This window comes from Rhinopithecus roxellana, chromosome 13, assembly GCF_007565055.1.
Source record: "Rhinopithecus roxellana isolate Shanxi Qingling chromosome 13, ASM756505v1, whole genome shotgun sequence".
Taxonomy (NCBI): domain Eukaryota; kingdom Metazoa; phylum Chordata; class Mammalia; order Primates; family Cercopithecidae; genus Rhinopithecus; species Rhinopithecus roxellana.
Genome location: NC_044561.1, coordinates 75,997,993 through 76,141,150, shown reverse-complemented (window position 1 = coordinate 76,141,150; position 143,158 = coordinate 75,997,993). Strand labels below are relative to the sequence as shown.

General features: G+C 50.0%; 2 protein-coding genes across 15 annotated transcripts in view; both read right to left on the bottom strand.

Annotated features, from left to right (window-relative positions):
* ZBP1 (Z-DNA binding protein 1) overlaps positions 1 to 2,257 on the bottom strand; it is a 16,832-nt gene extending 14,575 nt beyond the window's left edge. For 2 of the 12 annotated variants that reach the window (XM_030915289.1, XM_030915290.1), the window contains exon 1: positions 1,311 to 1,632. Coding sequence is in view for 7 of the 12 variants with exons in the window: in XM_030915281.1 (XP_030771141.1) it covers positions 1,969 to 2,002 (34 nt within the window). In the remaining 5 variants the exon portion in view is untranslated. Of the gene's footprint in view, positions 1 to 871; positions 1,633 to 1,968 lie in introns of those variants that run through there. The other 10 variants (XM_030915287.1, XM_030915288.1, XM_030915281.1 and 7 more) reach the window with 10 other exon arrangements.
* Positions 2,258 to 29,777: 27,520 nt separating this feature from the next.
* Positions 29,778 to 91,953, bottom strand: PMEPA1 (prostate transmembrane protein, androgen induced 1). 3 transcript variants are annotated; one of them, XM_030914876.1, is made up of 4 exons: positions 91,805 to 91,953; positions 40,915 to 41,069; positions 34,437 to 34,490; positions 29,778 to 34,010 (listed from the first exon to the last, which is right to left on the bottom strand). In XM_030914876.1, the coding sequence occupies exons 1-4, from the start codon at positions 91,806 to 91,808 to the stop codon at positions 33,465 to 33,467; spliced, it is 759 nt and encodes a 252-aa protein (XP_030770736.1). In that variant the 5' UTR covers positions 91,809 to 91,953; the 3' UTR covers positions 29,778 to 33,464. The 3 variants fall into 3 exon arrangements, with proteins under 3 accessions (XP_030770736.1, XP_030770734.1, XP_030770735.1); XM_030914874.1 differs by lacking the exon at positions 91,805 to 91,953 and adding an exon at positions 90,818 to 91,415; XM_030914875.1 differs by lacking the exon at positions 91,805 to 91,953 and adding an exon at positions 35,373 to 35,604 and having other exon boundaries at positions 40,915 to 41,063.
* Between the last annotated feature and the right edge of the window lie 51,205 nt (positions 91,954 to 143,158).

Sequence of the window (143,158 nt, the reverse complement as noted above, 5' to 3'; positions counted from 1 at the left end):
CTTGGAAAGACCTGAGTTCCCCTTCCAGGACAGTGACTCAGTCCTTTGTCATCTGGGCTTTCTTCCTGTTCAGAGGGTTTCCTAGGTTTGCCCAGGGATCTTCGGTCGCAGCACTTGTAGGGGAGGGAAAAATCAGTTTGTGCCTGGCCCTGATGGCTACAATGCTGACAGGCTGCCATGTGCAGGTGAAGAGCAATTAGAAGACCTGGGAATTCCCACTCCTGCGCCTACCAAACTCCCCCACCGGCAGCCAGCAGCATCCCCGTGCACCTGACTTCACACCTGGCTTCGCCTTGTCTCTCAGAGTTTTTTTGTTTTTGAGACAGAGATTCATTCTTGTTGCCCAGTCTATAGCTGCAGTGGTGTGATCTCGGCTCACCGCAACCTCCACCTCCCGGGTTCAAGCAATTCTCCTGCCTCAGCCTCTCAAGTAGCTGGGATTACAGGCACGCACCACTACACCCGGCTAATTTTTGTATTTTTAGTAGAGACAGGGTTTCCCCTTGTTGACCAGGCTGGTGTCGAACTCCTGACCTTAGGTGATCCCCCCAACTTGGCCCCCCAAAGTGCTGGGATTACAGGTGTGAGCCACTGCGCTCGGCCGCAGAGTTTTGATTCTGGAAGGCTGACCCTAGGGAGCCACCGCCTCTGCTCCACGGACCCAAGAGGAGATGGGGTCAGAGGTGTAGATGCAGGACAAGCCCGGGCGCTGGGCTGGACTCAACCACTGAGGCCCAGGCTCCTGTGTCTGAAAATGGGAAATCGTAAAATGGAGCAGGTGTAGGTAGCAATTTGGTCACAAAAGGAAAATCAACTGGGGAGGAAGACAAGGAAAGCCAGCGAGGGCTGAGTCCGGAACCTCTGTCAGCACCTGTGAGTCCCCGAAGAGGAAGCACCGCAGGAACTCGGTGGTCAGCGCGGCTCCTGGCCACACCCTGACATTAGCCCTCCGGGGGCACAGTCTGGGTTGGTTTTTCAAAATTTTGATGGCTGATTTCCTGGGTTTGAGCTCCTATCCCTGACAACTACTAGCTCTGTGACCTTCCGCCGGCTTCAGGTTCCCCTTCTGTGAAATGTAGACAATAATAACTACTTCAGAGATTGCGGTGAGGATTAAAAACAAAACAAACCCATCCCCCAAACTGCAAAACCACACTTCACCTACAGTCCACAGCACTTCGTGGAGACCCTAGAGAACAGCAATTGCTCGATACACTATTGGCTTTCATCGCAACTCTTCCAGGAATAAAATGAATGAAATGTTAGTTGAGGAAAGAATGCAACAAGAAGGAACAAAGGCATACGTGTACCTCATCAAAGCAAATGGCTTTGTTCTCGATATGACTGTGACATGGGTCTTCAAACGCTAGCACCAGTGCTCGCCAGCTGTGCTACCCCGAGAGTGTCATTTCACCTCTCAGGGCCTCAGTTATCTATAAAATGGGAATGACGTGGCACTTGTTCCTGCAGGCCATTGAGAAATGCTTGCAAAGCATGTTTTGAGGTGCCTGGGGCATAGTCAGCTGTCGAAGAACAGCTTTCTACTTTTTTTTTTTTTTTGAGACGAAGTCTTACTCTTGTCACCCAGGCTGGAGTGCAATGGCGCCATCTCAGCTCACTACAACCTCCGCCTCCCGGGTTCAAGCGATTCTCCAGTCTCAGCCTCCTGAGTAGCTGGGATCACAGGCATGTGCCACCATGCCCGGTTAATTTTTGTATTTTTGGTAGAGACGGGGTTTCACCATGTTGGCCAGGCTAGTCTCAAACTCCTGAGCTCAACCAGTCCACCCACCTTGCCTCTCAAAGTGCTGGGATTACTGGCGTGAGCCACCATGCCCAGTTGGTCTACTATTCTTTAGGTTACTGGTATTGTCATCATGATCTGGGCCAAACAAAACAGGAAGAAAGAGAAGTGGAGATCTCACCCCGGGGGCTACCGCTGGTCCTTGGAAGGAAGGAGTACTGTACCTTCTCTGCCCGGGTCAGCAGGGGCCTGGGCCATGCTGACAGCAGCTGCAAGGAGCCGGAGAGACTTGGCAGGTGGTGCAGCCTTCTGCACTGTGGCCTTGAGAGGGTGGGCTAGATCGAGGCTGGGGCTTAAGTGGCCAAGCCTGGTGCTTCTTGCAGCTCTGAACCCGCAAGGGAAGGGATGCCAACTTCCACCCAGCGAGTGTCAGCTGCTTACAGTCCGGAAATAGACGCCTAGCCAGGCCGGCCAGATTAGGTTTCAGGAGAAAAAGAAAATGAAACTTCTCTGTGTGTCTTTTGAAAGAAAAGATAATTGGAAGCTGGGTGGATGAGCAAGACAGAGTTGGGGCCCTGACTTGATGTTGACAGGGAGGAGCTATGAACTTGGCAAGACCAGAGCGTCCTCTGAAGAGGCCTTTGAGACAGAGGACTTCCCTCACCTTCCCAGTTCCAGACACAGCCCGGCTGGACCTCCACATTTTTATTTTCTGAATCAGCATCAGATAATTGAAAAAAAAAAAAAAAAGAGTATGCACCATCTGGAGGGGGGATGGCGGGGTGTGGCATCACTCTGATGATGTCAGGAGCTGGGGCTGATTACCCGGTTTCTGTGTTTTTGTTTGTTTTTGAGGCAGGGTTTCTGTCACCCAGGCTGGAGTGCAGTGGCGTGACCATGGCTCATGGCAGCCTCTACCTCCCGGACTCCAGCGATCCTCCCGCCTCTCAGCCTCCCTAGTAGCTGGGACCACAGGCCTAAACCACCCTTCCCGGCAAATTTTTGTATTTTCTGTAGAGATGGGGTTTCATCATGTTGCCCAGGCTGGTCTCAAACTCCTGGGCTCAAGCGATCTGCCTGTCTTGGCCTCCCACAGTGCTGGGATTCCAGGCACGAGACCCCACACCCGGCCCCCCTGGTTTCTGTGGTGCTTCCTCCCCGGGGACTCACAGGTGCTACAGAGGCACCATCCCCAGCTCTCAGTGGCTTTTCTTGTCTTCTATCCAGTTTATTTCCCTTGCCCACACTAGGGGCAGAACATTTAGGTGGATGAGTGCCCTGAGATTGTTCTTGTATGTATCCATGTGAGTGTCTTTAATGAACACCTACTATGTGCTTTCCAATCTCAAGTGCTCCTCCAACCCACCTACAGGGTAGGGGCCAGTTCTGACTTCTTCTCAGGGGGGAAACTGAGGCTAGAAAGGCAAGATCCCTTGTCCAAGTCCACACAGAGTCCATGGCAGAGCTTGTCCTGTCCATTCCCCAATTGTGTTTCCTGATCTGTAACACCTAGAAGTCATTGGTGAATCAGCCTTAGTGCACAGATGGCATGGAGTTCCCAGCCTCATCATAAAACTGACTTATTAATTCCAGAGTCAGATGCCTGGGGTCAGCATCTGAGAACGGGCAGCTGAGTGGTTCGGAATGCAAGCCTGCGGTCAGCATGCTTGGGTCCAAACCTGGCTCTGCCATTTACAAGCTGCGTGACCTTGGACAAATTATTTAACCCCTCTGTGCCTCAGTTTCCCCGTGTGTAAAAGGACTTAATCAAAGGACCTAGCTCATGGGGTCGAGGTGAGGACTTAAGGGGCTAATCCCGTTCAGCTGTCGGGCTAGAGCCCCAGAGCCATCCGTAGTCATGGGCACCGTGGTCACCCTCACAGGAATGCTTCTGGGAGAGGACCCATTGCTCACATAACATTCTCAAAAGGTCCAGTGACCCCAGAAAAACTCAGAGCCACTGTTCTCTTCCAGATCACAGAAGGGGGAACTGAGGCCCACAGAGGTGAATGCTGTGTGTAAGACCCCCCAGCTCTTGGTAGCCAACGGGGTCGAGAGCTCAGCCCTGAAAGTCCCTGGACTTGGGGTCTGTGTCTCATCTGCAGAGGGCTGGGAGGGCTAGAGATGTCTGCGCTCCTTGCAGACCCCATTTATGCACAAGGAGCAGCTTAGCAGCAGATACAAATGGAAAGGGAGTCTGGAGGTTTATCTTGAAGCTATCTGTCTTTGCAGAGCAAGCACCTGGAGCCCAGGTCCTTGGCCCTGCCTGCATGTTAAGGGTTTGAAGGAAAAAAAAAAAAAAGTCTCAACGCCCAGGCTGGCCCAGACGAATCAACTCCAACCTCTGGGGCTGGGGCCCAAGGGAGAGATTTTTTATGCTCCTGAGTGATTTTCCTGCTTCCAGGTTAAGTCTGTGGCAAGTCAGTAACAACAAACTGCAGGATGCTTTTATTCTCCTTTTATGTAAAAGCGAAAACTGTGTGTGTCACCCTATGAAATAGCAATAGTGCTCTTTAAATGGGGGGTAGGTGGGGTGCTGAGGGAGACGATGAAGATGCCCTCCAGGAGGGACTCCTGCTGAGCCTGGCAAGGCTGAGCCCCTTGGGTGTCTGGGGTGCCATGCCCGAATTGGCCACCAGGTGACGCCGCTCACCAACCTGGGTTTGGGCCCACCTTGGCTTCAGGTTCCCTCTAATGTGCAGGGAGGAGCTCCTACCCCAACCCGTGGTTGGACTCCAGACTTGACCCCCAAGGGCTCCAAGACATGCCCACCCCTCCCACTGCCTCGTCCTGCATCATCCTTTACCCTTCCTGTCTCTTCAGTCACTCATCATGGTTTCTTCACTCATCTTTTCTGGAAGGAGTGAGATTCTAGCTGTTTATCTGCAAAGCCTCTAGGCAGTTCTTTGTGCTCCTCCTCAAGACTCCCAGTGTTGGTCTTGACACAGCTCACCACTCCCCTGTGGGGAAACCGTCTCCCCCTTCTCAAGGGCCCATGCTAGCTTCTCCCCTCCCTTCCCTGGACTCTGCAGCTCAGGCCTTGACCCCAGGTCGCTGGTTGAGGGATATTAGCTTGGTCTTGGGTGCCAGCCTTGCTTCTAGGAAGATGGCTTCTGCTGCAGGGGTGGAGGCTGCTGACCCTCATGGCTGGTCTCCATCCAGACTGTGCTTGGATGACCCCTTTCTGTTCCCGTGGCCCTGTCCACATGGAGCCACATGGAGCCCCTTGGGGCCCGAGCCATTCTTAGGAGTCTGTAGCAGGGACCACCGTGCCAGCGGAGATGCAGGGCCTCGGGAAGTTCCCTGGACAAGGATTCTGTCTTGTCTCTTCTCCAGGGCAGGTTCTCCTTCCCAGCTGTGTGGCGCTACCTCTCTGGGTCGTAGTTTCTTTAACTATAAAACAGAGATAATAAGAAAAATCATTTTTGACACTTAGCATGTGCTCACAAAATTTACATAAGTTAGAAAATGTGATGCATCTCCGCAATATCTCTTTAGACACCAAACAAACGAAAGGGAGCAATAGACAAAGAGAAAGAAAAAAACATTTCACGTGGGTGGGTTCCACCTTTCTTTGCATTCCGTGGCACATCTGGAGATGAAGCCAGGAATCTGCTGTGTGCCTGTCACCCCACTGAATGGGAGTCTTACTTTTAAATACTTGGATTGCCTTTATTTTTCTTCTCCATTTAAGAGCTGTTTAAGTTGAGTTTGACCCTAAGGATTATCTTTATGCCTAAATACCAGTGGCTAAAACGATAGGGTTGTGTCTTTTTCTTGTAACAATTGTAGGCATTCCAGGTTTAGTGTGGTGACCTGGGGTCCTTCTACGTTGTTGGTCTGCCATTTGTGGCCTTCATTCCCCAGTTTGCCTTACATTTTAGAATGGCTGCTCAAGCTCCAGCCATGACATCTGCATTCCTTCCAGCAGGGAGTAGGAAAGGGAACAAGGGCAGCTCTCTCCCTTTAAGCACACATCTTGCAAGTTGCACACACATTCCACTAATACCCCATTGGTCAGTCTTGTGGCTCTTACCTGCAATGCAGGCCTGGAAAGATGGTCTGTATTGTGGGTCACCATGTGCTCAGCTAACATTGGGGTTCTATGACTTTAAAATGGGGGACAGTAGATATTGGCAGAGACGTAGCTATCTCTGCCATTTCAGGGTTCCATTGTGTCCCCAAGGAAGGGACAAAGATGCCTCCTCTGCACCTTCAGGTGTGTCCATTCATGGGGTTTATTTATTCAGCAGTTGCTGTGCCTCCTTACTCTGCCTGGAAAGGGCCTCAAAGGCTGCAAGACTTCCAAGATGGCACCACTGCCTGCTGGAGTCCACATCTCCTTTTGCCTTGGAAGGCGCACTCCCTGTTCATGGCTTGTGTTTTTCTGGAAACTATTAGAGCTCTCCGCCCAAACCAGATGATAATTACATGTTACTGATCTTGAGTCTTTAAATTTTTCTCTCTCTCTTTTAAAAGAGAGATATTTTTACTGCACATTGTGTTGACAAAACCCGAGTCTCCTTTCTACCAGGCAGCCTGGATTTTATTTTCAGATTTCCTCTGTGAATTCACGCAGAGGGAGGAGGTGGAAAGGTACTGAATGTGAATAATAACATGTCTTTGGTCAAGGACAAGGGTCAGAGAACCAGGGGTGGTCGAAGAGGGGAATGAAGATTGCCCAAGGTCACAAAGTCGTCCTCCAGGGGCGGAATGAAGACTGAGTAAAACTGATGTGTCCGGGAAAGCAGGCTTTCATTGTAGTCCCTAGAGGAGTCTGCCCTGGCCCTGTTCTCTGCTCTTCAAGGCAGAGCTGTTGATGGACCTCCGTTGTTTATCTGTGTCCATAGGAGCTGAAGAGACCTGGGGTTCTGGTCCTGGCACCCACCTTTTTAACTCCGTGCCTTGAGCAAGTTACTGCTCTGTCTGAGCCTCAGTTTATGTCTTTGTATAGGGGGTCATAGAAGTACTTACCTTGTGGGGTTGTTGCACAGGTTAAATGTGATTGTGTATCTGTAGGTCCTAGTAGAGCACTGGGCACATAGTATATGCTCAATAAACAGGAGCTAGGCATGTTATCACCATGTGATGCTCAGCTGTCCCTCTCTTTGGTAATAAAGCAATCCTATTCACTCATCTGATCATTTGCCAAATACTTTCTCATGCCTTGCTTTTATCAGGCCACAAGCAGGGCCTTGCAGGGCATGGGAGAAACATCTCTGTCTTCATCTGTTTTCTGCTGCTCTAACAGAATGTCACAGCCTAGGTAATTTATAAACAATAGGATTTTATTTGGCTCATGGTTCTGGAGGCTGGGAAGTCCCAGAGCATGACACCAGCCTCTGGCAAGGGACTTCATGATGTATTATCTCATGATGGAAGGCAGAAGACAGAAGGCAGAAGGGCATACAAGCATATGAGACAGAGAGGAAAGGAGCTGAAATCCCAAGATAACCAAACTACACTGGCAAAAATAGCATTTGTCCATTCATGAGGGCAGAGCCCTCCTGACCTAATCGCTTCTTAAAGGTCCTACCTTTTAATACCATCACAATGGCAATTAAATTTCCACATGAGTTTTGCAGGGGACATTCTAACAATAACAGTTCTGTTTGCTGATTCCTGCCTCCATTTCCCACTCTGGCTGCAGAAGAGGCCACACTGCCTGGTCCTGGGATGAACAGGGTGGCTCAGATCAAGTCCTAGGGCCCCAGCACTGACTGGTAAAGGCGACCTGAGTGGGGGGCAACAACACCTGCTCTCAAGTGCATATGAGGTCAGGGAAGTGGGCATGGCCAGGGCATGGAAAGTCCTGGTAGAAAACTGAGATTTTTACCCAGGATGTAAGGGAAGGGCTAGGGGAAGATTTTCATCTAAGGCAAGTGGAAGATTTGGAAAGGTGGCCCTGGTTGCTGGGAGAACAGGTGACAGGAAGTGGGCAGGGGGAGAGGGAAGGCAGCCACTTCATATTTAACTTTTATTATAATCAAAAGATTTTAAAAATCATTTTGCTTCCAGAATTATTTGCCTACAAAAAATTCACTTAATTACAATTGGTGACAATTTACCAAGCATTATTCTTGGGAATTCTTGCAAAATGAGGAAAATTTCACCACCTATAAATTCTTTTCAAATATAATGCAGTGTCATGAAATTTTTATGAGAACTAAATGGAACAATTAATGAACTTGCCATAATGTTAGTTTTGTAGATGTTTAATTAAGCATTTATTGATTTTAATTTTGCAGTGGGTTTTTTTTTTTCTTCCATATTTTTGGGCACAAACATTTTCAGAGGCTCTTGAAATGTCTGTTGGCCTGATGTTCTAAGACTTTCACACCTAAAAAGTAAGATGGGGAAATGGAGGGACACACATCCAAGGGACAGGGTCCCTGACCTCCCAGAATAGTGGACAGGGTGTGAATTGATGGTGGCGTTGGGTGTTGCTGAGTGTGGGACAGAAGACAAGGCAAGGGGAGATGGTTTTACATGTTAATGTGTAACTTCTTTTCATTTAAAATGAGTATCCTCCTTTGAAATTTGACCCAAACATGGCCCCTAAAAGACTTGGTAACCGAACAGCAACTTACATTTATTTGGAGCTTACTGTGTACTCAATTTCCCGTGCCTTACACTATTTCATTGACTTCTTATAGTAATGCTATATGGTAGGCAACTAAGATTAAATCTGCATTTCACAGACAAGGAAACTGAGGCATGGAGAAATTACCAAGTCGACTGGCCAAGATCATAGAGCTGGTGAGCATTAAAGATGGGATTGCTATCACACCCTAGAACCCAAGATCTTAACAATTCTAATATTGCTAGGAACAAATCTGTTGTTATAATTCTGCAAAGATAAGAAGAAATGCTTTCTATGCCAGACAACTCTGCTATCTAGCATCGCTTTTGAGGCCTGTCAGAAAAAATAAGTTGCAATGTCATTGTTTCCTAAGGTTTCTTTGACTGAATGTGCCCAAGGGAACAGGACACTGTGCCAAGTACTCAGGGGCATAGAAAGCTGACCAGCTAGAAGAAGAGAATCTAATATTTAAGATTTTTTCCTCATTATGGTTTTTAAAATATTGACTACATGTTGAAACAATATTTGATATATTGGGTTAAAATATCGTTAAAATTTTAAAAAATAGAACAAGGTGAATATTTGTGCACCCTGATCTCATATACACAGCCCCGGACACACACATAGCCTCTCTGTGCTTTCTCCTCCCTGAGCCCTTCTCCTCCAAGGTTCTCTGACTTTCTCACTTTACTGACCACTGCTTTCTAGTTTGTCTGAGGCTGAGCACTCCCAGAAGCACACTGAAAGGACAGCTTTGAGTGCAAGTTGGTTATTTGAGAGGTGGTCTCAGGAAATTCTGGGAGGTGGGTGTGGAGGTGAGCCCAGGAAGAACGGAGAGCAGTCAAGTGTGTGCCATCTGCTGATGACTTCTGTGGGCAACTGGAGCTCAATCCTGCTGGACAATGCTGGGAGAGCACATGCCTCAGGGTGATCTAGCCATGGGGTGAGGGAGCTGGGGTATTGATCCACCCACTTCCATCATCACTCAGTGAGGTTGCCCCTGGGGGGTGTTAATTCCCTGGCACACTTGGCCTGCTGCATGGGGGCCAGAGGAAACTCCAGGCAAGGCACAGATGTCATCAGCTGGAAGCTGGACCCATGTGGACAGAAATGCAAAGGGCCAAGTGGATGTGGGTGGGATACCAACCACATGTACAACAGATTTCTGTGTAAGTTGCTCCTTATGGCTGCTGAGGCCTGGTATGGTTAAGTAGCATGCTGGGGTTGAATAGCTGGGAAGGGGCAGTGGAGAGAATTTGAATTCAGATTGAATGACCACAGAGCTGGAGTACCTGACCTCAGGCTTTGCAGCTTCCTCTGCCTTTGCCAACTCCTATGAAGGGCAGGCAGGACTCTAACTCCGTGAATTTTAAAAATTCATTTTTAAACTCAATCATTCACTCAATCAAGTTAGAAGCTTTTAAAGACAAATTTAATAAGTTTGAACTCAATAAAAGCCTTTTAATAAGTTGAACGTCATGATTTCAGCCCTCTGCTCACAGAGTTATTAGGCAAGATGGCGAGGGGGAGGGTAGGGGGCAGGAAGGGAAGTGGGGGCTGAGGGTGAGAAGGGGAAGTTAGGGGAAGTGGGCTAACACACAAACGGGCACACGCACAGATGTATGTTTCTTTTTAAAATTTATTTGCACATTTAAATCGATGGTTTGTTTCAAATTGTTTGATTGTGAAGCTTTTATAATATTTTGTTTTATTTTTAGAAACAGTTCTTTTACTTCAGAACAACTGTACAAAGTGCTAAAGAAAATGCATTGCTGACTTGGCACGGGTTTGCTGTGTGTTCTGTCTCCTCGCTGGCTCACACATTCTTCCTCACACTGAACGTTCCGTCTAGGCCTGCGACTGAGACAGGAAGCCAGACACACATGCTGAACTAATTTCAACAAATATCAACTTAAAACCAACCTGAAGTCGTTGGAAATGGACGGGCTGGTTCAGACACGGTTGCCTTCCCCAGCTTCATGCACAGAAAACTGCACTGTCTACACAATGCAAGAGTGTTGCCATAGCTAGAAAAGTCTTCTGTTTTTCATGATTAAAAACTTGTCCAGTGTAGTGAAATCTGTTCTTGCTAGCTGCCCAGCACCCAACCCCTTCTTCTGGTAAAATCACCTCAATTTTCCTTTGAAAACCTCCTCTCCCCTTCTCAATCCATGTGGAGCTGAGTCTACCTGCAAGGGTCAGGCCAGGGCGTGGGACTCAAGCCTGGCCAATTAGAGCATTCCCTTCTTGTGGCTGCAGTGACTGGTCCAGAGATGGGCACGTGACCTAAGCCAAGCCAATCAGCTTCAATTCTGAGACTTTGGCTGGAAGGACTGGAGACTAACTTCTTCCGGGTGGATTTATAAGTGTAAGGAAATGAGCCTAGAGAAAATGTAGTGCCAGGAGGAGAGAATTTGAGCAGAAATCAGTAGAGAGAACAGCAGTTTGATGGTGGAGACAAACTCCTCCCTAACACCGCGGTGAGCATGTCTAGATCCGGTAGCGAATAATCTAGCCCAGCCCTAGACTATAGCTTTTCAATTATATGAGCCAACAATGTCCTTTCTGGCTAAAAGATCTCATTTGGGTGTAGGTCACTTATTATAGAAAAATTTAACTGATACATAAACTTATTTTAATTTCGTTTTAACAGAAAACCAAAATGTTGAATCAACTGGTTCAAGATCACTGGGTGAAGGTCTAGAGATGAAAAGCATTTTTGAGAGAGTGTAGTCAGTCCAGAGAATGCCTGTGTCCCAACCTTGCCATGTGGTCTCTGCTTGTTTGCCCTCAGTGACGGGTCATTCGCTATGTGTGTGTAGCAGTGATAATAATCAGAGTTTCTTTCTTTTATCCTAGAGATAATATTACATTGTTCAAAGATGTATGCATGAGATGTTCATCACAGGATTATTTACAAAGGCGAAGGAGGCACAAACAACCTACATATCCAAACAAAAGGGATCAATTAAATGAATTAGGAAGTCTGTACAATGAAATGCTCTGAAACTATGAAAAATGGGATCTAGAATTGTATTTATTGATATGGAAAAGTGTTCACAGTATATTGGGAAAAAATGTTTATAAATTGTATGATTCCATTTAAAAAGTCTGTGATTATCCATAACCCAGAAAAATACTGAGAGTATGGAGTATGTCTCTGAGATATATAGGTGATGCTTATTCTAGATTTTCTTTCTTTCTATAGTAAAAATGGATTACCTGTGTTTCTTAGTCAGCTTGGGCTGTCATAACAAAATACCATGGCCCGAATGACTTCAACAATAGACGTTTCTTTTCTCACAGTTCTGGAGGCTAGAAATTCAGGAGCAGGGAGTAACCATGGTCAGGTTCTGGTGAGGGCTCTCTTCCTGGCTTGCAAGTGGCTGCCTTCTCATTGTGTCGTTGAGAGAGAGAGAGAGACCAACTAAGCTCTCTGGTGTCTTTTTTCAGGGCACTGATCCCAGCTTGACGGCCACATCCTTATAATCATATCTAAACTAATCACCTCCCAAAGGCCTTATCTCCAGCTACCATCCCACTGGCGCTAGGGCATCTACTTACCAATTTGGAGAGGACACAACTCAGTCCATAGCACTGTGTAATAAAAATAATAGCAAAAATCAATTATTTACATTGCATGGGACTTTGCAATGCAGTGAACAATATTGGCATGCAATGCAGTGAACAATATCGGCATAGTCACAATGTAAACGCGGTTTACTGAGTTTCATATTTAGAAACATCTCACGGATAAAGTACAGATGATTCATTATGCTGCAGGGCAGAATCCAGATGTCATTAATGTTGAAGAGTTGGACATAACACTGAAGAGGCCAGAGCAGGCAGTGAGCTGGACGCCAGGATGGGGCTCCAGATTCTGCACTGGCACCACGGGGAGTGTAGAGCTGAATCCCCTTTTGTGGAACAAGAAATAGAGTCTAGATGAGGCAGGGAAGTGAAATATTTCCCCTGAAGTTTTGGAAAATTGAGACTATAAAACAAACAGGGAGTAGACAGATTAACTGGAAAAAAGGAATACAAATGTGTTAGGTGCACTGTGTGCACAGGAGTCGTACAAAATATGAAAACTCAAAGAAATGTCCAGATGGCTGATGCTTTTATAGCATCGTGAGCTTACAGAAAGAATAGTTTGGTGCATGGAACACATGTTATGGCGGCAATGCAGGTTATGAGAAGGAGAGAAGGGGAGGAAAGGCATGGAGCAAAGACAATCTTGTTTTGCAGATGAAACCTCCCCTCAGAAAGAATAGATGGTAGCCGGTGGGAATGTTTCTCTGTCAGAACTTTAAAGGTGTCAAACTCTCAGTTCATTTTTTTTAGATCCGGACAAGATGGGCTTAGAGAGAGCCTGTTCACATCTGTTGTTTACTTCACTGTATTTCCTCTGCAGATGCAGCTCTCCCCTACAAAAGACATCTTTGCAGGGCTAGCCTTAGGTTCACAGGCCCTCTGAATAGCCATCTAGAAATACGTCAAAGAGATATATTTTGGGGTGAAATATTTTTGGTTTCCTTTAATAACAGGCATGTATAGGAAACCCAATCTAGCAACAAAAAATACACATCCTTCTCCAGGGCAAGTGAAAAATTCTTCAAGATAGACCATATATGGCAACTGTTTTTTTTAGCATGACACTGAAATTTTAAAAGGAACCAGAGAAAAAAATAGATAAATTGAACTTCATGAAAATGAAAAACTTTTGTACTTTTAAAGAACATTATGAAAAAGGTGAAAAACAACATAAAGAATGGGAGAAAAATTTTGCAAACCGTATATCGGATAGAGATACACTATCTAGAGTATATAAATAAGTATTACAACTTAACACTGAAAAGAAAAATTGCCCAAGTAAAACATGAGCAAAGCATTGAAAATACATTTCTCCAAAGAAGATGTACAAATGACAAATAAGCACAGAAAAGGATTCAGAATGTCATTTATCATTAGGGAAATGTAAATCAAAACCTCAGTGAGACACCACTCTATACCCACTAAGGTGGCCATTAAGAAAGAAAAGGAAAATAACAAATGTTGGTGAGGAAGTGGAGAAATTGCAACCTTTATGAATTGCTAGTGGGATATAAAATGGTACAGTCACTGAGAAGACAGTTTGTTTCTTCCTCCAAGTAGTTAAACATAAAACTACTGTATGACCCAGCAATTAATTCCACTCCCTGGTCTATATCCAAGAGGAATGAAAACATGTCCACACAAAAACTTGCACATGAATGTTCATAGTGGTATGAGTTGTAGCAGCCAAAAAGTAGAAACTACCCAAATATCGATCAACTGATGGATAAACAAAATATTGTACATCTATACAATGGAATATTATTCAATCACAACAAAAAGGGATGAAGCACTGGTTCATGCTACAACATGGATGAACCTTGAAAATATGCTGAGTGAGTGAAGCCACACACGAAAGACCGCATATCATGTGACACCACTTAGATGAACTGTCCAGACAGGCAAATCTATGGAGACGAAAAATCGATTAGGGGTTTCTAAGAGATGGCAAAAGAGGGAAATGAGGGAGCAACTACTAATGGCAATAGGATTTCACTTTGGAGCAATGAAAATGTTCTGGAATTAGATAATGAGAATCATTACACAATTTTGTGAATATGCGAAAAGAACTCTGAATTGTACATTTCACAAAGGTAAATTTTATGGTATGTGAAGTGTGTCTCAATTTTTTAAATTAAAAAAAAAAAAAAAAGAAAGACAGCCAGGCATGCTGGCTCATGCTTGTAATTCCAGCATATTAGGAGGCCAAGGCAGGAGATAACTTGAGGTAGGAGTTCAGGACTATCCTGGGCAACACATAGTGAGACCCTGTCTCTACTAAAAATAAAAACTAAGAAATAGCCAGGTGTGGTGGTGCGTGCCTGTAGTCCCAGCTACTTGGGAGGTGGAGGTGGGAAGATTGTTTGTGCTCAGGAGTTGAGGCTGCAGTGAGTTATGATTACATCACTGCACTCCAACCTGGGCAACCTGGTAATTGTGTGCACCCGCCTTCATAACTGTGGTCATCTGAAATACTGTGACAAACAACTTAAGTCTTTGATGAGGTTGTTCAAAAACCACAGTGGATTACCACTACACATGCAGATCCTGTCTCAAAAAAGAAAGAAAGAAAAAAAGAAAGAAGGTGTTTCAGGAGAACTTCCATTTTCAGCTCTGATGTGCTAACAACTTAGAAGTCGTCACTCTTAACCCTTACAACAAGAAAATCTGAACACACTGAAAATCAGTAACTTTTCTTTGACTCATCAGAGAACTGAGGTCAGAGGGCAAACAACCACTCTAAAATATGCAGAGATGCCTGAATCCAGTGACTCCCAGCTGATATCTGTTTACCTAGGGAAGAAACCTTTGGAATAAATTGGTGGAAACACTTAACTGGTAATTTTGGTGAACTGTTGGAGGATGAGTGTATACTAGCCTGAAAGTTAATCCCGGCAGCTGCAGTCTTAGGGGGCCCCCACATTTTCGTGGGTTTCACCTCTAGGAATCCCTCCAGGTTTTTAGAGTAAAGAAGTGAGAAAATACCCCACCTGGGCTGGCAATGGAAGGGAAAGAGTAGCCATTGCAATTCAACCAGAGCATCCTCCACAAAAAAGTCCTGCTGTCCAGGGAAAAAGACTCCACCAGAGCCCTCGGCCTTCCTGTCTTACCTAAGCAGGGAGATAAAAAGCTAATCAACACTTGTGAAGGTCATGGCCCAGGAACAGCAGCACACTAAGTAACTCAGATTCAATCATAAGATTATAAAATACTTTTCTTTTCCATACTATACTACCGCACCAATAGGGCTTCAGGAAAATGGGAGCTATCACCTGGAAAAGCAGGAAGACACAGATGGAGGAATACTCAGGAAAGCCCTACGTGAACAGGGATAATGAAAACAAGGACACTAGAGGAATTTGAAGTCTCTGGCACTATAGCTACAGAAAACATTAAATACAGCCCAACTGCTGGACAGAATAACATAAAACCTCACACTTAAGTCCTCTATACCTCTATTCTTATTACCCAATACTTGATGTCCGATTTTCAATAAAAAATTACCACACATGCAGAAATGCAAGAAAAAACATAATCTGAAGAGATAAAACAAGCATCAGAAGCAGGTTAAGCAATGACATAGATTTTGGAATTATCAGGCAGAAAATTAAAATAACTATGATTAATATGGTAAGGGTTCTAATGGGAAAAAAAGTAGACAATATGCAAGAACAGTTGGGCAATGTAAGCACAGAATAAAAATGCTCTAGAAAGACACAAAAGAAAATACTGGAAATAAAAAACACCATAACTGAAATAATGAATGTTTTTGATGGGCTCATCAATAGAATGAATCCAGCAAAGGAAAGGAAGAGCTTGAAAATACTTCAAGAGAAACTTACCAATTTTAAAAGCAAAGAGTAAAAAGAATGGAAGAAAACAGAATAGAAAATCCAGTAACTGTGAGACAATTTCAAAAAATTTAATGTGTGGGCAACTGGCATACCAGAAGGAGATGAAAGAGAAAACAGACCAGAGGAGATACTTCAAGCAATAATGACTGCGAATTCTCCAAAATTAATGACAGACACCAACTATTTGATCTTGGGAGTTCACAGAACATCAAGCAGGATAATCACCAAAACATCTACCTAGACATATCATATTCAAAGTGACAAAAAAACAAAGATAAAGATAAAATAATGAAAGAAGCCAGAAGGGAAAAAAGCCCCATCTTACCTATAGAGGAACAAGAAAAATAGTTACATCAGACTTCTTTTCAGAAACCATTCAAGCAAAAAAAAAAAAAAAAAAAAAAAAAAAAAAAAAAAAAAATGAGTGGACTAAAATAGTTAAAGTGTCCAAAGAAAACAACCACCAACATACAATTCTATGTTCAGTTAAAATACCCTTCAAAATTAAGAGAAATAAAGACTTTCCAATATAAATCTGAATTCCCATATAAATTGGAGGAATTATTGCCAATAAACCTGCTTTGCAAGAAATATTAAAAGAAGTTCTTCAGGGAGAAGAAAAATGATGTAGGCCAGAAACTCAGGTTTACATAAAAAAATGGAAGGGCACTCAATCAAGTATAAGTGGAGATAAAATTAAATTTTATGTTTCTTATTTTGATAATTTAATAGGTAATAGTTTAAAATAACAATAGAAACAATATATTCATTGATAATAACTTGTGGCAAAGTGAAATGAATTACAGAAATGTTGTAAATAACAGGAGGGAGGAATTGGAATTCTGTTGTGGACCAAATGTTTACATTCCCCTAAAATTCTTACGTTGAACTGCTAATTCATAATGTGATAATATTTAAAGATGAGACCTTTGGGAGGTACTTAAGAGTTAGATTAGGTTATGAGGGTGGGACTCTCATAATGGGATTAGTGGCCTTATAAAAACAGTGATATCTCTCTCACTGTCTCTCTTTGTTCATCCCTCCGTCACTCCCTACCTCCCCACACACATACACTGAGAAAAGTCCATGTGAGACCACAGCAAGAAGGTAAGTATCTGCAACCCAAAGAGAAAACCCTCACCAGGAACCCAATCAGCTGGCATTTTGATCTTAAACTTCCTAACTTCCAGAACTGTGAGAAAATAAATTACTGTTGCTTAAGCCAGCGAGTCTATGGCATTTTATTATCACAGTCTGAGCAGACTGTTATAAAGACACTCTGTTACAAAATACATGCACTCTCCATGAAGCATCCCATTTTTAGAAATTGGACTAAGAATAATTGTAAATGTATATTGAAAACTCTAGAACAACCACTACATTTTTAAAAATGAAATACTGATTTGTCAAGAGAGGGGAGAAAAATGGAATCATATAATGCTTCACTAAAGCCAGACATCAGAAAAAAGGGAAGATAAAGAATGAAATAAGGAATAAGTACAACAAAGAGAAACAGCACAAAATGGCAGATATTAGTCCAAATATATCAATAATCACATTAAATGAGAATGGGCTAAATACACCAGTTAAAAGACAGAGTGCCAGAATAGAATTTTAAAAAACAATATTCTTTTATATATTGTCTACAGAAACCCACTTTAAATAAAAAACTTGAACAGGTTAAGAGTAAAAGAATAGACAAGAGATATACTCTACTAACACAAATCAAAAGAAAGTTGGAGTAGCTATGTTAATTTCATAAAGGCAGACTTCAAAACAAGGAAAGCTATCAGGAATAAAGAGGGACACTACCTAATAATAAAAGGGGTAGTTTTCCAAGGAGATACAACAATCCTAAACACATATGAACGCAACACAGAACATAAAAATATTCAGGACAAAAACTAATAGAAATGAAATAAGAAATAGAAAAACCTACTCCTACAGTTGGACTCTTCAACACCTCTCTTTAGTAACTGATACATCAAGAAGGCAGAAAATCGGCGGGAATAGAATCGATCTGAACAGCAGCATCAATTGACATGATGTAATTTGCATTTATAGAATACTCCATCTGACATCAAATTACAACATTCTTCTCAAACTTATATAAAGCTTTCACCAAAATGGACCAAATTCTGGGCCATAAAACACAGTTTAACACATTTAAAATAATATAGGAATCATACATAGTATGTTCTCAGACCACAATGGATTTAAATTATATCAATAGTTATCAATGTCTGGATGTAAACAACATAGATTTGGATCATAATTCCAAAAGACACAATCCTGAATACCATAATCCCAAATGTTGAAATCCCCAAAGATAAAAATCTCTAGAGTCTAAATTTCTAAAATCTCAAATACTGAAAATCACAATCACAGGATGGTTGCATCATGTCAGGCAGAATTATTACCTTGTTATTCTCTTTATTTTAAAATTAAGTATGGCTTAAGGAGATGTGTATATGGGAGCCAAATTGACCAGGGGTGAACTTTTAGACTTAATTTTAGGTGTTGATTTGACTGGATTGAGAAATAGTGGATTTACTAGAATCCTAGTAAAGCATTATTTTGGGTGTTGCTGTTTGATTGCTAGTATTGTTTCTGCCAAATCTGGGGTCTGTAATGTAAGTGCATGTGAAATGGGTTTTTGCATGCCCGAAACAACACAGAAATATGGCACAGAAGATAGGAAAATATAATCGGGAATGCTCGTGTCAGTGTCTATTAAATCACAGAATTTCAAAAAATGCAGCATCATATAGAAAGTGAATGTGAACATTTTCTCTGAGGACAGTCATGTGCTAAAAGGAAAAAAGCAGTTATTCATCATGATGCAAGACTTCAAAACATAGTTAATGACCATGAAAGTCAGCCAGCTTTTATGGACTATCCCTATGGAATTATGCATAATCTATACCTGAAATACCTTTTACTTATATTAATTTATTTAGGTTTTTGGGTTTTTCTCCTTTTGTGTGTGTGTGTGTGTGTGTGTGTATAATAGGGTCTCACTCTGCCATCTAGGCTGGAGCGCAGTGGTGAGACTCCACTGCAGCCTTCATCTCCCTGGCTCAAGCAATTCTCATACCTCAGCCTCCAGAGTAGCTGGGAATACAGCCACACACCACTATGCCTGGTTAATTTTTTAATTTTTTTTTTTGTAGAGATAGAGTCTCCCTATGTTGCCCAGGCTGGTCTTGATCTCCTGGGCTCAAGCACTCCTCCCACCTCCACTTCTTAAAGTGCTGGGATTATAGGCATGAGCCACTGTGCCAGCACTTTCTTTTTTCAAGTTTTTTTCTCATTATTTTAGATTATTAGCATTAGTTTTTACAATTCATTATGCTATGCATTTCGCATTTACATCCTTTCCAATACTGAAAATATAAATTGTATAGAGACTTTGACAGAGCTCTAATTCACTTTACGCATTTTTTACAAATTTGACTCCATGAAAGTGCACTATCGCAACGTTGACTTTGTGTGTAAGCATTGTGCATGTATGGAAAAATGTTGAAACTGTCTCAATAAAAGAAGAGATGTCCTTTTTGTACATCTGCATTTGTGAAAGATAACATTTCTTGAGATCTTGGCTCTTTGGGAAGCTGTATATGCAGTGGTAATCTATTGTGGGTTTTTAACAATCTCATCAGACTTAGATTGTTTGTCACAGTGTTGCAGACAACCACAGTTAGAAAGCTGCCTGCCTACAATTACCAACTATAGTGATACACGTTTATACGTTCCTTTTTTGACCTATTTCTTTACACAGTTTGTCTGCTCATAACTGTTATACCCATGTGACTGACTTCAGTATACCTGCTTGCAAAAATATGTGTTTTATTGTCTATTTTATTGTGTAAAGTGGCCTCTGAAGTGTTCTGTTTTTATGTTTCTCAAATAATTTCCCCTTTAAAAATTCTTCTTTAAAATATCTTTTAAATAAATATTTTTTCAGAAGTATATTTTTGAAATTTTGATATTTTGGGATTGTAGATTTTGGGATTTTAGACTTCGGTGACGTTTATCTTTTAAGATTTCAACATTCCAGACTGTGTCTTTGGGATTATGATTGGCTCTCAAACAACACATTCCTAAATAACCAATGAATCAAAGAAGAAATGACAAGGAAAGTTAGAAAATACTCTGAGATAAATGAAAACATGAAACATACCAAAACTTATAAGATGCAGCTAAAGCAGCACTTAGAGAAAACTTTTAGCACTAAAATGTGAAGATCAGCAAAGAAGAAAGATCTCAAATGAACAACTCAAGTCAACACCTGAAGAAACTAGAAAAAGGAGAGTAATTTAAGCCTAAAGCAAATAGATGTGAAAATAAAAATCGTAAAACAATTTTTAAAAAATCAACAAAACCAAATGCTGGTTCATTAAAAAATATCAATAAAGTTAATAAAACTCTAGCTAGGCTAACCAAGAAAAAAGAGAGAAGACATAAACTACCAGTCTCCGAAATGAAAGAGGAGTCATCATTACCGATTCCATGGACATTGAAAGGATAATAAAAAATATCAAACATTGCCGGGTGCGGTGGCTCACACTTGCAATCTCAGCACTTTGAGAGGCTGAGACAGGTGGATCACTTGAAGTATCAAACATTGCCGGGTGTGGTGGCTCACACTTGCAATCTCAGCACTTTGAGAGGCTGAGACAGGTGGATCACTTGAAGTATCAAAAATTGCCGGGTGCGGTGGCTCACACTTGCAATCTCAGCACTTTGAGAGGCTGAGACAGGTGGATCACTTGAAGCCAGGAGTTTGAAACCAGCCTGGTCAACATGATGAAACCTCATCTTTACTAAAAATACAAAATGTAGCCGGCTGTGGTAGTATATGCCTGTAGTCCCAGCTGTGAGGGAGACAGACCCGAGAATCGCTTGAACCCAGGAAGTGGAGGTTGCAGTGAGCTGAGATTGTGCCACTCTACTCCAGCTTGGGCAACAGAGCAAGACTCTGTCTCAGACAAACAAATAAATTTAAACAAACAAAAACAAACAAAACAAATTCTAAACCTACAAATTTGGTGACTTAGGTGAAACAGACCAATTCTTTGAAATATACACACTGCAAAAAACTCACACAAGAATAAATAGTCTGAATACCTATGTCAACAAATAGACTAATTTGTAATTAATAAACTTCCAATAAAGAAAGTATCAGGCTCAGATGGTTTTCTTTGGTGAATTTTGCCAAGCATTTAAGGAAGAAATGATACACATTTTCTATAATCTCTTCCAGAAAATAGAAACAGAGGAAATGTTATGTAAATCATTCTATGAGGATAGAATTACTGTATTAACAAAAGTATATGAAAACTTCACAAGAAATAAAAACGATGAAACAATCTTTTTTGACCATAGGGCAAAAATCCTTAACTGAATAATGGCAAATTGAATCCAACCATGTATAAAAAGAATTATACACCATGACCCAGTGGTATGCAAGACTGGTTTAACATTCAGAAAACCCTACATAATCCATACTAACAGGTTAAAGAGGAAAAATTGTATGATCATATCAGTGATACAGAAAAAGTATTTGACAAAATCCATTATCCATTCTTGATAAAATGTAGTGGGAATAAAGATGCAATAGACGGACTGTGTATCCCCAAATGTATATGTAGAAATCCTAACTCTTAAGGTGGTGACATTAGGAGATGGGTGCAGGAGGAAAGAGCTTTCATGATTGGGATTAGTGCCCTTATAAAAAAAGATTTCAGAGAGATCTCTCACTCCTTCCACCATATGAGTTCCCAGCAAAATGACAGCTGTCCATGCAACGGGAAGCCCTCACCAGACACTGAATCTACCAGGGCTTTGATCTTGGGCTTTCCAGCCTCCAGAAATGTAAGAAATACAGTTATGTTGTTTATAAGCCACCTAGTCTGTGGCATTAATGTCATAGCAGCCCAAGTCAACTGAGACAAGAGGAGAACTGCTTCAGCTTAATGAAGAGCAGCTATACAAAGAACTTACTGTTAACAGTATACTTAATGGTGAGAAGCTGGATAACTTCCCTGCTAAAATTAGGAAGAAGGCAAGGATAGCCTTCTCACTTGTTCTGTTCAGTACTGTTCAACATTGTACTGAAAGGCCTAGGTAACTACCTAGGACAATAAGACAATAAAAGGAAATAAAATGTGTACAGATAGAGAAGAAATAAATAAAACTGCTTTTGTTCATAGATGACGTTATTGTTTATGTAGAAAATCCTAAAGAATCAGCAACAACAACAAAAACTACCTGCAAATAATAAGAAATAAGAACAATGTCTTAGGGCATAAGGTTAATGCAAAAGTCAATTACTTTCCTATATAGCAGCAATGAACAATTAAAATTTGAAGTTAAAAATTAATATTGCTCAAAACAGCACCAACCAAAAATGAAATACTTAGGTATAAATCTAGCAATATATAAGATCTATATGTCTAAAACTACAAAATCTAAATAAAAGAAATAACCAGATCTAAATAAAGGGATAGTCTGTGCTCATGAATTGGAAGATTCAATATTATTAATGAGTCAATTTTTCCCAAACTGATTTATAGAGCCAATACAATTCTAATAAAAATTCCAGCAAACTATTTTGTAGATATTGACAAACTGATTCAAAATTTTATATTGAAAGGCAAAATATCTAGAATAGCCAAGACAATAATGAAGAAAAGAAAAAAGTTGGAGGGCTCACACTAACTTATCTGAAGACTTACTATATAAAGCTATGTCAATCAAGATAGCATGGTATTGGCAAAAAAGGGGGCAAATTGATTAGTGGAACAGAGTAGAGGCCCAGAAAGAGACTACACAAATATAGTCAACTGATCTTTGATGAAGAAGCAAAGGCAATTCAATGTAGACAGGAAAATCCTTTTAACAATTGGTATTTTTAACAACTTTAACAGTTGGAACACTTGGATATCATGTGCAAAAACATCAACCTAGATGCAACACTTAGGCTTTCCCAGAAATTCACTCAAAATGGATCCTGGACCTAAAACATCACATCAGATAAAGGACTTGTATCAAAAATATACAAAGAACTTGTGAAATTCAACAATAAGGAAAGAAACAACCCAATTTAAAAATGGGCAAAAGATCTGAACAGATACCTCAACACAGAAGATATACAGATGGCAAATAAGCATATGAAAAGATGCTCAAAATCATTTGCCACTAGGGAATTTCAAATTAAAACAATAATAAGTTACCATCACACATCTATTACAGTAATTCAAATAGAAAGAAAACCTGACAATACCAATGCTGGCAAAAATATGGAGCAACAGGCATTCTCATTCTTGCTGCTGGTGAGAATGCAAAATGGTACAGCTACTTTGGAAGATAGTTTGGTAGCTTCTTACAAGGCTAAACATAGTCTTACTGTGTAATCCAGCAATTATGGTACTAGGTATTTACCCAGAAGATTTGAAACTTATGACCACAAAAAAGCCTGCATGTGAACATTTTAGCAGCTCTGTTTGTAATTGCAAACTAGTGATTATGAAACAACAAAAATGTCCTTCAAAGGTGAATGGATAAACAGAACATGGTATATTCATACAATAGAATACTATCAGCAATGAAAGCAAATGAGGTATCAAGGCACAAAAAGATGGATGAATCTTAAATGAATATTGCTAAGTGAAAGAAGCTGATCTGAAAATGTTGCATATTGTATGATTCAATTACATGACATTCTGTAAAAGGCAAAATTATAGTGATAGTACAAAGATAAATGGTTGCCAGGGGATTGGGGGGATGGTAAAGGGGAGAAGAGATTCATTAGGTGAAAAATGGGAGATGTTTAGGTCAGTGAAACTATTCCAAAACTATGGGGTATGAGGCAGGACTTGACTCCAGAGGTGGGGCTCAGACACTAGGCCAAACTGAGGACTAGCTAAAACAGGGATGGAGTGGAAGCAGCTTTCCATGAGACACACCACCAGTGTGCCATGTCAGTTTACCATCACCATGGCAACACCTGGGAGTTACTGCCACTCTCCATGGCAATGACCTAACAACCCAAAAGTTGCCACTCTTTTCCTAGAGATTTCTGTGTAAACAGCCCTTTAGTCTATAGTATGTAACTAAAAGTTGGTATAAGTATGACTGCAGAACTGCCCTGAGCTGCTACTCTCAGCACACTGCCTGTGGGGTGGCCCTGCTCTGCAGGAGCAGTCACAGGACTGTAACACTTTTAGAGCTCTAATAATGCCGCTTCAACAAAGGTGCTTTCATCTACCCTACCACTGACTGACCTTTGAATTATTTCCTGGGTGAAGCCAAGAATCCTTGCAGGCTAAGCCCCATTTTGGTGTTTGTCGGCCCTACATCAATGATACTGTAATGGTAGATATATGACACTATGCATTTGTCAAAATCCATAGAACTTTACAGAACAAAGAATGAACCTTAATGTATGTAATTTTTTTAAAAAAATTAGGAGGTTGAGGGAATCTCACGATGAAATGTAGAATGTGACCAAACAATCTAACTGCATTACAAATGTAGGAAACAACCTCACTGAAAGGAAAAGGGTGTTAACCTAAGGAACTTTGGAAATGAGTGGAGTCTATAAGACTAAAGACAAAAGGAACTGTACATAAAAACTGGATGCTAGTTGATAAAATTCTTTCTTATGAGGATACCAGTTAACAATTCTGATACTGCTACCTACATACACTGGAATTGGATAATTAAATAAATGGATGATGAGTGATGGGACCCATGTTTCTCATTGCTGGGGTGAGAGATTTCAGATAAGTAAGGGGAGAAGGCTAGAATAATTCATGTGGTGACAGATTAGGATTGGAGATAGCAGTATAAATTTATGTTTAGTTTAATTTAAATACAGATGGTTACATATACAAATATTTATAAATATGTGTATATACATGGGCTACTATACACACATATATTTCCTTGCTAAGTCAGCTGAAAGGGCCTAGAAACAATAACACCCTATAATAGCATGCACACCTAGAGTTTGGAATGTCCTAGAGACTTGTTGAATGGCTTTGTCCAAAATGCTGGCAGCAATATGGACAATAAAGTCCAGGCTGAGGTGGTCACAGATGGAGGTGAGGAACTTGTTGAGAGGTGACTCTTGTTATGTTTTAGCAAAGAGACTGGTAGCATTTTGCCCCTGCCCTAGAGATTTGTGGAACTTTGAACTTGAGAGAGATGATTTAGGGTATTTGGCAGAAGAAATCTCTAACCATCAAAGCAGTCAAGAGGTGACTTGGGTGCTGTTAAAGGCATTCAGTTTTAAAAGGGAAACAAAGCATAAAAGTTTGGAAAATTCATAGCCTGACAATGCGATATAAAAGAAAATCCCATTTTCTGAGGACAAATTCAAGCCAGCCACAGACTTTGCATAAGTAATGAGGAGCCAAATGTTAATCACCAAGGCAATGGTGATGGCAGTCCCTCCCATCATAGGCCCAGAGGCTTAGGAGGAAAAAATGGTTTAGTGGGCAGTCCCAGGGTCCCTCTCTTGTGTGCAGTCTAGGGACGTGGTGCCCTGCATCCCAGCTTCTCCAATCATGACTAAAAGGGGACAAGGTAAAGGTTGGGCTGTTGCTTCAGAGGGTGGAAGCTTCAAGCCTTGGCAGCTTCCACATGGTGCTCAGCCTGCCGGTGCACAGAAATCAAAAACTGAGATTTCAGAGGATCTATGGAAATGCCTGGATGTCCAGGCAGAAGTTTGCTGCAGGGGCGGGGCACTCATGGAGAGCCTCTGCTAGGGCATTGCAGAAGGGAAATGTGGGGTCAGAGCCCCCACACAGAGTCCCTATTAAGGTACCACCTAGTGGAGCTGTGAGAAGATGGCCACCATCCTCCAGAACTGAGAATGGTTGATCCACTGACAGCTTGCACCGTGAACCTGGAAAAGGCACAGACACTCAACACTAGCTTGAAAGCAGCTTGGAAAGAAGCTGTACCCTGCAAAGCCACAGGGGTGGAGCTGCCCAAGACTGTGGGAGCCCACCTCTTGCATCAGCATGACTGTGTTGTGAGACATGGAGTCAAAGGAGATGATTTTGGAGCTTTAAGATTTGACTGCTCTGCTGGATTTTGTATTTGCATGAGGCCTGTAGCCCCTTTGTTTAGACCAATTTCTCCCATTTGGAACAGCTGTATCTACCCAATGCCTGCACCCCCATTGTATCTAGGAAGTAACTAACTTGCTTTTGATGTTATAGGCAGAAGGGACTTGCCTTGTCTTTGATGAGACTTTGGACTGTGGACTTTTGAGTTAATGCTGAAATGAGTTAAGAACTTCTCATTCTTAACTTTGGACTGTTGGGAAGGTATGATTTGTTTTGAAATGTAAAAAGGATATGAGATTTGGGAGGGGTCAGGGGCAGAAACGTATGGGTTGGCTGTGTCCCCACCCAAATCTCATCTTGAATTGTATCTCTCACAATGACTACATATCATGGGAGGAATCTGGTGGGAGGAAATTGAATCATGGGGGTGGGTCTTTCCCATGCTGTTCTTGTGAATAAGTCTCACAGGATCTGATGGTTTTAAAAACAGAAGTTTTCCTGCACAAGTTCTCTTCTCTTGTCTGCTGCCATGTGAGATGTGCCTTTCACCTTCTGTCATGATTGTGAGGCCTCCCCAGCCACGTGGAACTGTAAGTCCAATAAACCTTTTTCTTTTGTAAATTGCCCAGTCTCTGGTATGTCTTTATCAGCAGTGTGAAAACGAACTAATACAGCAGAGATCAGAAAACTTTGGCAAAGGGTCAGATTGTAATTACTTTAGGCTTTGTACATCATATGGCCTCTGTGGCAATTACTCAGCTCTAACATTGCAGCACAAAAGCAGCTATAGGTGACCTGTAACTAAACTGGTGTGGCTGTTTTCCAATAAAACTTTATTTACAAAAACAGGCAGCTGGGGATTTGGTGTATGGGCCAATGTTTGGTGACTCCTGGTTTAGAGAGACGATGCAAACAGCTCAGGGCCCTGACACTCCTTAGAACATCTTGCTTTAGAAATAATGCATTTCCTAGTCACTGAAATCCCTGTTTGCTTATTTTTTGTTACTTGCAGCCAGAAGCCCCCAGACATATACAAGTGTGCCAGCTCCTGTGCCCACTCCTTCCCTGTTTCCTACTGGCTGCACTGGGGTGAGTGAGGGAGGCCAGGGATGGACAGGCAGCTGGATGGTGCACATCTGTCTGCCCATGTCTGACTGTCTGTCCATGGGAAGATTTTGAGGAAATTGGATGAGGAAACAGCGTGGTTGGGATAGAGCATCCCAACTCTTCCAAACTGGTGACACAGAAGGCTGGCCGACTTCTCTGCCTCAGTTTCCATGTTTGAAGAATGGGGTGTTGTGAGAATGGAAGCAGTTGGTGAACGCAGGCCTGGTCCCTCCTGGGAGCACATGTTTATCCCCCATAGACAATGGACATGAGTCTGGCCCTAACCTCAGGCAGTGTAGTGACCTTGGGGAGGAGCCATGAACGCCACACGCAGTGCAGTGACTACCTCGGTAGAGCCGGCACAGAGAAGCTGGGGGCATCCTGGAAGGCTTCCTGGAGAAGGTGCTGTCTGAACTGGGTCTGGGTCTGAATGATGTCAGGGAAATGTGGGGTTTGAGAGAAGGGGGATCACAGGCAGAAGGGGCAGCAGTGAGTACAGCCGTAGGGAGAAAACGGGGTGTGTGGGGAGAAAATGGTGTGTGTTGCTGGAGCATCTGGGAGACACCAGAGAGAATGGGAAGACTTTGCAGGGCCTTGTGAGCCTCGAGAGCATCAGGGCTTCCTCGTGAGGCCACGGGGGCCACTGAGGATTCTAAGCTTCCCCAGATCTGGGGCTCCCCCAGGAGAGAGGGAGGAAGACAGGAGGCAGTGGTGGGCATCTGGGTGGCATGGGAGCCTGGCCCAGACCACATGGTGGGGACGTGGGGAGGTACGGGCACCAGCTATTTAGGGATGCAGGTGGGTGGCATGGAGGGGAGGGAGAAGGGGCATCCGGGAGGAGCAGAGGGTGGGCAACAGGAGGCTCTGGTCAGGCGGATGACGGTTGCCACCAAGAATAAGCTCAGGAAATTCCCTGTTGCCGCTGATGGATTCCAGACGTTCCTCAGGAGGTGCCCACTGCTAGGCCTGATGCTCAGTGTCAGACACGGAGGGGGCCAGACCAGACGACTTGCTGGTTTTCAGGTAACTTCCGGTCAGGATGAGCAAAGATTGGACATGCCAGGGATGCTCGCGTACCCACAAAGAGGCCCCGAGGCCATCCCCAGGGCTGCCTCATTGACATCAGGCCTGTGAGGGGGAAGTGGGGGGCCTCTGCCTGCCACCTGCAGCCAATACCAGTTTGCAGGTGCCGAGGCGAGGATGCATCTGTCCGGTCAACCCTGTGTCCCTGTCAGTGGCCCCTGGCACACAGTGGGTGCACAGTGCCTGCTCATCGGGTGGACCTAAAGGCGCCCAAGCCCAGGTCCCTTCTCGCTGTGCTCTCTGGTACCTGCATGATGCTCTGAAGCCACAGGAAGTGACATTTGTGATCATGCTGGGGCCGCTTGTCAGCCCACACTCATCACCCTTCTGGGCTGGTGTGCTGGAGAGTGGGGGGCCTGCCTCCCTTTGCAGAGGTCACTTTGTCATATCGAGCAGCAGCAGTGCTAAGTCCCCTCCCAACCTGGGCTCATGCAGCTGCCCGGTTCACCCTCTTCCCTCTTTTCCCTGTATGGAAGGTGATCTCTTCATCTTTAAGCTGAAGATCTAGTCTTCTATAAACCAATTTATTAATTGGTAAGGCTCCCAGTGAACAGTAGGGCTATTAGTAGTTAAGTTTTGGAGGAGGCAAAAATAAAGCATAAAGCTGGTGCAGTGGCTCATGCCTATAATCCCAGCAGTTTGAGGAGGCTGAGGGTGGATCTCTTGAGCCCAGAAGTTCAAGGCCAGCCTGTGCAACGTAGGGAGAACTCATCTCTACAAAGAATAGACTAATAAAAAGTTAGTCGGGCGTGGTGATGCACATACACCTAGTCCCAGCTACTCAGGAGACTAAGGCGGGAGGACTGCTTGATCCTGGGAGGTCGAGGCTGCAGTGAGCTATGATGGTACCACTGCACTCCAGCCTAGGTGACAAGGTGAGATCCCCATCTCTAAAAAAATTTTTTTACAAGTAACGCATGAACTTTTGATAGCAGAGGGGTTCAGTGTGCCTTGAACCCCTCGTTGTTCAAGGGTCAACTGTAGAAAAATAAATGAGACATTTTCTGTAGTGGTTACTGCAGGTGCCCCAGGCCCCATTGGAACCCTATAGTGGCTCTGTGTAGTCCTCCCCCTGCCTCCATGAGCATTGCTAGTGGTTGACTTCTGGGAGGACAGTTCTGCAGCTTCTGAGACTCACTCCTCCATCTTGTGCACCAAGAGCCAGAGGGGTCTGGGACTCTACCTTTCCAGGGTCCAGAGCCCCGACAGGTCCCCTTGGGATCAAGTTGAGGCTGGAACTTTGTCCACAAGTGTCTACCTTGCTCAGCTTCTCCCCCTCCTTGATCCTCTTCCCTGACTCCCTTAGCTGAAGCTCCCTGGGAGCATATCCTTAAAACGTCCTTAATCCCTTGTGCACAAGGCCATGTCTCAGGGTTACTTCTGGAAGAACCTTACCTAAGATAGCTTTTTTCTTGCAGACCTTATCAGAGCTTTCGTCATGCTATGGTGAATAATGATTTCCCAAGAGGGAGGAAAAGTATGCAGTGTTTTGCAAAATCATTTAACAACAATGACCACCCCCTTTACCAGAACCTGCCTGAGCTAGTGTTTTCACGGGGCTCCCTGAATGCTGCCTGAACTAATAAAACAGAAAGGTTGAATGAATTGTTCAAGGTTACACAGCAGCTCCGAGGGATCTCTTCCCCTCCATTGAATGCATCCGGGGTTGTTGTAGAAACGGGTGGGGAGTGAGAAGAGCTACATTTGGCCAAAGAAGTGAAAAAGCCTCGTTCCAAAGAATTGTAAAATTTATTGTATAAGTATTGCAGCTTTTCAGAATGTCATCATTGCCACTAATGATTACTGATACACAACAAGCAGTTTCTTCAGGCCTGTGGATTGGCATCCAAATACAGAGTCTTACGCAGCGGGGCGTGGGTGCGCGCCCCGCGTGCCACAGAGCGCTTACATAAGTTTAACTTGAACAGAGCTTGGGGAATGGAGCTGCAAAGGAGAGCAGTTCCCACGCCAGGAACCAACATGAAAGCATTGGAATCAGCACAACAGCCATGGAATCAGGCAGGCAGGGGAGGACGGGCTGTGTCCTTCTGAGCTCTATAGTACAGCAAGATTTCAAGCAGTTTCCGGAAAAAACACAACAACATTTTCTTTCCTTATCATCGGGATATTTCATGGTTCTGGAAGCTTCGTGTTGCACATAGGAAAAAAAATTTCTCTGAAACGTACAAATCATAGGGACAACCAATGAGGACAGGGCATGAACTCGGCTCTCCCCCAGCCCTGATTTTTGCTACATATGGGGTCCCTTTTCATTCTTTGCAAAAACACTGGGCTTTTTGAGAACACGGATGGCTCTTAGCACAATTCGCGAAATCTGTCTGTGCAGAACCGGGCTTTGCAGGGGAGATAATTTTCCTCCTCTAGAGGAAAGGTGGTGACTGACAGGCAGGGAGACAGTGACAAGGCTAGAGAAACAGTGACGAGGCTAGAGAAAGTCATCCTCGGCCTTCCCTGAACCGGGATGGAACAGCAGACCCCTGAAACCAAGCTGGTTCCCCTCCAACTAGCCACTTCCGAGAACCCCATCAAACTTCCTACTGGAAAAGAGGGCCTCCTCAGGGGCAGTCCAAGAGTCTTCAAAGACAATGTGACAACTACTATCTAGAGGAAAGGGTGCACCCCCAGCAAAGAAGCGAAGAGCTTAACTCTGGTCATTTCCAGAGACGACCTGCTGGCTGTCTTGAGATGCGCCCAGCCTTTGATAGGTCACCACCCCCATTAACTTCTGCCATCCGCTGGGCATGAAGCCGGGGACAATGGGCTTCAACACCGGGTTGTCACGAGAGGGACAGGCTCTGTCCTCAAGCCGGCTGAGGGCAGCAACCACTCTCCTCCCTTTTCTCATGCAAAGCCACTCCCACAAATCCAGACCATACCATGAAGCAACGAGACCCAAACACTTTGGCTCAAGAGGATATGGGGACTGCCTCAGCCTGGCTTTGGGCTGACGCCATGTACACACACAAGGTCCACTTCTAGGTTTTCAGCCTAGATGGGAGTTGTGCACCAACCTTGGCAAAAAAGATTGGAGGAGCAGGAGGGGTCACATCACCAAGCTAGGCACCTCCTCAGTGGAGAGAGGGTGAGGACGCGCGAGGATGATGGGGTGTCTGAAAAGCAGGAGCCCTTGGTGGACCCTGGGAGGGGATACCAGTCCCAGGTGAGTGAGGCACTGTCCAGGAATGTCCCCACCCTGCGACAGGAGTGTCACTGCTTCTTCAGTAAGGCACTAGAGACACATCACATAAAGGAAAGATACGTTTCAATAATCTTTACAAATACGTCCTTGTACCTTTCAGGATAACCTGTACTGATTTCTCTGCAGGACCTTTTCAAAGAATCCTCTTCTAGAGAGAAACAAATTTTAGGCTGACGACTTCACGGAGAGACAGGTTCTGCTCTTGCCAATGAACGAGAACTTTCTACTAGGCTGGCGGCACACAGAGCCCACATCTGTCAGCTGCCACCTTCTTAAAGCACATGTTTCACATGCATGCAGTTCAAGTGGCTAGAACTTCAAAACTGTGCTCAGGTTTTTGTTTTGGAAGTTAAAAAAAGTTGCTCACAAACAATAGTTATTGCCTCATATCTTTCTTTTATGTTAGTCTGCTAGTCATTATTCTGCCCAAAATGGAAAGCCACTCCCATGGGAAGGGAGGGGGTAGCAGCTGGGAGTCTGCTCTTCCAGCTGGGGGCCCTCCCACCCCCATGGGGAGGAAACACGTCGAGCTCCAGCCACTGGCCCCAGTGGGTCCCAAGGCCCCACCCTTCATGCTCTCCTCTCGTCACCTCTATTTATGCTTGCGTGCCCCTTCCCCCCTTCACCCGCATGTCACCAGCAGGTCCCGCCAACCCCAAATCTATTTGGTGAAAATCTGAAGAACAAGAGCAGAGCCTAATAGAGATGTAAATGAAAACACAGATCAACAGACGCGCCAGAAGTGAAGCGTTGTTTCTGAGGGGTAAGGAGATGGAAAGGTGGGAAGAGAAAAGGTGAAGAATTCTGCACCCGCAGCTTGGGTTGGTGTTGGCTCAACTGCTTTACTCACTTTAACCCTTTCACCTATCCTGGGAGAAACCCGGGCTTGTCACCTTTTCATGTTGGGTTGTCTGTTTATCGGCCTCTCAAGTGAGAATTGATCCGTGAAGGGAAACAGACAGGATGAGATCAGATTGCGAATACCCTGGGCCTTCCTAGGGTCCAGTGCGGCAGTTACCGCACCTGCCTTCACCAGTGAACCTTGAGCCGGCTGAACAACCACCGAAGCGCTCTGCACAGACAAGACAAAGAGCCCTCTGGCTTGTCCCTGACAGCCCGTGCACCAGCCATTGCGGCTTGTGAGGGGCACCATGCTCCACCCCACGGGGACCTTCATGGTTGGAAAAAAGAAGAGGAAAAACTAATTCCTTCGGTAACAGTTTATTTTCATTTTTGGGAAAGGCAAAACCACTACCTGGAACTCCGTGCCTCCACCATTAACTTTCCTATTTTGTTTGTGATTTAAAGGCTGTTCTGGGCCCGAGGGGGAAAAAACGTGTCTCCTTCGGTAGGGAATGTATAACGTGGTGATAACCTGTCACGAGGCAGAAGCAGCATCCACTCTGCAGGGACAGCGGCCCCTCGGGAAAGCCCGCCACTCCCAGCCAAGGCCTCTCTGCAGACTCCACGGGGGGCCACTCTCTGCCGTCAGGTGACTCTGAAATTCCGACATTTCTCCCTTAAAGTCTCAACAGACATGAGAGAAGTTTCCATCAAGCAAGCACTGACATATTTATATTAAAAAATAGTGCAAAATCTCAACATTTATATAAATAACTCTAAACCCCTGCTTTGTAATTTTTTTCTTTACAAGGTAATACACACTTTCTGACTTGGCACTCAAAAATTGCCATTTTTTTCCTCTTCTAGTTCAGAAAACTTTTTTTTTTAATAGGCCTCTTCTAATACAAAAATACTCCTGCCCTCGCACATACAGTTTCTCTTATATATATTTATATATATAATATTGCAGATCTTTAAACAAAGGTTTTGTGCAAATATGTCTTTAAAGTTAAGTGAAATTATCATAAACAAAAGAAAATAAGCATTCACGCACGCAGCTCAACTAGAAACAAGAAAGACTACTGTAGAAACTTTTTTCTCTTTTGCCTTCAAGACACAGCTCAACAAAGAAACGTGTTTTTTTTTTTCTTTTTTCTTTTTTGCAAGCTCTCTTAGCTTGTGCATTCAGACCAGACATCACATGTAAATATTTATACACAGGGAGGTGGGAGGGGAGGGGTACACGGTGCATTGCTGTGCCCCCCGCCTTCCTCTCACTCCTCTTCTAAGAAGCGCGGAGTGTTCTGCCTTTTCACGCGGAGTGCTCTGCCTTTTCACCTACGCAGCCCCAGCCCTAGAGAGGGTGTCCTTTCTGTTTATCCTTCTCTTTGCTCCAGATGGCCGCACTCTCTAGCGGCGCGATGTGTGTGTGGTGGAGCCGGGTCCCCTCCAGCAAGGAGGGCGGCCCACTGCTCTGCTGGTGCTGGAAGGAGGACCCCGGGTAGTGGCCGATGACCTCGCTGTAGGTGGGCGGCGGCCCCTCCATGCGCCCGCCACTGCCGTAGCACGTGGCGCTGATGCCCGAGTTACTGCTGGGGGGGCACGGGCCGCCCAGCCTGGCACTATCCATCAGGTCACTGTCGAAGATGGTTCTGTTTGGGGGTGCGCGCACCGACTCCCGGTTCAGTTCCAGCTGCTGCTCGGGGTCCCGAAGCTGGAGGGTGCAGGGGCCCTGGTAGGGTGGGGGCTCCTCCCCGTCCGACAGCGAGATGGTGGGGGGCAGGTCGATCTCGTGCTGCAGGTACGGGTAGGTGGGCTGGAAGCGGTGGAAGCGGTCCCGTTGGGCGAAGGGCGGCACGGCCAGGCGGTCGGTGGGCCGAGGCGGGGCGTAGACCTGCGGCTGGAGGAAGCAGAGCGGGAGTGAGGGAGGGCGGCCTTCTCAGGTCGGTGGTCCAGAAGCGATCCTGAGCCTGGAGTTCTGCTGCATGGGACTTGGCTCTCTGGGGAGAGGGAGAGGGCGGCAGGGCTGGCGGGGGCAGGAGCCGAGAGCCTGATCCCGCGGGGGGCCCTGGCCTGTGGGCAGCACTGCAGAGCTGCACCGCCTCCTCGAAACAGGGGCAGCGTCCGGGCTCCCGTGTGCAGAAAGCAGAGAGCTGGACTGCTCCCTCAGGGGCAGGGAGCAGATTATCTCGGGCAAGGACGATCCCAGCAGCAAGGACACTGCAGAGAAGGGCGGAGGGGTGAGCCTTTAGCAGCCCACACAGCTTCCGGGGAGCAGCCCGGGGTGGGGTGGGGCTGTTGGAGGGGAGGCCGAGGGAGGTCTCACCTCTGGGATTCCATTGCCTGACACTGTGCTCTCGGAGGGCCACAGGCATCCTTCCTGCATGGGAGGAAACGTACAAGCAGGGTCAGTGGGGTGGGCAGGAGGGACAGCAAAGGCTCAACCCAGATTCGACTCTTAGGCCTTTACCCTGGAATCAGCTATTGAACCCACCCACCTCTCTGCTTCCGCACCAGCTTCCCCAGCCCTGCCCCTGGACGCTTTTCCAGGACATGACCACAATCGCCTCCTCACTGATCCCTATGGTGCCCACTGCTGTCCCTCGAAAATCCAGCCTGACACTTTCCGAAACATACACCAACTCGTGAGGCCCTCTTCTCAAAGCCGGCCCTAGCTTCCCATGGGCCTTAGTGGCTTCTCCTGAGGCTGAGCTTGGCCTCAGCCCCTCACCCCTGGCCCCAGGCCCCTGCTGGCTGTGTGACCTGCGGCAAGTTACTTAATGTCAATGCTGCAGTTTCTGTACCTGAATTATAGTACTTGCTATTAGAGTACTTGCCTCACTGAGTTGCTCAAGCACTTGCTGAATTTGAACATAAAATCCACCCGGAACCCACGTGGCACTCAGGTAGCATGTGAATGTGCTGGGTGTCACCTCCAGACTCCCACCAGTCACACTCACTGGCCCCACAGGGCCCCAACAAGCTGAGCCTGAGCCGCAGGTCCTGTGCACCGCCGCCAGCCTGCACGGCCGGCTCCTGTCCACTTTCAGTTCCAGTGTCCCCTGCAGACCCATAGAGACCAGCATGTAAAGGGCCTCTCAGGAACCTTGTCATCTGTTGATTCCCTTTCCAGCACCTGTCCTACCTTAATCATTGCTGCTATGCCATTTCTTTCTTTACAGCCTTTCTCTCCCTCGATCTAGTGAGCCCGTCATTACTGATCCCGGTTCACAGGTGAAACACAGGAGAGTTGAAAAAGTACCCAAGGTGGTTGCTCTGCCATAAAACAGTGATTCGGTCTCTGGCAAACGAGGAGTGTGGTTCCACTGCGGTGCCAAGCTCTGGTCTGGGTGCAGGGGCACAGCTGCCACTTCATGAAGCTTATGCCATCTGCTCTGAGATTACAGCAGGGGCCTGGACCTCCTCCCAGGAAAATGAGACCCCATGCCAGGGCCAGTTCCTCTGAGTTTCCCCAAATGCCATGACAGTGAGCCCTGGGCCCAGGGAAAGGGATGTCTGTTACTTTTATAGCTTTATTGAAATATAAGTGATATGCAAATAAATGGACATATTCAAAGCATACAATTTGGTAAGCTTGGGCATATATTTATACGAAGAACCTCTTACCACAATCAAGATAATGAGTAATCACCTCAAAAGTTCCCTTGGGGCAGGTTTTTTGAGGGTTCCCTGGTAGGATACCGCTCACCTGCAGCCTGGGTAGGAACAGCTAGAGGGTGGTAATTTCCCATATGGCCACTAGGAGGCTCTGTGGCCCTCAAAACTGTCCCATCAGGAACGCTCCTACCGCTTAAGGAGGTCTTATCCTGCCTTGTCTCCTGATTTAGTGAATGGGCTCTGACATTCTTCAAGTTGCAAAGCCAGATCCACGGGATCATTCCTGACAGCTCCTCTCCCCACCACCCTTGTTCCACCCACCCACCCGTGATCTCCTCCCACTTCTCCCTCTATTAAACAGTTCTGTCCACCTCTCTCCCCAGCATCTGTGCCTACTGGACAGCAAAGTCCTCTGGAACCAGCGCCTCCACGTGCACACATTCCATCTGCAGCCTGCAAAAATACAGATTCTGTAGCAGGAGGGCCGGTGAGGCTACGTGTCTCACAGTCTCCCAGAGGCTGCGAGTGCCGCTGGTCTTCGAGGTCCTTGAGGGGTCTTCCAGGGTCTCCTCCTCCACTCTTGCCCTTTCCCATGGCCCTTCCTCCTCACAGAAACGGGAACATCTCCCTCACACCCCCCACCCCACACCCTGTCACTCCACTGCTTAAACCCTTTGGGCTCCCCACTGCCTCCAGAAGAGAAAGTTCTCACCCCTTACCGAGACCCGTGCCCCTGTAGATGGCCACGGCTGTAGCACAGCTGTTTCCTTTAACGAGTTTTCCTATCTGTATAGTGGGCTGATGACAGCACCTGCGATGCACCATACAGTGTGTTCTGCAAGGTGCCCAGTGAACACAGACTCTCACGTCTTGCCTTTGGATTTGAGCCCATCCTGGACCTGGACCAATGGCCCCTCTTTCCTCCCTTTCCTGAAGAACTTTTACCTTCCCCTCAGGCCTCTCGAAGGCAAAGACGTGCTAACCCCAGGCAAGGACATGCTAACCCCGGAGCTCCCCGTTAGCCCTCAGGCAGATCAGGCACCTCCTCCAGTCTCCTCCAGTCCCCTCCTGCACCAGAGCCTTTGTCCCTCTGCCCCTGGTAGCCTCTTCATGGGTTTCACTCGCCCTGCAGGAGCTGCTACCATTTCCCCAATGCCAGGCGCCGCGTGGCATGCAGTCAGTGAGTGCTCAGGTTGCTACTCGAGTGCGAAAGTTGCTGGGTGACCTGTGCAAGTCATGTTCGTGGAATTAAGTCCCAAAGTGACCTGAGAAGTGGAGGGAGGGGGGTTCAGCTTCAGAATCATCTGGAACCTTCCCCAGCCTCTGGCTATGTCTGACAGTCATCCCCAGGTGGAGGACAAGGACAGGTTCCAATCCTATAGCCACTGCTGACAAGCCCCCTGCTCCCAGCAATCTCCAACCGCTCCTAGGCTCCAAGGGCTTGGGGTGGACTCCTCTTCTTGGAAGTGGGTGCACCCAGTCCGCCTGCACCTTCCCCATCTAGAGGCTTCTAGACCAAGGGTCTGAAAACTTTCCATAAAGAGGCAGAGAGTAAAATATTTTCTGCTTTGTGGGCTGGCGGGTCTCTGTCATTCCACTGAACTCTGCTGCTACAGTCAAGCGCAGCTATGGGCAAACGCACTGGAAGAGACTTCATTCACACTTGGAGAAGACCTCAGTGACAAAACCAGGCAGCTCCTCCCAGACCCCTCCAGAGTCTTAACACCATGAGGCCAGAACACAGCTCCCCATTCTTCCCCTGGAGTCCCCAGGCACAGTCTTCCCATCCCAGAGACGGGACAGCCTTCTATCGACCAGCGAGGACTCAGAGATGTTTCTGAGGAGTGAAAGATGATTCTGGCCAGGACACAGTCCAGCACAAGGGGCCTGGGGGAATTCGGTATCTCCTGAGGCCATGGGAGTGGACGCGAGGTCTTTGGCTCCTACTGCTGGCAGATTGTCGCACACTGGCCTGGCCACAGTCTTGTCCTTGCCCCTGGGAAATGGGCCCTTGGTGGGCTGGGTTCTCTTGGGAGCAGGAGACCCACGCTGAGGACTGATTTGGGGATAAAGAGGACAAAGGGTCACCCCATCCAAGGCCTGAGTTCCTGGTCCGAGCAGGCCTTGGGCACGAAGACTGGGATTGCCTTTCTGGATAAACCTGAGGTCTGGGCCACTCGGTGGCTGGGCGGTCCCTGCAGTGACGTTCTGCATCACGTCCCGGATACCCTCGGAGCAGCGCCAGGGTGGAAGGGCCATTCCTGGCTGGCCTAGGGGCTCGCCTGCACTGCAGCCTTACCCTCAGAGGGCAGATCCTTGCCCGGTGTCACACAGCAAGGAGGTGACAAGGCCAGGACCGGGCCTCAGAGCTCAGGATCTTACCCGAGATGGTGAGGCAGGTGGGTGGGGCACAAGCTCTTGTCTCCATACAGGCAAGAGGGGACCCCCAGGGTCACCCTGAAAAGGGGCTGTGGTCGGATAGTCACGCCAGGAGCAGAGCATGGGTGGGTTGGGGGGATGTAGACTGGGCCCAGGGCAGACAGGACCTGTGTGTGGATCTCTATGGAAGGCCACAGGGCACAGGGACTCCTGTCTGGCAGGGGGTCCCCGGGGAGCTGCCACATTCTGTTTTAGGCCTAGCAAGACTCTCTATGTTTACCCAGCCAGGCACCCCAGGGACTTTCTATTGGCCGCAGGTGTCCAGGAGCCAGGACAGAATCCTATCCCCTTCCTGGCAGCAGGATCCCAGGTGCTGTCTCCCACTCCACAACAGTGAGGCCCCTCCAGTCCGCCTCTGGGAAGGTACACTCTCCCCTAACTGCACCCTCCCCATGACCACAGGCCGCACACGCGTAGCTTCTACCCACTGTGGAGATGCACACACTGAGGCTCCCAGGGGCAAGGTGAGCCCAGTCTGGAGTGTGTGCCCCTCCAAGGCTGGTGCCTTCTGGAATGTCCAGGGCACCGTCACGCCCCAGCATTTGAGGGAGGACAGAATAGGCTGTGGGCTCTTCAAACCGGCAGTGACAAGCAGTGTGGCCTCAGGCAAATGTTCCACCTCTCTCATTCCCAGTTTCTCCTCTGGAAAGTGGGGTGAACCCTTGGAGTCCCTGACGACATCCCTGGGCAGATGTAACCGGTGCTTGTTGCTGGAATGGTAGCAACAGCAAATAAACACGTAGGTGCCTGAGAGCAGCAGGTCTGCAGCACGCCCTACGGACGGCATGCTGGGATGAACAGTGGGTCCCGGGTTTGGGGAGCCTGGCATTCCCATCAGAGGTCCCAGGGCTGATGCTCCTTGCCCTGGCAACCTGGTGACGCACTGAGACTGAGGCCTGACGCAAGCAAAGGTGCCCAGACCTGCCAGGGACAGGCCTGCCGGCTCGGGACCATGGCCAATAGGCTCCTCAGCTGACTTGGCTCAGCCCAGGGACTCTGGGCACCACCACCAACCCCAGAAGTCCCTGGAAGTGTGGAGGCCACACCCAGTGCTGCCTGTTCTGTGAGTCCTCCCCACACCTGGCGAGTCCCGGCTCAGAGACGTGCCGCAGCCCTGGGGCTGGCCACGTGCCACCTCCTCCCTGCAGTTCCCAGCCTGCTCTTTCAACAGCCGCTTCCCACCCCACGTTGTTGAGTTACATATCCTGGGTGCAGAGATGGAAGCCATTAAGAGATTAACTCTGTGACAAGCTTTGGTCCACCTGCTGAAGGATACCCAACGGCAGGGTTTCAGGCAGCCAACGTGGAGCCGGGAGCTCACTGTCAGAGGCAGGCAAGTTCCCACCCACCTGGAACTGCCCTGTTTGCCCCTGACTTTGTGGAGGCTTGAAGGGGCAATTCTTGGGGTTTCCAGAACGCCCATCAATGCTACAACTCTGAGAGATCAACACCCAGGACTGTAACGGAGAGCAGGGTTCCTCCTCAAGGGCTCTGTCCTCCTCACACTGCCGCTCCGACTTCACCTGGTCCTTTGCAGCTCGGCCTCCCGAGCAGCTCGCCCCAGCTTCCCAGCCACAGCCCTCAGCTTCCTTCATCCATGCACCTGCTCTTGTCTGCACCCATCCAACTCACAAGCAGCACCTTGGGACTGGCTCACAGCCACTTCCCAAACGCAGGGGGAGTTCTGTGTACCCCATGTGTGTGCGCTGGGTAGAGATCTGTCGGGCAGATGGATGGATGGAAGTACTTTTACAGCCAGTAGTGGCCAGACCTGTGCTCTGTGCTAAAGCCCCAAATCTCTGGGGAGGTGGTCGCAACTGTCAGCCCATTTTACATATGGGGGACCTGACGCCCCATTTTGGGGATCAAGGACAGGTCTGAGGACACGTGGCCAGTACTGGTGGAGCTGGGATTAAACTCGGGCCCCAGGACCTGGTGTCCTGTTGCCTCTACGGCTCTCCATGGCACTGTGACCACATGACTAGATGTCAGCGTAGCACGGGCGCGAGGGCAGGGCTGCCACCTCCCTTCCGTCTGGGTCAGGGCTGCAGGACTGCAGGCACCTTTCCCACCACTACCCCGGTGGGTGCAGAGCCAAATGCCGGCCCCTCGTCTCCACCATCCTGTTGCATCAGGCCTCTGTGTGGGCCCAGAACGCCTTCTTATGCTGCCTGCCCCAGGTGCCTCCCTGCTTTCAGCCTCATCCCTCTAGGTCTGTCTCCACTTAGCCCTGAGAGATGTGGGCCAGGACAGGGGTCAGCTTGCGCTGCTTGTGAGCCCAGCCCTGCCTCCCCAGCCAAGGGTTCCTCGCAGAGGCTCCCCTATGCCCCAGTGGTGGCATCTCCCGCCGCATGGCGCTATCACCACCGGGTGTCTCCTCATCTCCCTCCTGGAACTTCAGCTCCGTGACAGCAAGGACCTGTGTGCTGCCCACTCCCGGGGCCTCACAGAGCCTGGGACCCGAGCTGCTGGAGAGTCAGCTGAGTGCGTGAGTGGATCACGAAGCCTCTTCCCAGCCCAGCTCTTCATTCCCCACGTTCCTCCAGCATCTCTGAGGCCCGCCTGGCGGGTGCTTTCCTCCCATTTCAGGGGAGGAAGCTGCTAGCAGGTGGGCTCCTCAGACCCTGTGTTCCTGCCCTGAATCTGTTTCCTGCAAACACCGCCATTGGATCCCGTTCGAGTTTTTACAGGGGGCGTCCCACTGCCGCTGGGGCCTCAGGCCACAGACAGGATGGCGGGGCACTTACTGAGGACAGGGCATCTTCTCTCCTCCGCCCCTGGCTGTGCCGGCTGATGAAGGACCGCGCAGACAGCTTGTAGTGGCTCAGCAGGCAGGTGATCACCACCACCATCACCATCATCACCACCACGATGATGATGATCTGAACAAACTCCAGCTCCGCTGTAGAGACAGAGAGGGACACGTGAGCGCCTAGACACTCCCAGGCTGCTGTGCTCAGCGCTCAGCCCTTTTGAGCTTTTGTACCTGCCTGGGGGGACGAGAGTGCAACCCCGACTCCGGAAATCCCCCGCCACTCTCCCGGCAAGGTCACAGGCGATGCCTGGGGCTGGGGTATGTGCAGGAAAGCCGCTCTCATGGGGGAGGAAGGGGTACTGCTGGCTGGGAGAGCACCTCAAAGGTGTCCTGGGACCCAAACACTCCCTCTGTAGGGACTGACCCGAAGGAGGTAATGGGACAGGCAGGAGGAAAGCCCTGCTCTCTGCTGTCAGAGCCTCCTGGAGCTGTTCTGCGGATGCACGGGCGTGATCTGACCGGCAGAAAGGGAGCCCTGCGCACTGGTTCCTGTAGCTGGGCAAAGGCTCAGGCAGATGGTCACAGACCTTCAGCTGTCTTAGGTGCCCAGGGAGACAGCAGTTGGTAGAAGAAGGGGACCCCTGAGTGCGGAGAGAGGAAGTTGGCACCGAGTTTGGGGGTGGAGCTTTGTGGAATTAAACGAGGAGGAGCTACGCATGAATGTGTGTACACAAACCTATGCACACCTGACACTCCTACACACACATCAACACCCCAACATACACACCCCAACACTCCTACACACACAACACACATGCCCCAACACTCCTACACACACAACAGTCCTACACACACGTCAACAGCCCAACACACACCCCAACACTCTTACACACACTACATGCCCCAACACTCCTACACACACAACACACATGCCCCAACACTCCTACACACACATCAACACCCCAACACACACACCCCAACACTCCTATACACACACCAACACAAATGACCCAACACTCCTACACACACAACACTCCAACACTCCTACACACGCAGCACTCCTACATTCACATTAACACCAACACACACCCAACACTCCTACACAAATAACACCCCAACACATACCCTTAACACTCCTACACGCACAACACCCCAACACTCCTACACACATGTCAACACCAACACACATGCCCCAACACTCCTACACACATGACCCAACCCTCCTACACACATACCAACACCCCAACACACACTCCTCAACAGTCCCACACACAAGTCAACATCCCAACACACACTTCCCAACAGACACAAACACAGTGCACCACACGTACCCACACACATACACATCTATGCCACGACTCACAAATACACGCCATGCTCAACAGGATGGGGGTGTTAGGACTCTCCTCCTGGTGAAAAGGCCTCAGAAAACCCACATTCCAGATGGCCGCAGATGTTGCGATTCACATTTTCTAAGGTTGGTTTTTTTTTGGTTTTTGATTTGTTTTTCCCCTAGAAGGCGGAAAAACCCTCAAGTGCTGGAATAGGAAGAAGGTTATTTTGATCCTGCCTGAGCCGGGCAGTTTCTGCTGACTCAAGCGGGTCTGTGCCGAAGCGGCCGCGGCAGCTGGCCGAGCACGGTGCCAGCAGAGCCCCCAGCAATGGGCAAGACGCCGGGTCCCTTGGAGGTGACATGGCAGAGTGGGCACCAGCCGGCAGCATCCAGGGCTAAAGCTCCTCCAGCTTCACCCGGCCCAGGACACCCTGCCCAAAGTGTGCAGGAATGTGACTCCCCAGACCCCGTCTGGCATGGGGGCAAGGAGGACTCCCCAGAGCTCCCTGGCACTAACAAGCAATTAGCCAGGCTCCCTGGGGGACCCAGTTCAAGCCCAGTGCCACTGACTCAGCTCCTCCACCTCCCAGGACCGAGGAACCAAAGCTGGGGCAGGGGGATCGGGGTGGGCAGGTGTCAGGTGGGAACTGGAGAAACAGGCCGTGCAGAGCCGATGCCAGGCGCTCGGGCCCTCAGACGGCCCAGGCAAGCACACTCCAAACCTGGGAGGGCCAGCCATCTCCTGCCACCAGCTTTGCTCTCCCCAGGGCAGGAAAGCAACCCATCCTGGGTGGGAATGTCACTGTCTGGGAAGCGGCAGATGCCTCTCCACACAGAAGCACTCCCACACCTGTGTCCACTGCCACCCCTTCTTCCCCACCAGGTTTTCCAGAACTTCCCTGTCTCGGGCACTTTATGCATCTGCGCAACCGCTCAGGGAGCCACTGAGCCAGTGTTGCTCACCTGGGGCCGCGTCTGCACCCAGGGAACATGTGGCAATGTCTGGAGACACTTTTGGTTGTCACAACTGGGGGGTGCTCCTGGCATGCAGTGGGTGGAGGCCAGGGGCTGTGGTAACCGTCCTGCACCGACAGGACTGTCCCCCAGGACAAAGAGTGATCCGATCCAGTCAGTCGTGCTGTGGGCTGAGCACACACGTAAGAACAGGCGTTTTTATTATTATTCCCGTTTCACAGGTGAGGAGACACAGGCTCAGAGGGAAAGCGATTGCCTCAACAAGTCCAAGACCCTAGAGCTGGCGGGAACCCCCACTAGGCAGCCGGCCTCTGCACCAGGAAATTCAATCTGAGCCTAGGCCTGGGTTGGGGATCCTGGGCGAGATGCGTCCCCATCTCACCCTGGTGGGGCCAGGAGGAAGAGGATGAACTAACCAAGGGCTTTGGTGAGGCTTTCCCAAGCCTCGAGAAGGCTGGGGCCCTGCCTGCTGGGAACTCAGGCCCCAAGCCCTGGGCCGCCTGTGGGATACCCGCATGTTCCTGGTCAGGAGAGATCAGGCTTCAGACCCAGGTGGCTGTGGCCACACCTCCTGTCTCCCCAGACAGGCAGGTCCAGGGCCGGGGCAGCCTGGCCTGATTCTGTAGGGCCCAGGTCCGTCTGTTAGCACTCGGGATAAAGCCGCATTCAGGGTACACACAGGGCTGGCTTTGTGCAACACCCACGCCCCCCCACCCCCGGGGCCTGCAATTCCCTGCCCCCCAACCCTGTGCACTCTTCACCCCAGTCCCCCCTCCCCAGCTGTCTCCAGGGACCCTGCCCACACCAGCCCTGGAGGGAGGGAGGTGTGTGGCTGTCTTTGTCCCTGTCCCGGGCCCTGGCAGCCCGCAGGACCCAGACAGCAGCGAGACAGTAGCTGGGGCTGCAGGGCCGGCGGGACGCAGGGGCAATAGAGGAGGCCCCTTCAGACTGAATGGGTGTGGGCAAATCCTCAGGCTCTCCTGGCCCCGCCAGGCTCCGCCCCAGGGGCAGGCATATCTGACTTCAGGGTGCCTGTATCCACAGAGAGAGAAAAACGCTCCCAGAAATGAGCACCGGGCTCAGTAGGGCATCAAAGCATCACCCTGGTCCCCGGGGCACCAACCCCCATTGAGTCACAGGCCCAGGAAAATTCACACGGGGGAGGGGAGGGAAAAACTCTGCAGAAAAGAGAAACGACAACTGACTGCTGGCCAGACCTGGTGAGCCAAGGGCCTGGGGCCAGGCTCAGGGAGAGAGAGATCTGCAAGGGTTGCCGAGACTGCGGCTCAGGAGCATCCTGGAGAGGGGCAGGAGGTGGCAGGCAAGCGCAGTGGCTAGCTCAGAGGGCCCGGGCCCCAGCCTGGCTCTTGGGGGCCCGCTTTGAGTCCATCACAGTCACGCTGTGTCAGCAGGGGACAGTGGGCAGCAGCATGTGCGGGGGGCACATACTGAGCGGGTAATGCTCCCTGGAGGTGGACCCGGACACACAGGGCGCTCACTTCTACCCCGGCTCCACCAGAACAAGGGTGGCCCAAACCCATCCACCCTCAAAGAGAGCCGACCTGCGCTGGAATCGCAGAGGGAGCATCTAATGGGAGACCCTGGAGGGCTCCCTGTAAGGTGGGCACTGAGGCTTTTGGTGCAGGGCATGGAAGGAGAGGCAGAGGAGGGCACAGGCAGAGGGTGTAGGTGAGCAGAGGCTGGAAGTCGGATCCTCCTGGATGCCCCTGGACATGCCCAGACAAGGAGGTGCTGAGGGGGGCAAGAAAGGTGCCCCAGCCAGCAGCTGGGTCACCCCCACCCATCAGTAAGGGAACACCCTGGGCTGAGTATTCTGGCCAAGGAGACCCCGAGATCTCCATCCAGCTCCAGTCAAGCCCCACTGGCCTGGATGCTGTGCGGGAGGAAGGCTGGTCAGGCACAGCAGAATCAGGGCCCACAAACAGGTCCAGTGAAAACCACCCTTGGGATGGGGTGAGGGGGCACCTCCCATGCACTTTTGCACCCTTGGTGCTGCTTCCAGGGGACGCTCAGCTTTAGCGGACAGGAGCACACTTCTCTGGGGAGTGGACCATGCAGTGCCTGCTGGTGAGGTCGGTCACAAACCGGAGACCCAACAGCATGTGCACCAACCATCCCTGGCCCCAGCCGTGTTCCCACCTGGCATCACAGGAGCAGGGCTGTGGGCGGCCACCCTCTCCACAGGTCTGGTCCCAGGACCCACCTGGCCTGGGGCAGCCATGCCCTGACACTGTCGCTTCCCCACCCCACACTACCCCGGGATGCCTGAGACTCAGCAGGCGGGCCTCTACAGTGCACTCCAGGGCCCACTGCAGGCCGAGTTCATCAAGCATGGGATCCCTCCCCCAACACATCTCTCTGGGCAGCCACTGTGAATCCACCAGCAAAGACCCCTTTGGGGAGAGAAAGGTGCCTCCACACAAGGGCCTCAGAGTCAAGTTCAAAACACGATGTGTGCATGAAGCAGCACCAATATAAACATGGCTCTCCACCCATGGCAGCTCACAGAATCCTCCCGCGTGCCTGTATTTGTCCCGAGGAGTGCAGGGAGGCTGGTGGGGCCCATTCCCAGTCGCCGCTTGAGAGCCGGACTCTCAGGATCAGATGCTTTGCGGGCAAAGGAAGGAACCCCAGCAGGACTGCCAATGAGAGGTGGAAGGAGAGGTGGCCCGGCGCGGCCACATCCCTCCCTCTCTCCAGAGGACCTTGGAGCCGGCTGTGAAGTTGTGGTCCTTTAAGGCTGGAACCTCATTCAAGAGTTTTAAAAGGGCCAAGCAGGCCACACCCAAGGCATCTGCAGGGTGGGCGGCTTCAGGACTTCTGGCCAAGAGTTGGGCCCCAGGTCACTCAGTGACTACCAGCAGATATGGAGCCACACCAATCCTGCCTCGGTTTCCCTAATCTGACAGACTGCCCCTTTACCAAGGCATGGGCAAAGACATCCCAGGTCAAATGCCCAATATGACACCTGCAGGAGTGGGTCCTACCACTGTCCCTGACCCAGGCTCAACTCTGTTGTGACCACAGGGCTCATTGCCAAGCAGTCATGGACCACAAGGGACAGAGCAGGAGACGGCAGGGGGTCTGGTTCACACCCAAACTCAACTGTAGTCACTGTAAGTATTGTCATGATTCTAACACACGACCCGAGGCCACTGAGCTGAGCCTCCCCAGTTTAGGTACCATCATCATGCCCATGTTGCAGATGGAAAAACTAAAGCTTAGGGAGAAGTAGCCCTAGATGATGCAACTAGGAGCAGAGTTAAGACTTGAACCCAGAGCTGCCATATAGGAACTCAAAAGGGGGAAGGGTTTCATTCTCCTGTTATATTTTCCTAGCTCACCCACGGCGTTAGTCCGCCTGCCCCCTGCCCAGGGAATCTGAGGATGTGGTCCTCGTGCATCCATTGTCTGTGTGATGCTGTACGCATCTAACTCTGTGAGCGGAAGTTACCTCATCTGTAAAAAATAGAACCAGCCAGGGGCAGGGGTGAAATAGTGGATGCAAGAGCTCAGAACAGGGCAGAACACAGCACACTCCACTGTCACCATTGTCACAATTACTGACACTCCTCTGGGGACAAAAAGCATCCCTCGTCCCCATGATGCTCCCTGGAAATGCTGAGGTTTGCCAGGCTGCAGAGTACAAGCCTGCTCAGCCCAGTGTTCCCTGACTGGCTTCTGCCCCCAGGGTGGGAGATTTGAGTTCAAGTCAGTCCCAAAAGGTCGCCCAGGATGGTGGCTGGACCCAAGGTCTCCTGGGAGCTAACAGGCGCTGGACCCCGCTCCAAGAGCCCACCGTGGGAACAGAAGCCGCTGGGAAGAAGCATCCCGTCGCTCTCATTTCATTCCGGGCATCAAGCCTGTGCTGGCCACTTGGAGGGCCGGGGGGCTCCTGCCGTTTTTCTTTGTAATTTTTCCCTTGGGGAGGGTGGTGCATGTGGCAGGCTCTCGGGGGAGACCAAGCCCATCTTCCACACACAAAATAAGGTCACTCTAATTTAGTTTAGTGTCCTCTTTCCTTGTGAATAATTTCACATTAACAGGTTCGTGTGCCTTGCTGGAGAGGCCCCATCCTCCTTTTCGTGGTCTCCTCCAGAGGCAGGCGCAGTCCCTCTGGGAGGTGCGGGCACAGCTCTGCCTCTGTCCTGGTTCGTCCTACACTGGCAAGGCAGGAACCGTGAGCTGGCCGCTCCCTAGATGCCAGGCAGAGGGGCCGAACCCTTTATGCATGTCGTTTGATTGAATTCTCACTGTCATTCTGTGAAGTCAGTACTCACAGAGAGGAGACTGAGGCTGGGAGAGGTGAGGCAACTACCAAAGACCACACAGTGCAGGACTCAGAACTGAGTTCCTGTGACCCCAAAGCCTGAGTGTGTGCCCGACCCCCAGCAGTCCTGAGTGGGATTATCCCAGAATGTCAGAAACAGAGGGAGATCGAGCCAAGGGCTTGTGTTGAATGTGACTGATCTTCGGGTCAATGACAATTGTCTGGCGTGTCACCTCCAGCGCAGTCCATGAAGCTGGTATTTATGGCCTGTGGTGCCCACCTCCCCGCCAGCACAGCGCAAAATCCGGATGATGAAGAAGGAAGCAGGTGCCAGGAGTTCTGGGCACCTGCCATGGCATAACACAGATGCTGACAGCTGCCCTCTCCTCTGCCACTTCCTGTGTGCCAAGCCCCTCACCACGAAAGACTTCACCTTTCTCTGAGTTTTTCATGACAAGCCCCGAGGGGCAGCACTGGCCCCAGTCACAGGTGAGGGGACGGGCCAGGCCTGCTAAACCCCACATCTGGGGCTTCCAAGTCCTTTGCCTCCTTTCTCTGGGAGCCCTTAGTTGGGCGACAGCCTGTGGACCCTCTCTCATAATACAGTGCTGAAAACACATTGATTTAAAAAGGAAGCAATTTATATGGAAATAGTTTCCAAACTCCGAAGCAGATTTGTGACATGGGAATGACACACAGGATGGCACGTGTGCGACACAGAAGTATCATTGCATTAAATGACCTCACAGTGGACACCCACAGGGTCCAGAGCTGGAAGGCCTGTAAGGGACACGGGCCCGTGGAGGGAAGCCGGTGGCTCCCACCTCCAGCTGTGTCTTCGGTGCAGTCAAGGTGACGATGGTCAGGTGTCTGCATTTGGGATCCAAGGGGACCCCACCTTTCAGTTAGAGCTCAGGTAAGGCAAAGACACAATTCTTTCCCTTCCAAGTTTCTGGACCTCTGTTCTTGGGGACAGAGCCTGGACCTGAACTGAGGGCACGGCAGGGGTCTCAGGGTTCAGATCCCTGTTTGGACGTTTCATGGCTGTAAATGGGGCGGGGGTCGCTGGAGAATGTGTTAATGTGCAAGAAGAACCCACCCAGCCCACGGGGGCACTGGTGGGGGTGCAGCAGCGACTGAGTTTCTCAGAAATAACAGGGGCAATACCGAGGTGCTGGGGCTCATTTCTCTCTCCTCAGCTGGGGAGCTGGGAGCAGAGTTCACCTGGTTCCTGTCAGCTCCATGGAGGTTTCCAGACCAGACGACCCCCCTCCACCGCCACCCCCAGTCTGTCCCAGGGGAGGGGCAGCTGGCGTCCTTCCCGGTTAACAAGCAGCCCGTGCATGCGGCCCTGTCTGGCCTCCTGGCCGCACACCGAGGAATTAGGAATTGGCGCTGTCTGAAATTTATGAAAATCTAATCTTGTTAGGCCTGCCTGGATGATACCCGCCTGGCGGGGCCTCATTGTCATTCTGCAGAACCCCAGTGGCCCTGGGGTTCCAGCCCCTTCATTTACTGTCCCCTCCCCCACCCACTCCCACTACATTTGAATGGGAACCCACCTCCCTGCCCCCCCATCCCAGCCCCCCAAATTTTAAGTACAATCAAACCAGCCGTCAAAGGAATAACTTTCTGATCGCTCCTGGTGCCATTTCAAACACCCCCGACGGCACGTCTATTTCTTAGGGTAAGACCTTTTATGGATAAAAAAATTTGCTTTCTCTTGAGGTTTGGGGGGCGGGCGGCAAATCTAGGCCGGTTTTCTCGTTTTTAAAACCAGACTGTACTGCTTTCAGAGTGCTTGTTCTGTGGCAAGCACACGGCTGAGCACCTGGCTCCTGGACAGGTGAACCTGGGACACTGTCCCATGTCGGGGAGGGACGCTGAGAAGGGAGAAGTCACATGGTCAGCAAGGGTGGGGACTGGGGCCCACATAAGGGCCTGCACTGGCTCCCTGCCCTGCTGTTCTTGGTAGAATCTTAGGATAGAGGTTAAGAGCATGCAGCTTGCACCCAGTGGTCCTGGGCTCAAGTCCTTGCATTGCCATTTGCTGTGACCTTAAGTAAATCTCCCCATACCCTCATCTGAGAAGAAAATGGAGAGATAACTAAGTCCCCTGTACACAAGGCTGTAGCAAGAACTACTTGAGCTAACTTCCCAGACGGAACCTCTTGAGTCAAGAGCTCCAAGCTCTGGGCTAGGCTCCTCCCACGCCTGTCCCCTCTCCCTACAAGCCATGAGCTGCAGGCATCCAAACTCACAGCGGGCGGAGATGGTTCCCTTAAGCGGGCCCCGTCCAGGACCTTCACTTATGTGCAGTGTAAGCTGGAGCCCCTCTGCAGAGTGAAACAGCAACCTCTGGACATTTTCGGGTATGAACCTTTGCTCCAGCATATCAACAGCTGGGTGCTCATCACCCATTTCCAGTTCCCCTGGGCTCCTCCCCGATGTGCTCTGTTCCAGTCACCTGTTTTCTGTTCTATAAAACACCATGCATGACCCACCTCAGGACCCTGGCACGTGCTGTTCCTCCTGCCTGGAATATTTTCCCTCAATATCTGCATGGTCTGCTCCCTTCGTTGCCTTGATCCCGGCTCCCACGTCCCTGTCTCGGACTAAAACAGCACTCTGTCCTGCAGCCTCCAGGACCCCCATCCCTGTGCCCGCTTTACTGATCTCTGCAGTCCTGATCTGGAATCTGTATATGACCCACCCAACACTGCACTCTCTGCCTCTCCCCTCTGGAATATCAGTGACACAGAACGAACTCATTCTCTGTGGTGTCCTCAGCACCCAGAACGGTGCCTTCCCCAAGGCAGGCACGCAGTGACTACATTGAATAAAAAAGCACATTTATTTATTTATTTATTTATTTATTTTGAGACAGAGTCTTGCTCTGTCGCCCAGGCTGGAGCGCAGTGGCACAATCTCAACTCACTGCAACCTCCACCTCCTGGTCAAGCAATTCTTGTGCCTCAGCCTCCCAAATAGCTGGGACTACAGGCACCCGCCAACACGCCCAGCTAATTTTTGTATTTTTAGTACAGATGGGGTTTCACCACGTTGGCCAGGCTGGTCTTGAACTCCTGACCTCAAGTGATCCACCACTTCAGCCTCCAAAAGTGCTAGGATTACAGGCATGAGCCACCGCACTTGGCCCGAAACACATTTATTCTGGTGTGCACAGCTGAGTGTGCAAGAAGGCCCCCTGCAGGTTTGCACAAAAGGTCACAATCACCCGGGAACCACTGAAATGTCCCCAGCAGGGCTGACAGCACCCTCGGCAGCACAGCCACGGGTCAGTCTGTGTCCTCACAGGATGAGCCCAAACTGGGTTAGAAAAGAACAACAAATACATTTTTAAAAATACAGGTGAAATCTTCTGATACACACCTGTATTAATGAGTGACTATCCATGTCTGCATAGACCAGGAACCAGCAGGGCATGCGTGAAGCTGCCAGCTGTGGGTCCCTCAAGGAGGGACCACAGACAGCAGGGGACATCCCCTTCCATGTAACATACTTCTGCGTCTCAGCATTTTGGGGCACATATAATTATATTTATAGTAAAAGAGGGAAAAGATCTGAGAAGCATCTGTCAGTATCCAAAACAGACAGCTGCTCCCATAATGAGGTTTCCCAGGTGGTCTCTGAGGAGGTGCTGCCACCCTGGGCTGACAAGGGCTGCTGGCAGAGGGGCTTGGAATTAGGGTGGGAAGGCCAGACAGCCTCTGCCTGACCCTAGCAGCACAGATACTGCACTGGGAATGGGTAGGGCAGGGAGGGGCACCTGACCACCCCTCCACGTGCCCCTGGCTGAGGGCCCCAAGGTGGCATCCAGGTACCAGTCATCTCAGCTCCCCAGGCCTTCCCTCTCCTGGCCTGGAGGTAGGAGTGGGGTGGGGTGGCAGTACATGGAGCCAGGCGTGCAGGCTGCCTGTGACACCCACTGGTCCACTGTCTCTCCTTCACCGGGCCACTCCAGGGAGGAAGGTGTCTTCTCTGGGCCTCTGTGGTGCGGCACAGCAAACGGGCTGGCAGATGATGGTTCTGAGGGTGCTGTCTCACCACCCTGCCTCAAGCCCCAGGATCCGCACTCATGCCCGCTGTCTAGAGACCACTTCCACTTTTTCCTCACCTGGCCGACTAGCCACAGTCTTTCCTCCCTCCTTCTAACCTCCCTCCCTCCTAGGTGCCAGGATCAAGGCTGACATGCCTGACAAGCCTCCATCCTCAGGTCGCATGCACACCTGCGATGCTCTGTTGGCCTTGTTCCTCTCCTTCCAGGCTCCCACACTAACTCCCACTCGGCCCCCTGCCCTATGGCCTGAGCCTCTCAGGCCGGGTGTGCCTGACTCAGTGTTGTATTCCGTCCCCAGCCAGCACAGACCCAAGAGAGATTTCAGAGATCAGTGAACGGCACATACCTGGCCTGTGTGTGCTTCTCTTTTCACTGGTACCCTGTTCTAGTTTGCAAAGGGCCACTCAGTTTAGGGGTGAGCTGCCTTTTTATACGACACAGGGAGAACTGTGCAAACTCCATTCCTTTCTGAAGCTTCGGGAGTTTCTGAGCAACACAGAGAAACACGTTCTTCCCTGCCGACCCCCCAGCCCCCAACTGGTGTCCTGAGTCGTCACGCAGGAGGTGGACCTGGAGGAGGATGCAGCTGCGGCCGTGGGTGAGCCCTGGGTCTGAAAGTGCGTTTGGGGAACAGGAAGGTAAATGGTCCCTAGAATCATTTTAGAACTTGATGATTTTGGAATACTCCTTCAATAAGAAAAGATAAAGCTGTGCCTGTTATCCTTCTTGCTATCATCCAAATGGAAAGAACTAATGGGATTTTTGTTTCTATTGTCACTGACACGGAACACCTTTAAACATCCACTGTCAGCAAAATATCAATCACCGTTTGAAGTTACTGGCAGAATGGAGTGAAATCACGGTGAGCGAGCGCAATGGACGTGTTGGAGGTGCGTAACATGCGGAAGTTATTTAAAACACACCAAATGTGTTTGTTAATTGAGAGTGGACGACAAATGGGGAATGGGTGGGCGTGGGTGAGTGAGTCTGTGGTGGTGTTGATGGCCACAGCCTTCTTGGAGGATATTGAGCAGTGCCTGTCAACATTACACATGCACTTGACCTTTCAACCCAGCAAGTTCAACTTCCAGAATCATATCCAATGGAAAAATTCACAGAAGGGTCCAAAACGTATATATAGATATACACAAAACAGATATATACATACACACACACATATATATCCTCGTTCATATATATATATATGTATGAAAGAGGATATCATTGCATGGGGTGTTTTTTAAATGATCAACCAGAGACCATCTAAATGCCACCAAACACACCTTGGTACATCACATTATGGGATAATGAGGCCATTAAAACAAATGACAGAAATTCATGCTGAGCTCTGAGCAGGGGACACTGAGCTTGGAGCTGGATCATCTCTATTGTGGGGCCGTCCTATGCAGCAGGATGTTCAGCAGCAACCTGGACTCTGCCCACTAGAGGGTAGAAGCACCATCACCTCCCCAATGCCACACTCAAAAATGTCTCCAGGCATTGCCAAACGCCCCCCGTGGGGCAAATCGCCCCTGGCTAGGCCCTTTCGGTCCACTGTCTGGTTCCCAGGAACAGAATCCAATGCAGTCAGATAATGGATGGATGCTGGCAATTACTGTGGGGCAGTAATAATGAAACTGGAATGGTAAATAAACTATGGATCCAGTTTTACAGCAAAAATGAGGATAAAAATTAAATTGTTCACGATGACTTCTAGATGAGTGAGTTATCCCTTTTACTTTTTTGTATTCGTAAATTGTTTGCATTTTTATAACAGGCATGACCCTTTTTAAGTTTTTCAATCATAACATACCAGAAAGACTCTCGCACGCGCACGTGTGTGTCTGCATTCACTCACATGTGCGTTTCCAACCGGCCGGCAGTGACGCACGTATGCCCTTGCCACTCGGCAAGCACCTCGTGCTCCTTGGGAACCAGCAGATGTTTCTCTCATTACTGATTTTCAAGAGCCTGGTGTTTCCTGACATGAGCCAGGACGGCGGGCGGCGCCTGGGGGCGGGGAAGTGAACCGGGGCTCCGTTTCCAAGCCTCTTGGACAAAAAGCGAAGCCCCTGGATCAGGAAGCACAATGCAGCCGGTATTTAGCTGCTTCTCAATAGTGCCTCATTCAATCCCTGGGGCCTCATTGATGCCCGCCGCGTGCTGGAGAGCCTCTAAGAGTCAGCCGGTGACGGGCACCGTCTGGAGGGGTCTCGGCGCTAACCCGGGGTGGCTCTGCCTTTCGGGAGCAAGAGGGGCCCAGCTGTTCTTGGTCTCCCCTGGGGCAGAGGCAGGGAGGCGGGCGGATGGGCAAGGTCAGAGTCAGAGGGGTTGGAGGAAGAAGTGAGGGTCTGGGCAGGCCCCTTGCACCATCGGGCTCCCAGGAGTTGAATTCAATTCAGTAAACACTCAGCAGAGTAGCTTAGTGGTTAACAGGAACCCTGACGCTGGCCTGCCTGGATCCAACCCCCAGCTCTCCCCATGGCTAAACACGGGACATCAGGAAGTGATTCATTCACTCTCTGTGCCTCGGTTTCCACATCTGGAAAAGCGGGATACCATTAGCATCCATGCATGGGTTGCTGGGTGGATGCAGTGAAGAGCCATTAAATGCAATGAACGGCACCTGGTGCACACTTAGGTGCGCGGTATCAGCCGCCAGTAAGAGGGCTGCTTGCCGAGCCCAACATGCCGGTTCTCCTGGGTCCCCGCCTTGACTTCACCAATTGCCCCTGACTGTGGTCCATGCCTCTCGGCCGCCAGCACCAGCACCCTGGCAGCCCTGGGAGCAGAAGACCTGCCTTCCTGGAGCCACACCTTTGCCCAGGTTGGCCCACCTGCCTGGGGTGCCCGCCCTCCTCCTGCTGCCCATTCTCAGTGGCCCGCGTCTACCCATTTCCAACGGCCCAGCCCCTGCAGCCACTTCCTTCTCTGGCTGTCTCTGGCGGTTTTAAACTCTCCCATGTGGTGGTTAATTTTGTAAATACCACCCAAGACATCTGCTATGACTTCTAAGAAAATGTCTAAGTCATGACTTAGCCTTTCCTCGGTCTATGTCTTGCTGCCATCGTTGGTCTGGCCACTCTGTCAGATGCAGTCACCTCGTCCTGCAGCCTCCTCAAAGCTGGCATAAGCCTGGCACGCAGGAGTCCTCCGGTCCAGTCTCTAACTGGTAGACTCCTCTTTAACCCTCAAAGCCCAGGGCTGGTCGCCTGAGAACTGCCACATCCTGCATAGTCGTAGTAACTACTGTGGTATCGAGCCCAGGCCACCACCATATAGGACTCCCAGCTACAAGGAAGAGAGTGTCCCACCACGAGTGTCCCTTCACCAGTGTCCCTGGCACCTGGTCCATAGGCAGCAAAAAGACCCACAGCCAGTCAACACATGATCAGCCAAGCTACTACCTCCAGAGCAGTACAGGGGCTCAAGGTGTGAACCTGGATGTGGCATACACCTGCACACCAGTCCGTACCCTGCTACCTGCCACCTCAGTGCTACCCTCCCCTCTCTGGGCTTGTTTTCCTACCTTCAGATCCCATGAGCAAATGGGGCCTCACTCATGCAACCAACATGAGAGTTCTACAGTAAATGCCGACAAGTGGTAGCCACTATTAGGCTGTTGCTAATAGTAACATTATAGAGGTGGCCATTCCCACCTCCCTTCCCAAACCCCCTGTTTGGAGCAGAAAGCAAAGGACCTTGTGTTATAAACCTCTGTGCCCCTCCAACATATATTGAAGCCCTGACCCCTGGTGTGGCTGCATTTGAAGATGGAGCCTCTACGGAAGTAATTAAGGTTAAAAGAGGTCATAAGGGTGGGGCCCTGAACCAACAGAATTAGTGAACTGATAAGAAGAGACAGCACAGAGCTTGTTCTCTCCCCCCTCCCTCCATGTGCTGGCACCAAGGAACTGCCATGTGAGGACGCAGCCAGGAGATGGCCATCTACAAGTCACAAAGCAGTTCTCACCAGAACCCAAACTTGCTGGTCCCTTGATCTTGGACTTCTTGACCTCCAGAACTGCAGGAAAACAAATATCTACTGTCTAACCCACACAGTGTGGGGTTATTTTATTACAGTGACCTGAGCAGAATAATACACCTTGTGTAGACAGACAGAGGGGGCTGAATGGAGGGAAAAGAGCTGCAAGGTGAGGAGGCAGTACCCCTGCCCTGGACGATGGACTTGCAGAGTCCCAGCTGCACCCCTTTGGGACAGAATATCAGCAATCTGCCCTCTGTCTCCATGCAGGGATGCTCAGAGGCGTGTCTGATTTTATTTTCCATGACAGACATTTTCTTCTGTCATCTAAATCTGTCCTCAGGCCCTTTTCCTTCCTATTTCCTCACTGCGGCAGCACATATATTTATCACGCCCCTGCTACATGCCAGGCCCTGCACAAGGGCTGAGAATTCACAATGATTGAGGCCAGGCCCCAGGAGCTAGGGCACGCAAATTCTACTATGATCTGTCCTCTCTGGAGCAGAGCAATTTGATTCTGTGCCCTAGAAATCAGGCTGGACTTATATCTGGAGAGACGAATGTGGACATACGAGGAATAGCTTGGACTCTTCTAAAGCCGTTCTGACCACAGTGAACGTGCAGTAGGTACAGTGAGCTCCTGCTGTGCTTCATGCCCCGTAGGAAGGGGTTTCTGTCGTCTCATTTGATTTTCTCAGCAGCTTCCCAGGAAGTACGCTTCTCTTATTATCATCCCATTTTCATGATAAGGAATCTGAGGCTCAGAGAGTTGCAACAGTGTCAGCGCCCATCCCCCTCCCACGCCCAGAAAAGTCACAGAAGTTCAGGTGGGAGGGTCAGACTTTCCCTGTGCCTGGGACACGGAGTCCGGTGCTGTGACAGCTGTTCTCACTAGTCACAAGAAGTGGACAACAAACTCAAAGTACCCACTCTGGAAAGCAGCCTCTAGCAGCCCTGACCTCTCCACCAGCAGCAAAGGCCTGAGTCCGCCAGGAGCCCCACTGAGCTGGAAGGTCACTGCCATCATGACCCACGTGTCCCCCGACCATGCCAACTTGCTGACCCTGGCCTGGAGCTTGGCTCGTCACCTTCATGTGTGGCTCAGAGGCTCAGGAAGACCCCTGGTCCACAGGCGGGACACTCCTTGCTACAAGTGTTTTCCGGTTTGGGAGAGAAGGGTCTGGGAAATGCTGCTGGCCCCCGAATGGGCCGCTGGGCCCAGCAGCAGCCCGAGGAGGGAAGGAGCTCAGGTGGGAAGGGCGACCTCGCCAGAGGGGGGCCTCTGGGGCAGCAAACGTGTGTCCAAGGGCGTCTGTGTGTCTGCCTCCCACCTTTGATTGTTTAGGGGTGTGTCCTTTCCTCTGGGACGTCTGTCTGTCTGTCTCCGGTGTGTGACTGTCTGGGGTCTAAATCCGTTGAGTCTTTCCCTGTGTCTCCATCTGTATGAGTCTCTTCCTCTTTCTTTTTCAGGCAACGTGAAAAACAGATTCCAAGAAGGAAGTTCTAAGCCTCTCAGACATCAGCCGCGTCTCCCTGTCCCCGCCCCACGGGCGAGGCTATTCCAGCCCTTGCTATCACTTCCTTTCCAAGCAGCATCTTCCAGAAGCAGAAAATCGCAAATTCTGGGAAGACGAGGTTCTGACCAACTGTTCTGCGAAGGGAGAAGGGGAAGCTTCTGGAGGTGTCTTTTCTCTGAGCATTGAGATGGGGCACAGCAAAGCTGCGGGAGGCAGGCAGCCTGGCTCTGGATTCGAATCCAGATGCAGCCACTTGCTGTATGTGTGGTGTCTGTGGTGACCTGGCCCCTTGCCTCAGCTTCTTCACAGTAAGGCACAGTAAGGCACGAATCAACAACAGTACCGGTCTCACAGGACTGCTTCAGGGTGAACTCAACAGGGACATAGGTACTAGCTCTCTGATCGTTAGCTGGTACACAGCAAGTGCATAATAAATGGTGACCATCATGACATGGCAAAGTAGGCATCCTCGCCTGACCTGGCGAGCATGGTGAACGTGTCAAGGACATCAGGCGCACATTTATTAACGATCTGGAGTGGCTGATACTGAGCAGGTAAATTCAATTTATAGAATCACAACAGGTACGGAAAGAGGAAGCAAGAGAAATGGTGAGAAAACTCAAGAAACCAGAAACATCCATCAGAAGACAGACCTAGATGGCGAGCTCATGGTCCAGCTGCAGAGGCTCAAGGGGCTGACTGGCTGGGGATCAGCTCTCCTGCCCTCGAGGGGCGGAGCTCCGGGACAGTCACTCGGAGCTGGACCCCCCACGAGGAGAGGCCTCCCTGCACTGCTGAGCACCCACACAGGAGCCCTGTGGGCTGAGGAGGAGAGAGAACCTCGGGGCTCATCCCTCAAGAGCAGAAGGTTTGTCCATGTGGCCTGCTTGTCTCCCTACTTCCTCTTTTGCAAACACAACCCCAGTCTATTCTGCACCCTGCAGCCAGAGCAATCTTTAAAAATAATCAAGTCTCTGATTATGCTCAGGTTAAAACCCTGCGAAGCCCACCCCACCTCACCACTGCACCTCCCATCTCCTTAATCGCTCACCATGTGCCAGCCAGCCTGGCCTTTTGCCTGCTCCCACCCCAGGGCCTTTGCACACGCAGTTTTGGCTGTGGGAAGACTTTCCCTGGGTCTGTCATCCCACACGTGCTCTCACCTCTTCTCTTACTCTGCATCGCCTGGTGGCCTGTCTTGGTCACGAGGGGCAGTGCAGGGTATGGTGAGGAGCATGGATTATTTTGGCTGTGGGAGCAGCTGTGTGTCTCCACTTCCTTGTCTGTACCATGGAGTGAACTATGGCCCCGTCTCATTGGGTTGTTTGAGGATCATAAAGAACTCAGAAAGCACCTGGTGTGTAGGAAGCACTGAGTAAGTGTTGGCTGCTATGAGAAACCATCTTCCTTCTAAGTGCTTGCTTGTTCATTGTCAAGTGCACCTCACCAGCAAGAAAGTGCCTCAATGACCCTTATTTATCCTGGTGCTGTATCCATAAGGGCTAACACCATACCTGACACAATAAGTGGCCCTCAATTAACATGTGAAAGAGGAAGGAATCCATGCATAATGTCCACTCCCCAGCACTCATATCTTTCCACCAAAGCCAGAGACCAGAGGAAGGCATGGATGTGAACGGAAATTGAAGGGTCTTTCAAAAACTAAACCTGCAACTACCATCCGACCCAGCAATTGCACTCCCGGGCATTCACCCCAGAGAAACGAAGACTTAATGTTCACACAAAAACCTGTGCCTGAGTGTTCACAGCAGCTTTACTTTTCATAGCAAAAAAAAAAAACCTGTAAGCAATCCAGATGTCCCTCAACAGGTGAGTGGTTAAACTAACCATGATGCGCTCATACCTTGGAACACTACGCAGCAACAAGAAGGAATGAACTATTGGAATGAACTATTGATACCTACGGCAACATGGAGACGTCTTCAGAGAATTACGTTAAGTGAAAAAAGCCAACCTCAAAAGGCTATATAGTGTATGACTCCATTTCTATAACACACTTAAAATGGCGATATTATAGAAATGGAGGAGATTAGTGGTTTCATGGGTAAGGGGGTGCATACAGTTAGAAAAGGGTAGAATGAGAAGCTCTTGTGATGGGACTGTTGTGTCTTGACTGGTGGTTACACAAATCTATGCATGCAATAAAATTGCATTGAACGAAATACACAGACACACACACTCGAATGAGTGCGTGTAAAACTGGGGAAATGTGAGTAAGGTTGATGGTTTGTGACAAATGTCAACTGCTGGCTTTGGCACTGTACTACAGTTATGTAAGATGGTACCACTGGGGGAAGCTGGAGGGTATCTACATAGAACCCTCTCTGTATTCTTTTTTACAACTGCACACTAACAAACAATTATCTCAAAATAAAAAGTTTTCTGAAAACAAGTGAACGGTCTGGGAGTGCCCTGTCCCTTGGCATCACTAGAATCGCCCTGGCAGACTCTAAGGCCAGCAGCCTTAAGCGGTCCTTAGGGCCTGGCCCAGGCCTGGCACTGGGGGAGGGGGTTAGTTTCCTGCAGAGGGAGGGTAAGAGCCGAAACAGAAGAAGCTTCCCTCTCTCGCAGCCTCCCTCGCCTCCCGCTCACAGCATCTGCCATCTGGCTGCTGCAGCCACACGAAACCCTCTCTCGGCTGTCATCTTTCCACTTGCAGGTCTGGCTCCCAGGTTTGAAGATTAAATTCTAAACACGTCATTTAAAATTTAGAAACGAGGAAAGGAGATTTTAAGTAACCTGGGAAGCATTGGCTCCTACTGTCTGCCCCAAGTAATAAGCACAGAACCTCCAACCTCTGTCTTAAAGGTGACAACAGCCAGGGGAGGGAGGGCAGCTTGGGATTCCTCGATGTAAAGTGTCACTGCCTCTCCAGTACAATCAAATACTCCCAATAGGATGTCCCATACTACCACTATATCCCCAAGAGAAAGTGTCACTGAAAATATCAACGTATTGCTCAGGAAGAACTGCAAACTTCTCTGCGGGTGAGCACTTCAGGTACACTAGAGTCAGGAACTGCAGGGATCTCTGAACAACATGAGTGTCTTTGAAGAAGAGTCCTCCTGTCTTCTCCAGAACATGCAACAGAACTAGAGCAGGTTTGTGACAATAAGCACCTGGGAGGGGGGACCTCCTTAGATGATCCAGTTAGGGACAGCCTTTCAGAGGAGGTGGCTTTTCAGCAGAGAACTTCAAGATGAGGGGAGCTGGGGAAACAACACTCCTGGCTGAACAACAGCAGGGGCAAATGCCCTGAGGTAGGAACCTTTGTCTCATTCAAGGACAAGAAACCCTACCTCCTGGGGCATAGCGTGAAGATGCAATGAGGAACTAATTGGGGCTTGGCAAAGCTGCATTGAGACTTCCTGCAGGTGGCTGTGTGTGTGTATTGGGACAAAGGCAACATAGACAACGTGAACTTGAAACGATTCAGGTATCATTTTCCAGTGTGATTTTCCAAGCATGGCACACATCAGAACTCCTGGGGAAGCTCCCTTCAGGCAATGTGGGAGCCGTGTCCAACAGGCTGAAATCGACATCGTTCAGTGGTGGGTTCCGGGACCTGCAGGGAATGGCCTTACAAGTGCCCTACTACGGATGAACAGATTCTGACCAGGCGCTTGCTCCCTTAGTGGAGGAACTACCTGTTCAATTATGAAGCCCAGGATGTAAAAGCAACTGCTGGAGCCACATAGGTGAATTTGTTATGGTGGAAGGGGGTGGTCACCTGGCACTGTGAGTGGCTCAGAGATCCCCACGTGATCAGAATCGTGAATGACCCAGGGGAAAACCTTGGGAAAAACTCACCCGCTTAGATACTGAGTCTCTAGGGGAGGAAAGTGGCTTAGAAGCCCCTAAAATGGGTCAGATGAGAAAAGGATGGGGCCAGAGATGGGGAGTTGCCCAGAGACACAGAGCAACTGAGCAAAGCGGGCTAGGGCCAGAGCCTGCACCTTCCAGTTCCTTGGGTGCAGGCTGTCCGCGCTGGCATTCCTGGTGGGAGTGAGGGTCACAATGGCTGTGACCTTGACCATCTTTGCAAGGTGAGCCTAGCTGGTGGCACAGAGTCCGGCTTGCACTGCAAGCCCCAGGGAACAGTGAAGGGGATGAGTGGATGGTAAAAACGACTTCTGCCCATCAGACACTCAGACACACCAGCGGGGAGAGCTGCAGCCACTCCAGCTTTAGCCGGGTCGTGCTAAGAGCTTTAAGTGCATTATATCATTCAAAGCTCCCAAGGAGCCGCTTTGAGAAGTCCCGTCATCACCCGCATCCCACAGATGAAGGGACTGGGACCTCAAGGGCAGCTGCTAGGGCTAAGGTGTGGTTCTTATACCGGAGATGATTGTGCCCCCAGGAGACACCTGGCTATGTCTGGAAACATTTGTGGTTGCCACAACTGGGAGGGGGTGTTACTGGCATCTAGTGGGTGAGGGGAAGTAGCTAAACATCCACCCTGCCATGCACAGGAAAGTCCCCCACAGAAAAGAATTATTCAGCCCAAATGTCAGCGCCAAGGTCGAGAAACTCTGGATTAAATCAGATGATAGTGAATATCTAAGGCACAGTGCCGGTGCATAGTGCTTGCTCAATAAACATTAGCCAGGCAACAGCTGATTCCTAATTAGGCCTCAATATGAAGACAGCAGCAGGGACTTAAATCACATACAACCGGTTTAAAGAATAACAACTTAGTCTAAAAAAATCTACTTTGAAAGCAAACGCTTAGGAAAGGACACTTGTTCATTTCACACTTGGATTGTACATTTCCGAAGGCTGCAGTCACAACTACCTTGATCAACGATCAATGCACACTAGCATTCGTAAATGTTTGTCAAATGAATACACGGGTGAGGGAACGTGGCGGAAAGCAGTCTGTGTGAGGATGTAAGCACTGCTTCACAGGTCCTTCTCTGGAGGCAGGAGAATGAAAATCATCCCACGGGTCGGGGCCAGGTCAGTGAGGAAGGGAGGGAAGGAGTTCTGAGAATGTCAATCTGCAGGAAAACTGGAGTCTAGGGCAACTTCTAGGTTCCACCTTTGGCACAAAGGGCAGTCACTGAGCGTCTTTTTACCCAAATGCACAGGAAACCCTAAGCTAAAGGGCCTCTAAGAAACCAACGGCCTTCATTCAGTCTTTATAAAGACCTGGAATGGCCCTGCGTGGCCTCCGAACTGCAGAGCTGTGCTCTGACTGGCTGGAAGCTCCCAAAGGTGATCTCTATTGCTGGTTGTTCAGGTGATGGGATTTTCAGGCGCCCCAGGGCCTGGGATTCCCCTTCATCTACCCCGGGTGCTACCAGGGACAGGGCCCAGTGTGATTCGTGATGCCTGCCTGAGTGCTGGTGGGGCAGGTGCCCATGTTCCTTCCTGACCTCTCCAGCATGCCCCATCCACTTGCATGGAATCATGGCATTGGGGAATGAGAAACACCCCTCCATCACTGCCACTGGGAACCCCCACCCCTCGAAACCTGCCGCCTGCCTGAGCTTCTGAGGGCACCTTCACCCTGCATGGGTCCCCTTCCTGCCAGGGAGGGAGCCCTGCGCTAGGCAACCAGGAGTTGCCCTGAAGCCAGTCCCACTTCTAACATCTGTGGGTAACAGCTAGAGACCTCTCTAGGGTGTTCCCTTCCTGAGACGACCGTGAGGAAGGTGCAGCGCTGCCTTGAACAAGGGTGGTCCCAGCATTGAGAAGGGAAGGGCCCTCCCTGACCTTTCACTGCTTAAAATAACCCACTTTTTAGTTTAGCAACCATCGTGGTTTCACATTCAATTTTGTAAGAAGTAATAGAGCTCTCCATACACCCTCCACCGCTTCCCCTACCAGCAGCACCTTACAAAACTCCATTCTCTGTGGTTTTTCCTAGAATCAGAACTTGTGTACTTTTTAGTCACCCCCTCATTTTACAGAAGAAGGAACTGAAACCTGGTCAGTCCCCCTCAAGGTGACACGGCCAGCTGGGAACTGGACATGGCCACCACACCTAGCTGAGCAGACCCCACCCTCCCAGCTTCTCCTGTCTGCCTGAGGTACTCCCCCCAAGGTCTTCCCACTGGTGACTCCTTCTCATCCCTCAATTCTCAGCACAAGGTCAGCCCTGCTGAGAGACCTTCTCAGACCTCCAGGAAAGCAGCCCCAGGCACAGTCATGTGACACTGTCGAATCTCCTCCTCCATTCAGTATCTGACTCTGTTTCCAGACAAGTAGTTCCCTGAGGGCAGGCTCAGGCCTGTTCCATTCACCAAGTCCTCCCATCTCCAATGGCACAGGGAAGGAGCTCACCTACTGGATAAATGAACAGGTGATGGGTGATTCACCCAAATACCAGGTCTGCCCTCCTTCCTTAGGTCGCAATTATATACAGACAGACACGGCTACCTCTGATGGGAGGTGACGGCGTAGCAAAGCCTCCCAGTGGGAATGAAGGCTTGAGCTGAGAGTGAATGGTGCTCAGAGCAGGGGACCAGCTCCACCAGCAGTTCCGTGCGTGACCTTGGGCAAGCTGTTCTCTAAGCCTCCGTGGTTTCATCCATAAAATGGGGAATGACAGCCCACTGCCCTTGCACACGTAAGCACAAAGTCACTGGTAACTAGGGGCCCAGGTCCTGGGTCTCCCTGGAGTGTCGGGGTCCTAGCCGCCGGCCCAGAGAAGTTTCAAAGTCAGCCTTTAACAGCCCTCTTAGTAAAGAGGCTGCTAAATGCTACAGAGCAGGCTCCCGTGGCCAACGCCCCACACCTGGAAGACGAAAGGACATGAGAAGGAGAGGCACAGCTGCGTCGCTGGCTGTGACCCACACTCCTCCAGTTTTTGATTTAAAAAAAAAAAATCCCTGAAACAGCACCCACTCCCTATCAAGTCTGTGTCCCCATCGCCAGCAGAAACCAACTCCTCCTGGAGGAAGGAAAGTTCAATGGATGAGCTATAAATATTTCTGCTAGATGCTGCCTGGGAGCTGGGCTTTCTGCATGAGCAGGCCCCGCTGAAAAGGAAGGCGGCTCGCCAGATTTGTTTCGAATTATGAAAATAGATGTTGTCTCCCCACCACATCTGTTTTGCCTGACAAATGAGCAGCAGCTCGCCTCCTAAATAAGGCAGCACAACCAAGACGGTCTTGAAACTCTGGCTTCTACAACTCTTCAGAAAAGAAGAAGAAGAAGAAAAAAAAAAGAGTCCAGGCCTCCCAGGTTTGAGCTTTAAAAGCCAGACCTTTTTCAATGTCGTCTCTCACGCCGCAATCTCCTGGGGCATTTGCGCCACGCTCGTCCTTAAGCTCAGATCTCCCTGAGCAGGTAGAGGCTGCTCACATTAGAGGGCACGGATATCCCCCACTGCTTTTTAAAAAGGAAAAGAAGGCCAGGAGACACGCGATCAATTATAAAAAGTGCAAAGAAAGAAAAGCTCCCTAAACTCAAGCCAAGGGTGCGTTTTTGATGTGCTGAGAAAGGCCAATTTTTGGAGGGAAACGTCAGTGCGGCTGCCATTCAGTTCTCCATGCATTCAGTTCTCCATGCCATACCGGCCTGGTGACTGGGTTGATATAATCATTTTCCTTTAATTACTCCAGGACAGACCCAATTACAGCACAGACGCATCTGCCAGCCTGAGGATCCAATATTTAATAGCCCATCCTTCAGGAACATTCCTGCTTGGGAGCTTCCTGGAGCGAGCAGCCCAGCATGCATTACAAACTTGCATTACCGTACTAACTTGGTGGTGGTGTTCTAGCTGGGGTGTGTGTGTGTGTGCGCGCGTGTGTGTGTTTCTTTTAAAAGTCTCTTCCCCTGAAAATACTTCATGTTGATTTTTCTTCTTAAAGACGCTGTAATTATGAGAAAGAAACCCCTGCAGAAAGAAACCCCTGAATGATTGTATAACTTGAAATATTACAAGCTCAGTCACCCCACTTCCTCACCCCCGCGGGGAAATTTACAGGTTTCCAGGCTGCCACGAAGAGGAAAGGACTAGAGCTCAGCAGCTCTCGGAGTTCTAGGCCTTTGAAGCATATTGTCCGGCCACCTGCACAAAGCCCGTCATAAACCCATGCGGGCACAATGGGAGTAGCTGCTCGACAGACCACTCCTGCCTGTGGGCTGTCTGTTTTGGGAGTAGAAATAAAAAGATCTGGCCAGGAAACCCGGAGAGTTATGGGACGTCCTTCTCTATCTCCTGCAGACGAAACGTCCCACGGCGCACCACCCTCTGCTCCACAACACTGCCGTAAAGGAGGCTGATAGGTTAGACTCGCTTCATCTGGCAGAAACGAGATGCAGTTTAGGGATCCCAGGAGACATCTGGTCAGCTGCCCACCCTGACTCCTCCTCCCCACCTTTTGTGCCCCCTACCAAGTCAAAACCGGAGGGCAGATTGATGACTGCGGGAGGGGAGGTGGGTGGAAATTTATGGCTTTGCAGCAGGTCAATGGTAATGGCAATAGTTTTCAGGGGTGGAGGTGGGGGAGTTAGGGGTCTAGCTGGGAGGGGGGCAGGCTGACTTCTCTCTACCCTGCAGCCCTCGCTCCAGAAGGGGACTCTGAAGCCTGCTTCCCTCCCAGCCTGAATATGTAGCGGGCCTGGAAGGCAACTGAATTTCCCAAGTCCACTAGGCTTTGTGGCTGCCTGAGAAGGGGGGGGGGGGGCTCTGAGAACCGCCCCCACCACCCACTGCAGAGTCTGAGGGAGTCAAAGTGGGCCCACTTTCTGGTCGTTGGCAGGACAATGCCTATTTGGCCTCTGCACCGGTTCCTGTGGGGCGGGTGATAGGTGACTGGGGGCCCCGGGAGACCCTCCACCCCCACAGCTTGCCCCTTTGTCACTGCAGTAACAATGACCTAGTCGCTATGGCAATGAGGTTAATTGATGCATCTATTTGGCAGAACTAAAACCTCGGACGCATTCAAGTAGCCCTGATATGTTCATCCTTAAGAAGCCAACCTCTGGTGTTTTATTTGTCCAGGCATGTAGGCATGCCACAAAACAAAACATCACCACAAAAGGAGGAGCTGGAAGAAGAAACGGGGGATGTTGTGGGGAGGAGCTGGGAGGGGGTCTCTGCCCACCCCTCAGAGAGAAGAAAACCTGGAATGTCACTTTTCCTTTTTTGATGATGGTATAAAATTAGCACAGTCAAGTCAATGTGTTATAAACACGAAGATGCTGCCAGGAGGCAAAGTGCCTTAATTTAGGAAAAGAAGAACGGCTGAGGGGAGTTTTAGGAAGGGGGTTGGGTGGTCAAATGGCTGGAGGGGGTGCCAGTCTGCAACCCTCCCAAGTACTGTAACCAGAGGGAAAAGCCATTTCCCCCGAGAACGTGCATCTGCAGAACGTCTAGACAGTCATAAAGAGGACAATTAAAAAAAGAAAAAAAGCTGCAAGCCGCAGTCACTCTCCTCGCCAGGGTACCCACCCGGCTGCAATCTCCAGCTAACTACCCGAGCAGGTGAAAAATTATAAAAGCAAGAAAAGCCAGTGTGGGCTAGGAAGAGGCCGGGGAGTCTGGGCCGAAAACAGTTTATGGGCAAGTGTTTTGAAATCCCGCTTTAAATAAGCTGGTGAATGAATTCAACCTTGTCAGATCTCTCTCCCCTCACGCAGACCAAATATTCCACTGGCGTGCTGTCTAGACACAGATAACAAAGGACTTTTTACAGCGCGCAGAGACGCGCTGACAAAGTAGCCATTTAAAGATGCAGTATTGCTTTCTCGGCCTAAAACGATTTGTCAGATGGACTCAAATGAAAATGCTAAGTTATCGGTCTGGTTTGGGGTCTGCTGGTGGACTGGCTGGGGGTAGGGGGCTGGCTGCTCCAGAGAACTAGAAACCATCGTCTCTGATTGGGCTGCCCTCCAGGTCGCTCTTAAAATAGGACTGTACGTGGCCACCCAGCAAATAATTCTGGCTCTTCTTGTTCTAGGAAGGCGCCTGCTAAGATGTTTCTAACACCTAGTAGCAGCAATTTTGTTGTAGAACTGTTCACTTAAAGGGGGGTGTGTGGCAAAAAAGGGTTACACGAAAATGCATGGGGGAGAACTTGTTTCTGCCTGCTCCGGGTGGACCAGAACCAAGAGGAGAGGAATCTGGTCTCACCTCCAACTTTGTATTTTAGCCCTTGTTATACAAAGGGCCGCTGTAAAATGAGTCACCCTTCCTTCCCAGGAAAGAAAGACAGGGTTGGAGGTGGGCTAACTGCAAGTGTGTGGCCTGGGGGCACACTCAGGGTGACACCTAAACACCCTCTAAACTGGGGAGTGGGCCTCCATGCAGCCAATCTTTCAAGGGTGGGTTCCAAGGGAGGAAGAACTGCATCCAGGAGCTCCTGGAGCCTCAACACAGGCCGTGCGCTGACCTCTCCTCCAGGTTACCCTCCGGATTAGCCGGACGGGGGTGGCTCTCCTAAATGGGGGAAGTAGTTTCTTCCCCTGGGACTGTCAGCTTCCAATCTAGAGAAAGACCTGCTGCCCGCCAGATCCCAGTGAGCGCTCATTCACCCACCGACCTTTCTCTGATGGGTGCTGGTCAAAACGGTTACTTCCTTTCGATGCCTGCCCTGCTTATGGCAGCTTCTGTATGAGACTGGTCTGCTCTCCTTCCTGCCCTCCCTTCATTCCTTCTTCTCTCTCAAATGTTGTAAAGCCCAGAGGCTGGAATCAGGCAAAGCCTATCTCTACCACCTTCAGGCTGTGTGGTCGAAGGGAAATCACCTCCCTGAGCCTTAGTTTACCCAGCTGTGAAATGGGGTCTCAACCACCTGTCCTGAAGGGCTATTGTGAGGATTAAATGTCCTGGTGCATTTAACCCACTAACCAGCCACTGGCACAGCATCCACTGGCCTCTTCCAACAGTGACGCCCTGGGCAGGCCCCTTCCCTGTCTCTGGGCCTCGAGGCCCTCACCTGTGAGGTGGGGTGACCAGAAGTACCTGCCTCAATCCCATGCAACGAAGAGGAGATGACTGCACGCAAGAGAGTGGAGCTCAGTGCTGGACCCGCAGCAGACACCCCACAAACAAAACCATGGTCAGGCTTAGGATCCCCACCAAAAACAGTTGTCTACACTAATCCCATGGGGAGGACAGTGTACCAGGCAGATACAACCAGAGGACCTCTCCAGCTGGTCCTTACAGCAGCCCCCCCAAAAGGGTGATGGATTATGTCAGAGGACTGAAGAGTTTTCCCCCATTTCTGTTTTTGGTTTCCGCACTCTCATTTTTAATAATTGCTTTTAAATGACTGTTCCTAATCTTCGCTCCTCTTGCAGCAAGCAGCCCACGAGCTCTGCCACCTGTGGGCACAGCCTCTGGTTCTGCCCCAGACATGGATGTGTAGGTTCTAGAAGGGATCTGCCAATGCGGAGGAATGAGTTCAAGACATGGAACAATGTTCTTTTTTCGTTAAGGGGTTCAACTGAGCAACTTCCTTCTTCTCCAGGTGATCTCCTGTGCCTGGGGCACCTGTGGCTGTGGCTGGTCCAAAGCTCCACAAGATAGCACATCAGTGAAGTGACCCAGAAGCCACTGACTCAGCCTTGCCATTTAACAGAGGGACCCCAAGGCCAGAGGGGACATGACTTATCCACAGCAACCCAAACAGGTCAGGAAAGAACCTAGGTGCTTTTTGCATGTATGACTTCCCCTACACATACCTACAGCCACTCCCTGGTCTGGCAACCACGGCAGACATTACTAATCAATTACCACACCCCTTCTCAAAGAGCCCAGCCCTGCCTCCAGGAGCTTCCTCTCCCCACTGCACCAGGAAGGCTCTATCAGGCAAATACAACTTTTTTGGCCAACTCTTCCCCAAACATAGTCATGGAGTGGTTGACCTGAAAAGAAAGGATAAAATATTCAGAGGAAAGATGAGAAATCCAGAAGGACAAGATCAGGGGTATTTGGGGAGCAGCTGACACAGCTGGGCTCCAGGAGTCACAGGAAATATCCACAGCAATGTCCGGCCACCGCACCTGTGCCACAGGGCCCTGCCTGGCCTGCCCTTCTCAACTCCAAGCTGACCCAAGCTTGCCCAAACTCATTTCCAGTCCACAAGGGTCTCCGGCAGGGCTCCTGAGCCGTGAACTCTCTCTAGTCTATGGGCTCCCTGCCCAGGGACATAAGTCTGACCCTGCGTCTAGATCGGGCCAACACTGCATCCACCCTGGGTTCAGTGTGTTTCCCTCTTCCCCTCTCACTTCGAGCACCACAAGGTCAGGCCAGGTGGTTCAGGCCTCTCTGCCACCTCGACCCTCACCTCGGGACGGCCTCAGCTCAGACTCCATCTAGGGATGGCCTCTGCTCAGCTCTCACCTCGGGACGGCCTCGGCTCAGCCTCCATCTCAGGATGGCCTCAGCTCAGCCTCCACCAGCTTTGAATTCCCCAGGGGAGAGGGCACCCGAGTGTTTCTCCCCATTCCAAGATGTCTCAATTTTTCCTGCTCAGGTCAGTGCAGCCGTTTTCTGTCCAGCCTCGTGTGAGCAATTATGCAGGAACAAGTTGGAGAGGGGGTGTCTGGGGCCTGGAGTGAGTTAAATCAGGGTTCCTCAACCTCCATCTGCCTGACCTTAGGAAGGAGACACTTCTTTGTGGGGTGGAGTGGAGTGGGCTGTTATGGGCATTGCAGGCTGTTGAATTGCATCCCTGGCCTCCACCCACTAGACACCTATGGGGTGGGCACTTCCTCCATACCCCAGGTTGTGATAACCAAAAAAAAGTCTCCAGACACTGCCAATGTCCCTAGGGGTCAGTTGAGAACCCCAGAGTTAGAGTATCAGGAAGCTACAAAGAACGGCCGGTAGCAAGGGCTGAATGACGACCACATCATCAGCCTCAGCACCCAGTGGTCGACCTCACGCTGCCAGGCAGGGAACTTGTTGCCAGGTAGAGCCTCACATTCATTCTCCCTAAGGAATCCGGGCAAACGCTCACATCCACATTTGACAGATGAGGCGAATGAGGCTAAAAGAGGTACAGGCCTTGCTAGGCAAGAACTAAGCCTAGAGCCAGAGAATCAAACTGGAGGTTCTGCCTCTCTCCTGGGTCAGCACCTGGAGCTTCCTGTCACTAACGGCCGTGAGGACAAGGTGGCTTTGGGGATGTTCCCGCCTGCCCTCCCCTTTATGGGGCACCCAGGCATGGTGAGCATGCCCTGAGTGGGTGGGGGTGGGAATTCTGCGTCTTTCCCCAGGGGTTTCTTTGGCTCAGACCTGGCTGAGCGCTGCCTCCAGGCCTTCGATCCCGGCTGGCAGCCCGCCCCAGACTTATTGGCACAGGCTGTGGGGTTTTATTTAGACGGTGTCAGCTAAACAGCTCTGGGCACATGGGCCCGAGTGGGCGTCAGCTTGATTGGGTTTCAAAATGCGTCTCTGTTTGGGAGCTGCCTCTATCGTTAGAAATTGGTGCACGTTTTGTTGGTAGGGCTGGTCACTCGCTGGGCAGGCGGAGGGAGAACCGGTTGCCTCCTTTGAAGCCAGTTTCCCCTCACACCACCCACCCCCTCTCTTCTGTCTCGGCCCAAATCCCACTTTCTGGGGCCCTCCCCCAACCCCTGACCCTTCGGAACAAAGGGAGCATGAGTGTCTAGACCGCCAGTCTGAACGTGAGAAGGGGGTATTGTGTGACCAGGACAGAGGCCTGGCCTTCCCAGGCAGAAAGGTCAGTCAGGGAGTGGGGCGAGGTGAGGGGTGGCTCTGGCCTGGTCCACCTCTGTGGCATCAGACACTGCCTCGTTCCTCCTGGGGAGTCCAGCATCGGACCCAGCACCGGGAATCAGACCTAGGTCAGTGCCAAGACGGGACAGTCTCCAAATGCAACTCGGGGAATCCCCTCTGTCCGTCGCTAGAGGAACAAGTTCAAGGAGAGTTCTCACAACTGCGCCCACATAAATAGCTGTTTCTCATGATGATCAGCTAAGAAGCTTTGAGTACATTCCTGGCTGGGGGGACAAGGCGACCCAGGGGCCGCCCTGCATCTGCCTCCCAAGACCATGGGGAGGTGCTCCTGCCTCCTACTCACCGTCTCTGGGTCTCAGGGACCTGTCTATAAAAAGAGGCTGTGGTCTTTCCGACATGTTTGACCGCAAAAGCCTTCAGTTGTGAATCAAAGTCTGATTCAGCAGCTCCATATATCGAAGGGATGTGGACACAGCGCTGCTCAGGCTGACGTGGATCCCAGGGGCCAGAGGCTGCATCGCCCGGCAGCAGCCAAGGTCCACGGGGCACTTACTGTGTGCTGGGAGTTTGCTGAGCTTTTCCCAACACCCGATGCACTCCTCACCTCAGCTCCGTGAGGTAGGAACTGTCAGTGTCATCCCATTTTATGGATACGGAGGGCGAGGCTCTTAGGTGAAGGCACAGCTTGCCAGATTTAACCCTTCCACCTGCCTGGCTTTCAGCCCGGGGGCCTCCATGTGAAACCCTCCCTGCCTTTGCCAGCTGGGCTGCCAGGGAGTCCAGGAAAGTCCCCAAGTAAGCCTCTGACCTCACTTCTTAGGGAAGAGACACCGGGCAGCGGCTGGGGGAACAGACCACCCGGCGGGGCCAGGCCCAGTGCCTGCACCCACCCCCACCACTGCCACCCACCCTGCATCAGCACTACACATGCAAATGCTCCTGAGAATATCCCCCATAGAAGAAACTCACCTCCATGTGCTGGAATTGCAGGCATTTTGACTTTTCGCCTGTCATTTATCAAATTCTTTGAATTTTTGGTTAAATAAGGAGTGTATATCACTTTTTACAATCAGAAGAGCCATGCTATTTTTATTGCGAAGTAAAAAAGGTTAATTAACTGTAGCAGGAGGCAGGGTCTCCACTGCTATGTGGGGTGTACAGGGTCATGTGCAAACAGGTGGCAGGGGCCTGGAGAGCAGGCACACACCCCAGCCTCCGCTTCTCCTGCTTGGGCTCTGTCCTGGGAAACACTCACTGGGGATGAAGATCTGGCTTCTTCTGAGTTTTGTAAGTGACATGCCCAGCTGACCCCCACCTGCCAGAACTCTGGGGTGGAACCTGGCCGTCTACTGCTCACCCACCAGTCGGTGAGGATCCAGAGGCTGGGGATTCTGGAACTTGCACCTCCTGGGAGAAAATGTGTGAGCATGCAGGTTCCTGCACTCGCCCCATTTCAGCTCACATCCGAGGGAAGAACTGCGCCTGATAAATGCTGATGCCTCTACACCCTGAGGCCTGGGGATCCTGCTTACAAGGTTACCAGAGAAGTGGGGTTAGAGAAAGTTGGTCCTGGTGCCTTCTCCTAGTCCCTACCGGCCCCTCAGTCTTTTCCTACAGGAGTTCTGAAAGCTGTTCTACAGTCATTGGCTTTCTGGCCAATTTCCGGTCTGCCACACTTTATGGCCTGTCTTTTTCATGGTTGTGTGCGTCCAAAACACTAGAGCCACCACATAGTAGGTGCTCAATAAATGTGTCAGACGAGTTCATGAATGGTGTGAAATACTGAGTAAAATTACCCATTAGTGAGGTTCCTAATTGTGCAAAATGGCAAATGCCACCCAGTCTTCTGGTGTCCCCTCCATTAACATGGCATGAGGGGAGCCTCCTTCTCCCCAACTCTTCCGAAGGTCCTTCCAGCAGAGGGGCTGTGCTAGGGGTTCTTGTGCAGGATCTGAAGGAAGAGAAACAGACCGAGGACCAGCCAAGGCCCCAGACTGACTGAGAGTCGAATCACATACAGTCTCTGGGCCAGTCTAGGAGGGCGAAGGTGCCCAGGCTGCAGCAGCCCCAGGGACAGGCACCACTGGCACCACTCCTCTCCCCTGAGCTGATGCCAGCTCCTACTCCCCAAACCTCCTTTCGTGCTTCCTCAAGGATGGGGTAGGGAGAACGTTTTCCCCCGAAGAAAATCATTACTCTGCTGTTGAGGGTTACCCAGGTCACAGTAGAGGTGGGAATAGGGCCGGGGAGGCAGGACCCTCACCCTCACTCTCACCCCTCTCAGAGGAAGAAGCTGCGAGCTAGGGCCGGGTGCACCATCTCCCGGTCCAGACTGTGTCCATTTCATGTTCACAGAGGAGCTCAGACCCACTCAGACCCGCCTCACTGGTGCCCGCAGCCCTTGTTCCAAAGCCACCCCCGCTGTGTGGTCTTGAACAACCGCCTCCATCTGCAGAGTGGGGGAAAAGAGCCCTGGGTGTGCCTGGGAGGGGCTGGTTCCTGAAACCTCCCCCTCGGTAGAACTCCTACTCACGCTGCAAGCCTCAGTCTCACATCTCCTTCCCCGAGGAACCTCCCAACTTTTCACATCCCACCACTCTTTTTTCCCTTTTCATGGATAGGTCCCGGGTCTTACAGAGCCACCGCTCCCCCAGTACTGGCTACGTCTTACTAACAGAACAGGCTGTGTTTGTCGAGCACTTACAAAGCACCCGGGACTGAGCTGAGCCCTTGCCACAAACTGTCTCATTTAATTCTTACGATGCCCCTGTGCATAACGAAACATGGCAAAACCCAGACAAGTCCCGAAGCGGCAAAACCGTGATGTCCACGCTCATGCTGTGAGGAGGCCGGAGGGTGGCCACCTCGCTCTGCGTTCCTGCCCAGCAGCCAGGAGCTGTGCTTATTACAATCCCCATTTTACAGATGAAGAAACAGAGGCTCATAGAGGAGATGCAACCCGGAGGACACTCTTATGTGGTGACCACTCACTCCCTATGGACGGGGTGTGGCCTCACCTGGACGTGGGCACCTGCAGGCACCAAGGCACAGCCCACCAGGTGTGGGAAGAGTCATGGGGGCAGGTAAGCAATGGGCTGTCAGGGCTGATGACAGGAACTCACAGGGTGGCTGGGACAGGGGACTGAAGCTCCCACCTCATGACCAGGGTACCCAGTACTCCTGAGTCCGGTCCCCTGCAGCCCCTCCCTGCCAGGCCACTGCTCCTTCCAAGGGCCCAGGTCTGTACCTGGCCTGTGGTTGGGGGGGTCACAAGCATGGTCACTTTTGGCCCCAGGAGGATTTAATTCCAAGAGGGCTGAGGCTGTCAGATGCAGAGGAGGCCAAGTGGCTGTCCCACCCCATGCCAGCAGGTGCCACTGGCAGGGTGGCCTGTGGAAGCCACAGTCACCTGGAGCCTGAGCAACCTCCATCCGCCTCCTCTTGCCTGGATACTCTTCATTGTGGAGAGAAAAGGCAGAGATCCTGGCCAGGCTAAGTGGGAGGATTCTGTACTATAGGACAGCACTCAGCAATGTCTCAGGGCATGGGGGGCTGCCTAAGTGCTGCTGGTATTAGGACTATTTTCCGGCTTTCACGACTCATCATAATCAACTGTTTATCTCAATCCCTGTTCCGGGTCAAGGTGTCCCAGGCAGTGGTCAAACCAAAACCTAATCAGAATTAACCTGGCAGAATCAGGGCATAAGGAAACATGGCAAAACCCAGACAAGTCCCGAAGCGGCAAAACCGCGATGTCCACGCTCATGCTGTGAGGAGGCCGGGGGGTGGCCGCCTCGCTCTGCGTTCCTGCCCAGCAGCCAGGAGCTGTGTCTGAAGCCCGCCTACCCCACGCCTCCCAGGGCCAGGATCTCACATTCCAGCCGACCTGCAGTGCCTCTGTGGGCTGCAATAAAAATTCCTAGACAGGTAGTCAGGTAGGAGGCAGGCCCACAGGATGAGCAGAGAGACCAGGCACAGAGTGCCAGGTGCCCTCCCTGCCCCACACAAGTCAGAGCCAGTGGGCTCCGGGAGCTGCCTCCTCGACCTTTCCCCCTTGTTCTTGTAGGATGAGACCCAAGCCCAGGATCCGAGACCTGCGTCCAGGAAGGTCTGCCAAACCGCAAGCCAGACAGGCAGCAGAAACTCCCCAACACCTCCCCGCCCCGGGACTTTTCCTAGCAGTAACTGGGTGAAGGTGGGGGCCAGCACACGGCAGGTGCAACTGCAAGGCCTGGGGCTGGGACACACCTGAGCCCTTTTCTTCACTTGCTTCCAATTGTCTTTCCCTGTCCCCAGAGCTAAAAAGGTACAGGAGGAAGCTAGATAATAAGTCACAGACCTATTCTGCAGAATATCCACCCATTTCAGACATTGTAAAACAATTAAATTAGGGAGTTTTTTTTTTTCCATTAGAAAAAGAGAACATCGAGATCTTGGTTAAAATACACAGAGATCAGGATGCCACACAGCTGTGACCTGGGGCAGGATACAGACACTCTTTGAGTCTCAGCAGGCTCTTCTGCAAGCCTTGTGAGGTGTTGGGTGGTGACGGGGCACCAAGGAAGTACCCAGGGAAGTGCTGGCCTCTCCATCATCACCAGCAGGCTGAGATTCAGGCTGGAGTCCCATCACCAGCTGGGAGCATCTCTGAGCTTTCTCTGCAGGTGAGGACAGGAAGTCCTTCTCCGTCCACACCTCTCCACCTCCCAGCCCTGCAGCAGGGCCACAGAACTCCATCCACCACTTTCCTGAGGGCAACATGACTCTGTGACCTTGATCTCATTAGAATCGAGTTGCCCCTGACCTTCACATAGCTGGGTGACCTCCAAAGGCCAAAGAACAAAGTGCATCCATCCTGCAGGAGGAGCAGCGGATCTGTAACTGCTGATTCAAGACCCATGCGGGGCTTGGGACACAGCTCCCAGATGACACTCTCAGCCTTCCTGATTTTTGCCCTACCCAAGTACCCCATTAAAGGAATTAAAATTCTTCAATATTTTTCTTTTCAACTGAAATAAAATATTCAATTGATTTACTTATTACTTAACCCGATCTTAAGCAATAATACTCATGAAATCGACAATGTGCTTGTTATATTTTTCCTAACATACATTCACGTGAGTATGGAACTATTAAATTTTAAATGCCCATCCACGTGCCATCTCCAGTTTTCTCATGGGCTACCGTTTGCTTTGTGTTTGTAGATTTCTTGGAACTGACATGGGAGGGTGGCTAGGACACAGGTGGGTGCAATGGGTTCCACATCCAGCCAAGCCAATTACGAGTCATGCACCCTTGGGCAATTGACTTCTGCCCTCTGAACCTCAGTCTCCTTATCTGTAAAACAGGTCTAGTAGCTCTTGGAGGGTTGCATGTAGTGCCATGTAAGACAGGTCTCGTAGCTCTCGCAGGGTCGCATGTGGTGCTGTGCCTGGCACATCGCAGGCACTCGGGAAATAAGGGTACGGGGGTCTGTACTGCCCTCACAATGGGAGGAAGTCAGGACTGCTTCCCAGAACTTCTGTCTCTAGATGAAAAACAGGCCTGAGAGCCACAAAACTGGTAAGTGAGGCTGCTGTGACAGACCTGGCATCCCAGTGCCGCAGCCACACTGCTCTTTTCTTTTTCTTCTTCAGAGCATGCTAGGGTGGAGAGCAGAGGGACCACTGCCTATCAGCCCATCTCACTCCAACGAGGCTCTTCAAACACCCACCTCAGCAGCCATGCCCCAAGCCCAGGACACGAAGCTCCACGCTGAGGTCCACACTATCTGGGAGGAAGGCAGCCTCGGTGTTCGCCGCCTCTGAGTAACCACCTCCCCAAGACATGATTCATACCTGTCTGGGGTCACCCACATCCTCGTTCCCTACAAAGGAATGCAGGCCAGGTGAGGCCGGCAGACGGTGCCTCTGGGCTGGAGCCCAGCGGGGCTGGCATCAGTGGCTGATGGGCCGACCCAGCCCCAGAGCTGCTGGAGTCTGTCCAGTCTCCAAGGCTCTGCCACCACCCTGGGCCCCCTGGCCAGGGCTGGGACAGACGCCCAGGTCTCTGGTACCCATTATGGGCCCAGATTCAGGTTACAAAATGTTTTCCCCACAGAGGCACCTGGCATTTCACCGCTAGAGAATCAGACCTCCAGCCCAACTTGGCCCTTTCACAATCCATCTGCCTTGCTTAAAACTGCAGGCCTGGCTGGGCGCAGTGGCCTGTAATCTTTGGGAGGCTGAAACGGGAAGATCACTTGAGGTCAGAAGTTCAAGACCAACCTGGCCAACATGGTGAAAACCTGTCTCCCAAAGTACTGGAATTACAGGCGTGAGCCACCGTGCCTGGCCTAGCAGTACTCCTCTGATTAGCAGCAGAAGGATTTTGTGGCTGAAAAGTGGCCTGAGTTTCCTCCTCCCCCACACCAGACCTCAACTTACCCATCTGCAAGCTTGGGGCTGGGGGCAGCTCAGTGGGCTTGACTCTGCCACACCCTGGAATTACCCGGGGAGTTTCAGGAAACCCAGCTGGCCCGGCCCCATCCCAGAGGTAGTGGGTCTGGGGTGCCGCCACAGTCCCTCAGGTGGTGTTAATGTGAGGCCAGGACTGAGAACTACTGCATTTTGAAGAAGGCTAGAGGAGGTCCCTCCAGTCCAGATGTTCTCTGGACTCTCTCCTCACCCCTCCTGGGGAGCTCAGATCCTGCCCAAGCACCCCACTGGTCACAGGGACCACTTTCTCCCTTCAGCTGCAACCTGTTACCGACAATTTCTGCTCCCTCCTGCTCTGACCCCAAGGGATCGCTGCAGGTACCCTTTCAAGGAGGGAAGTGCGTAGAGGATGGGAGGAGAGGAGGAAGGAGCAGAGGCCCCCAATCAGCCCATCCCTTAAACCAAGTGACAGGCGGTTCTAAGGTTCAGGGGAAGGTGGGCTCATCCCTGCCTAGTCGAGTGAGGCACAGGCTTCAGGAAGAAAGAGGTATGAGCCCGGGTGCCCCTGGGGCTCCAGGAATGCCAGGAAAACCTTGTGTCTAGAACTTTCCCCTCTGACCATGGGCTGGCCAGTGGTCCTGCTTCTCTGTGACTCTCCCTCCCATTCAGTGCCAAGACACTGCAGCCCAAGTTCAAACCCTGCTCTGTGGTGTGCTGGGTGATCCCTGGCAAGTGACTCAGCTCCGCCTCCTCCACGCGACGGGGTTGCCATGAGGATGAATGAGACAGACTGTGCAAAGTGCTCACTGAGCACCTGAGCCACTGTCAGTAGGAATCGCTAGGGTTCAAAACACCACGATGTCACAGGCAAGAGCCCAGAGAAACAATCAAGGAGACAAAGCCGTTGGGTGTCAGGTTCATTCCCTAAATACTAACTGCTTCCCAGATTCTCCCCTTTCTTGTTTTTGTTCCTGAACCCCACCCTCAATTCCCCCGAGTCTATTCTGGGAAAAGGATCCAAAGCTCATTCTCACTAGAGTGAAAGGGAATGCCGCGAAGAGCAGAGCTCCAGACTTTTGTGTAGAGAGGCTGGCAAGAGAAAATGGAGGCCTCTGTGCACATTTCCGTTTTCACCCTTGATTTAAAAAAAAGAAAAATGACATATTGTCAAGGAACCAAGGATAATGCTTACTCCGGGCAGTCATGCTCTTTGGGGAGCCTTGCTCTTGGAGTCACACTTGGATGCTGCTTCACTAAAGTGCTGGGAGGTCCCCGCTACATGATAGCTGAAGTGTGGGGCTAGGCCATCCACGGATGGGGAATGTCCGTAGAACTCATGGAAGGAACTGCCTTGGGACTCACACAGGGTGACAAGGAGGAGCAGATGGGAGTTGGTCCTGGTGGCTGCATGCATCAGGATTTCTGCAGCCCCCACTAGCCTTTTAGTCAGCCGTTTGTCTGTACAACTTCCAGTTTTCTCCATAAAGATCATCCACATCCCGACAGCCAACAGGTATCATCACTCAAGCCCTCTCTGAACCCCGACTGGGAGCAGACACTGGGAGTACCACCTCAGTGAGGATCTGAGCCCAGCAAGGATGGAGGGTGCAATTGATTAGCAATGTCTGCTATGGGCAGCAAATGGGGGATGCTGATCGAATGCCATGCACTCAACATCCCTGATCTATACTTTGAAAGTCACCAGGCAGCTCAATAAATACTGGCTAGATTCTACAGGGTTACTGGCAAATTTCTCCTCCAGTGAACTTTCTCATAGCCATCCAGCCAGCAGCTACACAGATGCCAGTGGCATGCTTTGCACTTGGTCCTGAGCTAGAAGCTGGAGATACAAAACTACCTGAGACAGGCCCTTGTTCCCTGATGCGGAGTGGAGGATGCAGTGCATGGAGGATGCAGTGCAGCTATGCAGATGGGGAACGAACCAGAGGAAAGCACGGCAGGAAGAAACATTCCCCTTGCAAGCAGAGCCTAGATTTATAAGGACAGTTGGAATTTGGACTCATAATGACACCTCTGGGCCATGTGGCAAGCAACTCTGATTACCCTCTAGACGGGAGGGCAGTCACAATTTAGGGCCAAAGCAACTAATAAAATCAGGCAAAATAAGTGGCACCATGTGTAAGTTCACACAGTTTGGAGAATAACGCAAAGAACTAACAACCGCAAACATCTAATAATTGTCATTGTTAGAGAAATGAGTGGGAAATGGGGCAGAGGCTCCCTTACACATGAGCCTAAACATTTAAACATGTGTTTCATGGTAGGTCCAGCTGATACATTTTTAAAAGAGGCAACGTTCTCTGCATCTGTGGCTTATGACTTGAAACGTCCCTCCAGGTTTGGGTTTGGCGGCGGTATCCCTCCCATGTCAGCCTGCTCAGAGAACAAGATCCATAAACACAGGGAGAGATACACCCGAGATAGGAGTGCATTGAGCTGCGATCTATCCTAACAATCAACAGCAGCAAATGGAGTGGTGTTTAAAAGCTGGTTGGTGTTACTTCATTGGTTATATTCACCCATGTAATGACACCCTCTCCATCATTTCAATACACCCGCCTCTTTCTCCCCTATCATAAATAGATTAGAAAACCAGTTTCCTCCTATGGCCATGACCCTATTGGCTTCTAAGCTCAGCCCCATATGAATCAGCCCTGGCTCACCGAGATGGCATCTGAAATGACTCAATAACGAGGAAGCACAGACATCAATAAATGAATCACGCCTTCCGCAAGACCAAACCTTTGGCTTTTACAGACACCAATTACAAAGTAGAAAGAAAAGAACAAAGAAATTATTCAGGGTGTTTGCGCAAAGTTGATTCAGAGGTTTATAGAATTATTACCGACTAAACTGTTTTTAGGAAAGCAATTAGAGCTCTGGCCAGCTACAGACATCAGCTCAGCCCGCTGAGGGGAATCTGCGGAACAGGCGGAGCAGGCACCAAGTTCCTGCGGGGTTCCCAGACCTGCGCAAAGTTCCCGGGCTTCACTTTCCACCTTCTCCTGGAAAAAGCTGTTCCAGACGTTGCAGAAATCCTAAGAAGTGAGCACGTACATATGGATACACACACACACAGACTTGGCAAAAGTCTCTGTATTAACTTTTATTTTTTATTCCTTAAATGTAGCAGCCGTAAGAGGACATTGAGATTCTCCCTTCTTTGGGAGTCTGAAGCACATCACTGACCATATTCAAACTCTCACGCCATCTCTCAACTGACATCCAAAGAGGTGTTTCAGATCGAGGTTCTGTTACCTGCTGCGTAACTCAGGGGAATGAGGAAAGGTGTTTGCTGTGGCCCCATGCAAATTGTGAGCCTCCCTAAAGGAAGTGTGGCCTCTGGGATGAATCACCCCACGGGCTCAAAACGAATCTTGTTGTCTGGGCATCTGAACCTTACAGGACAGCTTGTGCAGTCTGTGGGTGTCACCCATATCAGGGATGTGCAAGTCTAGTGGGCAGCTTGATGCAAGAGGGAGACAACCTGAGCTCCGCTCAACTCACACTCTCGGGTAGCCGGCCCGCTTACCACCAATCCCTACTTACCATCAGCACCAACACCCTCGTGGCCATTTATTGAGTATCTACTAAGAATCAGTCCTGTGATAGGTGCTTAAAAGACAATTTATTTAATCACCTCCGTGCAGTAATTATAAATCCTAGTTTATAAACGAGGCAGCCAAGATCAGGGAGTGTAAGGAGCTGACCAAAGACTCCACATCTAGAAAGAAGCTGAGCTGTGTTAAAAAGCCCCTGGATCCTGCCACAGTCTCTCTCCCTGCACAACTACCAGGTGCCAGGACTGCCCCACAGGCTGAGCAAGGCGTGTGGGGTGCAGGGTAGTCTCTCGGGATCTGGTCTAGATGAGCAGAGGGGTACCCAGGCAACTGAGACCACTGGTGCTGAAAACCTCCTGGGGGAAAGAGCAGTTTGCATTTGCTCAGAATTTCTGAAAACTGATTCAACTTCCCATTTCTCTTGCTGCTGAGGACACAGCCTGGAAAATCTGATTTCACCTGCCTAGGGGAACCCAGGGCAAAGTGGGGAGAAGGTCAGGTTCACCTGAGCTCACCCTGTGACACACCTGTGGGAGGTGGGATGCCCATGGTGGACTCCAACAAGGGACTTCAGAGAAGCCTCCCAGCCTTGGCGGTTGGAACTCACATGTTTTGACAGTCCATGTTTTATATATATCATACATAAAATGCAAATGTATACTGTATATACTTGAAGATACATGGCTCTAAATATAAAAACACACCTTTTTATATTCTTAACCACTGACACTCAGACAAATTCAGGGCTGGATTTGTCACTTTCATGCTCCCAAAGCCAGTGATGAACTGGCCCCTCCTGGAGACCTTAAGGACCAGCAGAGACTCTTCCACTCCTGATGCTGATGCGACCTGCATACTGGGAATCCATGACAACCTGCCAATGACAACAGAGGCTGACAGCTGCCACTGACAGACCCCACCACGGGCCCACGCTTTACAGAACATGTTCTGGGGAACAGGGAAACTGAGGCACACAATAATTCTGCTTCTACCGACTGTCAAAATGTTTATTGATCTATTTGGTGTCAAGATCGTGCAACTTTTATCAATACAAATAAGGACTCAGCACAGCCACCTCCCCTGAAACTCCAAAAGCCTAAATTGGGGGGCAAAGGATATAGGACGGTTTCTTAGGACTTAAAAGGCAAAGTGACATCTCGAAACTGCATGACCGCTAGCTGGTTCTGGCTGTGGCCGTCCAGCCTGGCGGGGGTGCCTAGCACCACCGACAAGGAGGATTGGGAGGTGTTTTTTGCTGATGGTGAAGAGTTGGTTTGTGGAGGTCACAATCAACCTTTATGCACCATCCAGATCCCCGAGTCAGTGGGGAGTTTCAACTTGCTACCAATAATTAAAACTCTCTTTTCTGCCAGTAGAGCCATTTCCCAAGCCCACTGAAACAATAACAAAAGATTTTAGTTAAAAGACATCAAAAAAGGGGCCTGGCATGGTGGCTCACACCTGTAATCTCAGCACTTTGGGAGGCCGAGGTGGGTGGATCACCTGAGGTCAGGAGTTTGAGACCAGCATGGCCAACATGGCAAAACCCTGTCTCTACTAAAAATACAAAAAATTAGCCAAGTGTGATGACTCACGCCTGTAGTCTCAGCTACTTGGGAGGCTGAGCTAGGAGAATCACTTGAACCCGGGAGGTAGAGGTTGCAGTAAGCTGAGATCGCACCACTGCACTCCAGCCTGGGCGACAGAGCGAAACTCCATTTCAAAAAAAATAAATAAATAAAAATAAACATAAATAAATAAATAAAAGACATAAAAAAAAAGAAGAAGAAAATCAGACTATACTTCTAATCTTTCTGACTCCTTATTAGTTTATGGCAGAGACTGATTCCAAGCCACCTTTCTTCCTACCCTCATCCCCACTAACAACAAATATATACTAGAATGTGCTGGAGCATTAGGAATAGCTGATCACCACCTGATACCGCCAAAGTTGAGTCATAATAGCTGCTTAGCTTGGTTCAACATGTGGCATCTCAACATCCCCTCTGAGCAAACTCCACCTTCCTCCATGAAGAGGATATTAACCCCAAGACACTCCCAGTCTGCAGCAAGTGTATGCCAAGAAGAACCATGCTTGGAATTCTCCTTCTGGGGGCTTGCAGCAAGCCCTGGCAATGAATTTTTGCCATTTGATGGCCTTTGTAGAACTAAAGCCATCACTGTGGAACCTTGACCACACAGGACAACTGAAGCAGGTGCAGGGGAGGTGGGTCCGCATTGACTTCTGCACCTGTCCCTTAGCTCTAGAAGAGAGGGTAGGTATGAAACTCAGGCACAGCTTCCTGCCCCAGATGGTGGAAACTTTGGAGCATTAAAAATCACATTTTGTGCCAGAGGTGCTTTTCAGGTAACGGTCTTGACAACCCCATAAAACAGATGTCATTCTTCCTTCCACTTCACAGACTGGAGGCTCGGGAAGATACCACGCTCACCCCCGAAACGAAGGTCTTCAAAGCCTGTATCTTGAACACAAGAATCTGGAATCTCTCGCAAGTTCGCCTGCCCACTTCCTCCCTTCATCCAATGCATATTAGACTCCTACCAGGTTCAGGACACAACCAACAACCACTCGGTGCTTGGTGCCTGGGGGGAAAGCAGACATGGCACAGCTAATGACACAAAAATCGGATCACTGCCATGAGAGGTGGGACAGGAGGAAGACTAGGGTGCTCGTGGGCCCCAAACAGGACACCAGGCTGGGGGTCTCCCTAGGTGAGGCCCTGAAGGTGCCTCTGAGTGTGGCCTCTCAGCTTCCCTTCTGAAATGACTAGTGTTCTTTCACCTGTCTCCCTACAAGAGCGGCAGCTTGCAGAGGGCAGGAATTTGTCTGTGTCGTTCCCTGACATTCTGTGGCCCTGGGAACAGCACAGTAGGTCAGAGGTGCGTGGCAAATGGTGCTGAACGCCGAGCCCCTGCAGAGGCTGTGTCTAGTGATGTCCCCTATCAAGCCTACATTTGACTCCCTGGGAACATTCCCCAGCTACTCCCTAAACCCCTGCCATGACATCTGTTGGTGCTGGTATGTCAGAGATGCACAGAGGAGCTGGAGACAGAGACACCGGCTCCTCACACAGCCTGACAAGGCACGTGTGTTTGGGGGAGGCATTTCCAATGAATGTCAGCCAGTGTCTTGCCAGAGTAGAATGGACCCAATTGCTCTGAGAGGTGGCCAATTCTTATGTGTTCTTCCCTAACAAATGGTCCAATATGGGCTTGCACTGTTGGGAACCTAAAATACCACTGCAATGACCAATCTTGCAAAGAAAGCCCTGGAGCTCAGGTCGGTGTGGTGGAAAAGAAAGCCTGGGAATGTGGCTGCAAGGTCAGGGAGCTTGGGTTTGAATCCCAATGGAGCATCAGTTCCTGGCTGTGTGACCTCGAGCAAGTATCTTACCCTCTCTGATCCCATTTTTGTATTCACAAATTGGTGCAATAGCTCTCTCAGGGTTGTTTTGAACACTGAGAAAAATGTGTCACTAATACCTGGCACATAATAATCTCTTCACATTCAACTAGGAAAAAAAGCAGAAGCAAAAAAAATCCATCAGTCACCAGGGGAACAGAAAAGAGAAGCCATTCTGTGGCTCTCAGATAGCTTGGGGATGCCCCCAGCTCTTCCAGGTCCACTCTAGGGTGCTGAAGCCCCTGCCCTGGCTGGTAAGTCATTCTGGGATTTTTCCCAGTTTGGTGACCAACAGTTCTGCCAGTGCCTGACAAGACCCTGACGAGACCCCTGAGGTGTCAAGGTTTGGCTTTGTAGTGTCATCCAACGGGAAAATGAGGTTGACTGTCAGTACTCGGCACTGTCACAGCTTCACAAAGGGGTGCAGCCCACCCCGGGGAGAAGGCAGGAAGGAGTGCTTGGAGCAGAAGTGAAACTGAAGACCGGCCCCTCCCCGGCCCTCCCCCCGCTGCACCTGTCGATGGGGGTAGGGGAGATCAGGGCCTTTCTTTCAATGGTTTGCCTCTCACACGCTCACCTGTTAAAAATTTCAATTGATTCTCAAAAAGGGGAGCCCCAAACCATCAGAAACTACTGTTTTGTGCCTTGCCTTGTACCCCCTCTTCCAGCCTCTGTCCACCAAGCCTGGCAGTGGATTAAGGGAACCCGGCTGGCAGGCCCGAAGAGACTGTCTGGGGCTTCCCGGGCTGGCAACAGGCATGCTGGGGTCGTTGCCAGCCAGGTTTGCCGTGGACCTGGCAAGGACAAGGAGTATTACACAGATAGTCAATTACTTCCATGTTTAAGGCCATGGGCCCCAGATGGGCCTGTTGATTCCAACCTTCCCAGCCAGTCCGAGGGTGGGCAACCTTTTTCTGGTGAAGGCCTTCTCATCACCAGGCACTCTGTTACAGAGTGACCGCTAGGGAACCAGGCAGAAAGGACCATCGAGTCCAATCCGCCCCACCACCACCCACCTCCACGAACACACAGCTGCGCCAGACACCAGGCCACACACAGCCAGAATCTCTCGGCACCCTCAGCACAGGGGCTATTATCACCCCACTTTACAGACCTATCAGGTGACAGTGAAGGGGAGCACAAAGGGGACGGGGCCAGCAAGTTTTGACGTCTCCATCCCTCTGGCCCTCGATCACACTCCTAACCCACCCACAGCAGGGCAGGTCACTTGATGGGACAGATGGGGTCTGCCAGCAGGTTCTGTGGGGCTTCTTGGTGACAGGGGAGACAAAAAGAATTGCCACACTTAAAACCCAGGAGTTTTATGTCAAAATCTAACCATTCAGCTGCCCTGGAATGGAAAGATCTGGCCACTCAGGGCCCACGTGGCAATGGTGGGCTGAGCAGTGGCCACAGTGCCTTTAAACTGGACTCTTTCCCCCGGTTCCCTGGAGCCCACCCCAAAGACAATTGAGTTTGCTTCCCTGAGCCATGCTCCCCCAGCCTCGGGGAGCCCCTGGCATGGCATGGTACCATCCTCGTCACTCCAGAGGGTGCATGAAGAGCAGGTCCGCCCTCCCGCACAGCTCCCGCACGTGCCCCAACCATGCATGCGTTACGCAACACTTTGTAAAAAGCAAAAAATGGGCCCTCAGCTTCAATCTCCTTCTCTCAGTATGTGCACCATGCAGAACCCGAGGCTGGCAGCAGCACAGCCTCCGAAATTCACCGTGTAAGAGTTCCTTCTCTTTGGGCAGGATCCCAGACACCGGGGTGCCTGCAAACTTGGTCTCTGGATGCTAACACCTGAAGCGAGAAGGCCACACCAATCCTCAGGTTTGGACCCTGCCACCAGCACCCTCCTCCAAACATTTTCTGGCTTTTAAACTATTGACAGGACTATAAACATTTGAACTCCCTGGCCCTGGGCCAAGTTGGGAGTGGAGATAGTGGGGGTAGGCACGTGGGAACACCTGACCCCGTGGCTCTGGGGCAATTTGGTGGCGGGTGCATCTTGCAGCATGGAGGCTGCCTTGGGGCTCCTGAGGGAAGCAGCTCTGCTGTAGATGCTTCCAGCCTCCACGGACCTCCGGACAGCCTCCCTTCTCCTGGGCAGCAGCACACATGGCTCCACTTTCCTTCTTTTTTGGACAGAGTGCATACGTTTGCACCAGTTACAGGAGAGAACGTGCACTCTTCCCCCTTTTCTTCTTACGTGGTCAGAAGTTTTAACCATTCCCAACCCAAAGAGAAGAGGGCAGGAAAGACAGATGGGAGTAGAAGCTGTGTGTGCCTGTGTATGAATGTGTGTGCGCACGTGTGTGTGTCTGCACGTGTGCACACGCACCCACTCACAGCCGTGTGTGTGTTTGTACAGGAACAATTAGTTATCCTGTGCCTTGACAAATGCTAAACTCACCTCGACCCTGGGTCACACTGGGCAGTGTAGCTGGCTTAACCCAGACCTCCTGGGAAGCTGCGGCCAACTGTCTGACCTAAGACTCGGGTCACAGAACTCAACTCCCTTAATAACTCCCTTTGTACACCACAACCTAAAACCCAGACAGTCAGAAAACCTGTGGGTGAAAAGTCTCAGGGTTTAGTGGGCCCACAGGGGAGAACAGCTGGCGTTAGACGTCTATATTTTAACCCCGATCCAAAACATCAGCTTTCACTAACGCCGGGGTCTCTCCTTAGAAACGCAAATCCAAGATGAAAACGGGAAAACTTCATCTCAAGAGGAAGCCCCTGTCTGTCCTTCATGGCACACAACAGGCACTCAGTAAAGCTGAGTGGATGAGTGGCTGCGGAGTGGCCACAGGCCTTCACGGGGACGGGCATCTGATGGGAACTGAGGGTCTCCTGGCAACGCAGATGCTGCCCTCTGGCCCGCAAGCCCCTTAGGAGAAACCACTAATTGATTAAACAGTGGTCACAGTAAGGGGCATTTGACCATGTCTGGAGACATTTCTGGCTGTCAAACCTGGGAGACGGGTGCTGGTATCTAGTGGGTGGAGGCCAGGGGTGCTGCTAACACCTTACAGAGCACAGGACGGCCTTTCCTGCCTCCCAAAAAGAATTACTGGGCTCAGAATGTCACAGTGCCAAGGCACTGTCTCTACACCCTCACTTGATTCAAGCAAGTGTCAAAACAGCATGTGCCAGGCAAACACAGGGAAACCTGGGTGTCTTGTGAGTTTCTGATATTTTCTCATATTTGTTTGGAACAGGTTGGAGAAGAGGAATCAGAGGCTCGGTGACTCTGGCCAGTGGGTGGTGTTAAAAAGACAGCTGTCACCGTAGATACCACCAGAGATGGGCCCAGGGCAGGGGCACCTCCCAGGACCCTCAGGAAACGTCTCCCGCATGAGCAGACACTGGATGGCCCCAGGTTCAGTCTTTCCCGAGAGAGACAACTTAGCATCCATCTGGGCCCCAAAAGTTTGAGATAATAGCCAGAGGAGAAAGACCAGGGGGGTCATCTCCCAGACGCAGCTGAACTGAAACGAGGTAGATGAGGCTGCCAGGAAAACCGGGTGCCGGAGTCCTTTCCTCAAAAGTAGCCGCATCAAGCTCCAGGCTGTCATCTGCTGGGCTGTCACTCGTGCTGGCTGCTTTTAATCCCAGGACCCCTGGCTTTTTAAAAGAAAGGGTTTTCCCACGGGTATGTTTTGGGAACACTGAATTGCCACCAGACAGCAACCTCATCCCTTGACTCTCAGAAAAAATGGGGCCCCAGGAGTATCCTGTTACAGTCAAGCTCATTCCATTCAGCATCCTGAGAGCAGACACGAAGGGGCTCTGACGATTTCCCCCAGCCCCCAATTTCAAGGAGGACCTGCCCTGGGGCCCAAGTTCCAAATTCAAGAGGCGCGGGTGTGCAGTCCAAGAGAAACCACCCTGGCCTGGGGCTGGTGTGGGTTTTGGACCTTGGGCAAAACTTTCCACAGTGGGCTTTCCTCATCTATAAGCCAGGGATGTGAACCCCAAGGTTGCGTAGGCTCCTCTCAGGTCTGAAATTTGGGGTAGCTGAAGACCACACATGGGAACCGGCAGTGGGTGGGAAGCCCGGTCCAGCCCAGTGACCTCCAGCCAGGCTCAGCAGGGCAGAGACGCTATCTTGAAAGACTATAGAATTTTAGATTTCATCCACCTGGGTCTCATTCTTCAGATGAGGAGAGTGAGGCCCATCATGGCTTAAGGACCTAGCAAGGTATCTTACAGGATAGGAGCCACGTGGACACTGCCTCAAAGCCCAATTCCAAAGCATCCATCAAGTTCTAGTTGCAAACAACTCCCAGCATGTACTAGGTGAAAAACAGCAGCCACCACTAGTTAAAAGAAAAACCAAGTAATAGCTTCTTTCCTTTCTTTTTTCCACCCCTCGCTTCCTTCCTATCTTTTGGTGTAAAGAAACTCCAGGAGACACCAGGTCTTACTACTTCCTCACCCTAGTCCTTCAGGGAAATCTGATGAAAACAAACTGCTACAGTATACCTGCATTTTAAAGACTGGTTGGTTCCCTGGCGCCTTGCAGCTTTCTTCCAGTAAGTAGGGGGCTGTGTACACACAGAACACAGGACTAACTGGGGCACCCAGGGGCCAGCTGGAACCAGCTAGGGTTCCAGGTATTAACCCCAAGGGTCCTACTCACTTAAAGGCTGCCGGGGCGGCCGGGCAAAGTGCAGAGGGTGGCAGCAAGGCATTTAGCAAGAGGCCTTGATGTCAGGTCAAAAACATCATGAAGGACTGATGAGCCTAAGAGAGAACAGAAATAAGAACTATGCTTGTTTTTTGTTTTTTGTTTTTTTAAAGTCCTGAACCATAAAGAGAGACAAGAGTAAAATGCTGCACTGTGCCCAGCCCTTGGAATACGGGTGACACAAGGATGTGTGCCCCTTGAGCAGGAGGTCCCCAAGGCAGCTTTACAGAACGAAGGGCAAAAAGTGAGGCAACCAGGGCCCTGAAGCAGCAATCCATCTAAGGCAAGACTCTCCAAACGTGTGCGAACGGATTTTCATAACATCCTCGTGCATTTCATTAGCCTCCCGAGTTCACAAAAGGCCTCTGGGAAGGCAAGTCGGTTCCGCAAACGCTGGCTCTGGGCAGGTCCTCCTGGCACCTCGCTGGTCTGGCGCAGGCCGGCTGCGGGGGGTAGGGGGAGAGCTATCCGTTCCAGGCTGGGAGGGAGTGTCCAGGTGGACGGACGGAAGGACCCACCGCCAAAGCCCGGCGAGCCTGGTTATTTTTACCACTCAAAGCTCACTGTATAGGCTCAGGGGCCACAAACTGGCAGCCGCCTGCGGACACTTGCTTATGAGCTGCCCAGACACTGCCTTCATTCCACGGCGGCTGCTTCCCAGTTCCGGGACCCAGCTAGGGGCAGCCTGGCCCTGGCAGGGAAGGGCTGTGTGCCCCTTCACCTGGGGCGCTTCCTCAGAGTGGGAATGGGAAAACTAAAGTTCTGGGAAGCAATAGGTCCCCGAAAAGATGGGCTGGGGGACAAGATGTAGGCTAGAAGCCAGAACCGGGGAGGTGGTGGTTCAATTCCCGGCTCAACCAATTGTCCACCTAGGTGGGCTGTGTGTGCAGGAGGTAGGGACTTATCTGAACTTTTGGGTGCACAGGCGGCTGCGTTAGCTACAAGGTTCAAAACCCCACTCCCCACCGTTGGTCCACTAACCCCTTTTAGGGCCAGGCAGTCCCAAACACAAACAGCCCCAAACTTTGACTCCTTTGTAACCACGGCTTCAGCCAGACTGAACCAAGCTGTCCAGACAGAGGCTATTTATAGGTGCGTCGGGGACACAGACACTGGCACAATGACACACACACATTCAAGATCCACGCTGGGCCAGACGCGCCAGCGCTGAGCCCTGGATTCAGACACCTGGACACACACGGTCCCCAGATCCGGCCCAACCAGACCAGACCCCCAGAAAGACGCATACGCTCAAGAAAGGCACCCCGGCCCGGACACGGGAAAGACACACAGAGAGAGGCAGAAAGACTCGGAGGCACGCACTTTTGGGCAAGACCGCGACTCAGACCCCCAGACACCCCGAGAGACGCCGAAGACCCAGACAGAGCCACGCAGCCACGCACACTCCACAGACGCACGGACATCCACTCAGAGCCCGAGACAGCGCCGCAAACACTCCAGACACACGCCCGGAGCCCCAGACACCTCGCAGACCAGACAGTGTCTCACACGCCCCTCCACCCCCGCCCAAAGTTGATAAAGAGCCGGCCTAATTGCTCCATCGCGACTGCCCCTTAGGGAAATAAAATGGAAACTTCACGGATCCGCCCGCACCAGCCCTCCCGCGCCGTGCGCCGCCGCTGGGCCCCGGGTCCGAGTCAGGGCGGGCGGGGCGCGGACAGCGGGGGCCGTGCCAGGCTCCCAGCGCCGCGGGACAAAGCCGGGCCGGCCGCCAGCTGCCGCGAGCCGGGAGGGCGCGCCCGGGGCGCGGCGGACGCTGCCGGGGCGCAGAGCGTTCGGTCCGAGGGGGCGCGCACGGCCCGGACCCCCGCCCGCAGCTGTGCCCCAACATAGGGTCCGAGCCCGACGGAGTCTCCGGGGAGGGGGGCGTGGGGTCACTCACTGATCTCCATGCTCTGGAACAAAGAGCGTTTGCAGTTGCACGTGCAGGAGACATTGGGCTGCCCGGCGGCGGCGGCGGCGGTGCTGTTGACCCCCATCAAGCGGTGCATGGACGGCGCGGCGGCGCGGCGCTGGGCGCGGGGGGCGCGGGGGCGGCCGGGGGGGGCTCCGGCCGGCGCCCGGAGCTAGGGCCCCGCATGCAGGAGGCGCGCGGCGGGGGAGGTGCGCCCCGGCTCGCCGGGCTCGGGTCGCCGCCAAGTTCCCGGGGCGCCGCGGGGCTCAATGCGCGGGACCGCGCTCCTCTGCGCCCCCCCCCGGCCGCCCCTCGGCAGCCCCGGGGGCGTCGGCAGTGCCCGCGGGTGGCGTCCGGAAAATGGGCTGGCAGCGGGGCGCGCGCTGCCGCCCGGGCTGAGCCTCTGCCGCTAGCTTTCCCCAGCCGAGCGCCTCCGCCGCCGCCGCCGCCGCCGCCGCCTCCTCCTCATTCAAGTCCAAGGAGATCGGGTTTCGCTCCGAGACCGCGGTCGGAGGCAGGCAGACGGTCTGACGTCAGCGCTAGACGGGGCTGCCGGTTCCCACCGCGCGGGGGCCGGGGAGGGGGCGCGCGCTGCGCCAATCCCCGCCGAGGTTCCCCCGCACCCCCTCCCCGAGCCGGGGGGCGGGGTGACGGGAAACGGGGCGGGCTCTTAAAGGGCCAGAGCTAGGCGGCCCACGTAGACCCGGCACCCGCGCAACGGAGGAGGGGCCCTGTGCCCTCTCCCCAACGGCGGTCGGCTTGGAACGCCTGCCCGGCGCACGCCCGGGGCCAGGGAGCCGAACTCGGTGCCAGCTGCACCCGGGGGGTTGCTGGTGCGCCCTCCCCTCGCCCCCGTCCCTGGGGTCCTTGACCCAGGCTTCTGGGGCTAGCCTGTCTTCTGAGGAGCACAAGGTCCCTGGGGGCTCAGGGAAGAGAAACTGGAGAAAGGGGGAGGAAGCCCCCAAGATGCATCACCCATTGCCTGATTTCGCAGGAGACTGTCCGCCTTCAGTTCTGCAGCAACTCGGGAATCATGGCCCACTGAGCCCCCAAGCGCTTTCACCAGAACCCAAGGAGGACGACCAGGAAAGACGGGAACTCGCGTAGACACGCCCGGAAGCCCTTGTCATGTAAATAGCTGTCGGGGACTGGTGTACTGTCGCCGCCCCAGCCGGCGGGACCTGGGGCGAATCCACACCCATTGTCTGCTGCCCGAGGGGCCACCGGCTGGGGGGCGCGGCTCCGGAGTTCAAAAGGGATATGAGCGGGAGGGGTGTACTTTTATTTCATTAAGTTTTAATTACAGGAGTGCTACAAGAACACATTCTTCTGGTTTAAAAAGAGATTAAAATATTACATAAGAGACCTCCCCTCCCTGGCCCACCTCCAGCCTCTTAAGAATTTAGTGTGTCGCCTCTTAGACACTTTCTCAAAGCTTCACTTATTTAACAAGCACTTAAGGAGCACCTACCTGTGCCAGAAACTCTCCAAATATTAACTCAACTTGACACCGACTCACTGTGGCCGAATATCATTCTCACCATTTTACAGAGCGGGAAGCTGGTCAGGGAAGTTGCTTGTTGAAAGCCACACGGTGGTGGAGCCTGTGTTCCAACCCAGGACCCTGGGGTAGCTGCCTCTCCCTCTCCCACATAGTCCTGATTCTTTAAATATCCACATATTCCTGTAATGCCTGGAGTTTTAGTAATTAGCAGGGACTTAGTGTGTGTTCAAAGCAAACAAACAAAAAAAGCTTTTAAAAAATGTTATTGTGTTGGTAAACAGTTTGGATAGAGAAGAAAAAGCTGGAATTTGGGAAATGAAGGTGGCTACAGGGGAGAACTTACCTAGACCAGAGTGAATTCATCCTTCAAAGAAAGCCGGTGCAGGAAGTGGGTTCCTGCTCTCCCTGCACAGGCACAGTGGTGCGCCAGAGCTCCCCCAGAAAGACTGAGAGGCTGGTTCTGGAGAAGTCAAGCCCAGGGATGTGGCTCAGGCTGGTCCAGGCTCTTTGGAGGAGTCCAAGAGTGCCCAGCCCAGAGGGAGGTTCAGAGTCACTGACCATCTTCTGTTTGAGAGGAGAAGCTCACTCTTGGAGCCACAGCCAGCACTAGATCAGGACCCAGGCCCTGGCCCAGGAGTGGGGCAATACCCAGGGTCTACCCCAGATGGCACCCTGCTGTGAGCTGGGCTCCCTCAGCCCCTGCCTTGAGAAAGGGGCAGTATCATCAGCGTGTCTTTTATCAGGGGAGATATTGCTGCAGTTTGGCCTCTGCAACTTAAAAGAAAAGCTGAGGGGTCCTGAGCGGCCCTTGGGGGACCACTGCAAATATTGGCTGGGCCTGGAGATGACCTGGGTCCCATTCACTTCCTAGGGTAAAGGAGGTCATCTTTACCACTCCTGCTTTCAGCCATTTCTTCATTCATTCAATCAACTAACTCTGGCTGAGCTGCAACCCTGAGCAGAGGGAATTCAGCCATGCCAGACCCAGCCCCTGCCCTCCGGGAAGTCTCCGGAGACCTGGCTAGTCTGGCTGGGAGAAGTCACACGTTGATTGTCTTGGAAGTGAGATGGCATTTACACAATGGAGGCTGCACTGCCAGCAGGCAAAAATAACCAGTTAATTCAGTGGATTAAAGAAACCAAACCTACCCACAACACTTGACCTCCCATTGATCCGTCTGCGACAACGGCAGTGGCTACCATTTATTGAGTGCTGATGGTGTCACCTGGGATTGACTTAGTGGTCTCTGGCGCTAGTTCCAAAGTTGATTCTGTCTGGAGAGCTTAAGGCAGTGTTCAGAACTGAGGGTCCGACCTGAGGGTCACCCAAAGATGAGTGGGACATAGCTGTGTGACCTTGGCTGAGTGCTTTCACCTCTCCAACCTCAGTTTCCTCTTCTGCAAAATGGGTGGCTTCATGGCACCTTCACATGGTGTGATTGCGAAGAATGAAGGGATTGATGCCTTGCAAGTAGAGAAGAAGGGGCCGGATACATCTTAGTTGTTATGTTACTTAATCATCTTGGCAACCCTGGGAGGGAGGAACCACTATCATTTTATTTTCCATTTTACAGATGAGGGGAACGATGATTCCAGCACAGACAGGGCCCCTGACGGGGCAGTAGGAAAGGAGAATTGCTTTGGAAGGAGCATAGGCTGGACTGCCAGCATTCACAGGAGGCTTCGTGTGTGCCCAGGACTGCCAGAATTAAATACAGGACACCCAGTTCAGTTTGAATTTCAGATAAACTATGAATAATGTTTAGTATATCTCAATTGAACTGGATAGCTTGTGTTTTTCTTTGTGAAATCTGGTAACCCTAGATGTGCCAGGGATTGTGATGCCGGCAATTTGGGCACGAGGGGCAGAACCCACTGTCAGGCACAGGCAGAGAAGGTCACAACTCCCTGATTCTACCCAGGGGAAATGGGCACAGCCAAGATGTTAATGGGCTGAGGAGGGAGGGCTCACTGCTGGAAGTGGGAGTGGGGAAGGGGCACCACGATTGGGCAGGCCTGAGTCCCTGGGAAGAAGGCCACAAGTCAGAGGTAAAAGAAAGGTTTTGTTCACTCATTCAACAAACATTCTGCTCCTATTCAGTGTGAAACTCTGTGCTGGGTATTGGGCACAGGGCTGGGAAGAAAACAAACTCCCTGACCTCAGGTGACATTGTGAGGGACAAAGGGACTAAAGACACACATGCAAACTCATAGGTCAATGTGGTCAGGAGGTCATTTCAGACATGGTGACGACAGGCCAAAGGCCAGAGTTGGGGTAAGATCAAGGAAGCCCTCTTTGAGGAGGTGGCATCTCATTCCACCTGCAGTTACCGACCACCCACAGGTGCAGCCCCAGCCATACTGAGGCTCACAGGTGAGGCTGACATCACATGTGTAAAAAGATGAGTCCAGGTGATCATTTCAGAGGGACCAAACCTGGGAAGAATATAAAGGGAGAGGGTTTGGAGGCGACTTGAGCCCAAAGCGTTGGGTTTCCTCTCTGGGGAGACGTGGGCTACGCATGTAGGGGACAGTGGAGAGGGGGTGCCAGGCCAGTGGGGGCATCAGGAACTAGGAGACTCTTATGGTCCCAGCAGGTTTAGAGTTTGGGACACATTTCCCAGCCTGGCCGTGGCCGTGGGGTTGTGAAATGGGTGTGTGAAGCAAATGGATTGTGAAACAGGTGACTGCAGAGACAGGCCTTTCTGGGACTCCAGACAGTGTGTGCCACCATCCGCCCTGCCCATGGGTTTAATCTGTGGCAGGGGGGATATTTCCAGAGGAAACGTCCTGTTTCAGCAGGTAAAGGGGCTTTGCTCCCAGCGGCGCCGTGCATCTGTGCTGTGTCAGACTTGGGCGCAGAGCCAGCTTTGTGGGAGTGCAGCCTCCCTGCACTCGCCAGGGCCACATGCTCTGAAGGGTTGGGGGTTTATTGTATTATTTTATTTTATTTTTTGGTTTAGTTTACTTCTCTACTGTTGACCTCTTGAAATTCCTAATAGCTAACAATTTCTCAACACGGGGGCCTGCAAATCTGTAACCAGTCCTGCTCAGATGTCAGGCCCCCACTGGCAGCCAGTTGGGACCCCGTGGAAGTCAGTGTGGGTTTTGGCCACAGCCGAGGGTGGCTGGCAGTGTCCTGACTGTGCCTGCTGGCCGAGGGTGGCTGGCCACTGTGGAAAGTGCCTGGCTGAGCCAACAAAGGTCCTGCTTGGGGAGCCGGTTGTGGGCACAAGGCAGAGGCTCTCCTCAGGGCCATCTGTGCCCCGGTCTGCTTGCCACCCCCTGGCCTGCCTGGACGGAGCTGCCTCTGCAGAATTAGTCTTGGGAAACCTTAAGCAGCTTAGTGACCTCCCCTCCCAACTTAGCACCTTTGGAAACGGCGTCCAGCAGGCTCATTTTGTTCCTCAGGTTGGGGTTAATTGGAGCTGTCAGCTTTCACAGGTTAGCAACTTTGGACTTCATTTGTGTTTTTTGTTTTGTTTTACTTTTGTTTTACTTTTAAACACTAGTAAGAGCCAATGTTTATTGGGCACTGCCCATGCGCCGTGCCAGGCCCTGTTCTAACCACTTCACATTCTTCCACTTAGTCATTCAACAAATATGCATTGGGATCCTACGGTGAGCCAGAAATTAGCTCACTGGATCCCCACAGCAACCCTCTGAGGTCCAAGCTAATATTATTCCCATTTGACAGATGGGGACACTGAGGCTTAGGGACTCAAGGATGAGGTGGAGCTGGGATGGAAATCCGGTACTTGGGCCCCAAAGCCCAGGGGTTGGCCTCAGCAAATGACGCCTTCTGCACCCCCTCTCCCTCCTCACTGCCTCTGACTGGGTTCTTCCTGGCTGTCCTACTGGACTCGGTTGGCACTGTCCCCCTTGGCTCCATGGAGGCTCCCTGGGATCCACCATTTGCCTCACCACTGGTGGTGTTCATTCATAAAAACTCATTTCCGACGATGAGGGGCAGCTGACTCTGCAGCGGAGTGAGGCTGGAGGGGTTGGGGTGGTGAGAGAGGTCCCGTCAGCACCTGCTCTGGATCTGGCGTGGGCGGCCTTGGCAGGCTGCTCAGCTCATTGAACCCACATCCCCTCTGCCACTGAACAGGAAGGAGCGGGATTTCACAGTGAGGGAGAGGCAGCGTGGGGAGGCCTCAGCACAGGGCCCAGCGGCTGCTGGACTCGGTGTCTGTGAGTTCACCATCCCCTCCACTTGATTGGTAGCTCCAGCAGGCAGGCCAGTCTGGCCTGCAGTGGGTGCTTGGCAAACCTCTGTGGAGTAAATGCGGGAGGGGCACCTAGCCACAAACACATTCAAATCCCATTTTTGGCTGCCTTCATGACCAGCTAACAAGTCTTCCCGCTCACTCACCCTCTCCACCTCCAAGTATCCTTCCAACCAAGTATCCTTCCAACCGAGTATCCAGAAGCCAGTCACCTGGGCTAGCACCTACCGAAAAGAGCAAGGAGAGTTTGTATGGTCTCAGCCATAAAGACGTGTTGTGTGTGTGTGGTCTACACTGTGAGCTTATGGGTGTGTGTTGCATGTATATGTGGGACGTACATGTGCATGTTCATGCTGTGGGGGTGTTTGTATGTGTGTGGTGTGTGTTGTGTGTGTTGAGCGTTTGAGGGTGCATGTGGTGTTGTACATATGTGTGGGGTACACATATGAATACTTGTGCTGTGAGGGTATGCGTGTTGTGCATGCATCTGCGCGTGTGTGTGCACATTTTCTTGGTTGCATTGTTTGTTTAGGCACTGATACATGAGTTTTGCTGCTGGACAAATGTCAGATGGTTGAGTTCTCCAACAGCAATCCAAAGAAGCTCGGCTAAATTGGCCACAGATGACACCCCCACCTCCACCCTGGGGTGCCATCCCATTCTCTTCTGTCCAAGTTTTCAATTTCAGCAGGGAACTGGATTCTTCCTGAGAAGACAGGGCTTTGGAAGCCAGGCAGGGAGATAAGGGGTGGGCAGAAGGAGAGGACAGAAGGGAACATTAGAGCCAAATTTGTCTTCTGACAGATGGGTAAACTGAGGCCCACAGAGGGCCATGACTTGGAGAAGATTCAAGGTGCCAGAGAAAGGCAGAGCTGAGCTAGGATCCATCCAGCGTCTGACCGCAGCCCAGGCCCCGCAGGGTCTTTGGTTACCTTAAATAGCTTAATACACAGACCTTTCTAGCACAGGTTGAGCTTGAGAGGGAAATGGAAGATTCCAGATGTTTTTAACTCATGTCTGAAACACTTTCAGAAAGAACTATTAGTCATTCAAGGTGATTTCATGGACCAGAAATACCCAACCAAAAGTGTTCTGCGTCTCTCTTGTTACAAATGACACATTGTACTGTTGTTAGGAGTAATTAATAATATGAAACTGTGCTTCTCAATGACATGAGAGAGATTTAGGAGAGGTTGGCCCTTTGTGTTCTGCTGCTGGGTTTGAGGGGAAGCAGGTAGAGTGGGCTGGGTGTGACAGCAAAGACCATGCTGATCACAGAGGACTCCGACATGACTGTGTCTGCCTGGCTGTGTGCAGTGCTAATGCTGGGCACCTCACCTGGCACAGAAACTATTCCATACCTCGTGCCAGGCACTGCAACAAGCCGTGGGACTGCACAGTGACTAGTGCAGGCCAGCTCTGCCTCCACAGTTTCCCCTCTGATGGGCTTACTCACTCATCTGCCCATTTCCCCAAAAACTGAATTCTGCATGCGGAAAACGGCGGGGTCAGGCAGGTATACGTTACCACTTCTGTGTGCCCTTGCTGGAGAAAGTGAATGAGCTACTCTGGGCCTCAGTTTCTTCAACTTAAAAGTGGAGATCTGACAGGTATCCACACATAGAGCCACTGCAAGAATTACATGGGGAACTCACACAGGGCACTGAGCACAGGGCCTGGCTTGGAGCAAGCTCTTGAAAAAGTTAATTACAGTAGTCCCCCCGCCCCCACCACCCCATGCATGGCTTCCCTTTCCAAGGTTTCAGTTACCCATGGTCAGCCGAGGTCCAAAAATAGTGGGTACAGTACAGTAAGGTATTTTGAGAGTGTGAGAGAGAGAGGGAGAGACCACATCCACATAATTTTTATTACACTATATTGTTATAATTGTCAATCTGTTACTATGCCTAATTTATAGATTAAACCTTATTGTAGGTATCCAAGTGTATGAAAAAACAGAGTTTATAGGGTTCGGTGCTATCTGAGGTTTCAGGCATCCACTGGGAGTCTCAGAATGTATCCCCCACGGATAGGAGGGGAGACTGATTAACACTACACACTGTGCATTCCAGGGGCTCCTCGTCCTGGACAAAATACAAACAGACCCTTTTCTTCCCTTTGGAGAACTTATCCCAAATTATAATTTTGTGTGTGTGAATTTGTGAGTGGCTTCTTTCAGTGTCTTGCCCCAGCTAGACTGTGTCCTGTGTGTCCCCAGTGTCTGGTCTAGGAACAAATGCTGAGATGTCTGCAAGGCATCCAGAATGCCAGGCAGGCACTGTGGGAACCCAGAGGAACAGGGCATGATGGTGTCCAACAGTCCCCGCAAGGGGGGTGGCACCAGGAAAACACTCTGTGCCCTTCACCTGCATCTCCGTGCCAGGGTTGGAGACACGGTCCTGTCCCATCTGCACAGGTAGCCCTCAGGCTGAGTGAATCTGTCCTCAGTTTAGGGCTTGGGAATCGGTGTCCAAGAGCTGGCTTCAAAGGCAGTGAAACTGGCATTGCATCTTTGAAGGCAGCACGGGCTACATCTGTCTTATTCTCCGTGTCCACAGCCCCTAGCAGTGACTGGCATGTGGTCACGCCCAGTAAATATTTGCTGAATGAATGAATGCAAAACAATTTTGCAATGTGGACTAGTCCCTTAAAGTATGAGGATCTGCAACCGGTAGGTCCATTTCTACCCCATATCTTAAGGAAATAATCAGAGAAGTGAACAGAGTTTTAAGGAGAAGAACGTTGATCCTGTCTTCATTTGTAAAAGCAAAAGTGCAATGAAATGAAAAACAAATAGGGGATGCGTAAATAAGTCAGTGATCATAAAACTGTTCAAAACCATGTTTTCAAAAATTATCTGACGATATAAAGTCTCATATAAACTAAATTTAAAACTAGGCTGCAGAAGTGATCTCAACTTTGTACAAAAATATTATTAGAGAAAGGACTGAAATGATATTTGCCAAAATATTAACAGTGGTCAGCTTTGTGTAATGGATTAAATGCAATATATTTCTCATATTGTTTGCTATATTTTCTACGATAAGCATTCATTTAGAAAAATTTTTTAAATTTTTTACTTAATAGTGCCTCTGAAGCAACTCTCAAGTCTTACCTCCTGCGTCTCCTTTAACAGCAGTCAAGACACTGAAAAGGCGGGGTTGGGGCGGGGGGGGGGGGGTGCCAGACAGGCTGACGTCATGGGCAGCCCGAAATGACACAGCGAACGGGCCAATCCCAAGTTTGGATTCCGGGAGAAGCAAGATCTATTGGATACAAGTGCTGGTGGCCTCGGCCAATGGTGGGAGAGGGGCCGGAGCCCGGCGACTGCGTGGGTTTTAAATCCACGTGGTGACTGCGGGGCAGGGCTCAGGGCCTCTGGGTTTAAAGGCTCGGGGTCGGCAGGGGCTGCAGCCCTGCAGCTGCGGCTTCGAAGCGCTTGTTCTTTTCTGGGAAAGGCGATTCCTCCACCACCTCTTAGGATCTTGGGCAGGTCACTCAGCTTCGCTGAGCCTGTTTGTATCAGTTGGGTTTTGTGAGCCTCCAGCCCTTCAGCAGACATTTCCTGGGCATCTACTGTGTGCCCGGCAGGGCCTTCTTAGATCAGGTATAAGGCAGGAGGGAAGCGTCGGCAGTCCCAGGCCTGCTGCGTCTCTAACCATGGGCACGTGGCTCAGCATTACCTCCCCTTCTTCCCCACTGCTCTTCCCCATCCTGGCTTTTATTGTATCTCCTCTAAAAGGGTATGAGCTACACGGGGAGGTACCCATGTGCCTTGAGGAAGGTCTGCCCCAGTTTGTATTCAATATGTACTTTCTGAATAATTATTGCAAAGAATAGTTCTCAGCAGAGAGCTTAACACATAGGAGGTGTTTGATAAATGGCAATTGTTCATGCAATAAAGAACAACAGCAGGCCAGGTGCGGTAGCTCACGCCTGTAGTCTTAGCACCTTAGCACTTTGGGAGTCTGAGGCAGGATTATTGCTTGAGCCCAGGAGTTTGAGACCCCCGGGCAACGACAGTGGGACCTCATCTCTTAAAAAAAAGAAAAAAATAAAAAGTAGGAAAGACAGGAATATATCAGCCAGGTGTCTTGGTGCATGCCAGTAGTCCCAGTCAATTGGGAGGCTGAGGCAGGAAGATGGCTTGAGCCCAGGAGTTTGAGGCTGCAGTGAGCTATGATTGTGCTACTGCACTCCAGCCTGGGCAACAGAACAAGACCCTGTCTCCAACAGCAACAACAGCAAAGAAGAACAGATAGCACTGATGAAATGCCTATTATGTGTAAAGTAGTGTTCTGGGCATTTCACATGTATTACAAACAATTTAATATTAACAAAATTACGAGTCTCATATAATATTCACACAAAAAAATTAGGTACCATTATTATTCTTATTTTGCAGATGTGGAAACCAGGGCAGAGAGAGGCAAGGTAACTTTTCTAAGGTTATGTGGCTAGGAGGTGGTGGGGCTTGATTCAAATCCAGGTCTGTCTACTCCTGGGGCCCTAGTTCTTAACCACTGCACTATCCCAATACTTGTCTAGTACTCAGCGTTTCTTTTCCAAGAATGTTCTAAGTTAGGCCTGTGCTAGTGGGAAGTGGGAGAGAAGGGGGGGATAGGCATCAGGTGGGTGAGGCAGAGCCAGGTGAGCTGGGGTCCTGCCCCCTACGGCAAGGCCCAGCCCTATGGGGTGGCATTGGGCAGGAAGAGGGGCAGTGAGACAGACAGGCATTGGGGCCACATGTCCCGTAAACAGGCTACCTGCTTGCCAGGCCCTGTGCTGGGCTGGTGGGGCGCCGTGCTGGGCATGACACACCCTTCCTGCCCTCAGGAGGCTGTCAGTCTAAACCAGCTACCATTAATGGTGACCTGAACACAGCCTGCAGGAGGGGTTTTGGTTTTGCCTGCATGGTATTTAAACATTTTTAAAACATGAATTGCCTCGGTCCACACCCCTCCCTAGTGTCACACATGTCAGCTTTACTCATGTGTCCCACCAGCTCGTGAATGCCCTGAGCAGCTTTGTTCCCTTGTCTCCCCATGCCAGCAGCCCGCGGTGGGGGGGTGGGGGTGGGGGCTCTGTGGCTGGCACACAGTGATTGCTCTGGCGTTCTTTGCTTTGCCTCCTGTCTGTGTTTGAAATCCCGAAATCACCACCTTGAGCTCTGAAGCCCCGCGACTCCGAGGCTGCAAACCCCTCCACTGGCCCCAGATGTGCAGCCTGCAGCTTGAATCTCTGAGGACTCTGGTGGTGAATGCCAACTCCGAGTGAGTCAGACTTGGTTTCAAGTCCCAGCATCGCTGCTAACCAGCTGAGTGACACAGGGCAAGCTAATAAAATCTGTGGGGTCTCAGTTTTTCTCCTCTGCCAAATGGGGATGAAAGCTCCCTCTTCATCTGGTTATGGTGAAGGGTAAGTGCGTTGATGCAGGCTGAACACTTGGCACAGAGTAACACTCTTTCTTTGGAGGCAGCTCATTTAGAGCCATTGTCACTGGCAGGAAGTCCTTCCATACATCAGGCTGAGGTCTGCCTGCTTTATAACTTCCATAATTTGGTCTCCCAGCAGCATAAACGTGCTTCTCTTTCCATAGAACAGTCCCTCAGTAACTAAGGATCATGCTAAACATCATGGTGTTCTATTCAAGATCTGCTACATCATTTGTGGAGCCCAGTGCCAACTAAAAATGCCAGGCCCCATGTTCAAAAAATCAGCAAGAAGTTCAGGATGGTGACAGCAGAGCTCAGAACCCCTTCTGAGGGCAGTGCCCCGCGTGGCTGCACGTTACATCCCGTGAAGCTGGCCCTGTTCTCACTGGGGGTCCATGGTCTGGCAGCATCCTCCAGTACCATAAGACAGGGTCTTTCCAGAGCTGAGCAGGGCAAGGATGGTTTCTAGCTGGACCCAGGGAAGGCCACCTGCAGGTGTGGCCTCTATGTCTGCAGTTCATGGTGGGAATCTGGCTCACAGGACCCAGCCTGCCACCCTCCAGGGAGCCACGGAGATTTTGGGATTTCTCCTCTGCAAAATGGGGAAATAGCTCCCTCTTCATCAGGTTCTGGTGAGGGGTAAGTGCGCTGATGTAAGTTGAATGCTTGGGCAGAGTAGTGCTTTTTTGTTGTTATTGACAGCACATATATTGCGAACAAAGCACACAAATCCAAAGTCAATAGTTTGATGACTTTTCACGTTGAATACACCTTGATCCTCCCGGATCAAGATCGAGAGCCTTCCCAGCACTCCAAAAAGTTTCCAGTTATTGCCCACCTCGTTTCCAGTTACTGCCCACCTCGTTTCCAGTTACTGCCCACCTTGTTTCCCGTTACTGCCCACCTGTGTCCTTGCTGAAGAGATAACCATGATTCTGACTTCCTTGACAGTAGATTTCTTTAATCCATTCTTGACTTTCTATTGTTTAATTTTATTTTTGTATTTTTAGAGACAGGGTCTCACTTTGTCACCCAGGCTGGAGTGCAGTGGTGTGATCATGGCTTACTTCAGCCTCCATCTCCCCTGGGCTCAAGTGATCCTCCCACCCCAGCCTCTCAAGTAGCTGGGACTACAGGTGCACGCCACTATGCCCAACTAATTTTTTAATTTTTTGTAGAGATGGGGTCTTGCTATGTTGCCCAGGCTGGTCTTGGACTCCTGGGTTCAGGCTCCCACCATGTGCCTTCCAAAGTGCTGGGATTATAGGCATGAACCAAGGCACCTAGGCTTGACGTTCTGTAAACAGAATCCTGTGGTGTGGATTCTTCTGGGTCTGACTTCTTTTTTTTTTTTTTTTTTTGAGACGGAGTCTCGCTCTATCTCCCGGGCTGGAGTGCAGTGGCCGGATCTCAGCTCACTGCAAGCTCCGCCTCCCGGGTTTACGCCATTCTCCTGCCTCAGCCTCCGGAGTAGCTGGGACTACAGGCGCCCGCCACCTCGCCCGGCTAGTTTTTTGTATTTTTTAGTAGAGACGGGGTTTCACCGTGTTAGCCAGGATGGTCTCGATCTCCTGACCTCGTGATCCGCCCGTCTCGGCCTCCCAAAGTGCTGGGATTACAGGCTTGAGCCACCGCGCCCGGCCGGGTCTGACTTCTTTAGTCACGGTTAGGTGTGCTAGGTTCACCCTTGCTGCTTTGTTCCTTCTCATGGCTCTGCAGCTTTCCTTTGTGTGCAGACACCACGATCTGTCCCTTCTCTTGTCATGGGCATGGGTTGTTCCCAGGTGTTGGCTCTTGCAGGTGGGGCTGCTGCGGACACTCGTACCATTGTCTCCTGGGTTGCTCCCTGCACACTTGTTCTCCTTTCTCTGGGGTCCTTTGCCAGGACTGGGAACGCTGGCAGAGGGTGGGCTTGTGTTCAGCCTTAGTAGATATTCCTGATCAGTCTTCCAGGGTGGTCGTACCGACGCCCATTCATTGCCACCTGCAGTGGACGGAGACTTCCTGGTATTCCACATCCTCCCCAGCACTCAGTTTGCCGCTCTTACTAATGTAGCCATTCTGATCAGCATCACCCTTGGATTTTGCAGCTGACCTAAGGAGGCTGAGTGCCAAGACCCGAATTTGCTGCTCCTCACTGACCACTAGCAAGAGCTTCTCAGCCTGTGGCCTTCACCCTCAGCCCCTGGGTGCCCCTTCCCCTTGGAGACACTTGCAAATCCGACAAGCATGGGTTCTGTGACTTCATCTGAGTGACTGATGAGCACCCAGAAGAGGACAGACCCGACTGCAGAGAAAGCCGGGGCTTCCTCTTAGACAAGCCCCTCCCAGTCGTCACGTCTTTCACTCATGTCCTCTCCCAACAAAAGGGTGGAACAGGAAGGTATCTGCTCTTCACAGCGTCACATGCTCTATTTAAAAACAACTTTTGGGAGTAGAGGAGGGAGCAGACCAGACGTGTGACCATGTTAAATTTACACAGTGATTGTAGGTTGCAGCCTCCTGCCTGAATGATTAAAATATGAAAAAAATGCATCTCAGAAACACAACAATAACAACCCCAGGCCTTATGGCGTACTCACTACAGGGAGGTGCTGTGCTGGGGGCTTTGTAACTGGAGTGGCTCCATGTCAACTTCTCAGCAACCTTGGAGGTTGGTGTTATCACACCATTTGACAGATAAACTACGACCTCCAAGCCTCAGTTTCCTTATCTGTAGAATGAGAGGGAGGCAGAGGGAGACTCAGCATGTGCAGAGGAGGAGGCCACGGGAAGACAGAAGCAGAGACCAGGTAGAGGCAGAGAGCAGGCAGAGGGAGGCAGAGACAGAGACTGGGATGGAGAGGGAGAGGTAGAGACTGGGGTATGAAGGAGGCAGAGACTGGAGGCAGAGACTGGAAGCAGAGACCAGGCAGGGGGAGAAAGAAACCTGGGAGGAGGCAGAGACTAGAGGCAGAGACCCGGAGGAGGCAGAGACTGAAGTGATGCAGCCGTGAGCCAAGGGACACGGGCACACAGGCAGCCATCAGGAGCTGGCAGAGGCAGGTAGGACCCCAGTGGGGCCTCTGGAGGGAGCCTGGCCCTGCTGACACTTTAATTTTGCTCCTGCAATAACTGATTGTGAACTTTTGTCCTCTAGAACTGTGAGAGGATCAATGCTGCTTGAAGCCACCAGTTTCTGGGAATTTGTCACAGCAGCCCAGGAAACACATGCCCAAGGTTTGGAGATTGGTCTTTCCATGTCTAGGGTACATGGTGCCCATTTCAACACTCTCTGCCCTCAGTGGCACATTTGGGCCACGTTGACTTCGGCAATGGTGAGGGAAATGCAAAGGTGAGCCAAAAATACCTGGTCCCTGTCTTTGTGGGGACGTAAAACAATAGCAGCTCATTCTCTCGCAGTCCAGGAGGCCAGAAATCCAGAATCACGGTGCCAGCGGGGCCGACCCCTCTAGGGGGTCCAGGGAGAATCTGTCCAGTGTTTCTCTCCCGGCCTGGTGGCTGCTGGCGCCTTTGGCGATGTGTGGCATGTGGGCGCGTCACAGAGATCGGCAGGCAGATCTCTGCCTCTGTGCATGGTCCTCCTCTCCGTGTGTGACTCTCTGTGTCTTCACTTTGGCTTCTCATAGGGACACCAGTCACTGGATTTAGGGTGCACTCAAATCCAGTATGACCCATCCCAACTCAAGACATTTGAAAAGACCCTGTTTCCAAATATGGTCACATCTGAGGTCCCAGGTGGATATGAAATTTGGGGGACACTACGCAAGCCAGCACCATCCCTTTTTGCGGGAGTCACCCTCTTTGGTTTCTGAAATGGGGACACACGTTAGGGTGGAAATGAGTACTCAGGGCTGCCTGTCTCGGAAAAGTTGTTGAATCAATGGCACGTTGATTGCTTCAATAATCTAGGAAATACTACGTAAGTTTTCTTCAAACAATGCCAGTATGGCCACAATACCTCCCAGGATTCTACCATTCATTCATTCACTCACTCATTTACTCATTTACTCATTCATTCATTCATTCAGTGTTCAGTCCCTATGATTTGGTTATGACCAAAGCAGACACAATCACTGACCTCAGGGAGCATGTGTTCTGGTGTAAGAACTGACGCTGAGGTACCCCTGACTCTTTGCTTATGCCTCTGACAGCAAAAGTTGTCAGGAAAACAGATAGAAACAAAACATGCCCACTCTGGACTGAACTGTAAAACTTATCCCTTTCTCCTCACCCAAAGCCCAACAAAGCAATTTGAAATTCCAAACCTGTGACCAGTGGACAAAATCATCTTTCTCCCACTGAGAAGCAGATCAGCGTTGGCTCAGGCCGAGTCTGGGAGACAGACAAGGTCTCCTTTCAACATCATGCCTCCAGGGAAACCAGACCAAGTATCGGCCCTCCAGAGGCAGCTGCAACCCTTGGAGACCTCCCCACTGAGTCCATACCCCTGGCCCAGGGCACTCAGGCTGGCTGACCAGCCCTGCCCCTGGCCAGCCTCATTTCCTCCTGTTCTCTTGCTCGGTGCCCCTAGCAGCAGTCTTGCACCTGGTCCACGGCCTCCCACACCAGGGCCTTTGCCTTTGCCTTTACTGTTCCTCTGCCTGGCATGGTCTCGTCATTCAGGGCTCAGCCTGAATGTCACCTCCTCCTGGAAGCCTTCCCCTTGTCTCATTATGTCCTACCCTATCACCCTGTTTCTTTCCCTTGGGTCACCAGTAAGAACCTGGATTGAGTGTGTGCAGCTGTCTTTTGTTGTCTTTGCCTCACTAAACTGTAAACCCTTTGACAATAGGGATCTGTCTGGTTTGTCTGCCACGTAACCCCAGCTTCCAGCCTAGCACAGAGAAGGCTCCATGGAGACACTGACTGTCAGATGACTGCAGACCTCCCCACAAGGAGGAGGGAAGCTGGCCTCCAAGAAGGCGTATCCCACGGTGCAGTGGTCCCTGGCTGGGGTGGGTCATTATGCCGTTGGTTTATAGCACCATTTGCTTCGGCCCCTTTTGGTGGCATCCCAGGGTTCAAAGTGACCGGGCAGCTAGTGTGGGGAGATGGGACACAGTTGTCCGAGGTGAGGGGGTCTGTATGTGCCTCTCCGGCAGGGAACAGCCTCGGACATCAGAAACCAGGTTTCAGCATTTAGGATGCAGCCAACAGCCAAATTGCTTTCTTGGTTTTACATATGGGGGCTTTTTTTTGGTACCATAAGGGCAGGTGGACAGGGCTGCCTTTGCTTCCTGGAGGGTCTGGTTCCTTTCGGGGAAGGTCTCAGTTGGCCAGTGGAGAAACAGCACTGAGTCGGCCCATGTGGCCAGCGAACACCCCTGTGCTTATGACTGAGGACAGGCTGTTACTCTGTTCTGCGAGTCTTGAAGTCATTTGGTCAAGTGGACTTGGGAAGGAGAGAGAGAAGGGCAGACAGCATCCATGGAGACTGTCACAGAGAATGGAAAGAGAATGGGATCTGCAATCTAATGGGCTGGTATATCTCAGCAGCAGCAGCAACAACAATAATATGGAATTCAGGCCAGGTGTGGTGGTTCACGCCTGTAATCCTAGCACTTTGAGAGACTGAGGTGGGCAGATCGCTTGAGCCCGGGAGTTTGAGACCAGACTGGGCAACATGGTGAAATCCCGTCTCTACACAAAATACAAAAATTAGCTGGGCATGTTGGCATGTGCCTGTAGTCCCAGCTACTTGGGAAGCTGAGGCAGGAGGATTGCTTGAGCCCAGGAGGTGGAGGCTGCAGTAAGCCATGTTTGTACTACCACACTCCAGCCTGGGCGACAAAGTGAGACTCTATCTCAAAGTAACACTAAATACTGAGTCCATCTTGCATTCCTCCTACACACTGAGCACTGCTCAGGCATTCACCTGAATTACTTGACACAGTTCTCATGAGAACCCTGTGAGGTAGGGCTCAGTACTGTCCCTTTTTACAGACACGGAAGTGGATGCCCAGAGAGGGTCACTTGCTCCCTTTTTTTTACTTTCTTCTTCTTTTTTTGAGACAGAGTCTGGCTCTGTTGCCCAGACTGGAGTGTAGTGGTGTGATCTCTGCTCACTACAGCCTCCACCTCCCAGGTTCAAGCAATTCTCATGCTGCAGCCTCTTGAGTAGCTGGGACTATAGGCGTGCACCACCACGCCTGGCTAATTTTTGTATTTTTAGTAGAGACAGGGTTTTGCCATGTTGGCCAGGCTGGTCTCGAACTCCTGACCTCAGGTGATCCACCCGCCTCCGCCTCCCAAAGTGCTGGGATGACAGGTGTGAGCCACCACAGCCAGCATCAGTTGCTCACTTGATGAAGTCAGGATTCTAATTCTGGCTGTTGTAGTTTGAAACGGAAGCTCTTACCCGTTAATGGAAGAACCCAGATTTGAGAGTTTCCTGGAAGACCCACCTGGGGTGGGAGGTGAATTGATGGAGCGACACCAACAATGCCCACAGTAACAACCCCAGGGATGCTAATAGCCTGGCCGTGGGAGCAGCTGCTGTGAACCTGGCCGGGAGCCGGGCCCTGGATAAACAGCTTCATGTACTTCATTCCACGTTCCCAGCAACTTCCCACAGCCAGCACGTCACGGGTGCTTGGGAGGTGTTACTTGCATATTTGTTGACTCCATCACTGAACAACTCTAGGCGGCCGTTAATGTTACCGCATTTTGCAGAGGACAGCACTGAGACTCCAAGGAGCCAACTTGCCTGGTGACTGCCCCGCTCAGCGCCGAGGACCACTTCTGGACTGGGATGGCATTTCCATCAGGCAGCTGTGAAATTAGGCCAACCGGAAGATGTTGTCAATGTTTTGCAAAAAGAACTATTATTTCTGTTGCATTGTTGTTAGAGATTCTCCTATGAAATGATTTTGATTGCAGAAAGTAGCTTTAAAATGTTATTATTACTAACCTGTGGTGGTCTCTTGCCATCCCCTTCTGAAAAGTCATGCCAGTTGGTGAATTCTGGACATGTGGGAGCCACTTCTCAAGGTCACAGCATCCAGGTACCTGGAACGTGAGCCCAGGTCTGGATGATCACACAGCTCTGCCACCTAATCAGCTCCATAAACTAAAGGTGGGTGGTTTCGCCTTTCTTAGCCTTGTCGGGAAAGCAAGGCATTACGAGGACCAGCTCTGGTACATTACTGAGAAACCAGGGGGAAGTGGGGATTCCAATGCCATTTCCTGGCACACAGTAGACACCCTAGTGTAACCCTAGGGTCCCCCAGGCCTGAGGGTAGGCTTAGAAATGTCAGAAATCAACCCAGAGCAGAGAAGTTAAGAGGGAGAGGCAAGCATGTTTGTGGGAAAAAAAATGCCTGTGGGGTGGAAGACTACAGTGATAAATGAAGAAGCAGAGGACTTTGACGTCTGGTAACAACAACAAAAACTAAAGAAAATGGTGATGTACTTGCACAGTTTGTCAGTGGAATGTCCCAATGCTGAAAGTAAGTAGGAATATAAGGGAACACTGGGATTGGCACTGGGGAAAATACCTCCAGGCTGGGGGAAGTGATCCAGTGGCTTGCAAAGGTGGAAAAGGCAAGTCCAGCCAAAGTCGAGGGTTGGGGGAGGTTGCTTGGAGGATCCCTGGGTCTGACCACAGCTTCAGTCTTGAAACTTGATCATCTCAGCTGCCTCAGTGGGTCTGGTTTCCTGAAAACTGGGACGACTTAGCGGAGGTCCTTGGGCAAATCACTTTACCTCTCTGGGTTCAGTTGGCTCCTCTGTAAAATGGGTGGAAACATACAAATGCTGTCATGAGGTAAAGCCCTTGGAGCAGTGCAAGGCACCAAGTGGCCACTCAGCTCTGCTTCCTGTCCCTTGTAGGAAGGAGACAAACCCCTAGTCCCAGTGAGTCCCTCCCCAGCACCTGCACACAGGGTTGGGCAGACAGTGGGGAGAGAAGGGACCGTCCTAGAAGGTGAGGGGAACTTCAGACAGCAATTTCTAGAATCCGAGTTCTCCTCTGGGTTCAGTCTTGGGTTGGCAGCTGCCAGGCACTTCCGGGAAAGGCAAATAACAGAATTGCTGGTGTTGAGTGGTGAAATAATACAGTCCCCACAGTGCACGCATGTGCTTGTAAGTCAAGAGATTTTGATATGCTTCCGGCTGTATCCCCAGGATACACAGCACTATGCACTGTGCCTGGTGCGTAGCAGATGCTTAATTAACAACTTGAGTCAAAAATTGAATATGGTTCTCAAGGGTGGCAAAGTACAGCCTGTGGGCCACATCCAGCCTGGTGCCTGTCTTTGTACTACCTGCCAACTACGAGTGGCCTTTACATTTTTAAATAGTTGGAAAAAGGCAAAAGAATAATATTCTGTGGTACATGAAAACTATATGCAATTCAAAGTTCTGTGCCCATAAGTAAATTATTCTGGGGAATGCAAACAGGCTCATTTGTTCACATATTGTTGATAGTGGCTTTTGAGCTACAAGGGTAAAGCTGACTAGTTGTGACAGACCTTTCAGCCCACATAGCCTAAGATATTTACTCTCCGGCCCTTTAAGAAAAAGTCTGTGGCTGGGCACAGTGGCTTATACCGGTAATCTCAATGCTTTGGCAAGCCAAGATGGGAGGATCACTTGAAGCCAGAAGTTCAAGACCAGCCTGGGCAACAAAGCCAGAGCCCATCTTTACAAATAAAATAAAATAAAATAAAATAAATTAGCCAGGTGTGGTGGTACACACCTGCAGTCGTAACTACTTGGAAGGCTGAGGTGGGAGGACTGCTTACGTTCAAGAGTTTGAGACCGCAATGAGCTATGGTTATACCATGGCACTCCAGCCTAGGCAACAGAGGAAGTCCCTGTCTCAGATAAAAAAGAAAAGATTTACCAGCCCCTGATCTAGACCAATTGGTCTCAACTTTGGCAGCACGTTGGAATCATCTGAGAGCTTTAAACATCCCAATGCACAGGCTTCAGGCTCAGAGATTCTGACTTAACTGGTCAAGATCTTGCAGCTGGGACAAAAGATTCTAATGGGTACCTGGGCTGAGAACACTCCCTAAGTGCTGGCTGTTAATTAGGACTCTCTTTTTGGTTGTCAGTACCTCCCAAGCATGAACAGGGCATCAGAGCACCATGGGAAGAGCAGCATCAGGCTCCTTCCAGAGATCCCTGAGCTCAAACTTACAGACTCTCAGGCTTGTGGGGCCAGGCAGGAACCAAAATGGCGGAGTGGGCAGGTAACCGAGAGCGGCCTGTCTCAGGTCCTCTCTCTCCCTCTGGTCTCAGCAGATGGGCTCAGGAGGGTGTAGATGCAGGGCTGTGTCTCCTTTGTGGGCCAGCAGCATCTCTACATGTTTCCTGGCACCTGGTACCATGTGCTGAGCGCTGGCCATCATGTCCATCTATTTTGGTGGTGTTAGAAGCAGCTCCCAGGTATCGAATGCTCCCTCTGTGCCCAACAACTCTGTGCCACCCTACGAAGGGGGGATTGTCTTTCCTTTTGCTGGAGAACTTTTCTGAGGCTTGAGGAGGGTAAATCACATTCCCACAGCTGCCTGATTACTGCCAGCCTAGGGTTTGAAGTCAGACCTGTTGGGCTCCAGAGGCCACTCTCTGAGTCCCTGTGTGCTCCTGCCAATGGGAGGAAGAGAGAGCTAAGCCCGTCTCTCTCCTGGGAGGCTGGGGCGTCTGGTTTCTTAAGTGATGAGCACCGCAGCAGTGGCGGCGGCACCGTCCTGTGGCTTCTTTCTCACAAATCTTTTATTTTTGGCCTGAGACAGCTAATGCGTGGCCAACGTATCCTAGGAAACCAGGATGCTTGGAGCAAGCTGTACCAAATCTCCATGCTAAAACCATCAGACGGCTAATTTGGGCCTCTCTAGTTATTTATTTAATTATTTTTAGATGCCTGTGTATCATTTTACACACTTTCTTGACAAAATGCAAGCGTCAGGCACATGCGTGCAGGGCATTGGACCATGTGCCTGTTCCTGTGTGCACGCGCTTACTGTTCCTCTCATTGGTGAGCCTCCCGGGGCTTGCGGGTGAGGCAGGATCTGCCCAGGCCTCCCTCTCTTGCCTCTTTCTCACTCTTCAGTGGCACATCCCAAATGTCAAGCCCTGAGGTCTAGCTCTGGGTCATGGCTTCTCAACTTTGGCACTGTTGGCAATTGGAGCCAGGGAACACTGCCCTGTGGGGCTGTCCGAAATGGGACCTGCAGCAGCGTCTCTGGCCTCTACCTCCTAGGTCCTAGTGGCAGTCCCATCCATGCCCTATACCTTACCCCTCACCCCCTGTTGCGACAATCAAAAATGTCTCCAGGCATCACCACGTCTGCTGGGGTTTGAGTTGCCTGATAAAATATAGGACAACCAATTAAATCTGAATTTCAGATAAACAGGGAATTATTTTTTAGTATAAGTATGTCCCAAACATACACATAAGTATAGCATAAGAATGTCCTATGCAATATTTGGGACACACTTATACTAAAAAATATTCATTGCTTATTGAAATTCAAGTTTAACTGGATGTCCTGTATTTTATTTGCTAAATCTGCCAATCCTAACTAGGGGCCAACATTGCTCCCAGTTGGGAACCACTGCGCTAGAGCCTGGGTTCTTCACCACAATGCCTCAGCTTCCTCACCTGTACAATGGGTATGATATTAGTTCTGACCTTGTCAGCATGTCCAGGCTCTAACACAGCCGAGTCAGGAGGGGAGGCATGTGACATGCTCAGTGAAGGCCAGGACATGCTGTGGGGGCCTCAATGATGCTTCTGGGCCTCTTTCAGCCTCCCTGTTCTTCCCCCTACTTTCTTCTGCTCTTTGTCCTGGATCTCCCATGGGTGACTTGACCAAGGAAACACAGACACCACCCTAAGAATGAGCAGCAGAGGACAGGCCCTGCAATCTAAGTACCTCTCACGGGGAGCGTATTAGTCCGTTCTCACATTGCTATAAAGAATTACCTAAGACTGGGTAATTTAGGAAGAAAAGAGCTTTAATTGACTCACAGTTCTGCAGGCTGTATGGGATGCATAGTTGGGGAGGTTTCAGGAAACTTAAAATCATGGTGGAAGGGCGAAGGGGAAGCAGGTACCTTTTTCACATGGCAGCGGGAGAGAGAGCACGGGTGTGAAAGGACAGTGCTACGCACTTTCAAACAACCAGATCTTGTGAGAACTCGCTATCATGAGAACAGCAAAGGGGAAAGCCATCCCCATGATCCAATCACCTCCCACCAGGTCCCGCCTCCAACACTTGGATCACAATTCAACATGAGATTTGGGTGGCGACACAAAGCCAAACCATATCAGGGAACCAGCATCTACTGCACAGAGCTCCTTGTGCCTAGTTCTGTGCTAAGAACTGGGAACAGTGGTGCTAAAACACAGATCCGGGCCCTGCCTTCCAGAGCTCCCCGGTTCCTGGGTCCCACTCATGCCTCCCTCCTTCCCCGCACCCCCCACATCTCATCCATTGGCAAATCCTGGAGCTCTACCTCTGTTTTAAAAATAGCTCTATTGAGGCATCGTTGGCATACAATCAACTGTACCATTTGGTAACTTTTGATCTATGTACGCACTGTGAACCCCTCAACACTGTCCACATGCTGAATATCTCTGTCACTCCCGGTGAGCTCTCTCTCCCGCCCCCTCTCTCCCAAGCAGCCACTGATCTTCTCAGTCACTATAAATGACTTTGTATTTCCTCGAGTTTTATATATAAATGGAATCATACAGTATGTACTTTTTTGGGTCTGGCTTCTTTCCTTCACATAATTATTTTGAGATGTGTGCACGTTGTTGTGTGTATCCGCAGTTCATAGCTTTTTATTTCTGAGTAGTAGTCTGTGGCATGGATATACCCCGTTTGTTTATCCATTCACTTGTTGATAAATCTACCTCTTTTTTACAATGCAATTATGTATTGAAGTATAACATGCATACAGCAAAGTGCATAAAACATTCATGATAGTTTGACAGAAAAATAAGATCTAGTGTTCGATGGATCAGAAGGGAACTGGAGTTCATAATACTCTATTGTATATTTCAAAACAGCTAGAAGAGAATAATTTGAATGTTTCTAGCATAAAGAAAAGACAAATATTTAAGGTGATGGATATTGTAAGCAGACTGATTTAATCTTGCCTAATGATACGAAGGTATTAAATTATATGTACTGAAAAAATGATATGTGACCAGATGAGTGAATTTTCATGAAGTGCACACCCTCATCCATGTAACTATATAGCACCAGATTAAGAAACAAGACATGGCCAGACCCCAGAATCTCCTCTGAGCCCCTCCCTGTCTCTGCCTTCAATTCCCCTCTGTGTTCTGACACACAGATCACACTGAGGGTTCTTGATCTGAATGGATAACACGATATGTTATTCTTTAGTGCCTGGCTTCCTCCACTCTATGTTATGACTGTGAGATTCATTCTTGGTGTTATGTATACTGGTAGCATGTTCCTTTTTACAGCCGAGTAATATTCCACTGTGTGAATACACCACAGTTTGTTTCTCTGGTCCCCTGTTGCAGGACATTTGGGCTGTTTCCAGTAGTTGGCCATTTCAGATAATGCGCCTGCGGACATTGCAGCCATAGCTTTTGTGCCTGTGTTTTCATTTCTGTTGGGCTGTGCCCAGGAGTGGAGGTGCCGGGCCCTAGGGTGTGCATAGGGTCAGCTTTACTAGATATTCTTCCTCTTAAATTCCTTGTAAGACCATTCGCTCTCCAGCTGTCCACCACCATCCTAGCCCCAGACGCTGCCATTTGCACCCAGGTGACTTCAACAGCCTTTGAACAGATCCCTGTTTGCCCCTCCCCAATCCACTCTCCACATGGAAGACAGAGTAAGCGTTCAAAATGGCAATTTGGGTTATGTCATTGCCCTGTCTTCTCATGGGCCTGAAGCCCATGAGGCCCTGCCTCGTCCCACCCCTGACTGCCTGGATGAGTTTCTTCTGGCTGCTATGACAGATCGCCATGAACTCCATGGTTTAAAGCAGCACACATTATCCTAAGTTCAGGAGCTCAGACGTCTACAACAGGCAGCAGGATCCATCCCTTTGAGGGGCTCTAGGGGATAATCTGTGTCCTTGCCCTTTTTCAGGCTCTAGAGGTCACCTGCATTCCTTGGCTGCCTGCAGGCCCCTTCCTCTGTGGCCTCCATCCTCTAATCTCCTCTCTCACTGTGGCTCTCCTTCAGCTCTCTTGTAAGGACCCCTGTGCTTGCACTGGGGCCCCGGCTAGTCCAGGATAATTTCCTACCTCCAGGTCCTTCACTTCATTACATCTGCCTGGTCCCTTTGCCTTGTAAAGTTGCATATTCACAGGTTCTGCAGATTAATTCATGGACATCGGGGAGCCATTGCCTCTCTGCCCACGGCCCTCTCACCCCTCTCTGGATACACTGGCCTCCCTGCTGCCCCATCTCAAGGAACAAGCCTTCTTCTTCTTCAGCTTTGGCAGATGGCCCTGGCTTTTGCATACCTGGTCTCCCTCTGTTCATATTTTCCACTTGTCTGCCACTGCATTGCCCAGCATGACCTTGTTCACTTATCTGTTGGAACATTTCTGCATCCCCATCCTACTCCCTCCCTACCCCTGTCGTTGCCCTGAGCAGGGGCCTTGGCTGTTTGGTGCCCCGCTGTGGCTCTGGCTCCTAGGCATTGTGTGACTCATGGAAGGTGCACATTTGTTGCCTGCCTAGGGCCTCCCGCAGTGCCGAGCACTCTACTCATGCTTCCCGAGTCAACTCTAACAGCAACCTCTGCAGTGAATGCTAGTAATAGGCATGAATTTGCAGGTGAAGAAACCACAGCATAAACAGGTGAAGTGACTTGTTTGAGGTCACACAGCTTTTAAGTGGCAAAACCAGGGTAATTTATAAAGAAAAAGAGATTTAATGGACTCACAGGGCCACATGGCTGGGGAGGCCTCATAATCATGGTGGAAGGTGAAAGGCATTCCTTACATGGCGGTGTCAAGAGAGAAAATGAGCCAAGCGAAAGGGATTTCCCCTTATAAGACCATCAGATCTCGTAAGACTTGTTCACTACCACGAGAACAGTATGGGGGAAACCATCCATATGATCCAATTATCTCCTGCTGCGTCCTTCCCACAACACATGGGAATTATGGGAGCTACAATTCTAGATGAGATTTGGGTGGGGACACACCCAAACCATGTCACTTGGTCATCCAAGGTCACGTGGCTGGAAGGAGGGTGGTCGGCAGAACCCCAGCCTAAATTCCCCTGACTTCACAGCCTGATCTCATTGTTTATTTATTTGTCAACAAATGGTGAGCTCCTACCATGTGCTGGGCAGTGTTTCGGAAGCTGCAGCTAGAGCATGGAATGAAACAACCAATAGTCCTTTTCTTCAAAGAGCTGGCATTCTTGAGCAGCAGAAAATAAATGCAAAGGTTCTTTACCACAAGGTTGAGCCTGGTGAGACAGAATACTCACACAGGAAGTCAGCAGAGCAGACATCACTCCTGGATAGGCAGCAAGAACAGGCAGAAGCCTAGGACCCAGCAAGCCAGTTGCTCGCGGCTCAGGAAAGCTGCCCAAGGCGGAAGGTGTTTCATCTGTGTATGCTCCACCTTGCACTACAGCCAAGGGACCCTGAAAGCACCCTGCCTCAGGTTTCACATCCTGGGTGACGCTGGGATTGCTGAGTTCCAGCATCAAGGGACACCCTGATCTAGGAGGAATGAGGATATATATAGCGCGGGCTGGTCTGGACAGCTCCTTCTAACCTCAGGACATTGGATTTGTGGCATATTCCACGGTGAACCCGGGCACCAGCACTGATCCCCTCTCCCCTCCTCCCAGGGAATATTTTTGGTTGTCCATTCTCATTCATTGGACTTGTTAAACTGTTCGGAACCGCAGGTCAGGTTCTGAGAACACCATGGGAGGCGGTGGGAGAGCTGTGTTAGCCAAGGCCATGTGAGGCTCTGTCCTCCTGCAGTAAACAAGCCCATCTTATTGACACACACACACACACCCACTAAAACTTCTCCTTAGGGACACACACACAAAGCCTCTTTCTTTGTAATAATTACAGCAGAAATACCACGGCTGGGGCTCATTGGCCTGGCTTGTGTCACATGCTCATCCCTGAACCAATCACTGTGGTTGTGGGGATGGAGCCAAGCTTACGTCACATTCCGCCCCCGAAAAAGATAAACCGTAAGAGCCACCTGGGCCACAGGGACTTAGCATGGGGATGGGGTGAGGTCCCAAGAAAATCCAGGTGCTCTTATTGGAAGGGACAGGGGTGCTGGTAGGCAAGAGGTCCAGTAGTCTTGGCATGTCTGTGGGTTGATGACTCCTCCACACTTCCCCAGCCCAAACCCACCCATAAGCCCCGGACCCACGGTTCCAACTCCCTCCTGGCCACGTCTGTTTGAAAGTCCGATGGGCACCTGGAACGCAGTGCCTTCCTCCCCACAGCAGCTCCCTCCCTGGTGTTCCTCGCTCTCAGCAGAAACCTGAGTACCTGCACTGATCCCCTTTCCCCTCCTCCCAGGGAATATTTTTAGTTGTCCATTCCCATTCGTTCCACTTGTTAAAATGTTCAGAACCACAGGTCAGGTCCCACCTGCACCAAAGCATGCAACAAAATGTTTTCCTGTTGCTCTTGGAACAAAGCCTTGTCCAGCAAATTTCACACAGGCTATGTGCTCTGAGCCCTGGCATCCGGGTGATTTTGGATCCTGCTGAAACGCCCCTGCTCTCAGCCCTCTGTCCACACTGACCCACGTGGGCAGCACTTAACAGGTGTCTGGCACAGATGTCTGAACAACATCTGGAATGTCCCTTTGTCTCTTGTTTCTCCCTTTCTCTTCTCTAAGCTTTTATGAGCATTGCCCTGCTGCATGGAATATTGCCTCATAACTAACCTAGCTAAGTCCTTCTCATCCTGCAGGCCTCAGTTTACCCATGGCTTCTTCCAGGAAACTTCTGCCCATCTTCCAGGCTAGGTGTGTGTACTCCTCTCACAAGCCCTTGTACTTCACCTTAACATGGTGCTGAGCAGATGACATCATTTCTATCTAATGCCTTTTCTTCTTCCCTCCCTTCTTTCTCCCTTTCCTCCCTCCGTGCTTTCTTCCTTCCTTCTTTTCCTTCCTTTTTGCCTATCTTCTGCCTCCTTGTCACCTACTGGACCATAATCCCCTTGAGGGATAAGACTATATCTTACTTACCTTTATAATGGGGTGCCGAGAACTGCAGAGTCATAGGCCCTCGACTAAGCTCTTCCAAAGGCGTGGGCTTATTCCCATTAGATGGGAGAACATCAAGGAGAAGTGGGTCCAGCCTTCCACTGTTCTCTGCTGGGAGTCCTGCAGGATTTGGGGTATGTTCTGGCCCGGGAGACCTGAGAGGTAGGAAAGTTTCGATTTAGAGACAGTGATATGGTGCTGAACATTAGGGGTTGCAAAAGAAGCACTCAGAAACTGGCTTCGTCTTTACCAACTTGACCCTGGAAAGTTGTTTCCAGGGAGCCCCCTGGGTTTGCTGCCCAAGACCTGTTCAGCAGAAAGTTGGGATATGCTCAGCCTTCTGACCTCGGAGAACATTTTTTCCATAAGGTCTAACACAGGGTGGCCAGATAAAATACAGGACACCAAGTTAAATTTGAATTTCTAATAAACAATGAATAATTTTTTAGCATAAATATGTGCCAAATACTGCATGGGACATACTTATACTGTTGATTGATGATTCACTGTTTAACTAACATACAAACTTAACTGGGCATCCTGTATTTTTATTTGCTAAATCTGGTGCATTTCTATCTGGTGGAGCTGAGTTGGATGAACAAACTAATGAGTTTGTATTAGTTATCTACTGCCCTGTAACAAATTACCATAAACTCGGCAGCTTAAAACAACACACATGGATTATTCTGCAGCTTCTGTGGGTCAGGAGTCTGGGCACGGTGTGGCTGAGCTCTCTGCTTCAGGCCCTCCCCAGGCTGAAATCAAGGTGTTGACTGGGGCTGTGGTCTTATCTGAAATCAAGGTGTGGAATTGGAAAGCAATCAGCTTCTAAGCTCTTGCAGGCTGTTGCCAGAATTTATTCCTTCATGGCTGGAGGACTCATGGTCGTTTGCTTTTTCAAAGCTAATAAAGAGAGTAAGATTCCAGAGTGAGTGCTGGTGGATGTGGGTGGGGGGTGGGTCTCATGACATGACGTCATCATGGGAGTGACACCCAGGAGCTTTGCCATGTTCTGGAGGTTTGCAGCAAGCCAGAAATCCCACCCACAATCCAGGGGTGGGGATTATATGAGTATGGCCACCAGGAGCTAGGGATCATAGGGACACCTCAAAGTCTGTCCTACACAGTTTTGTTTCCCACCACTTCATTTTTGCCAACGCAGTTACTCATGCCAGGATATAATTTCCTTTTCTGAGTGGACACCAGATGTTATCCTTCAAGTCCCCCTTAAGAGCTTGGGCTTCTGAGCCGGACTTCTCTGCCTCACTTGGGCAGGTTTTGCCTCTCTGTATCTCTGTTGTCCCATCTGGAAGCTGGAGAGGAACAGTGCCCATCTCCTAAGATGGTTTGTTGATTGTGACAATTTAGGAAGAATGCTCAGCTCAGGGACAGGGAGCACTCAGTAGACACAAGAGCCTCACGAGCTCTGCCCCAGGCAGTGCCCAGGAACAGCCCAGGGTCATGCCATTGGTGAGTTTCATGGCTGTCATTAGACCCCAGCAGCAGGCAAAGCCAATGCAAAGTGGAAACACTGGCGGATAGTGTGCTGGGTGGTTTTTCTTAACAACAGAAATAAATACATTTCGAACTTGGTTTTATTTTTGGTGTCAGTGAAGGTGGGCAGTCAAAGTAACTACATGCCAAGCGCTTTCTGTGTGCCAGGCCCTCCCTCGGCACAAGGACACAGCAGTAAACACTGAGTGTCAAGGGCTAAGTCTGGCATGGCTGATCCGTGGAATTGGCCTGTGGAACTCTGAGATGTTCTAAGGTCCAGGCCCTGCCTCATAGATGCCCTTCATTGGTCTGGAGTAGCCGTTTTCCAACTTCAGCAGGTTGGTGAACCACCGGGGGCATCTTGCTCAAAATCAGATGAGGATTCAGCAGGTCTAGGGTGGGGTCTGAGTTCTGCATTTCTGAGCAACTCCCTGATGCTGCTAGTCCATGGGAGTTACAGTGGAATTGGAAGTGTTGATATTTATTAGGCTACCCCAACAGTGATGGTCTTGAATTAAATCCATAGGTTCTTTGATACTCCTCCCTTTAAGAGGTAAAACTGACTCCCCCCACTGCCACCCCATGGAGTTTGAGCTGGACTTCATGCTCTTTTGAAGAGTAGAATATGGTGGAAGTAACAGTGTGTCTCTTCTGAGACTTAACTCATAAAAGGCACTGGGGCTTCTCTCTTGCTCTCTCTTGGATCACTTGCTCTGGGGGAACCAGATGACATATTGTAAGAGCGCTCAAGCAGCCTACAGAGAGGCAGTTAATGAAGGCTGGGAACGTGCCCATGGCGGGACTTAAGGCCTGCTGCCAACATCTAGTGAGGAACTGAGGCCTTCAGCCAACAGCCACACAGTGGGTCCTCTTGGAAGCAGATCCTCCATGCAGTCAAGTCTTCAATGGCCACAGCCCTGGCTGCCATCTTGACTGCAGTGTCAGGGGAGACTCTGAGCCAGCTCCATCCAACTGAGCCACTCTTGATTTCCTGACCCACAGATACTGTGAGATAACAAACACTCATTGGTTTAAGCTGCTAAGTCTTGGGTATAACGAATACACCAAGTGATCTGAATGTGCAGCTGGGTAAGAGAACTGTTGTAATGGAAGAGACAGACAGTAGTCAAGCAGTTATTGAAGTCAGTGGTTCTTAAGCCTGAGTGTGCCTTGGAATCAGCTGGAGGGCTTGTTAAAACACAGATTCCAACTGGGCACAGTGGCTCATGCCTGTAATCCCAGCACTTTGAGAGACGAAGGCGGGCGGATCACGAGGTCAGGAGTTCAAGACCAGCTTGGTCAATATGGTGGGACCTCGTCTCTACTAAAAATATAAAAAATTAGCTGGAGGTGGTGGCGTGTGTCTGTAGCCCTAGATACTAGGGAGGCTGAGGCAGGAGAATCACTTGAACCTCAGAGGTGGAGGTTGCAGTAAGCTGAGATCATGCCACTGCCCTCCAGCCTGGGTGACAGAGCAAGACTCCATCTCAAACAAGAACAACAATAAAACCCACCAGATTCCTGGGGTGAGGACTGCCACTGAATAAGTAGCTTCCTACTGGGCCAGGATTACTGTCCACCCATCTTCTCTCTCCCTGCTCACTCCCCACTCACCTCTAAAGCACCCCCTTGTCTCAATAAATGGGGGTACCATCCCCGAAACCTTTCTGATCTAACCTTGCCTAACTTGATGATCCATGACTAGGGAGATGGTCAAGTAAGTAGCAATACCTCCAAGCTCCAGAATACTGTGCAGCAGTAATAAAAAAGGGTTTGGTTTCTATCTGTGGATCTAGAGAGGTGCCCATGATTTATCTTGAAGTACAGAAAGCAAGTTGCACATTTTTCAAAATGAAAATAGCTAAATTGTTTTTCACATCTCCACCCGCCCCCAATTATAAAAGCAATACATGCTCATGGCAAAAAATAGAGAAAACAGAAAAGTATAAGGAGAAAGAAAGTGGAAAGGATCCAGAATCTTACTGCCCAGAAACACTACTTTTAACATTTTGATGCATTTTCTTCCAGTCTCATTTCTATGCATATTTGCACACATGGGTGTGTATATATATATATATATATATATATATATATATATATATATATGTATATATATATTTAAATTTATATTGAAGCAAAAATAGAATCACACTACGAATGCTATTTAGTGGATTGCTTTTTTTCCACTTAACTATCACAGCTTTCCATGCTAATGAATATAGATTTATCATCATCTTTCATGGCAGCAGAGCATTTGAGTTTGAATACAGCCCACGTTATTTGAGCAATCCCCTGTGGATGGACATTTAGGCTGTTTCTGTATTTTCATGACTGTGTAAACAGTGCTGCTGAGGACAATGCTCCACTGTACCTTACCCGCTGGGTACTGGCTTGATCCTCGCCTTGGGATCAATTCCTGAGTGTGGATTTGCTGCTTCAAAGGTTGTGCACAGGTGGCCGTCTTCACAACGATTCTAAGGGTGGGTTCTAGAGCCAAGGGCTTGGGGGTGAGTCTGGGCTCTGCGCCTCTGTTTTTACAACTGTTTTTATCTGGGGCACGTTCCTTAACCTCCTGGTGCCTTGGTCTCTTCCTCTCTAAAATGGGAATAACAATTGGATGTCCTTCCCGGAGTTGCTGGGAGGAGCCAATGAGATGGAAAGTGATTAGGGCTCAGGACTGGCGCCAGCCGGCTCCTGGGTGAAGCCAGAGGGCCAGTTGGGAAGGTGCCTTGGAGACCTTGGTACCTGCTGGAAAGCGGAGAATTGGGATAACATAATGCTGGCTAATTGTGTGTTTTCCCTGCACAAGGCACTGTTTGCAACCCTTTGCTAACTCACCTCATCCTTATATAAGCCCATGAGTTAGGCACTGTTATCCCATTTACAGACGAAGAAGATGAAACACAGACAGGTCAGTGTCACAGCTTGGAGGAGGTGGAGCTGGGACCCAAGCCTGGCGGTGAAGCTCTAGAGCCTTCATCCCACTGTGATGCTGGGGGACAATGATAGGGAGGAAAGAATCACTGGGTTCAGAGAGATGGGATTCAAATCCCGGCTCTGCCTCCTCACAGAAGGATGAGATGTTGAGTGTGAGTGGGCGTTCTGTGAGGGAAAGGGGAAGTGGGGGAGGAGATAGGCAATAAACAGCAAACACGTGTGATAACTGCAGATAACTGGTACTACTGGGAAGGATATGGACAAGAGAGTAAAAGGAGGGATTGGCATGTCTGCAAGATCCTCCCTGAGAACAAGACCCCTGAGCTAAGACGAGGAAGACAAAATGAGGAGTTACCTCTGGAGAGGAGCTGAGTGTGGGGAGGATTCTGGCATGTGCAAGGGCCCTGGGGTGGGCGAGACCTTGGTGAGTTTGAGAAACTGGAAGGACACCCGTTCTGGGGCCACTGGAGGAAGGAGGAAAGTTGTGCTCTTGGCAACCCACTTGATTGCAGGGGAAACTGAGGCACAGAGCGATAAGTGGTTTGCCAAGTCCATGGGGCTGGTAAGCGCAGAGCAGTGCTTTTGACGCAGGTGGTCGGACGCCTGAGCCTGGGCCCTTCATGAGCATGTGAGTCATGTTCACTGGCCTTCTGAATATTCAAGAGAAGCTGAAATGCTGATTTTTGTGTGAAACGTCCTTATGTTTAAATTTTGGTAGCCACTTAAAACATAAAGTAAAATAAATCCTATGGAGATATGACTATGTTTGTAAGCCAGATCCACCCAAGGGCCATGACCTAGTGGGTTCTGATGTCACCTCTCTGTCCCTTTATCTAACCTCTGTCCCTTTATCTAACAATGCACATGATGCCAGTCCCTACCTCATAGGATTGCCAGAGCCTGTTGGAGTTATGTAAGCGAGAGCTCCAGGAGGGGGCCTGTGTAAGCCCAAGGCTGAGGTTCCACTCATGAAACATGGTTCCTATTGCCTCACTCCCCACCATCTCTGGCAATAGCCTAGGCGAGGTCATGTTTCTAGAATGGCTTCTGCCTTTGTCCCCAAAACGACAGAGTAGCAGCACCTGATCCCTTGCTGTCCCTCCCAGCCACTGCTTTGCAGAAGCTTATGATTTGTGCATTTAAAACCCGACTAGAAAACTCTCAGGGGCACCTCCTCCATTACCTAGCAAGCCTCGTGGGAGAAATGTGTCTCCCTGGCACCAATGCCCAGAGATCTGAGTAAGAGATAGTATTAGTCTGTTTTCACACTGCTGATAAAGCCATACCTGAGACTGGGAAATTTACAAAAGAAAGAGGTTCAATGGACTCACAGTTCCATGTGGCTGGGGAGGCCTCACAATCATGGTGGAAGGTGAAAGGCAGGTCTCACATGGTGGCAGACAAGAGAAGAGAGATTGTGCAGGGAAACTCCCCTTTATAAAACCATCAGATCTCATGATACTTATTCACGATCTCTAGAACAGCATGGGAAAGACCTGCCCCCATGATTCAATTACCTCCCACCAGGTTCCTCCCACAACACGCGGGAGCTGTAAGAGCTACAATTCAAGATAAGATTTGGGTGGGGACACAGTCAAGCCATATCAGAGATAGACAACCATTGTTTGAAAAGTCAAACTTGGGAAACAAACTAAATGCCCACTTAGTGAGGACTGAGTAGTTGACAGCACAAGTCACAGTGAATACCCAGGAGCTATCCATGAGGGTGGGGCTAGCAAATGATGGCCCTCAGGCCAAGTCTGGCCCACAGCCTGTTTTCCTACATAAAGTTTTATTGGCACCCAGTCACACCCATTTGTTTATACATAGTCTAGGTCTGCTTTCAAGCTACAATGCCAGCGATGAATAGCTGCATAGCTGCGATAAAGACCATATGGCCCATAAAGCCGAAAATACTTACTTTTGACCCTTTTCAGAAAAGTTTTGCTGACTCTTGGGCAGCATCAATAAACACCAAGGTGGAAGGTTCCCCTTGACCGACTGCTATGTGGGAAAAGACCAGAAGGGGAAAGGGGAGGGACAGGAATGCCAATAGGGTGGCTGCAATTTTGTAAAGAACAATGGAAGGCAACAACATCACAGAAACATGCACACAGATGTATCTTGTAGGTGAACAAACGTCTGAAAGGATACACCCCAATCTGCTAATCATGCTACCTCTGGAATTTAATAGGTAATGTACATTATTGAGCATGAACTAGATTCCAGCCATTATGCTGAAGGCACAGATTCTCTCAATTTTACAAGACTGATGCCCTTTTCACAAGTGAGAAAATGAAGGCACAGAGAGGTGAAGTTACTTGCCCAAGGTCACACAGCTTTTTAGTAGCAAAGCTGGGATTTGAACCCAGACCTCTTTGATTCCAGACTATGAGGGAAAAGGCAAACACATAATTGTTTCTGTCTTTATTGTTTGATAAGCATGAAAAAGATCAAATATGATTTGTTTAGCATAATTTGGATCAAGAGCCCTCTCAACACCCCTCTCCTATTTCTTAGGGGCATTCCTCCAAGTGGGGCTCATTGTGATTTGTCAGAGAGGTCACAGGACAACAACTGCTCTAGATACTAGGCGAGAGGCTGGGTGGGGGCAGATGCTGAGCCCTGGAGTAGGACCTGCACGCTCTTTTAATTTGAGGCCTGCCAAGCTCAGGACACACATTCGCATGGGAGCTGAGAGCTTACCTATTCTGCCCAGATTTTCCAAGACATTGCATTTTATGAGTGCTATCAAATGGTGACATTTGGGAGCACAAGTCGTGGAGTTGTTGTTAATACTGATTTAATGGTGCTAAAATGATTAAGCATGGCAGGCTTTTAAACAATGAGGTTCATAAAAGGTGTTAATCACCTCTTAAGTACCTTAATAATATCCCCACCTATCATAAACTGCTCCCAATTAAGCCTCTTTACTTTTCTTTGCCCCAGGAATGAGTCAGGAATCCATTGGAAGGCTGGATGGAGCCTTCTGGAACAGAGGAGGACTGTGCCCAGTTTGGGAAAGTCAAATAGGAAAGCCAGGAAGTGTTCATGTGCGTTCTGAAGGACAGCCCATTTCAGGCTTTCCAGAAAGAGGACCATGGTCATCCAGGCACCGAGAATGTGGTGAAGGGGGTGGGGGCACAGGCTCTGGGGCGCAACAGCTCCACCTGTGACTGCTGTCAGTGGCAAAACCCAGACTGCAGTGATGGAACGGAGGCTTAGTGTCTTGGCTGCTGCATGTAGACCTGATTCTACCCTGCTGTCGCCTAGTCAGTGTGGTCAGTTTGCCTCCCTCCATGCACTGCATGGATGCAAAATGCAACTGTGCAGCCCTTTGTTGAAAAGTTACTAAAAATTTCAAGATGACAACAGCAGAGCCTTCAACCAGTTGTGGAGCCCTTCTGAGCCTGGGGCCCTGCATGACTGTGGATTGCACCCACAAAGCCGATCCCTCTCTGTGTCCTATTTCCCCTTCTATAAAATGAGTTAGACATACATATAACTTAAAAATTTTTAGTAGTCACATTTAAAAAAGTAAAAAGAGGCCAGGCATGGTGGCTTATGCCTGTAATCTCAGCATTTTGGGAGGCCAAGGTGGGAGCATCACTTGAGCTCAAGGGTTCAGGACCAGTCTGGGCAATATAGTGAGACCTCGTCTCTACAAAAAGTTAAAAAATTAGCCAAGCGTAGTGGTGTGTGCTTGTAGTCCCAGCTACTCAGGAGGCTGAAGTAGGAGGATGGCTTGAGCCTGGAAGGTGGAGGCTGCAGTGAGCTGAGATTGCGCCCCTGCCCTCCAGCCTGTCTCAAAAAAAAAAAAAAAAAGCAGTAAAAAGCGACAGATGAAATTCTTCTTAATGATATATTTAAAATTTAAAATTATGTTTAACATAATATATCCAAAATATTATAATTCCAACATGTAATCAAATAGAAAATTATCAATGAAATATTTTACTTTAAAAAAAAAATACCAGGCCGGGCGCGGTGGCTCAAGCCTGTAATCCCATCACTTTGGGAGGCCAAGACGGGCGGATCACGAGGTCAGGTGATCGAGACCATTCTGGCTAACACGGTGAAACCCCGTCTCTACTAAAAAATACAAAAAAACTAGCCGGGCGAGGTGGCGGGCATCTGCAGTCCCAGCTACTTGGGAGGCTGAGGCAGGAGAATGGTGTAAACCCGGGAGGCGGAGTTTGCAGTGAGCCGAGATAGCACCACTGCACTCCAGCCTGGGCGATAGAGCGAGACTCTGTCTCAAAAAAAAAAAAAAAAAAAAAAAAAAAAAAAACCAAACGTGTGGAACCCAGCATATATTTTATAATGACAGTGCAGGTCATTTTGGAATAGCTGGATTGTGGGTGCTCCATAGCTACTTGTGTCTTGTCATTGCTGTGTTGGACAGCACAGATCCGGATAGAGTGCACCACTGTGTTTGGAACTCATTTGTTTCTGTGCCTCAGTTCCCTTAGTTGCCAAGGGCGCATCATTAGGTGGGCCTGGCAGGCCCATTCCAGACTCCCTGAGACAGCATGCTTGATGCACAGTAACCGGCAAGTCCATCACTGTCTCCAGATTGGAATTGCTGCCCTGTGCATGCCAGCCGAGTAAACCTGGGCACGTTTCCCTTCCCCGGCTCAGGGTGTGGAATGCATCTGCCAACCACCGCCTCACAGGCTGCTGTGGGGACCAAAGGAGATCCAGGCAGTGGTGAGGATGTCGTGCGGGCAAGGGACAGGACGTCATGTGCACACAAGTCAGCCGCTGGTGTTCACAGGCTTTGCTTTCTCTCTGCAATGCCTGCCCCCTCTGGGGGTGTCTTGAATTTCCCACCTGAACATGGAGGCAGTGACCATCCATCCTGGCCTCTCAGTACTAAGACTCTGGAAAGTATCATCATCTCTTCATATTTACAGCTCCTAGAACCGTCCCTGGTATGCAGTAGGCACTTAATAATCATTAAGTAACTGAATGAATGAATGCACGAATAAATGAATACTTATGTGAAGGGAGCCATGCTGCTGTCTTGTCATTTGGGAAGGGCACAGATTTGAAGCTGGGTGGGGATTCGGGGGCTCCTCCTACCTTTGCCAAATGGGCTCGTGATCTGCTGGGTGAGACCACTCAGGCCAACTCTCAAAGCCCAGAGCCCCTCGGGATCTGCTCTAGTTCTACCAAGGGGTTTCACCCTCCCTGGCACTGGGCTCTGGGTGGACCAGGAGGCCTGTGTACTCCCGGAGGGGCCAGCAGAGTGGCCTGTGAATGACCTCTCCCCACCCCCACCCCAGCCAGGTCTGTTTACTCCTAATGCATTGGATTTCCAGATGGGAATCATTTGGGCAATTGTGCACTTTTATATCCTTGAAAGGAAAAGAGAAAATGGCAACGCTTCCCTTTCTGCCCTTCCCCTCAAGGTCTGACAGGATGACATCAGACCCCCAACCTCACCAGGGGGCTTCCATGGGTTGGTGGGGACCAGAGGGGCAGAGCTTTGAGGGAGGACTGAGAGGGGGCCTGCCCCTCCCCTTGCTTCCCAAAAAGGAAATCATGAACTTGGAAATGTTGGAAGCATGTCCTCTGTTAACCTTCTGCACACCTCAGTCGTCTGCACTTCACCGTCATACTTTCTGCCATGGCTGGGTGCCACTCACACTATTTCTTTGCTTTTTCCTTTAAGATAACTTCAAAAAGTTTTTATATAGCATTAAAAATGTTTTCATTATGGAAAATTTTAAATACATACAAAAGTGGCCCGAGTAATATAATGTAACCTAATCTAATACAATATACTCATAATATATAATGTATTATATATAACATATGTCATATTAAATATGTTGCAATATAAGATACAGTATTTGAAATTATATGTAAAATACCCATCACCTCGCTTCCAAAAGTGTCCACTCGTGGCTGATCTTGTTTTTCCATGTCTTCACTCGCTCCTGCACTCCAGATTAGTCTGAGGCATACCCCAGACATCATGTCATCGCATCCACAAATATTTCGGTATCTCTCTCCCTCTGAAGTGTTCAACTAACTTAAAAAACTTAATTTGTCTTAAAAGTGAACTCTGTATCACTATCCTAAGAGGAAATCTGGGTAACTTTCCGAAACTAAATGGAAAAATAAACACCGAGAAAGTAAAATAGTGTTATCCATGTCTACGTGAGCGTGAGCCTGCTCTCTTGGTTCAAAAAGAGAATCCAAGTGCTTAGAGAGTGTTGAGGACAAGCTAGCACCCAACTGAGACTTTCTCCTTCGCAGATAATTAGGAAGGGTGAAAGACAATTGGAAGGAGAAAACTTTCTCTCCGTTTGGTTCATTGTTACCTGACACTGAACCTCACTCCTACCGGCACATCTGCCCAGGGTGCTGGCCACTCCTGGGTGCCACAGCTGCAAGCATGGGCACCCATGGGCAGGGCTGGCTTTCAGGGAAGTGCGCTGCTGGGAGAGGAGGAGCCCAGCCTGTGTGGGAGGCCCCCCGGTTTCAGATCCTGGTGTAACCCTTCCTGAGTATGTGAGCTTGGGCACACAGCAAACTCCCCGGCCTCAGTTTCCTCATCAGTGAAATGGGGGCAGGAGTGGTGATACCACACATGACTGTTTTGAGGCTTTCAAGTACAGAGTTTAGAACAGAGCCTGACAGAGCAAACTCTCAATGAATGGCAGCTGTTATTGTTGTTGTTCTTATTGTTATTATTACTAGCAGCTAAGTAGGCATCCCGATTTCTTCCTTTTCTAAACAGTGGAGCTGGAGTTACCTTTTCTCCCTCGTCTTCCTGGTGGGGCCTAAGTCTTGCCCTTTCTCCTGCCCCAGGCATTTTGGTTTCTGAATTCCTGGAACTTTGCACCGCAGCGTTGGGGTTTTCATGATCCCTTGAGCCACCCAGCCTGCCAGCCTGTGAGTCACCTCTGTCTCCTGGGGAAAACCAAGCAGCCCAGAAAAAAATCCAGACTCCCATGGGCGTCCCCAGCTGCCTGCTGCCGGGATGAGCAGCGCCACCGCCACCCCCATCCCTGCCAGACAGCTGGGCAGGCTGCCAGGTCCGCGGCTCACACCCAGGATGGCAGCAGACAGCCCCACCGGGCTGGGCTCTGCGTGTGTGTGCGTGTGTGTGCGCGTGTGTGTGCACGCGTGTGCTGCGTTCTCTCCCCTCTGCTGGCCTGGGTTGTTTTGCTTTGGGCTGCGCATTCATTTTTAGATTCCGGCCTCCTCCCTCCCCACCATCTCCCGCTTCTATTCTTAGAAAGCAAACTGGGGTGTGCTTGGGCTTCTCAGGGAAGTCAGACAGAAGTTTGCCCACGTGCTCCGGCCGCCAGAGATATGGAGTTAATTAAAAAGGAGGCTTTGAGCGGAAGGTTCATTGGCCGGAAACGCAGCTGGCGGCGGCCAGGGCGAGCCTGGGGTGCGTAGCCCTGCTGCTCTAGGTGGACTCGGGGAGCTGAGTGGAGGCTCTGTCCAGCCCAGCTCCCAGGGCCTGGGAGGGCAAGGCTCCTGGGAGGGCCTGTCCTGACCGGATGGGTTGGGGTGGCCGTGAGTGTTGGTTAAATATGAACTCTTCCAGCATGTTGAGCTGCTGAGAGATCTTTAATTAGATAAATAAATTGTAAAGGGTTTGGAGGAGGGTTGCCTTCAGGAAGCTGAGCTGGCTGAAATCTGCTGTCTGCGGAAGGAAGCCGACCTTCCTCAGTGCCAGCCTGGCAGTGCAAGGGTAGGAAGGCAGGGAGAGAGGAGAGGAGGGAGGGAGGGAGGGAGGGGTGAAGGGAGAGAGATGGGAGGAGGAGGAGGGTCTGGGAGGTACTGGGGTGTCTCAGTGTCAGAGGCCTTGGAAGCAGAGCGACTCCATCTTGAATGAGGGCTGGAAAATGAGGCTGAGACCTGCTGGGCTGCATTCCCAGAAAGTCAGGCATTCTGAGCCTCTAGATGTTTATGGTTAAGGAACAAATCAATGATGTTTGCTAAACAGACCCAGACGTGGGAGTGTCCAGATATCCTGATAGCTGGAGAACAAAGGCATTCCTAATTTTGCTTTAAAGATAATAATATCAATTCTTATAAAATATAGTAAGTAAGAAAATTAATCCTTTATCACAAACCCTTGTAGCAGAGCACATCTGCCCAGACATACAAGCATTGTACCTAGGGTGGACGTGTTCCTCCTCTCACTTTCAGGAAGGTCCTCCTCTGTCTATGGAGTAGCTGTCCTTTCACCACTTGACTTTCTCAGTAAACTTGCTTTTACTTCGCACTGTGGACTCACCCTGAATTCTTTCTTGTGCAAGGTCCAAGAACCCTCGCTTGGGGTCTGGATGGGGACTGCTTTCCTATAACAGCAGAAGAGAGTGAGCAGCTGGAAGGAAATGTGCCCGAAGAGAGGGGGAGCGCCTGGTTGAAGGAACCAGCCTGAATGGGTTCAAAATCTTGGCTCTGAATTTTCCAGTTGTGTGACCTTGGGCACGGCACTTAACCTCTCTGTGTGTCCATTTTCTTATCTGTGAAATGGGGACGTTGATCATAATGGTGCCTCTCTTAAACTTAAGACAAAGGGCTCAGCACCATCTGGCACAAAGCAGTGATTATGAAGTCACCCAAATTTATGTCTGCAGCGGGAACAGAGGAAAAAGAGAGGCAAGGACCTGATGGTGTTTAGAGACAATGGTTACCCCTCTCCGTCTTAGCCTAGCAAATCCCAGTGGCATTGCACGTAGGAAGGGGAGGCAGCCCCATCCTTCTCCTATCTTCTTGGAGAAGAAGCAGGTGAGACCAAGAGGGTCCCTTTTCTGGGGCTGATCATCCATTGACTGAAAGAGACACAACATTGTCTGAGAGCTCAGATGCCTTCTCCTCCAGGAAGCATTTCCTGACAGCCAGCTCCGTGTAGTGGCTCCCTACTCTCCCCTTACCATACATCGTGCTGTAGGACAGTGTCTCTCTCTTATTTAAAGTTGTGTGTTTTTTCACCTAAGACATTTTCACAAATGTATTGTGCCAACACTTTCTCATTATAAAAAATTAAAAATTCCAGAAGCCTGAGGAATAAAATGAAGAGGTCTTATCCAACCTCATTCTACACCCCTCTCGACAGTTTGATATGTAACTACTCCTTATATACCATTTTATTTTGTGCATAAATGTGATTGTACTATGCATATTAGGCAAACCAAGTGAGCTTTAAAATAATGTCTTGATATCACTTCCTGATGGTGCTTATCTAACTTATTGTTTTATTTTTAATTTTTATAAAGATTTTCCTCAAACCTATGGTATAGACATATGTAAAAAAAAGTTGTGCAAAAGGATAAAAAGTGAAAATGAAGTGTCTTGGCAATGCTGCCATTTCTCTTCCCCAGAAGCAAGCCTGCTGCCGATTTCTCATGCATCCTCCCAGAGTTGGTCTGTACACATACAGGCACATGTTGTGTCTCCATCCCCCCTTTTTCTGTGCACATTAGTAGTAGCACATACTATCTATGCTGCCCAGCTCCTAGCTTATTTTCACTTAACTCTGCATCTTGGGAGATCATTCCTCATCAATACAAAGCATAGCAGCCTCCTTTTTGATGGCTGCCTAGTATTCCTTTGTACAGTTGGGCCATAAGTTATTCAACAACTAGTGCTGGGTGTGGGATTTCCAAACACATCACCACATCTTTTGACATTCCTGCCCTGGAAAGGTAAGGTCCATATTCTCTCCCTTGAGTGTGGGTGGGCTTGTAACTGCTTCAGCTAACAGAGCATGGTGGACCTGAGGCCATCTGGTTCCTTGGTAGGTGGCAAATGGCCAGAGAGCTTCTGCCTTGTCTGCTGGGCCACTCTGAGCTCGCCATGCTGTAAGGAAGCCCAAGCCACACAGAGGGTTTCTGTGGAGGTACTCTGTTCCCCAGTCCTGGTGGGGGCCAGCCTACCAGGTTCCCCAGCCCACGCGCCAGACGTGTGCGTCAAGAGGGCTCCAGAAGAGTCTCTGGCTGTTTGAATCATCTCAGCTGAGAGCCCGAACACCGTGAAACAGAGACAAGCTTGTGTTCTGAGTTTCTTATGCATAAAATTTCTAGCAAAATAAAATGAGTGTCTGAAGCAGCTGAGCTTTGGGTTCTTTGTTACCCAGCAATGCATGATCAGATTAACGGGCTTTATTTAGTGTGTCCTTGCCCACTGTACTTACTGGTTTGCCTTCTCTGTGATTCCTCAGAATAGGGATTATCTATTGATTTTTTAAAAATTGAGGTGAAATTCACATAACAAAATTAACCACTTTAAAGCGAGCTGCTCAGTAGCATTTAGTACATTTACAATGTTGTGCAACCACCACCTCTATCTAGTTCCAAAGCATTGCCTCCCCCTAAAAGGAAACCCCGTAGTCATGAAGCAGTTTCTCCCCATTGTCCCCTCCCCCAGCCCCTGGCAACCGCAAATTGACTTTCTGTCTCTACGATTTTGCCTGTTAGGAACATTTTGTATCGATGGGATCGTGCATCGTGTGGTTCTCTGTGTCTGGCTTCTTTCACTTGGCACAATGTTTTTGAGGTTCATCCATGTTGTAACATCTATCAATACTATTTTTTTTTTTTTTTTTTGAGACAGGGTCTCACTCTGTCACCCAGGCTGAAGTGCAGTGGCCTGATCATGGCTCACTATAGCCTTGACCTCCTGGACTCAAATGATCCTCCCACCTCAGCCTCTGGAGTAGCTGGGACCACAGGTGCTTGCCACCATGCCCTACTAATTTTTGTTTTTTGTAGAGATGAGGTTTTACCATGTTGCCCAGACTGGCCTCAAAGTTCTGGGCTCAAATGATCCACCCACCTCAGAGTGCCTTCCAAAGTGCTGGGATTTACAGGTGTGAGCTACTGTGTCCAGCTAATACTTCATTTCCTTTTGTGGCTCTGAATGATAATCCGTTATATGGATATACCACAGTTTGTTGATTCGTTTGCTGATGAACGTTTGGGTTGTCTTCACCTTTTGGTTACTGTGAGTAATGCTGCTATGAACATTTATATGCACATATTTGTTTGAGTACTTGCCTTCATTCTTTTGCGTCTATACCCAGGAGTGGAATTGCTAGATCATATGGTGATTCTATATTTAACTTTTTGAGGAATCACTAAACTGTTTTCCACAGTGGCCGAACCATTTTCTATTTCTACCAGCAATGTAGAGAATTCCAATTTCTCCATTTCCTCACCAATACTTGGTCCTGTCCTTAAAAAAAATGATCCTAGCCGTCCTAGGGGGTGTGAGGTGGCATCTCCTTGTGGTTTTGATTTGCGTTTCCCTAATGACTAATGATGCGAGCATCTCTTCCTGTGCTTGTTGGCTGTCTGTGTATTGACTTTGGAGAGAGTATTGATTTTGTATTCCTGGTGCCTCCTGCAGGGCCTGTTATGGACCCCGGGCTCCAGATGGCTCTGCTGAGTAAAGAACACAAGAAGAAACAAGTTGCGTTCCCCCTGCCCTGGTCCACGCTGAGCTCCTTGTGGACACATCTGTCTCATGAGGCAGTGAGACCCCCTTTGACACTCCAGCCTGGGTGAGTCTTACTGCACTGCCCTGTTCCCTTTTATCCCGACTCTATGATTGAGCCAGAAGCCTGCTTTGCTTGCTGATGCCCAGGCCACAGCCCAGAGCTCTGCCAACGCTGCTGAGCCCCACCTGGGTCAATTGTGATTCAGTCCGGGGACTGTTGAGAACAAGAGGGAAAATTTCCTCCTTGCTCCCAGGAGGGTGGACTGGAGCTGGGGGCCCACATGGGCTCAACAGAGCTTGGGGCTGCCTGAGAGAGAATTGGTTTGCCCCCTCCCCTTGTGCTGCTCTCAGGCAGTGTGGGAGCCTTCAGCTGCTGCAGGGGGCTGTGCCTTGAGAGGTGAGAGTCGGGGTGAAGGAGAGGAGGAGCGGGAGAGAGCAGTTCTCCAGCGGTAAATGCCAGGGCTCTTTGCCAGAGGGTGGGCTCAGGAATGAAGAGGAGGCCCCAGGAGCCAGATGGCTTGAGCTGCCGCATCTATTTTTAAAGTACATTTTAATTGAGGTCTAGAGTAAAATTAATTAATCTTATTTGTACAGCTTGATGAATTTTTCCATATGTGTACACCTGTGTAACCATCTCCCAGAACCCCGGAAGACTCCTGCACCACCATTCCCGGGCAATGACCCCCTCCCAAGATAACCACCATTCTGACGGCAATCACCCGTCGCTGTCAGTGAGTTTAGCCTGTTCTTGAATCTCATACAAATGGAACCATGCTCTGGGCACTCTTTTGGTTTTAGCTTCTTTTGTTCAATGTCATGTTTTTGAGATTCATCCATGTCATTGCAACATTGCCTGTAACCTATACCAGTTATCTAGTATTTCCCTTCCTCCCTCCCTCCCTCCCTCTTTCCCTCCCCTTCCTTCCCTTCTTTCACTCTGTCACCCAGGGTAGAGTGCAGCGGTGTGATCTTGGCTCACTGCAACTTCCACCTCCCAGGTTCAAGCAATTCTCCTGCCTCAGCCTCCTGAGTAGCTGGGATTACAGGCACGTGCCACCACATCTGGCTAATTTTTAGTATTTTTAGTAGAGATGGGATTTCATCATGTTGGCCAGGCTGGTCTCAAAGTCCTGACCTCAGTTGATCCACCCTCCTCGGCCTCCCAAAGTGCTGGGATTACAGGCGTGAGCCACTGCACCCAGATCTTCCTTCACTTCTTCCTTCCCTCCTTCCTTCTCTCCTTCCTTCCTTCCTTCCTTCCTTCCTTCCTTCCTTCCTTCCTTCCTTCCTTCCTTTCTTCCTTCCTTCCTTCCTTCCTTCTTTCCTTTCCTTCCTCCTTTTTTCCCCTTCTTTTCCTCCTCTTATTGTTCTACAGCAGCGGTTCTCACTGGGAGGATTCTACCCTCTGGGGACATCTGACAATGCCTGGAGACATGTTTGGTTGTCATAACTGGGAAGGGGTGCTCCTGGCATGTAGTGGGTAGAGGTCAGGGATGCTGCTAAACGTCTTATACCGCCCAGCCCCCACCAAAAAAGAATTCTCCATCCCTGAATGTCTGCAGTGCCAAGGTTATGAAGCCCTACTCTACAGTATCTCATTGTAGGGATAAACTACAATTTATTTATCCCACCTGTTGTTGATAGACATTTGGGTTGTTTCTAGCAATTATAAATAGTGCTGCTGCAAGCACCCTGGTATGTATCTCTGAGCGTCTCTGTGTGCATTTCTCACTGGTACGCTCCTGGGAGTGGAATTGTTGGCAGGCGTATGTTTCACTTCAACAGGTTCTGCCAAACAGTTCCCCAAAGTGGTCATGCCATCTTAACTCCCACCCTTATGTGACTGTTACAGTTACTCCACTTTCTAGTCAACACTTAGTGTCGTCTGTCTTTCTAATTTTAGCCATTGGGTGGGTGCGCTCTGTGTATTTTTCAAATGTGCAAACTTCTTGTCCCAGACACCTGAGTCCTCACACAGTGTTGGGGGTGTCATTTTTTGGCTGCCCAGAGTCTGAGCTCTTCCCTTATGTTTGGAGAATCCCCTACATTATAAATCGTGGTGGGAGGTAGAGTTTCTGCATTCAGTCCCTATAGATCAGACACTCACTTTCCCAGCCTCCTTTGCAACTAAATTGTGGTTACTTATTCCCCATGACATTGCTATGGGGTAGATCCTAATCTTAGCTTCAGCTCAGCAATGCTCAGTGAGGTGAGGTTGTCTGCTTGGGATTATATACTGGCAGGTGGTGGGGGCTGGCGATGGATCTAAGACTGTCTGCCTCCAAAGCTGGTGCTAAACAACATCAGGATCGGGGCCTTGGCAGTCCCACTGTACATCTCTCTCTTGCTTGTTTAGCTGTAGGTTTCCCCTTCGGGGCTATCGGGGCTTGATCTAAATTTCCCCTTCGGGGCTATCGGGGCTTGATCTAAATTTGTGCCTTCAAACCCAACACTGCGTGTGCTTATTGGATGAATTAGTGAATGTTTCTGGTCTTGGGACATCTTCACAGGTCTTTGGTCTCTCACCTTTTATTACATTAGAACAGACTGTAAGTCCTTGAGGTCAACCAACCCTAAGTTGGTCTTCTTCAGTGACACAGCCCCAGGGCCTATTGCAGGCCTGGCACAGAGGAGTCGCTCAAGAAACCTTTGTTAAGTGAAGGAAATAAACAGTTTAGCAACCTACATGGAAATAGAAACTCTGAACAAGAAGATTTAAATGAGAAAAAGAAACTTATTATCTGAAATAACCAGAAGTCCAGAGACAGAGAGGGCCTCAGGCCTGCTGCAATCAAGGCTTTGGTTCCATTTTAGCTGCAAGTCTCCCGGCTCTGCCCTGCTTCATGTGCTGGCTTTGTTCTCAAGCTGGCATCCCTCACATCATAAGATGCTGCCAGTAGCAGCAGGCATTCTTGTTCCTCTCCAAGGGGAGAAGGAGAAAACCTGTCCTCCAATCATGGGACCCAAGTCCCCCTTTTCTTAGGGCTGACTATGTTAATTTATGTCACATGCCCATCACTGAAACAGAAATAGTTGCCCAGTGATTGCTATGAGCTGATGGGCTAATTGAACCAGCTTCTGGCAAGGGAAATAGGATTACCACAACTGGCATAGGTAGGTTACTGAGGGACTCTCTCAGTTACTATATCTAGGGAGGGGCTCAGCTTTTCCTCAATTGCAGCGTGGTGGGGGTCCTAGGCACCAAAACAAAATTAAGGTTCTATTGAGAAAGAAGAAAGGGCAACAGTTACTACTAGGCAGCCAAGAGGGTCCACTGTGTTACTCTTTACATGAAGTCTCTTGGTAACATGGTAAGAATAAACTCCACAGCCATTTATTCAGTTAACCAACTGAAAACCTATACTAGTTATCTAGTGCTACGTAATGAACTTCCCCAAAGCTTAGTAGCTTAACACTTCATGTGGTTGCAGTCTAGACATGGGCTGGGATTGTAATCATCTGAGGCCAGAATCTGCTTGCAAGATGGCCCACTCACACGGCTGTCGGCAAGAGGCCTCAATTCCTTGTCACATGGCCCTCTCTGCAGGACTGCTTGAGTGTCCTTATAAGATGGCAGCATCTTACTCAAGTGCCAGTGATCTAAGAGAAAGGGCTCAGAAGAAGCTGAAATGCCTTTTCTGTCCTAGTCACTTCTGCTATATTTTGTTTGTTAGAAGTAAGTCACAAAGTCCAGCCCATACTCAAGGGAAGGAAATGAAGCACTATCTCTTAATGAGAGGAGAATTTGTAGATGTATTTCAAAACTTCCATGGGAGCCATCACCTCTCAGCTCTTTCCGTGTGAAAGTGTAGAGAACGGGCCTCCTCATGCAAATTCTCTGCTCTTGGCTCTGACACCCACATCCCATCTTCATACAAGCCTGGAACTTTCTCTGGGTCAAGGGGCTTTCTGCCAAAGGTTGTCTCTGCTGGATTAGAGAGCAGACACCATGGTGCCCTCCATGGGGATTTTCCTGGTGACTTTCTAGATGAGTTTGCCAAAAGGCCAGATCCTAGTAGGTAACTCTTACAGGGAAGCTCTGGAGAAATTATTTATTGAAGTGCCTACCTTGTGCCAGGCAATTTGCATGTATTTCTCTCATTGATCCTTGCACTGTCTCCTGAGAGAGGGAGGACCTTTGTTATTGTCACTGAAGGAAGCTGGGAAACAGACAGGACGGCTCACCCCAGGTCACCTGGTGTGTGTGATGCCAGACCCGACATTTTGCCCCACATCAATCCCATGTAGGAGAGGTTTCTGTTTAAGGGAATATCTTGAATCTTGATTCTTATTGATTGAAACCAGCTTGGTCATGTTTTAGACTTCAGGGGCCCCTTGGAGAGATGGGACAGGAACAGGCTGCACAGGAACCACTCTTCCATATTTAGAGGTTGACAGTAATTAATATTTGCTAAGGATGTTTGCTGTACTTGGCACCATGCTATGGTCTTTTCTGCCTCGTCTTATCTCTTCTGCACATCAGTAATATTGTAAGGTAAGGATTTCTACAATCCCCCTGCCAAAGATGAAGAAAAGAAGTCTCAAAGACATTACATAATATGCCTGAGACCTGGCTGCTACTGAGTAGCCGTGCTGGGATTTCTATGCAGTTTGCCTTGACTCCAGTCCCAGTGCTCCTGACCACTGCCTAATGAGCAGCCCAGTGAATGCTGAGGCTCCAGCACACAGTCCACTGTCCTGAGGCAGCTTCTGCATCCTTCAGCAGGAGCTTTGGCTTGGTGCTGATTGGTGGCATCAGCAGGATGTGGATGGAGGGAAAATGATGGGGAGAGGCATTTGCTTGTCAGCTTGTAGATACTCAATCAGCTCCGAGGCACACAGAAAAGGCCTCCCTTCCCAAATCACATCTATATTCATGATGGGGCCGACAGGCTGCAAGGGCAAATTACACATATTTCCTTCTGATTTTTCATTTATTTCCTGGTGATATATTTCATCTTGGCAAAAAGCAGGGGTTCCAAGCTCACGCAGAGAGGCAAGCATGCCATAGCTGGACTGGGCATCAGAAACTCTCCTGCACAACTAAAGGAAGCATAGCGAGCAATGCCCGGTGCTGGGATTTGTCTATTTTGGGAGGCTGCAGGGCCTGAAGGTGCTTCGAGGTCATCTTCATGACTTCATTCTCCATCGATGCTGGTGACCACCCCATCCCTACCGCTCCAGCCCAGACCTCTTCCCTGAGCTCTAGACCAGTACTGTCCCCATAGAACTTTTGTGATAATGAAAATGTTCATTCTCCTCTATCCAATACTGCAGCCACTGGCCACAGATGGCGACTGAGTCCTTGAAATGCGGCTAATGCAACTGTGGGACTGAATGTGTCATTTTATATAATATGAATTCATTTAAAAGTAAATCTAAACAGCTGCATGTGTCTGGTGGCTACTGTATTTGACAGTGTCATTCTAGGCCTTTATTTCCTTTATTACGTTGCCTTAGAGTGAGCTCCCCAGAGGCAAGGATACACGTGGAAGCCATTTATAAGGGTAGCACTTCCAGAAGAAACAGGGTAGGAAGGGAGGCAGCAAGACAGAGGCAGAAACCAAGACAGGTGCAAAGGTGCAATTTCAGGGCAAGCCCAGCCCTGGCCTCATCCTCTGGAGTCTGGAATGTCAATTATGCCTCTGAAATAGTTCTGTTTGGAGTTGGGGAGTTGGGTGTTCGTGGTCTCTTGGACAATCAATGGCTATGACTTGCCCCAGGGTAGGGGAACATAAACTTTCAGACACTCCTGACTTCCTTCATGTCTGGTAGGAACAGCTTCAGCTGTCCACGGGAAGTCCTGTAGGAGTTCTATAGGTGCACGGTGTTGGGAGAGTGGCCAGAAATGGAGTAAGGGGTCCCAGGGATTGAGCAGATTACTGGCAATATCCTCTGCATCACTCCCGTGTATCCCCTCACACTGGAGGGAACTCGGCATGTCCAAATGTAGACTCCTCATCTGTATTCTTTTTTTTTTCTTCTGTCTCCCTCTGCCACCCAGACTGGAGTGCAGTGGCGTGATCTTGGCTCACTGTAGCCTCTGTCTCCTGGGTTCAAGTGATTCTTCTGCCTCAGCCTCCCGAGTAGCTGGGATTACAGGTGCACACCACCATGTCCAGCTAATTTTTGTATTTTTAGTGGAGACAGGGTCTCACCATGTTGGCCAGGCTGATCTTGAACTCCTTACCTCAAATGATCCACCTGCCTCTGTTTCCCAAAGTGTTGGGATTATAGGTGTGAGCCACTACGCCCGGCCTCTCATCTGTATTCATTTCTGATTGCTGGTGTAACCAAACACCACAAAGTGAGTGCTTTAAAGCAATAGAGATTTCTCATCTTACAGTTCTGTAGGCCACTGGTCTTGCTGGGCTAAAATCAAGCTGTCACCAAGGCCGCATTCCCTTCTGGGATCTCCAGGGCAGAATCAGTCTCCTTGCCTTTGCCATCTTCTAGAGGCCCCTGCATCCCTCTGCTTATGGCCCCTGTTTTTGTCAGAGCCAGCAATGCCCAGTGGGTCCTTATCACGTTGCCTCTCTCTGATCCTCTTCCTTGTTTCATCTGTTTCTGACTCAGCTAAGAAATGTTCCTCCACTTTTAAGGCCTTATATGACTAGGTTGGGCCACCTGGATGGGCCAGACCATTCTTCACCTCAAGGCCTGCACCATTCATCACATCTGCAAAGTCTCTTCTCTCATGGAAGGCACACAGCTTCTGAGAATTGAGGTGTAGGCATCTTTGAGGGGCATTATTCTGCCTGTCACATTCTCTAAGCTCCCAGAATGGTGTCTACTCTCAAGCTCTCTTTCTTGGTGAGTGGTCCCCTCCATTGCCTTCGTGGTATTTAAGCTAGAAACCAATTTCAGTCACCCCACAACCAATATACCCCCAAATCCTATTAATTCTACCTATTGATGGTCCTCAAATCAATGCACTTTTCTAGATCCTAACTGCCTCTACCCTGGTCTTGTCTGAATGTCTGTAACATCCTCCTAACTGGTCCTGCCACCTTTCAATCTTTCCTTTAAATAGCATCCAGAGGGACCTATATAAAGTGAACATCAGGGTGTATCTGTCAGGATAGGCTGGATTACGCTGAGTAACAAACAATTCCCACACTGCAGTGACTTAACACAACAAAGGGGTGTTTCTCACCCATGCTGCCTGTCAGTGCTGGTCAGCAGGAGCTTCTGTTCCTTGCAGTAACTCAAAGATGAAGGCTGACAGAGTCTCCATCTGGACTCATGTTTCCACCATCACAGCAGTGGGAAGGGAGAGTGGTAAAATCGTACACCATCTCTTAAAGATTGTGTCTAGAAGTCACATGGTACTTCTGCTCCCAAGTGATTGGCCAAAGCAAGTCACATGACCATGTCTAACATCAAAGGGGGTGAGAAAGTTAAGTCCTCTCTACAAGTCCAGAAGATGGAGAGGCTGAATATTTGGTCATCAGGCTAATGGCTGCCATGTTGGGTGTGTCCTTCAATGGTGCCTGACTGGCTGGTAAATGGAATCTTAGTTCCCCCATTTGACCCACAATTCCCTCTGGACCTGACCTTTTCTTGCCTCTCCAGCCCCACCTCATGCACCCTGTCTGGCTCCTGCCACCCTGGCCTCACAGTGTAGATGCCCAGCCCTGCAGCTCACCTGTCCTCTCTGCACCAACCTCCCTCTGGTCCTATGGCCCCAGGATCTGGAGCCCTAGACTGAACAGCATGTTCAGACTTTTGGCCTCTCATCAACTTTCCTTGAAGCTTCGGCCTCCGGCCCTGGACTGGTATAAACCTGCCAGGGAAGGCGAGTTTGAGCTGCACAGGGTCAGCCTACAGAGGTGAGCATGTGATTGTGAGTCAGCCGACAAATACTTGTGAAGCACCTACAATTTGCCAGTCACTGAGATATACAAATGAGAGAGAATCCTTATCTTCAACTTCAAGATTATACTTTTTTTTTTTTTAACCATAGAGACAGGTTCTTTCTCTGTCACTCAGGTTGGAGTGCAGTGGCATGATCGCCACTCACTGCAGCCTTGAATTCCTGGGCTCAAGTGAACCTCCCACCTCAGGCTCCTGAGTAGCTGGGATCATAGGCACACACAACCATGCCTGGCTAATTAAAAAAAAAATTTTTTTTTGTAGAGATGGGTGTATTAGTCCATTCTTGCATTGCTATAAAGAACTACCAAAGACTGGGTAATTTATTTAAAAAAAAAAAAAAGAGGTTTAATTGACTCACAGTTCTGCAGGCTGTACAGGAAGCATGACTGGAGACACCTTAGGAATCATGGTGGAAGGTGAAGGGGAGGCAGGCACTTCTTACATTCCTGGAGAAGGAGTAAGAGAGAGCAGGGGGGGTCCCACACACTTTTAAACAAGCAGATCACATGAGAACTCACCATCATGAGAACAGCAAGGGGGAAATCTGCCCCCATGATCCAATCACCTCCCACCGGGCCCCTCCTCCAACATTGGGGATTACAATTTGACATGAGATTTGGGTGGGGGCACAGAGCAAAACCATATCAATGGGGGTCTTTCTGTGTTGCCAAGGCTGGTCGTGACCTCCTGGGTTCGAGCATCTGCCTGCCTAGGAATCCTAAAGTTCTGGGATTACAGGCATGCGCCACTGCACTCAGCTGGAGCTTATATACCTTGTTGAGAAAGGCTGGCAAATGTAGTAGTGTTAAATTGGAAGTTTTGGCCAAGAGGCTGAGATAATGGATTCTAGATGGCAAAGTGAGTCAGCAGAGAGGTCATGAAGCACCTCCCCAAAAGAAGTGGCCGAGAATCCCAGTGGGGACTCTTGAAGTCCTCGCCTTCATCAAGGGCATGAAAGAATCTGGGATGTGAGACTAGGAAGAAGCTGGTAAAGAAAGGATATTAGCAGGAGCTGCTGAGGCTTTGGGGGTGTCTTCCCATGAGCAGGGCGTGGGCCGCATTCCCTGCATTTTAGGTTAAGAAAGAGGATGTGTAAGGAGACCACTGAAAGCACCCAATATATGGACCCTGCTGTTTGGAGGTCATGGAGGGCAATGCCTGACTCCT

Excerpts from the sequence above, each read along its gene's own strand:
- PMEPA1 (XM_030914874.1), bottom strand. The coding sequence starts at position 90,926 with ATGCACCGCTTGATGGGGGTCAACAGCACCGCCGCCGCCGCCGCCGGG. Across the intron at positions 34,491-40,914 it reads GAGAAGATGCCCTGTCCTCA|GAAGGATGCCTGTGGCCCTC; the intron begins GTAAGTGCCCCG and ends CCTCCCATGCAG. Across the intron at positions 34,011-34,436 it reads CAGGCAATGGAATCCCAGAG|CCGCAGGTCTACGCCCCGCC; the intron begins GTGAGACCTCCC and ends TGCTTCCTCCAG.